Source organism: Astatotilapia calliptera, chromosome 15, assembly GCF_900246225.1.
Source record: "Astatotilapia calliptera chromosome 15, fAstCal1.2, whole genome shotgun sequence".
NCBI classification, from domain to species: Eukaryota; Metazoa; Chordata; class Actinopteri; order Cichliformes; family Cichlidae; genus Astatotilapia; species Astatotilapia calliptera.
In genome coordinates, this window is record NC_039316.1 from 28,919,846 (window position 1) to 29,064,024 (window position 144,179).

Here is a 144,179-nt window from a genome sequence, read left to right on the forward strand (position 1 = left end):
AGACCAAACACCAGACCAGAAACAGACCACTTATAGAGATAAACCCATGAATTCATTGTATTTCATAGCCCATCCATGCTCTACAGCATAGGTGTCAAACTCTGGCCCTAATTACATTTGGCCCGTGAAGCCATACCAAATTACTATCAGAGCTAGCCTACTGGTATTATACAGCTAATATATATATTGTTTAGTATTAAGCTTTGCTTGTTCCATATTCAGTTTTTCATCAAAACTTGTTTGAGTCCATAAGAAAAGATTCATTCTTATATCTGGAGGAAGATTTTTTTTTCCAATAAATATTAATGTTAGCCCGCAACTTTGTTCCAGTTTTGAATTTTGGCCCACTGTGTATTTGAGTTTGACACCCCTGCTCTACAGTGTCTTTAAGTCTCTTTATGGATATTGGGCATTCATCAAGCCGATGTAATTAATTGCTTATGTTAATGTGCTAACAATGCCAATATTACATTATATCAGCATAAACTAGCAACTGTTTGCTAACAGTTTTGGAGGTAATGCCATGTTAGCGTTGCATTCACACCTTGCTGAGCTGCCACAACGTAACCAAACAAAAAACCATAATACATTAATGCAGTTTTACTGTGCATCCTGTGCATCCTGTTCTCCTGTGCTCCTCTTGTTCCACATTTGTAATTTTAAAGTTTTATTCCAAAATGGATCAAACTCGTTTTTCACCTCAGACTTCTACACACAATACCCTGTAATGACAAAGTTAAACCTATGGAGACCTGAAAGACCTGTGCCACTCCTTAGCAAAATGCAAATGACAGCCTACTTTGAGTTTGCTAAATCAGACCACTGGAAACAAAATTCTCTGGTCTGCTGAAACAAGGATTGAACTAAAAGCCAAACATTATGTCCGGAGGAAAACATTGTGCAGAGAAACTCCCCAGTTTACTAGATGGAGGTTCTGCATAGAAGAATTGGAGAAACTGCTCAAAAAAGCTGCGCCAAGCTTGTAGCATCATACTCAAAAAGACTTGAGGATGTAACTGCTGCCAAAGGTGCTTCAATAAAGTACCAAGCTGGATACCTATTGACATGTTTTATTTATTTATTTTTTTTACTTTTAATAAATTTGCAAGAATTTGAAGCAAACTTCAATCTGTCCCTTTGCTTTTGTGATTAATTAATTTAATCCATTTTGGAATAAGGATGTGACATGACAAAATGTGGAACAAGTGAAGCAGTGTAAATAGTTTCTAGACTGTAAGTCCAAAGCCATATATCTCTCAATAGCATGTTCCAAGCAGTATGTGGTCACAGTCACACTCATGTAATATGAAAGTATGTTCAAAAAACCTTAGCAGAAATATTCAGGTATGCTTTAATGTAGCAAACAGGTGCTGTGACTGTTCAAATCTTTCATTGAGTGCATCTGCCATGGCACCAGTGTCTTGTTAAGGACTCCAAATGGATTTCAGAATAAACCTTTACAATGTATAACACTTGATGAGACCAAATCAAAACAACAACAAAAAAAATCGAATATAACACACTGACCTAGAAATGTATTTGAAAACAAATGAAATAAAAATTGTGATATAAATCTTCAGAGTTAGGGTGACTTACAGGACCTAAGTCTCATCATGACTTCCACTGGAAGCATAGACTAGACCAGTCATAGAAAACACACAGAATGTCTGTGGTCTGTGGTTGTGTTTCAGTCCATACTGGTGTTGCAGATGTTGATGTTCTTCATAGAAGTATTGAAGATGGCTGGCTTAAGACAGCTGTCCTCCTCACTAATAAAGGAAAAAGAGGGCACTTTTTAGAAGGTCATAAAAAAAATCGCTGGTTTTCATGGAATTGTGGAGAAGATGCCCTCAGATCTACAGGCACATATGGACCCTGCAAGAGGAAGAAAGTAATGGACTCCTTGATAGTGCTGGTGGTATTGCTGCTTTTTTAAAAAAAACAATTTTAATAGAATTACCTGACATTTCAGAATTAAACAAAAAGGGTGTTTTCTGGTAAAACAACATGGGTTAATAATTTAAAACTGTTCTGAAGCAATGGAGATTGATTCTACTAATTCCTACAGGCGTTCCAACTTTCCTACAGAGAAATCACAAAGAAAGTCAACGTGTCATTGAGTACAGTTTCCTTCAACATCTAAAGGCACAAGCTCCCAGGGCTCTGGTAGAAGACCTGAGCTTGGATAGGATAATATATATATTAGGGGTGCAACGATACTGGTATCGATATTGAACCGTTCGATACAGTGCTTTTGGTTCGGTACGCATATGTATGAACAATACAAAATTTGTAATTTATTTTATCAACTTTCCTTCTGACGATGCTGTCTGTGTTGAGCGCTCAGTGAATCTGCGTTCGACTACTCCGCCTAGGCTGCACTGTCCAGCGCAGATCCACTGAGCGCTCAACACAGACAGCATAGTCAGAAGGAAGAGCGCAGGGCAAGCTAGCGAGACAGAAGTTAAGCTCTCCTTGCAACATGGCAAATTGAACCTCCCCCACCCTCATTCAAATCTGGCGTTTGGAATTATTTTGGTTTTCATGTGACGTATGACCCTGAAGGTAAGCGTGTCATGGACTAAAGTAAAACAGTATGTTGGATGTGCCACGCAATGCTCAATTACATGGGTGGGAACTAGTGTGTTAGTGCAGTTAGCTCGTTAACACTAGCATCCCCAGGCTTCTACCTGTAGAAGGTAGAAGCCTGGGGATGCTAGTGTTAATGTGTTGGCCGTCTAGCCCCACGCAGGGGTAGCTCGTTAACGGAGATTTTCCGTGTTGTGGCGTTAACGTCATTTCAACGAGATTAACGCTGACAGCACTAGTGGGAACACAACAAATATGACTGCACATTTACGCCGACATCATCCTAGTGCAAAGACAAGTGGAAGCAGACAAAAACAACAAGCATGCTACTAACTTTAGCCGAGTCATTTAGACAGCCGTTAGCACATGATTCTCCTTATGGGGACCTGATATGTTTAATATTGTGGCGAGCTCAGACAAGGAGGAGACTGAGGTGTCGTTTGGTCTTGCTTCCCGTGAGCTAGCCAGGGAGCACAGCCGTTTATTGACATCTGCAGAAGAACACTGCCGCTAGCTAACTGCTCAGCGCAGCAACCGCACAGCAACAACAACACACAAGGCGCCCTCTGACCCCGGAAGGACACACCGTGGCAGCGAGAGGGCATCACCCGTCACTATGGCAACATAAACAAAACATAACTGTACAAACAGAACCCCGAACAGCCCTGACCCGCTACATAGCCCCCGCACCTAAGGGGTCAGTCGTCCCCGACGACCCCATTGCCCCACACAAAGTCCTGCAAATGTCCAGGTGCCTTCTTTTGGCGCACCGGCCGGTCACGACCAGCGGGGGAAAAGTCATTCGGGTCAGAACATGGGGTGCCACCATCATCCCACTTCTGACACCAATGTGGCGAGCTCAGACAACGAGGAGACGGAGGTGTCGTTTGGTCTTGCTTCCCGTGAGCTAGCCAGGGAGCACAGCCGTTTATTGACATCTGCAGAAGAACACTGCCGCTAGCTAACTGCTCAGGGCGGCAACCGCACAGCAACAACAACAACAACAACACACAAGGCGCCCTCTGACCCCGGAAGGACACACCGTGGCAGCGAGAGGGCGTCACCCGTCACTATGGCAACATAAACAAAACATAACTGTACAAACAGAACCCCGAACAGCCCTGACCGCTACAATATGCTGCTGAGAATATAGCCCAGAAGAAGCGTATAGTATAGCTTTTATTTTGGAAAGAGACATTTCTCTGTAATAAACTCTCTTTTCCAAAGATGAGTGATTCCTCAATCAGATACAGGGCTTGCAAAATAAGCTAGCCCGACGTCCCGGGGGCTAGCGATTTTTCCAGTCGGGCTACCAAAATCTATCTCTGCCCTGCCCATCGGCCTATTGTAGGAAGGAAAAATATATGTCAATGCTTTTGCATTCTTTCGGAAATGTAGCTGGGTAATTATGTCATTGGCATCGGTGAGCCACTGTCAATATGTGACATATTGAAATCGCGTTTGAATTTGCGCTTGTTTTTTGCTTTCACTTTGCAATCGCGTGAACTGTGTATAGAGAGCGACAGCACTGAGTGATGATAATTTGCGCACCAATTCCTCTGACATCGTCTTATCAATCGTTAGCTTACTATGCAAACATGACAAGTAAAATTTCCCGCAGCAAGCTTAAACATATGAGAGGTTGATCAGGCAGAGAATCGCTGACGGTTATGTGTGTGTGTGTGTAAAAGCAGCAGGATATATATTTTAGTTCTGCTGAGCCAAATAAGACAGGTCAGGGTGAAGAAGTGACAGCCAAAGAAAAGCTTACCACAAAACGGAAAAGTTATGACAAATCAGACTATAAGGCAAAAAGAAAGTGCAGCTTTATGGTTTCATGGACAAAAGAATCTCTGTGGCTGCAATATGATGAGCTAAATAACCAGGGCTGCACATAAGTGGTCTGCAGGTGCGCATTCGCTGTCAAAGAAAAAAAATAAAATAAATAAACGCGCACAAGATATGAAGTTGCAACGCGTGTTTGCATACATAAGATTTTCTGGAGGAGGACAGACATTTTTTTAAAACTCTTAAAGATGTCGAAGAAGCTCCTTTAAGCAATTACTTTGGTGTTCCTCTACCTCCAAAGAAATGTCAGAAGGAGTCCGAACCACAAAAGAAGCGCGTATTCTCGGAAAAGTGGTTGCAGGAGGTGAGCTGGCTTCAAACAAATGATGAACGCACAGAGATGTGGTGCAGAATGTGCCGTGAAAATCCCACTCTAGCGGACAAAAACAGTGCTTTTTATATGGACGCAAACGCGCGTTGCAACTTCTTATCTGGTGCGCGTCTTTTATTTTGACAGCGAATGCGCACCTGCGGACCACTTATGTGCACCAGTGTAAATAACATAATGTTCTGCCGGGTGTGTTGTTGGTTTTCTCTCGATTTCTGAGTCGACAAGCGCCTTTGTTACTGGGACCAGTCATTTTAAAAAAGGCCCCCATTAGAAGCCATGAGAAATGCAAGAAATGCATTATTGCTCAGTCTGCAATATCTTTCCCAGAACAAACACCAATTGCAAATAACATACTAAAAATAAACCTGAAAAATCTGTTTAGAACAGCGTACTATGTTGCAAAGAGTGAACTACCACTGGCAAAATTTAGCAGTCTTTGCAAACTTCAAAAAGCAAATGGCCTAGATCTTGGTTCCACTTGTCTCTTACCTGTGACTTCAGTGGAAATTTCAAATTCAGGATCTGACACAGACTTATTCATGTTCTACACAGTTCTTACAAGTTCATAGAAATTTCTGTTCAATTAGAACCAAGTGTTTGAGTTGATGATTGTCATTTTTATACAATGTTGTAATTTGTGTTTCAACTATTTTTTGATTAATGTTTTGTTTCCTTTACAATATTATACATTAAAGTATAATATTGTAAAGGAAACAAAACATCAATCAAAAAATTGCTCTCTTTTTTATTCGGGCTACTTACATTTATTTTGGGCTACCAAAAACTGAAGAGTCCCTGCCCGAAGGGCTACCAGGGATTTTGAAATTTTGAGAGCCCTGAGATATATATATATTTTTTAATTACTTTTGTTTCACCAACATTAAATTTAAAAACTGTACTTTTGAGTTAAAATATATATTTATAATTTTAATAAATGACAAATTAAAAAGGCATGAACATTTTTTTTGTATCGAAAAAATATCGAACCGTGACACCAAAGAATCGAACCGAACCGAACCGTGAATTTTGTGTATCGTTGCACCCCTAATATATGTATATATATATATATATATATATATATATATATATATATATATATATATATATATATATATATATATATATATATATATATATATAAAGCCACTTTTCTTTTCTAACTTCCTGGAAGTAAAAGTTCTGGTGGCCGAGCAAATGTACGTACTGGTATGTACATTTACGCACATTTATTGATCAAAGAAAGATCTATACCATCATATTTAGTTCTCTTTTTCTTCCCCATGATTTCATTGCTCACAAAAAAGATGCAAGTGCTGCTTCTTGATGTGCCTCCAGGCAACACTGTGGCCTCCTTGGTGCAGCAAGTATTTGATTACATTTACTTACATTGCACTCTTATTTTGCATCTCTAACCAAAAGCAAGATGAAATTGTCTGAGACCAACCAATTCTCAGTTCTCTTTTATTTTGTTTGTGTTACTGGCTTCAGAGATGATCCTAACCTTACTCCTAGGCTATGTGAATATACATTTTCTCATCAAACTCTTCCCCTAAGCTTTGGCAATCAAAGTGACACAGATCAGCAACAATTTTCATTATTTAAAAATGAACATTTTGCCTTTCTTCAAAATATAGGGTTAGGATCAGCACCTATGATGATCTTGCTCAGGTTAAGTCAACAGTTAAGTCAAACCTGTGATTGGATCCCTCAACGTCTTCAATGCTATCAGGCAGCGGCCTGTTGGCCGTCTCAGGAAGTAGCATTGTGAGGGCTGAACCCAGCAGGGGGCAGAGGCCACACAGAACCATGGGAGCGTGAGGACTGACCCCCCTCAGAAGGTACATCATGGGAGCCAGGACGCCACCAGTGCGAGCACACATAGAGCCTATACCAATCCCATTTTGTCTGAAAAATACAATGAATAAAAGGGCCCGGTTACAGGTGCTTATTATGGATATCAATGTGATCTCTGTCTACATGCCATAAAGTTTTGAATAAATTCTGATGGAATCTATTGGGTGTGTGGAGTTGGGTCATGTGAATAATCCATCAAGATGTGGTTTACATCCACTGACGTCTTCAAGGTCAACATGATGATTTATTGGAGAGAAAAAAGGACTCATACCTTAGAAACTATGTATGTATGTATGTATTGTCAGCATATCCTTCAAGGTCAATAGAGTGACCTGAAATTCAAAGTGATAATAGAGCTATTTAAAACTATGCTTCTTACCACCATTGTTTGCACTGACAACAGTTAAGCATAAAGGGATGATATATACTAAATATTGCATTACTTTGGACCTCTGACCTCTTCTCCAAGGTCAAATTAGGTCAAACTTTGATGAAATATCTTTTATCTTTAAAAATGTAAATTCTCCTGCCTTTTTTGTATTGGTAACATTTAGGAAACAAATACTAGTGTGTGGGGATTCTAAATATCACATTATAGTTTGCTTCCAGAAATAATTTCCCTTAAAAGTAAGTACTGTACCAAGAGAGAGCTGCCTTGACAGAGGTTTGCACTCTCTGAGTGCCATTGTTGGTTAATGATTTCTTATCAGACAATGTCTTTATGGCATTTGTCTTTTCTGTGGGGGGGTCGTTTCTGCACTTAATTTCCATTACAGCTATTGCTTTCTTGCTCTCACTTTCACTCTGTATTTATAGATAGTAATGTATACCTTATATTTTCACTTACACTATTCCACCTTTCTTATCTGTGAACACTCTTAATAACAAACATGTAATGTAAATCATGCATGAATCCATCTTAGTAAATGGAACAAAGCTGGATTCTTGCAATTTAATGTAGATATAGTGATTTGCTTATGCATTAGAATGAACACATGTTTGTAATACACGGCAACAGCATTCTCAGGATTAAGATACAGCCAGCAATAATCATAAAGACATTATTTTAATGATATCTCAATAATTCCAGTTGGTATTTATGGCAACAAGGTAAATCTATAAGTGCTTAAATTCACCAGATCACCAGACACCTATATAGGGTTAGGGAGGTCGGTTTTGGGTTATAATTAGGGCTGCTCGATTATGGCAAAAATGATAATCACGATTATTTTCACTGAAATTGAGATCTCGATTATTTGACGATATTTATTTAACAATAACAATGTGTTGAATAATGACTTTAAAGATTGTCAAAAAATAATATAAAATAGTGTGCAAATACTGATAACAGTTTAAATGTTTGCAATATAAGAAATAAATGAGAAATGTAAACATCTATGTTTAGTGAACTTTGCAGTGTTGCTCTGTGGTGCAGCTACGACACCGTAGCAAAGTTTACACACTGTGTCTACTTGATCCACGTCTCGACTCTGCGAACCCATAATGATTCCACACCACTGAAGATTTTTTACCTCTCTTTTCAACCAACGGCAGTCACTCTCCTCTCCAAATAACTTCTGTTTAGCTTTCCGAGCTTCCCTCGGGTCCTCTTAATCAGCGGTAGGGATGGGTACCGGTATCCGGTGCAATTATGGCACCGGTTCTGACATAAACGGTAGTAACCAGACCGAAAAGCAGCGCACATTTCGGTGCTTTATTTCGGTGCTTTTTTTTCCCTGAGCTGTGATACACTTTAGATTCTAGCCAATCATTTTACATTTCCGAGGATAGTAGGCGGGTCCAGGTACGTACGTTCTTTTAGAGCAGAGCTACAGATTAAAAATGCCCAAGGCGAAGCGGTCAAAGTCTGGCTGTACTTCACAGCAAAATATGCAAACTCAGCAGCCTGCAACAAGTGCTTTAAGCTGATACTGTGATACTGTCAAAGGAGGTAACACCTCAAATCTGATGAAACACCTGGCGACGCATAGTGTTTTTTTTAAAAGCCGAGAAATGCACCGTATTTGATAGCTTGCTGCGAGACCTCACACCGTGCACATCTACTGCGGGTGTGGTGCCTGTTATCGGACCCAGAGTTAGCAACATCCCCCAAAAACCCGAAGAGGAGAGTCCTGGCCACTAGCCTTGCCAGTGTAGCAGAAATGATGAGGATGATGATGCAGCAGCAGCCGTTCTTCTCTGCGCGAGTAGCTTAATGTTGTTCGTGTGTAATTTACGTTGAGTAGGCTAACCACGTTATTACATTCATGCATGTAAGGTGAACTAGCAAACATCATCTTAGCTACATGCGGCTGTCTTCTTGTTTGATGGCAGATACTCCCTTCACCCTGGCCAAAAAGGCTAAAAGGACCAAAGAAAAAGTGGAAAACAGTTAAACATGAGAGGTTTTTGGACAAAGTTTGTGTTTTTTCCATTGTTTAAGCACTGCTTCCAGCCAAGAGTGATATCATATATGCCCTATAGCTGCAGAAAAGGCTAACATTGTTATCTTTTTACAAAAAAAACAGCTGAACATGAGATGTTTTTGGACCAATTTTGTGTTCTCCATTCTTTAAGCACCGGTTTGAGCACCGGTTTGAGCACCGTTTAAGCACCGGCACCGTTTCAAAAGTACCGGTTTGGCACCGGTATCGGATAAAACGATACCCATCCCTAATCAGCGGTCCCCAACCCCTGGGCCTCGGACCGGTACCGGTCCGTGAGTCGTTTGGTACCGGGGCCGCAAGAGTTGAGGCTCAGGTGTGAAATGTATGGTTTTCAGGGTTTTTTGCGTTATTTTGTTATCGTTTTTATCATTTACTCGGTTTTCCTGGGTCTTTTCACGTGTGTTATGAATAAATCTTTTTTTCGGTACCGGTACTAGTTTTATTTTGTTGTATTTATCCGCGACACCTTAAAGGCCGGTCCATGAAAATATTGTCGGGCATAAACCGGTCCGTGGCGCAAAAAAGGTTGGAGACCGCTGATCTTAATTGTTGTGACACGTGTTCGAAATGCAGAGAGGTACGCTCGATTTGCCACACGGAGCAGCGCGAGAGTAAAGCATGAGGGAGGGGCTAATAATCGGCTCAGTCATTTTTAATGATCGTTGAAAGCCCAGATCGTAATCGTGATTAAAATTCGATTAATTGAGCAGCCCTAGTTATAATAAGGTTCAGTCCTGTGGGATTTTCATATATCTAAAGTAGGGATGTTAAACTCTTTATTGGCCTTAAAGTCTCTTCCTGCCAGTGTAAATATGTTCAACTATACATTAAATCCTATTTAATAATAGTATATCTCAGTTTTTCTACATTATAAAGAAATGCTGATATAATAGCTGAAAGAAATATGTTAGCACAAATAAAAAAGCTATCAAACATAACCCAAATGCAGTCCATAATCTATGTCCTCCTTCACATTTTTCCTGTCATCCTCCTCTTCCAGCATCCTGTCAGCCAAATAGAAGTCTGTCCGGGTCTTATGTTTGATACGCCTGATGTAAAGGAAAGCCTTTAACAGGAAAGTTGCAGCGTTTTAACCACATTCTAAACTTCGTTAGCAAAACCAACTCTAACACTAACACTAGTTAGTCAGATGAGTGAGACACTTTAAGTATCATGAGTTATTTTTTTTAAGTTTTCCTAAACCTTGCTGTATTAAATTTAATCTAGCACTTCCGAAAAAAATAAATGTAAACAATTTCAACATTAATCATAATGGGACAAGTCTCAAAACTGCTCTGCAGACAGTTCGACCAGTAATCCGGTGTGCCATACATCTAAAACCTGTTGGTAAGTATTTGGGCTAATGAAGCTTTTCTATAAGCCTGATAAGCCTTTTGCCCAGGCTTTGATATAGTGATGTAGTTAATGAAAGAACTCTTCATGGGCCGAATAACTGGATTTTTGGATGAGCTAACAAAGAAACACCAAAAGTCATGTTCCGATTTCTTTGAATATATATATATATATATATATATATATATATATATATATATATATATATATATTCCAATATATATATTGGAAAATTATTCCAGAAACAACTTGCCAAAATGTTTTGTGTTTCCATAAAAATACCATTAGGTAACAATCACTGACTGCCTCGTCAAACTGCTTTTGTGGCACCATTAGCAGCTGCCTTTAGAAGACTCCACAGTTCTGATAATAACACAGCCTGTTTAAGTGAAATTGCTAGCCAGAACATGTTTAGCTTTAGATAGTGAAGGAACTCTTTGTGTTGTAAGACTCCCGGGTATTTGGAGGGTAACACTCACCTTATAACAGTGGGGAACACCTCAGCAGAATACACATAAATAATAGACAGAGAGGCTGTGATTCCAAACTTTCCAATCATGGCCAAGACCGTTCTGACGACAGACAAATCTAAAAGAAGATAAAAGGATGGCGAGAAAAGCTGTAAACTACATTTTTAGAACAAGTAGGGCAAAGAGTTAATCATGCACAGTCCAGCTAAGCTGTCCTGAGCGTGTGTTCATACCATCGGGGATGAAGATGGTGAGCAGACAGGCAGTGCCTCCAACTGCTAAGAAAGCTAGCTGGGAGATCTTACGGGAGCGGTTCAGGGTGAACAGGGTGATTGTGCGCGCAGGCATCTCAACCAGACCAAAAATCATCTGAGTCAGGTATATATTCATTCCAAAGTCAGAAATGTTGAGGGACAGGCCATAGTACACGAGGACATTGACAAACCTGAGAATGTAGGAGCAAAGAAAGAAAGAAACGCTTCTGCTTGAAGGGAAATGTCATGGCAAATGTCATTCCTTTGATACCTTTGAATGTATTATTTGTTGTTCATGGAAAAATGAGATAATTCCCACTGCTGTTAGTCTTTGAAGTTCCTACAGGATGATGCCAAAATAAGTTACATAGTGTAAAACAAACCCAAATCAAAGCTGGTTCACTTGGTTTTCTAAGTAATGAGCAGCAAAGCCTCACAGAGAGTTTAGCTTGTTCTGTTCATTAGTGTTTTTCCCCTTAGTGTGCGTTCCTGTTTTTCCTTTTTGTCTAAGCTGTTGTTTGCCCCTTCAGTTACTTCTTATTTTAGTTTTTATTTTGCAGTTACATCTTTATGGAGATTTTTGACTTTTCAATTTGCGCCTTTGTTTCTCACTCTTGTTCTCTGATCAAGTTCACGTATGCCATATGATTCATCTCCCTGGAGTGCACACAGTCTTTGGGTGTGTTCCAGTAGTCTGTTTTGCTTAGGAAGACTCCTAAGTGAGATAAGCGACCAAGAAGTGACTGATCCAACTCACTGGCGCGATATGGCAGCCTCTCTTCTGTCAGTCTGCCCCAGGGCAGCTGTGGCTACAACTGTAGCTTGCCTCCACCAGTGTATGAATGTGAGAGTGAATGAATAGTGGTATTGTAAAGCGCTTTGGGTGCCTAGAAAAGCGCTATATAAATCCAATCCATTATTATTATTATTATTACTAAATACTAAGGAAAGAAGTGCCATGCAGTCCCAGAATTCTCTTTTTTCCCCTCTCACAATCTGACAATAGAAAGAGGCAGCAAACTGAAATGTCATTTGTGACACCGGCGACAGGTCACTGGTCGCTTTGTATTATTCTGATTCAACCCCCGTTTTTTTCTCTTGCAAGCATGTAAGTTCTTCAGCTAAATTCCTAGCACAGCCAACTAAACCGCTTTATCTTTACTGACCATTCGAAAACTCGAGAAAAAGAATCTAAAGCATAAACAAAGTGGAACAACTCATGGAACTGTAAACAGCATTTTCCTTCTCATAACCTGCTTATAACCTGCAAGACTGATCTCTGAACATCACAACACTGGAAGGAAAACCACGTCTCATTAGGTTGTTGCTGCATGAAGAATGTAGAATTGCTCTTTAAAGATTATGAACTCTGTTAACTGATCAAAGTCTGTTTAAGGTTCCGTATAATTTGGTTTAAATTAGTAATGCACTTTGCTGTATTGCAGCCTTTAGGATAATCACAAGGGATAAGTGACGGTTCAGTTCATTTTTACTGTGTTACTGAGGAGCACTAAGTGGGGTTCGCCTCTAAACACTGAGCAGGAGGACTAAGTGAAGAGTTTTTAGACAGAGAGGTTTGACATAACTTTGAGCCGTGGTTCTTATTTAAATGCCCCACATAAAACAATGGGGGTAGAAGAAGTTGTGGTGAATTAAGATGCGCATTTTGTAGTCCATCTTCTGCACATTGTAGTTTCCGCATCGTTTTTACATTTACTGGCTATAAAAATCAGCCTGCTGGACTATTTTTACAACACACTGATTCACAGTAGATTTAAGGATAGTTGGAGTAACACTGCAAATCCACTTTGGTACAATTCACTGTTTGGTACAATTAAGCAATCACCATCCACGCCAGATATGTGGCCAGTATGAAAGAAATGCAGAGTAAGGTCAGCTGATCCTGATTATAGCATCAAAACAGCAAATGGAAAAAGCTTGAAGTGACAAAAACAAAGACTTTATTGCTCTGGCACAGATGACTATCTCGTGTTTCGACAGGAACAGGGACTAAAGCAACATCCGCATTTCAATTAATAGGAAATGCATCAATAAAAGCTATTTGATGACTGTGATGCTTGTGCGATAGGGCAATATGTATAAAAAAACACAGGGTTAACTGTTTCTCATCTGACTGTCAGTAAGAACTATCTGTAAACATGGATATTTTAGCAGGGCTGCAGTGAATAAACCCCTTATTGCACTGATGGATTCACATTTGAGAATTCCGTGGTGCAAAAACCAAAGGCACTCATCCTTAGCCATGAAAAATGTGATATGACAGGACATCCTTTATATTTTTAACAGGACATTTAGCCCTTAGGAACGATATAAGTCTTAATGCTTCACCTCAACTGTAAGTAGAATCAAACTAGTTCCGCAGGCTTCCACTGTAGCTTTTCATAATCAGATTAGAGGCAGAAAAACAAACTGTCAAAAAGCAAAATTCTAGACTGCAGGGAATGTTGAAGAGGCACAAAACTCCAAACTGCTTCCTATATCTTTTTAGGGCCAAAAGTAAAACTGTGCACACAGTGTGGTGTGGCTTTATTACTCGAGGGGTTTTTCCAGCTTTAATGTTGTTTTAACCCAGTGAGCTAATGAGTGTTTCACTGATTATAGATAAGCCCTCTGTGACTTGGTTCATGGCCTGCACATCCCAGCTAGTTGTGGCTTGCTGTTTTTCGCAACCTGTGTGACATCAGTTAGCAAAGATGTGCCAGAGATGCTATCAAAGTGCATTACATATAGATTAGCAAGCCAACACTACTGTTAGCTGATAAGCTCACAGTTCGACCTTAAATATTTAGGTGCCTGACTGCTACTTCAGCTGTTCTCTTTCTACTGTAAGTCTATTTTAAGCCCAGTATTTTTTTGCTAGCCAAAATTTCATTTTATGTCCCAGAAATAGATTTACCTAAATTAGCTAGCTGGCATTAGCATGAGCTAAGTGCTAATATTCAGCCATGTTATGAAGTATATCAAATAAGTTTGATTTATTTGTTTGTTTTGGGTTCAAATTCAAATAGGTCTTACATGGAGATTTTGTTCAGATGTTACATTTTTCCTGGATAAATAAGACTCAAGTATTTAGAAGCAAGACAAGCTTACTCATTTGTTTTTCCCATGGTCATTTTTTCTGTTGTTTGAAATTTGATTGAGCTTATAGCACTAATTTGTCCTTATTGCATTCCCAAATCCATGTTTCAGACAGACTCTTCAGCCCCTGTTGAGAGTTTAAAAGGTCCCCTTAGACAGGACTGAAGGCCGACATGCAGAGGTGGGGATGTGGATGATAAGCGTGAACCCTCAGGAGCAGTCTTGTGCTCAGTCTGACTCTGACTGAAAAAAACATGTGCTTATACTCACCACAGATAAAAGACAATCAGAGAGTGCTTCCTCATTCTTGGTGTTCGAACAAGGTCAAGGAACGAGTGTTTGTTCTTCGCTACAGTTTTCTCTTCGGTTTTACAGACCTGCTGTGAAACAAGCAAGACAATAGGTATCAGTGTCTGTGGTTGAGGGTGCAAAATATGTTCAGTAGTTCTGTTTGAATAGTTTGCATGTTTAAATGATACCCACTTATCAAAAAACACATGAAAATAAGTAGTGGCTCCTGAATAACAGAGGAGGATAAAAATAGAATAGCAGTGTCATAGAGGGAATATTCTCACTGCTAATAAAAACTATCCTTGACATTCATTTGTAATGAAACATTATTTATCTTTGCTTCTAGTGCTTTAATGATATCTGCTCTAAGCTGTGTTTAATTACCTTCCTACCTACAACACTACAGCTGAGTGGAAAGCCACGTCTGTATAAAGAGCGTAGCATGAGCAGCACGTTAGCAGAGCTGTGTGTGTGGAAACAGTTATATTTAGTAGCACTGAATAAAAAAAGAAATGCACAAGGTGTAAAAATACATTGAGATGAGCTTCTGTGCAAATCCAGTAGTTGATTTGTGTTTTATTTTTACTGAGCCTGTGCACTTTTCCAGTAATGGTGAAAGACGGCTGGCTCCTGCTGACAGATGACGCTGTATGTGTGCTTGTCTGAAATTGATTCACACAGACTTTTGACAAAACCTGTGAGTGTCTGAGACCATGAGCAGGGCTTGAAATTTTAGTCAGTGATTTCTTGCATTGTAACATGAAAAAAATGGGAAATGTGCGGTTATATGACCATCCAAGCAGCTGGTTCACATAAACCTTAGACTGCCATCGGGACACAAGGATTTACTGCACATTCAATAAAGTCAGAGATATTTCATGGGCCAGACGCCTGTGGTTTTTGTAGTTTTCCATATGTTTTTTGCTGAAACCGCAGATGAGAGTGAGCAAACAAAAAAGAGATTCTGTTTGCAAGTTTTCTTTTAAAACCTGTGAGGTGTAAGTAATGACTATATTTTGCATATTCTATAGGACAAATTCAGTTCTAACAAAAGATGAAGAAAAGCGCCACAAGATGCATAGATGTTAAACTGGGTAACTTCAGAGGCAGACTTCTCTCTACAAGCCAGATATTTCTAAAGTTCATATTAGTGTATATACGTTTATGGAAGCCCATTTCTGCCACAAAAAACAAACAAACAAAGGATCCATAACTCGAAATCTAGAGTTATTTTCTCGAAATTTAGAGTTAACAAGTTAAAATTTCGAATTAGTAAGTCGAAATTTCAAGAAAATAACTCGAAATTTCGAGATATGGATACCTGTTTTTAGGGGTTTTTTTGGTGGCGGAAACGGGCTTCCATATTCGTTTGATCAAACACATGCAAAATGGGGAATTTAAAAGCTCTTGAAATGCCCTGCATTATAGACACCCCATTAATCTCAGGGCCAAAGAGCACATTTACTAGCCAAACTGGCTAGTTTTTAGACTACCATTAAGGAAAAAAGATGAAAACAAAACACCTTCAAAATCTGTAGTTTTATTTTTTTTCTAATCTGACTCCAGGAAAATGTACACTTTCAAGAGCCTACTGCAACTTTAATAAAGAACCTTAAGGGCATCATGTCTGTGCAGTGTACTATGCAGAACCAAAAAAACCCTCTTTTTTTTTTCTAGACTTGGAAGTATTATTAAGCTTCCTAGCACTAAATAATGCTGTAGAGTTTAACCAAACTGATAGCTGAGCACTTTACCCCCTTGTCAATTAATCCTCCAAAACAGTATTATTCAGGCTTCAAAAAACAAAGTGCAAAAAGCAGTGGGTGATTTTAAAGTGGCTACATCCACGTTCAGTGACAAGTTAGTGGGGACAACTTGGCACCTTCGTCCTCTTTTATCAGCATCAGAGGAGCACCATTTAAGTCTTGTTCACACAGGGAGTAACGAGATCACACAGAGTCAATGAGTTTCAGCAACTTCCGGTGAAGATGGGAAAATAACCACTTATTGATGCGAATTGGGCAGGTAGGCGAGATAACCTTTTTCAGCAGTGGCTCCTTGCAGGATACTGGTGACTTACAAATGACAGAGTAGTAAATACATTACAGGGGCAAACAGCAACTGAACATCGGCTAGCAACCAACCACAAAGACTTTATCTCTTCCACCAGGGAAGTGTTTTTTAAAACTAAGTTAATGCCATGATCCCAGGTCATTTCATTCATTCATTTGATCTTTGAGTCTTCATTCATTCGTTGTCCGATCGTCTGCTGTCCTGCCGCATTATGCCATATTTCCAGGTCTTTGTGGATTCATGCCAAGTTGTCAGGTTTAAGGTTTTTTGCATGTTTATTTTGTCCTCGCCAGGTTTTTTCATGTTTAGGATGCTTCATGTTTTCGTTCAAGTTTTCCCCAGTTTTAGGTTATTGCTTAGCTTCAAATTATTTTTGCCCTTTTATTTTTTGTACTGCTCAATAATGCCATAATAAACGGCATGTTTTCTGTCAGAATCAAGTTTTGTTTTTGCGTGTCTGCATTTGGGCCCTCCTCTTCACTCCACACAGTCTGCATCCGCACACTGTGACAGTTAATAATACCATTTTCTTTGTTGTCATAAGGCTCATATAAAAAAATAACATTTGCTGTAGTTTGCCAAAGCTCACTCCAGAATAGTGAGAGAGAGACAGATTTAATTGCATTTGGAAATTTTTTCACGTGTCTCTCATCTGTAAGGCCCAAGACTGTTCGCTTTGGCAAAACAGTTTTGCAGCTGTTGCTCACTGAATTTGGCAATTTTTGTGTTAGGTGTTTACTTAAAGCTGAAATGAATATCTGGAAATCTATAATGATCATCTAAGCACTCATGTAGGACAGCTACTTAATGAAGCTACTTAATTTGATGGGACTGTTAATCAGGCCAGTGCTACATGTGTTACTAAGGATACTAAGAACTGCTTAGTCAGCAACATGAAATGGCAAGTTCCATAATTTCAGCTCACGACAGGAAGAGAAACTTATTTTTTTAAGAGTCTATCACCAAAATGAAAAAAACATGTTTTCTCACTTCCTTTCGGTGGTTCCTAAATTTGCTATGTATTCGTTTTTTCAACATTTTCAAACTTTCAAGGTTTTAGTGATGCCTCCCTGATGGTACTGTTAAATTTGATAGGATTCCAGACATCATCAGTTTATTTGCAGTACTGTGCATGTTAGGGAGACCAAAAAGACAAATGCAGTGTCTAACCAATATGAAGAACCAAGAGTCCAGTAACAGAATAATCTCAGCTTTAGACGTATCTAAATATTTAGAATGTGACAAACTGTTTTTTGTTTTGTTTTTTTAAATCTTGAAATCTTCTGAGATCTATGTCACATAGGCTAATCCTAAAATTTGGTGATAGGAAAAAAAAAGCTTTTTAGATCTTTGATGAACAAACTAAATTTTTATGGTCTCTTAAATTTTTCAATGAGTTGACATAGAGACCTTAGTGTGCAGTAAGACCATGAGTAGTAGCAGTAGACTAGTATTAGTAGGCTTAGTGGCCCACCATCAGACATCTGTCAGCACAACACTCAATGTCAGTTTCGAGTGTTTGCTGTATTCTACAATGACAGCTGTAGAAAAAAAAGCTCATGTGTAAGAGACAGAATTAACCTGTACCTGACACATCTCCAGGTCTTTAATGAGGGGCTTCCCGTTTATCTGCGCTGCCTTCTGGATCAGTTTCCATGCTTCTTCTGTCCTGTCATTGGCCATTAACCAGCGAGCAGACTTTGGCAAAACCCTAAAAAATATATTACAGATAGTTGTTCTTTACACACATACTTGACTCTCGATGCCTTAATTGGAAGCTATGACTTGTCGCATCACCTAATTCTCAAACATCTTAGTAGAATTCAGCTATTATTGACTGTAGTATTAAAGTATTAAAGTAAGGGACAAACAAGAAGAATTCAAAAGTAGGTCAGTGTGTTTTTCTGTAAGACCACACTGGCTTGTGAGGAATTTCATATAAATCACAACAGTGAGCATTGGCTGTAGTTTTATTTTCTGAACCACAGTGTTCAAAAACTCAGTCTGTTGTTGATTAGTTCCCTTCTTTCTTTGCTTTCTGATACTTTTACCAAATCATTATTGGAAACTAGTCAAAATTCTAGGCTGGGCTGCTCCACACTCACCAGATGTAGAAAATAAAGAGGAAGCCAGGTGCGGATATAGCCAACTGCAGTTTACGCCAGTCTCTTATGAGATACGCCACACCGGCCAGAAAAATGTAGCCAAAGCCAAAGAAGTAGTCTGTGATTATACCCGCCAACATCCTCTGTTTTGATCCGGTCCATTCTGTGCCTGTGCAGTAAGAACATATTAATACACAAAGCTTGACACACAATACAAAATACTATATGAAAGATATACCAAAAATAAATAAGTAAAAACATCAGTCAAGTCTTTGATTAAAACTACTTTCTATTTTAGAAATGTCCCTGTACACGTACTCTAGTACTTTTTTTTTTTTTACAAATTTAACCTGCATGTGCCAAAATGGTGGAGTGCCACCATTAAAACTGTGGTTGAGCCCAAGTGTTCATTCTTGTTAAATTATGAGAGAAGAAACTATTTTCTCCCTTCATAACATCTAATGGTAAGTATAAATGCAGGTTTTAGTTTAGGTTTATAATGCCATGCTTTGTAATCTTGTAAGCACTGTGCACCACATTCATTTATCTTCAAAGTAAAGAAGGAGAAGCAAAAACTGTACGTAAAACCACACCAGTCTAGCCAGTATAGGTAACGTAACATGTTTTTGTAATGTGAGAAAACTTTTCTTTGAATTACTTCCTTTTAATTCCTTTGAACAACAACAATTCATATAAGTTGATGATCTTGGTCAAAGGATAATACACATATCGTGCTGATCAGAATTTTTATCTGCACTATTGACACTTCAACAGTGAAGACATTTAGCATCTTGTTTAACTTCTGTTTTCGTGTAACCACTGCAGGACACTGACCAAGGACAAAGGCATTCATGATAACACCAGAGATGGATGTTCCAACCATAAAGCGAAGGGCAGTGTAGATGTAGAAATTAGGTGCGAAAGCAGCAGCGACTCCAAAGATAGCCTGGCTAGCTAGGTTGACAAGGATAATTATCCTGCGACCGTATCTGCGACAAAAGATTTCAGAAGTTAGTCATTCCAGTAAATGACACTCAAAAAATTCTACCACTACAAACTCCTAAAAGAGTAAAGTACTTTGTATTCAGATCAATAGAGCTCTGAAATGGGTATGCTATGTTTAACTTACTTATCAGCCAAGTGTCCAAACACAACCGCTCCAACAAGAAGGCCAAACATGTAGATAGATGAGCCCACATTGTTCAGGCTGGCATTATCGCACACCAGGTCCCACTAGGAGGAAGAAAAGCAAGATGTTTCATGAAAACTCTTAAACAGTGGAAAACAGGCGCAGTGAGTGGCACATTGGTACAAATGCTTTACTTTGAAAGGGATTGGAGACAATTCTGTGATTTTAAACAGCTAGAATACAAATTGATCCCCACAGTCACCCTAGACAAACCCTTTACTCAAGGACATGATATCTCAGAAAGATTGGATGTGATCATCATGAAATTTGGCGAGATAGCAGGAGACGTTTATGTCCCTCACAGAATAAGGTCTAATGATAGTGTTGGCACTAACATGAATTTTTCACATTTTTTTAAGAACTCGGGAGTCATTTAAAACATTATTTTTTACTCTTGGACCTTGAGAGAGCTTGATCACATAGGGATATGTAAGGAAAACTGCACTTTGTTAAAGCCTTGTGTCACCTGACTATAATTTCAGTGGTCACCCAGAGAGAAACAGTTCATGTAGAGAATCACTATCTTTGGTGTTGTGGCACTCTCCCGTAAATTTGAATTCAGGAATCTTTAAGTTGGGCAGCACAGTGATGCAGAAAGGTCACAGCAAGAAGCCCTAGGTTCAAATCTGACATCTGGTTGAAGTGTTTCAGTGTGAAGTATGGATGTCGCCCTCGCGTTTGCATGTTTTGTCCACACAGAGTCCAAAGACATGCAGCTAGTGGGGTTAGCTTAATTCGTGATTGTAAATTGGCAGTAGGTGTGAACGTAAGTGTGAGTGGTTGTTTGTTTCTCTGTGTTAGCTCTGCGACGAGCAGTTAATATGTCAAGGGTGTACCCCTCCGCTCCCTCTATGGTAGGAAGGATAGGCTCCAGGCCGACCGTGATTCTGAGTTGGGTAACAGGAAAAAATGGATGGGTGGATTCTTTAAGTTCTGTGTCTCTCTTGTTCAGTGTCTCCAACTGGATATCTGTGGTAGAGAGAACTCTGCAGCCTTTCATAAACTTCATTAACTTTGTCTCGACAAAAGGTGCTAGAGCGTTTGTAGGACGCTCTAGCAAAGTGCTCTTTGGTTTTAGAACTAACATTACAGATCAGTGAGGTCCTTTATAGCATAAAAAGCTAAAATGCTCCAGGCCGACATACATCTTCTAATCGAATGATGAGTCGATTGTCCTAAATCAACTGCACTTAACTCATAATTTTCTCCTTAGTTACTGTATTTACTGGAGATGAATTGTGTCTTACATGTGACAGTGCCCTGTCCAGTTACATCATTTTGGTCATGTAACTGCTGCTGCTCCCCGCCCCTCACGTGTATGTTTCAAAAACATTATCCAAGTATGTAGGGATGCCTAGAGGGCCCTGCCCTGCATGAGTCCAGCTCTCAACTGTAACCCCATTCACCCCTGTCTCAAATGTCACCAGAGGCCATTGTAATAAAAGTGTTAAGTCTCTCCACATTCCGTATCTCCATGCTGAACACATCTGGGTTTATCCAAGAGGCTGCTGGATTTACACTCACCTCAGTTACTATAGTGTTTTGAAATGTCTCTGTGCTGTACTCCCAGCCGTCCGGGCAGCTCCTCCGGGTAGGATGTCCATTGCCAAGAGATTCAGCACTGCTGTGGTTTAAAGGGACGGTGCAGGACAGGTCAAGTTGTCCATCACGGGTGGTTAGAAGGCTGAAGTTTGAAGAGGCTGGAGTCCCCGCTGAGAGCCCGGGAAAGCGGCATAAATGAGGAGGGACTGCCCCGGTGAAGACTGAAACCAGCATGTGGAATGCCAGAAAGATCTGAGGTAGACAGATCCACACATATAAGATCTTCTGGAACTTCCCAAAGCCTCCGATAACAGAGAGGATTTCATCAAAATTCATTGTGCTGACTGTTGGTGAATGCACAGTTAAAATCTGCCTTATTATAACTAATCGGATCTAATTCAGAAAGTCCAAAAGAGCTCCTAAAATGAAGCTGGAATACATGCACAAGCAGACAAAGCTTCAGTCAAATGTCTAAGAAAAAAAGGCTGGAATTTATGCCTGTGCCAGGCTGATGATTAACAGGCAGAGTCACTCTCATTCATATGCAGTCACACCTGTGCTGCGCCGCACTCTAAACAGCAACCTGTGGCTATCTGTAGGAAAGTGTGCAGCTCTCTGAGGGTGATCTAACCTCCGAGTGATGGGAGTGAACCAAAACAGGAGGGAGGAGGTTCCTCACTGTGGGAGGAGCTGCTGTGTAGTGGGCTGCTTGCCTTTTGACTCTCCGCCCCTCCTCAAAAAGTTTCATAAGAATAAATTAGGTAACCCGTTTTGACTTTTTACCAAGAATTTGTGGCTGTCTCTCCCAGTTGACAAACAACTTGATTCAGCTGAATTATTTGCCCAGCATTTCTTGCAGCAATAAATGCGGATCAAAAAAAGTTCTGTTTGTTTATGAGAAAACCCAAAGGCATCACATGGCTCCTCAGTTTCCTGTATTTCAGTTGTCAGACTAGTTCAACTTGTTGTCAGTGGGGGGGGGGGGGGGGGGGGGGGGGGGGTGTCTTTGGTGGTGAGGCAAAGAAGCATTACCCATTTCAGAGCACTATTGAGGAGGAATTAGAGCTGCTTTTTTATGCTACTCCATCACTAGCTCACCACTTCCCAAACACATCCAGTCATCTCTTGGTTTGTGCTGCTGATAATATAGTTTAAAGAACCTCGATTATTTCTCCGGGGAATCCTCATGCATAGTAACTTATATGCAAACTGGAACAGAGCTCCCAGGGGTAATCTGAGAAGACTGGCATTCTTTGATTAGGCGTGGGGCTCCCGACACTGTCAGTGGGAAGGACAAGAAATTACTTCAGGAAGAATAGAGGAGTAGTTACACATAATGATCGAAAAAGACCAGAGGCAACTCAGTACAAGCCCTGCTACTGAATTCTAAGCAGGAAATACAACTCCGGCACTATTACATAAATGCTACTCGTCACTTTCACAGAAGGAAAAAGTAGCGTAAACAACTTTAATTTTTCAAGAGCTTCTAACAGTGTTCATTTCTGTGCCACCTGCACTGCCACTCATTCCACATTGCAGCACCATCTTGTGGTTACATGGAAACAAATGGAACTGTACAAAGCTGCAAAGAATCAATATATTTTCAATACTGGAGCTTTTCTGTAGTCAGTGTGGACAGTGTGTCTAATTAAATGTTTCTGCTTTGAATGGTCGACCCCAAATATTTAAACTCTACCAATTTCAGTATTCACCTTTTCATCTGTCTCGCTCTCATTCTTAAACATCTATCATACCCTCAACAGTTTCATTCCTCTTCTCGCCAGAGCATACCTCCATGTATCAGTACATGTCTTCTCCATTCCTGAGATATCCTCTCATTTTCCAATGTTGTGTTAGCCAGTCTCCATATCTCAACAGGTATATCTGGACTAACTGCCTTTTTCATTCATCACCCTTTTCATAGCTGCCCCCACGTCCTTCTTACTAATCCTCTGGGCGTCTTGATTCTCTATCTTTCCTCCATCCGCATTCCCCTTTTTCTCATTTTCTCATTGTTTTCTATGTAAAATGTATGTAAAATCAGAAAGCATTGATGCTAATTATTTAACATCTATAACAACATCTTTAACAAGAAGCAGTTCAGAGCTGATCCCGAGTGTAATCCCACCCCCAGTTTAAACCCATGTGTAACTCCTACCATGCACCCCACAAAGAAGCCAAAGGATATTTGTATATTTTGTATAAAGCAGTTTTTTGTGTGTATGGATGATGTGTTGTTGAAGTATGTTGATTGCCAATGAAAATATAATTTCACATTTTAAAGGTCAACACGCAAGTAGCAACCCACTTAAAATTAATTTACAGCTTTTTCATAGAATATCTGTTTATTTGAAGCCAAATTGGAAAGCTCCTGAAAGGAAAAACCTGTAATGCCAAACTGTGACAGAACTGAAATGCTTAGGTTTTGAAAATCAGCCTGTTTACCATGTGGCTTAAATAAAACTCAACACTAATCAAAGACAGATCATTTGTGATGAGGAGGGAAAAACACAACCAAAAAAACCCCCAAAAGAAAAACAAATGTTATGACTAAATATTTTTTTTTATCTATGCATATGTATGTTCTAATTACTGTAGGGTTAACTATTCATCATTGAATCATGATGGAAACTAACATGTTTTAGTGCTCTTATGGTGTATAAAAAACGTTGCCGGATCAAAAAGCTTTTCACACTTTTCCACTGTGAGAAGGTGTTCCTTTGCTGTTGATAAGAATGTAACTACATTACTGTGGTAGATAATGACAACTTGAACATGTCTAAACTAAAGAAATGTGAATGAACGGCAATGCTGATCCAACACATTAACACCACAACAACAAAAATAAATCCACCAGACCCAAATACCCCAACTAAATTTAAGATCCTCTAAAATTTTATTTTAAGATATCAGAGGATTACACTCAGTTTTCAACATCATAATACCAGATATCCTGGCCACCATACTGGACCACCTTCAGATCCCCCCTGCCACCTGCTCCTGGATCAAAGATTTCCTTACCAACCAACCAACCTCAATCAGCCTGGTGGAATCTGTCTCCACCTTCAGGTTTCTGCGCACCCAAATCTCAGGTGATTTCACCTGGACCCACAACACCATCACACTGGTAAAGAAGGCCTAGCAACAGCTGCACTTCCTCTGTGTCCTGAGGAAGAATAAACCTCAGCCAGAAGCTGCTGCTGGCCTTTTACCACTGCCTGGGTGTTTGCAGGGGCCACAACTGTGAACAGGAAGGGTGCTCAGATGGTAATTAGCTCAAAAACTCATTGGCTGACCTTTGCCAACCCTGGAAGCTATTGCCACTCATGCCACTCACACAGTGGCATGAGTGGCACTCTATACTCTCTATACCCAGACAAGTCCTTTTTCACTGCTTCCTAGCACTTTGTTCTCCAGTGTGTGCCTTTCTTGTTTTGTACATATTCCTCTACTCCTTTTGAGTGTTATGAACATGGGTGAATTACTAGGCCATGGGGGCACATCCCTTGGAACCAGTAGGGGCTGTTACCCTTCATATTTTCATTTATTTATTTACAAAGTTAAATTACACTTAATACTGACCCGGGTTATATAATCACATGTATCTGGCTAACAACATATGGAAAGCACAGACAGCATAGATTACATTTGGCCGGTTGGCAAATTGAATTGTATTAGTGGGTCCAAGTTCAAGGCAGGATGGTGGCTTAGCCGGCAGAGAGAGAGAGACACTTGCTGAACCCTCTGATGTCACCTGTGGTCCAGGGTTGAGGAATATTAAGACAATTTAAGGCCTCCTGTTAATGACTTTGCTTTAAAGAATACCAGAATGAACTTTGCTTTAGGTAGGTGATTTTAAAGCTTGCACAGAATGTAAAAGAATAGCAGAAGAAGTATAATCTCAAAGTAATGTGCTACAAAACTTTGAATGCGTAGGTGTGTAGAACGTTTGTATCCAAAGTGTGTAGTCGTGATAATCCTCCCATGATTGCAAGTACAATAGCCAGATACTCACAGAGTGCATGATATTGTAAAGAGGCTTATGTACTAAACATTAGCATATGGAAGTATGCAGTTGAATAAAGGCTCTAGCCATGGTTTTGGTCAGTAACCCTAGTAATGCCAGTCCCACTATGGTGCTACACATAAACACTAGCGAATCACCATCACTATTAAGATTCATTCACTTCAGACTACTACAAAATCCAATTTAAAGCTGTTCTGCAGCAATGGAGGTTGATGAAGCCTTGAAAGCTGGTTCTACTAATTCCTACAGGTGTTTCAACTTTCCTGGATTGGTTACAACCCCCTCTGTCTGCATAAAAGCATTGTTGGAAGACATTGTGGTACCATAATCTCGTTAGAATCGGTTGAACAGTATTGTACTGCATGAAACACCATCATTGGGCTACTGAATACTGGAAGAAGGTATTATGGACTGGTGAATCAAAATTGGAAATCTTCGATTTTTAATGATCTTTGCAGGCAGGATCTTTGTACGCTTTCAAGTAGGCGAAAGGATGGTTCCACAGTGTGTGGCATCAACTAGCATGTTGAAAAAATGCTAGAAAGAATGCCATGTGTGATCAGCTGTCATACCCGCCAAAGGTGGCTACTTTGATGAGTCACAAGTTTAGAATACATTTTGGTCTATAATTTCACGATTTTTATTCTTTACTCAAATTGCTTATTTAATGTCATTTCAGACTGCAATTAGACATCAAACTCCATCATTTTCAATAAAACACTGGAAAAATTGGGCTGTTCAAAAACTTTTGACCGGAACATTACTTTGAGTGCACAGTGCACAACTGAGTGTAAAGGTGCTATTGGGGGGGGGGGGATTAAAATCTCACTGCTGGGTCCAGACCTCCTCCAAACTGATGTTTATTTACCTACAAAGAAATGAGCAGTCTCCAATTGTTATGGCAGTTTCATTTAAATTAAGAGAGACAGAATATCCAGAGAAAATGACATAAAAGTTATAAATTGCTTTCAGACAATCCAACAGAGGATTCAGGAATGATTTCCCCCGCGGTATCAGTAAAAGAGACCATTAATATCTCTACAAGATTTTATAGCAACACGTTGATTACTTGTAGTTATAGAATATATATAGTTACATTGCGACTAGTTTTTAAAGTTGATAACGATCTGATGACATTCTGGCCTCTCATTGTTGGCAGTACTGGTAGTACAGCACGCAGTAGCAGCAATACGAGTATTATCAGTGTTTCCATATGAAATCTCAAAGGACTGCTGGTTTTAAGAGAATGTAGGTGGAGAGCTAGCTATGAGAGGAGCCTTTATACTCAGTGTAAATAATAATGGAATGTGAACTCAAATAGATGTCAGTCCACATTAGGTGAAGCACGCAGCTTCAGCACCGCATTAAATAAACGGCACAAAGTGAATGTGTCAACTGAGAAGACTTTTAAACATGAAAGTAGGTTTGTTAAGATGTTATGTACAATAGTAGCTTATAACACACACGGTTTAAAGATTTAACCCGTATTTTCATTCAGGTGTGAGTAAGGCTAAGGCTAAGACTATGGAAGTAGGCAGGTTCTGAAGGCTGTGGAGCGACCCAGCATCAAATACTTCCCCTCTGGATCAGTGAAATGGGGGGAAAGGTGTGTTTGAGGAGGGACAGAAGGGTGCTTTGTGGCCTTCCCCAGTCAGGTCAGCTCTCGCAATCTCTCCCTACCCCACCCCATTCCAATCCTCTCCCTCTTCCAGCACCCAGTCTCCCTCCCTCAATCCCACCTTCCTGCTCCCTCGTCACCCCATCTCTCTCCTGGATCTCACACAAACCTTGACCACTTGAGAGATGCTACTGCTTCTCTGCCATTCCCTCCTGCTCATCTTTGCTCAACAGGTAAGAAGAGCACTACCCTTTCACCTTTTTTTCCCTCAGTCTGCAGATAAGACAACACTCGATGCCACTCAGAAACTGCTATATATAAATCCAGAGGAAAGCAGTCAGCTGGGATACCTGACTGCAAGTGAATACCAAAACACCCCGTTCAGAATTGACTGTTTGATAGTATTATTTGTATGTAGGCTTTAGTAGTTTACTGGCTTTAGTGTAGGGCTTATTTTAGAAGCGTGAAGTAAGAAAAGATGACAAAATTGGGAAGCCTTTGCAGTTCAAGCTCCCGTGGACTCATTTTCACACCATGAAATGAGCTCATTCAGCAAACCTGGCAGACAGGCTTCAGATTTTTGCCATAACCCTCAGTAACCCTTGGAAGCTCTGAGAGACCAGGGGTATTTGGAGCACAAGTGGTGCCATGGCTGGATTTCATCACAGCAAATACCATCAGGTAAACATGGACATTCAAGGACTGGAATATATTGAAATATCTAAGACATTTTGGCCTCTCACTGCTCTGAGCTCTGTGCAGTGTGTCACTATGTTAGATGTTGAATTTTTTGGCTGTCATGCTTTGTTGAAAGGTTTCTTATAGATTTTTGTTTCTATTTTGAATTTTTGTTTTGTTTTGCACTTAGCAGTGAAAAATACAAAGCAAGAAAGACTGGGAGGAGCCGAGTTCCCCTTAACCAGACTGTCCCTGCACAGTTACAATGACAATGCTAAACTAGAAGTATGATGGGTATTAGACATGTCTAAGCCTCAAACCTGAAAGTGTGTGTGTGTGAGAGAGAGAACAAATTTCAATCTTTTCTGATAATTATTAAAGATGATCAGAAATTAAGTGGCTAAATGTGTTTTAGCTAAAGCTAACACATGGATCTGAGTAAAGCCACTGCAGTTAGGATTTTACTCGTGGTTTTTAGACACAGACAGTAAAGATAGATAGGTTTAAATACCTGAAGTCAACCATCCAAAGCAATGGACACAAGAGAGATGAAGAAGAGAAACCGGCAGGGTGGAGTGGGGTGGGTGGAGACGGGTGTTAAGTGTGATTTGTTACACACTTAATACTTAAAGATAGCAGTGAGAGGGAAAGGCAAGGGTTACAAGACAGCAGGGAGACCTGCTATGATATATGGTTTGGAGATGGTGGCACTGACCAAAAGACATGTGCACCACTCTAAATAAGGGGTACATGCACTCACTGCACCATAAAGTCATATCCTGTTAGCAGCTTTAGAGAAATTTAGAAAACATGTACTTTTTAGAACAAGTATATTCAAATAACTCAAATAACTATTATCCAGCGTAAAACTGCCAAATCAAACATGTGGACCGGCCTGCTGTGGTGTGTGTGTATAAGAGAGAGAACGAAAGACAGAGTGAGATTTTATGTCTGCTCTAGTACAACGTGGCAGTAAGGGACCCCAGGAAAAAAAACGCCCCAGGGCCTATCATGGAGTTACTACTCCTGTGGCAATGAGATCATTTTTCCAGTCCAGGGGAAAAACTAAAAGCACCTTTGAGGCATCATCTGTCTCCTCACTTTCATCTCCCTCAAGCTGGGCTAAAAGATATCTGACACAAAATATTGACCTTGGCTGGTAAAAAGCACTACAGTAAAATGCAAAGGCATCTTGTTCCTTTAGTCTCCCATTAGAGTGTCTGCACTGAACACTAAAGAGTTCTACTTTAACATTTTCCAGAGTAACTAAACCTGGTTGGACAAGGAGGGTCCAGAAAGATGGGTGTGAATGTAGACAGGAAGCAGATAGACGTTACTGGTACATGTAAACATTTTATTATTTGAACTGTCAATTTATTTAAAAAAAGCTACTGGTTCGAGGAGCAGCGTTTTTTACTGTACATTTCCCCTATCATCTCCATCATAATAATAAAATAAAAATAGTACTGCCAATTCAAAAATTTGACTCTTTCTGGCTGTTTTCCCCTCAGTGCTTCAGCAGGGCGCAGAACAATGGGCAGCTGCAAGCTCCTCAGGGTGGACGGGCTACGACAGAGAGACGCCAATTCTGCCAGTGGCCCTGCAAGTGTCGGCAGAGACCTTACTGTGCCCCTGGTGTCAGCTCTGTCCTGGATGGGTGCGGCTGCTGTAAGAGCTGCGCCCGACAAATTGGAGAGCCGTGCAACGAGAGGGACGTGTGCGACCCACACAAGGGCATGTACTGTGACTTCTCCGCAGACAAGCCAAGATACGAGGTTGGAGTGTGTGCATGTGAGTGGACCTGGTCTTTTACTTGATTGCAGGCAGGGTTGCAATAAAGAGTCAAGGGGCCCAACACAGGTTTTAATCAGGCTTCCTTAGTTGCACTGCAGCAGTGACTCATGGTCAAAGCAGCCACTCATTTTACTCGGATCCTTCGTTATTATGTCCCTCCATCTTACCACGTTCATCTTATAATCGGAAGGTTGCTGGTTCGAGCCCAGCAATGCAATCCATTATTATTATAAACCTTTACAAGCTCGTAAAAAGATTTGTAATAAATATGAATGAATGGGCTGCTGTCAGTGCTTGTATGACCAGTGTGCAGCAGCCTTTCAGATCGGCGCTTCGGCCCACCGGGAATAGGGCCATTGTGCCAGATTACCAGTCCAGCTCTGATTACAGGGGTACATGCTGCTTTACTTCCTACAACTATGGCAGTGTGATGCTGGCTGTTGGCAGGTGGTCAAACATTGTAAAAGTTGGACATGGCTATAGTAACATCACCCACTGGTTTGCGTTTTAGTATTTTGAAGCCTTGACTTTAGCTTCATAGACATGGCCATCTTCATTCTTTGCAGAGCAACTGTAATGGATGGGTATACTTTTAGACCACAGGTTAAGTTATAAGCTAATGCTAAGCTGCATCCATAACCGCACAAGTGCAGACTGGATTATTTTTAACTAATGCAGCTGATAAATATAGCTGCACCGTAGCTGCTAATTAATGCTGACAAACCAACAAAATATTTGAATTTTATTATCCAAAAACTAAAGACTTCCTGAGAGAATGGTCTGTAGCACACAACAGCCTATAATAATCATGATCAAACTAACCTCACCTCTCACTTTAAGCTTTAATACAGCTCAAAAGTTTAGTTATTGAAAATTTATGAAGGGAAATATTAGCTACTGAGACCAAAACACCTTTCTGTACCAACTTATAAACATGTTTTTGTTATTTTTTTGGTTTTAAACAGTAGTCTATGGGGCTCGCCTCACTTTTGGATTCAGCGTCAAGAGGATATTTGAGGATTCAGCCCCAGGGGGCTGCTGTCGCAGGGTTACGTGTGTTGCAACAGTAACAGAATTATGGATATATTGTGAATGGCATATTTTAAAGCAGTGCAAATCACAATTACTCTACCATGAGCCAAACAACATTTGGAAAGACCATAAAAGTTGTATGTTTAAATTAGTTTTTTTAGTGTTTGCATAAAGCCACACAGTGGCTTCAGAGGAGGCCGCTCTAAACCGGTTCAACGGGAAAGCATTTTAAAAAAAATATGCAAGTGTGAAGAAGCCTGAAGGGGCTTTTACAAACCTCAGTGGGAAACTTAAACTCCAATCAACAATTCCACCTACGTGAGTCAAAAACCACTGGCAAAAACATGTTTTTACATTCCATGTCATCATTTGAAATGTGCAAATTGCGTGCTAGGCTGGGAATCAATGCCAGCATAAAGGAATATGCCATTTTAAAAAAGCTAATTTGCACTTACAGTCTTAAGATCCACCATAATCAGAGTTTGAGATTTGCACCAGCATGTTTCTTCTCATTCCTTCAGACATGATGGCGGTAGGCTGTGACCTGAATGGGGTCCACTATGAGAATGGAGAATCCTTCCAGTCCAGCCCCCTCTACAAGTGTACATGCATCGCTGGAGCCATCGGCTGTACCCCTGCTTTCATCCAGAAGCCTGCTGGTCTCTTAGGCTCTGCACCACTGATCAGCAACACGCCAGCTGGCCTTCGCAGTGGCCAGAGCCCAAACAAGCACCAGCAGGACACTACCTACATGTCAGGTGTGTGTTTAGAGAATGAATTCATGGAGAAGAGCCAGACTGTCTTGCCTGGAATGCTAATTGCTGTTAGGTAGCTGGAAGGGAAGGGGGAGCCTCATTACTCAGTACTGTCAGTGTGAGGTGTGACTGCCTGTGGTTAAACTGTCTGACACATATGATTCCAGTTAGAGGAGGAAAAGGAAGAGAAACAAGTTGGTTTTTATTAAAAGCCATAAAAATGTCACTTTGATGTACGGCAAAGCTTAATTAATTGGCGTGGCATGTAGCTGAACCAGATCTATCACATGATCTATCTGAGTCACATACAGTGATTTGCCACTGTGAAAAAACAAAGCACTTTCCCACCCAGCAAAAACTCATCGTCCCTGTCGTTGAGATTTGGTTGAAACATTTTAATTTTGATTAAAAATGTCAAGAAAAGACACGACAAGCTTACTAAGTGGTGCAAACGAGCATGATGCTATAGTCACAAAAATGCACTAACGAGATGGGAAAGTTCTGAGGGTGATCTAATAACAAAAGAAGCTTTTATTTTGGTGTTTGTGGGTCTGATCTGGTTGTGGTTCGAGAAGTGTTGGTGCTAGTGGACGGCTCCGGTAATAATGAAAAAAAAAAATAATAATAATATGTAAAGATAGCTACATGTAAAAGAATGCCTGAGTTTGTGTAGTGAGCTGGTATGTTTACAGTGTTTCAGATTCTTTTGTGTTACATTTCTATGCAGATCTTTTAATTTTTTTGTCCTTTTCTATGTAGTAGCAATTTCATATCATAATGAATTCAAAATTGATTAATGGGACTGCTCCCATAAGGCTCTATAGCACCTAATCACAACCAGTATTAGTCAAGTTACTTGAAAATAGTAATTTGTTACTAATTACTGATTACTTCTCCACAAAGTAATCCTGTTACTTTACGGATTACTTATTTTCAAAAGTAATTAGTTACTTTATTATTTACTTTTTAAAAACATGATACATATGTAATAATGCAATAGACCTTTCAGCCAATTCAAATTTTTTTTCCTGCATAATCCATCATATAAAATTGAATCAAATCAAAAAGTCTCTTTTTCAAACTTGTTTTATTAGTTTTAATCTTTTAACTTTATACACATTGCATTAAGCAAAAATTAAATTATATGCAACATTCTCTGAGTTGAAGAAATTTGTTTAACATTTAAACCTATGTTCTGCATATTCCAGCATTTAAAATAAAATAATTTTTGCGTTTACTCTCACTCTTTCAAATAGATGCAAGAAAAACACAGCAAGAAATAAATAATTTGAAGTTTAATTTTTCACTGTAGAAAGAAGTTTTCTTCCCACGTAGAGTGCACGGCGGACGCTAATGTTTATGTCACTTTTTACAGAATCAAACTAGAAGTAATGTCAGTAATTCCAAGCCTTAAACACTGCATGGATGTACTCTCTGCCGCAGATCAACAGTGGATAATATCTCGATATTATCCACTATTGTCATGAGACATTAACAAACAAAATCAGTAACGCAGCATGCTTATGGTATAGTAACAGTAATCCCTTACTTTACTTGTTACTTGAAAAGTAATCAGATTACAGAAATGCATTACTTTTAATAGATTACTGCCCATCTCTGATGGAGACACAGCAGCTTGTTGGAATGATTCTGATCTGTGCTTTGCTTGACACAGTACCCTTTAACTGTAACACTGAAAGGTTACAGGGACCCTCCTTTAGCCTGGAAGAGGAACTGCCTAATCCAGACCACCCACTGGAGTCCCTGCTCCAAGACCTGTGGCCTGGGCATCTCTGTACGTGTCAACAACGATAACAGCAAGTGTGAGATGAGGAAAGACCGCCGCCTGTGCTTGCTGCAACCGTGTGAGAAAAGCGTGCTCAGGAGTGTCAAGGTGGCATCTTTAGCTTTAATCTGTCTGAATCTTTAATATTTTCATTTAATTTTTAAAGTTTTTTTTCTCAAACTCTTAAAAAGAAAGACACCAATTGCTATTCCCACTTCTAGGTGCCAAAGGGAAAGACGTGCCGACCCAAATTCCAGGCAAAGAAAGCAGAGAAGTTGACTCTCTCTGGCTGTACCAGCAACAAGAAGTTTAAGCCCACATACTGCGGTGTGTGTACAGACAAGCGCTGCTGTGTCCCCAACAAGTCACGCATGATCAAGGTCAACTTCACCTGCAAAGGAGGCTCCAACACACAGTGGAAGATGCAGTGGATAACGTCCTGTGTGTGTCAGAGGAAGTGCAACGATCCGGGCGACATGTTTTCTGACCTGCGTTTACTCTAAGGACCCCAAACGTCAGAGACGCAGAGTGGTGCAAGCCCCGCTGTGAGAAACTAAGGACTGAAACACACATACACTTTAATTCTCCCTTAGTAACAGTTTTGCACCTCCAAAAGGACAAAAACAAAACTAATTTTGAGAAAGAAGAACAACAGATCATTAAAAAAACAAAACAAAGTTTTATGGAGCACTCTTCAGGACAGATATGTGCACTAACAACAAGGAATATGGCCAGTGTACTAGCTTTAACATTACCTCATAACAGAACAATCAGGGAGCTTGGAAAAGCAAATAGAAGCTTTAGAGTAGATTAAACTGATGTTCTCTTTAAGTGCTGTTTGGAACACTTTGACCATGCCATACATTAGATAACGTTGATATGTAAAAGCTTCAGTTCTGTGAGTTTGATTCCCAGATTCACAGCACAGCAGACCTTCATCTGGCGATGGAGAGTCTGGGTGCATCAGGCGTGAGTCTGGCCTTGGTGGCATCCAGATGATGATATTCTTCAATCAGTGAGTTGAGAGAGGCAATGGCCTCTGAGAAGAAGCTCTGTTCCATCCCTTCTACATGCAGGTAGTGGTGTAAGTGAGCCTAAAATGAAAAAAACAAAACATTAAACTGAGTCTGACTGATGTGTTTGTCAGATTTAGAGGCTGATATGCATTTGCCAATAAGCTTGAAGAATAAACCTGAGATATCATTTCACCTGAAGACAAACTGCTTTGTTTTCTGTGGCTGTACCTGCACCACATATTGAATTAAATAAAAGAAAATACACATTTTGAAATCCATGTATGCCTCTAAACTTAAACCAGTGCAGGTAGACTATATGCCAAGTTATCTTTTGTAGCTACATTTTACAGATGGGTTAAAAGGTTTAGGGTTTAAGCTAGAATTAGGTTTAGGCTAAGAGTAGACTATAGGTTTGTAATAGTAAAATTTAAGTTATTAGATCTGGGAATGCATTACTATCAAAGAATGTCCTCACAAAGACAGCTTGAGACGCACCTTCTTCCTGTAGAGCTTGGTAAAGCGTTCCCTGAGCTCCATGAACGTGGGCTTCACGCAGGTGTTGTTGGCCAGAGCTAACAGGGAATGGGAGTGTCCCACGGGAGGCACTGAACACAGACTCGTCTTCCAGCCTTCCTGGTTCCATGAGACAAAGGGCAGTGATGGTCTCAGTCTAAAGCCAGGAGAGAGGGGAAAATAACTGTATATGTAATGTTTAACATGTGAGCTTCACATGACAACCAAAAGACTTTGTTTAGTCTCAGTTTACTGTACTTTAAACTGTACTTTATCCTGAAATCAATATGTGAACAGTTCCCTAGCTAGGAGCTATGACTTTAAATCCAGAAACCAAGCACATTTACTTCACTAGCTTTAACAACAATCAAACAACTGGAAATGAAACAGTAAAAAAACCCAAAACAAAAAAAAAAAAAAAAAAAAACTTCACTTGTCTGCAGATTAGAGGACTACCAACATCTACAAGTATCCTTATAGTTAAGATACTTAGTCCTGTTTGTACATTAAGTATATATATATATATCTATATTTGTACTTCCTTCCTCCTCCTACCTCTTTTGCCAACAATTTTAACACAACAGTCACAGTACAAAATGTGTGTGCCAACTGAAAAGGAGTTCTGTGAGAGCAGTGGTTAGAGGAGAATATAGTAAGAGCTTGTGGCTGAATGCAGTAATCATGACTTACTGCTAGTGCTCAATGGGTATACTATGGGAAAAGGTGAGTGTGTGGATCACTGGGTACGTTGGAATGGTTGCATGAAATCGTTACATCTTTTGGTGTAGAATTATATACAGAAATAAAGGATTTTCCTCTGACCTCTCGATGTTCCTGCGGACATCAGAAACCTGCACGTTACCCCTGACCATGAGGGCACAAGCCAGGTACAGGCTGTGCTTTGGGTCAGCTTGTATTAGCTGGTGGTCTTTACTGAAGGCATCGCTGAACATCTGATCCAGTCTAGAGCGCACGGGTTGGAAGACAGGAGAAGAAAAGAAATGCTTGTATCAGTTGATCAACTTTACAAGAAATGAATGTGCATCAAATCATGTTAAATATTCCTTTTATAGCTTTTTCTTCCAGCCTCAATGAACCCGATTTTAACTGAACATGCCTTGAAGATTTTTATCAGAAGTTCAAAAAGACTGGGAACCAAGACGGCAGTGTTTGGCATAGAAGAATGTTTACACCTTTATTTATGTAGGGAAGTCCCAAAGAGCAGGCGAGATATTTTTAAGCAACACCATGCCCTGCATTCATACAGTCACATTTATTTACTGCTGGGAGTTATCCAGTAAAACCACCACTCTTTTTGACCAATAAGCATCTTCATAGGAGGAGAGAAGGTCTCTGTGGCCCACACAAGGCCACTTTTGTGGCAGCTGTTGCTGGGAGGAGGTAGGCAGATTGGTGTTTTTTTTTTTTTTTTTTTTTTTAAATCCTACGCCTGGAAAGCTAAAATTGAACTTGCCGCTTTTTCACATAATAAAAAGAAAGCTGGGGCTTTGTGGTGTTTTAAACTCTTACGCTTCTGTTTAACTAGGAAGAAAAGTGTTATTCTGAGTTTTTAGTAACTTGGTTATTCAGATCAGGTGAGTTCATTAAAAAAAAAAAAGCTTTATATTTAATACAAACTCAAGGTCGAATGTAAAGTGTTAAACCTATTTGAACTGGATCTTACTTTAATACTATTTTTCAGTAATGATCAGCAGAATTTCTCAACTATTAATCATTAAGTACTGGATTATTATTTAAACCATTCACAACTCTTAGCTACGCCTCTATTTTCCAGCTGTTTCCCCACTTCTGCATCACTGCTTATATTAACAGAAGTGTTAAAAGGTGTTTGCCTCCTTCCTGATTTTGTATTTCTTGTATGTTTGTCACAATTAAATATCCATCAAACAAATGTAAATATTAGACAATATATGTTTATTATTTGGCAGTTTAATTCTACATCTGATCTATTACTTTTACCTAACTGATAACTTTTCTGCTCAAACTTGAGGCATTCGGTTCTTTACTTTTCCAATTTTTTTATGACCAGACAAGCTAATCTGTCACTTGGACACTAACCTGTGGGGTGTTTGTACTTTGGGTTGAAAATCATAGACTAACCAGGTCATTCATAGAATCATTTTAAAAAGAAAGCTTTTATAGGAGATAATTAATTGATCATGAGCAAGTTTCACTTTTTTCACTCTACCACTGTAAAAGCAGACATTTGGGCAGTTTGCCACTCATTGGTAAACTGAAGCATTTAGGAGTGTGTAAAGAACACCACAATTCTTCCCAAGGTCACACCATGCAATGCTCAGAGGAAATCCAAAAGACCCAAGAGCTACAACTGAGATTCTACAGGCCTCTGTTACCTGGTAAATGTTAAAGGTCATGACAGTACAATTACAAAAAAAAAAAAGACTAACCAAGTATGGCTTATTTGGATAAAACCACTGAAATGGAAATTGCATAGAAATTATGAAAACCAAAATGTTGAAATATATTCTATTTTTTGACTTTGCATAATATTGCAAACTCTATGAATAAAAAAAATAACAACAAAAAAATCCATTATTTATTCAATTAAATACCCTGAATTCAAAAATTTAGTAGCATAACATAATTTCAATTAAGTACAAAGAATACAATAGGCAATTACCACCGAATATGCACAAGGTGTGGATATGAATGAAGGATGAACACAAAACCAATGATGTTATTGTGTATTTCTTACAGGAGTTTGGAACTATTGTCCTGACAAAACTGAAATATGCAGCACACTGAAACCATTTAAAAATGTCATGTTTAGTGTTCATCTGAATTTGGGGCAAACGGTCAATCATTTCTCTCTGTTTTCATAGTGATTTTGTGTTTAAACCAGATGTTAAGGATGTGGTTGTGTTCCTTATGTCTAGAATGGTGTCAGGGACAGGAGTTATGTAAGCTGCAAGCTTCAGCCTATACTCTTTCACATGATTCATATCAGGAAAATATTTGAATCTAAATTATGCCACTAACCATATCAGCCACCCCATCTGTAGGAAATCGTGAGTCAGTCCTGCTTGACTGGTGCTGTTTCATCATCATGTTACAAATGACAGTTTAAGTTACGGTGTAAACCAACCGAAACCACTTCTAAATGGTCAAGTCATCAATGGAGGGGTTCATGTGAGGAGGAGCTCTGCAGGACACACAACAACTGTCAGGTAAAAATAACTGCACCGATGGGCACAAGGCTTACCTCCTTGTGGGCACATTAATATCTGCTAATGTGTAGAGGGGTGTGAGACTGGGCACCAGGTAGTGTAAACGAGGAAAGGGCACCAGGTTCATCGCAATCTCATTCAGATCCATGTTGAGGGAGCCCTCAAACCGGGCTGAGCTGCAAATAAAAAAGTTATAATGACATGCTCAATTTGACTGCATAATAACGTTAAGTTCCACTAATTAGGGATAACTAAAAGAAGCAAATCTAGAATATCTTCTTGATACATAGCACTGTGCAAAAGATCAAAATACTTTTATTCATAAATAACTTCCTAAGTTGACTTGTGTGACAGTACCAAATCTCCAGGTTGACTCTCAAGCCCTTGCAGGACTCTCACAGAAGCTTTTAATGATAAGATAGCATCACGCGATAAACACCTGAAATGCTTTGACATCTCTGGTTAGTGTCTTATGCTCCAACTTTGGCTGACTCAAAGGGCCAAAATTAAAACAGACAGGAGACTGCAGATGAAAGCCCAAACTGGCTTTACTGACTGTTATTATGAAGAGAATGGATACTAATGCATTTATTATGGCAATCTTATGGACTAGAAAAAATGGTCAAAAGGGTGTTAATGTTTTTCCTTAGCACACGGGCTTCTACTGTATATGAGCAAACAGTAATACTATACCTGGTAATATTGAGCAACAGGTTAGCCACAATGTTATTCATAGCATCAAAGGGTTTTTCTGCCCCACTGAGGCCTTCCTGTCCAGAGGTGACTGCGCTGTTTCTCTTGATATTTAAACCAGGCTTTGTACCATGGGACATAACTTTAATCTTGTTCACAATGTCAACCAATGACTGGAAGGGGAGAAATGAGGGAAAAGAAGAAATCACATTCAGTTTGACAGTTTTCATTTATGTGCGTTGCACAGACATTTGCAGGGAGAGAGGGGAGGCATTTCTGAATCCACAAACCTGGTTTTCCACTAGCAGGACACAATCAGCGTGCTCTGTGAGCTTGTTCATGGCAAGGACACTGTTGTATGGTGAGGTGATTACGTCATCTTCCCCAGATGGATAGATGGAGGTGACAACGCGACACACCTCAGGGAACTCCTCCTCCAGCAAGCTGAGCACTCTGGTTCCCAGGCCAGAGCCAGTACCTTAAATCCATAGTCAGTAACTAATTAATTATCAGCTGTCTACAGAAAAATCCTTAATTTACTGACATGACAATTGAAATCTTATTTCTACACTGCTTGAAAAATTAAGGTAACACTTTGACGCATAACAGTAGAGCTGCAATCCCTGGTAATCCCTGAGTCAGATCGTGGACACTGAAGATGAAGGGACCGATCAAGCTGGAGGAGACCTATCGGGTTTGGTTAGCCTGTGGGACCTCAGAGGCAGCTGATTGGTACTGGCAGGCCAAGCAGAATATAGCTTGGGCGGTGGGTGAAGCAAAAGCTTAGGTTGTGGGAGGAGTCCAGTGAAGCCTTGGACAAAGACTTTCGGTCTGCCTCGAAGTGTTTCTGGAAAATCGTCAGGAAAGCAGTGCTCTACTCTGCGGGTGTAGTACTGCGGACTTCAACTGAGTATATAGTCAGGCAGTGGAAGGAATACTTTAAAGACCCACTTAACCCCACTGGCATGCCTTCTATAGAGGAGGCAAGTCTGGGGACAAGGTCACTGAGGTAGTTAAACAACTATCGGTGGCAGAGTCCTTGGACTAGATGATGTTGATAAAATTCCTGAAGGCTCAGGAATGTCATAATCATCATGTTGCGGGGATATCTACTTAACACACCTCTGCATGGAGATTGAGGTAATGCAACTGGACTGGCAGTCTGCAGTGGTGTTTCCCATATTCAAGAAGGGGGAGCAGAAGGTGTGCTCCAACTATAGGGGGATTGCACTCCTCAGCCTCCCCAGGAGGGTCTAGGTTTTGAGCAAACGGCCTCAGAATTTGATCTCTGCATTTTGCAAAATGGTCCTGTTGCTTCATCAGGGAATGGCCTCCAGCTTAGAAATGTGGACGAGGCCCCTGGGGTAGACCCAGGAGACACTAGAGAGATTATATCTGTTGGCTGGTCTGAATAAGCTGGAGTACGTGGCTGCAGAGTGGGAGGTCTGGGTTTGTCTGCTGCCCCCATAACCCAGTCACAGATAAGACAAATAAAATGGATGGATGAATATTTGAATATATTATTTCAATAAGTTTTTTCTCTAAATTCTAGTTTCTATTTTATTTCAGCTAACTACTCTTACAGCCTTCACACAGGTCTAAAAGTAAAGAAGTGACGTGCGTGACAACAAAGATACAAAAATTAAGTAAGTGAAATGAAATCATGCACAAATGTATTCTTATTGGCTTTATTCATTTTTTTTGTCACTACAAATCTAACATGAATTAATTGAAGTAAAGCTTGGAGTACTGGACTGTGAAGCATGAATGAAAGGATGCCCTTGAATCAGAGCCTTACCTCCTCCCATAGAGTGAATGAGAAAGAAGCACTGCAGACAGTCACATTGCTCTGCTGCCTTCCTGAGCTTATCCACTATCTTCTCCCTGTAGGCCGAGCCGTACGTCATGTTTCCAACTGCCCTGAATGACAAGCACAAAACGATACCTTGGTTTTTCCCCCCTAATCATAAGATAATGCCAAAAATTGAACATTAATGATAAGTATAATTTTTAATGCTCAGGACAGATTTCATATTACTTTCATCTTTTATGATGATCACTATGTCAGATTAAGCAATTATATTGAGTGATCAACATGACAGACTGCCCGTTGCTCCCAAAGCATGCATGATGTGTTAGGAAGTTGTCAGTAGCTAGTGTGTTCATGGAAAGGAAAGGTAACAGACAAAAGCAACTGAAGGGGCTGTCAGGATGTCCTGGAGCATCCCATGTTGCTCTTGTGTTTTTTTCATTACGACAAACTATGCAAGATAAAAGAGTCAAAGTTCAACTCTCCCTACGTTATACGTGTTGTAGGACATATAAAAGAGTTTAGTGCAAAAGTCATTCATGGTAAAAACAATATTGGAATTTTAAACATAGGGTATAATTATGTGGGCCAATAAAAAGATTGCCGTGCAGTGTAAAGGCTTTCTCGCCTCTAAGCAACAAACTGTGGGAATCAGACTGACAGTCTCAAATTGTTGTGGCATGCCAAGTACAGGATTTACCACAGGCGTCATGGATTGACTACATAATCCATTGGTGGTTCATTCACAGGCAATGCTACACTGTAAACAAGTTGCACTTTTTTGTGCAGACAGAAAATAAGCCACCGGCAGCTGAGAAAAATTTACAGAAGATAAAGATTATTTGAAGAAATTAAAAGCGTGTGCTAATATAACTCTGTGTCAAGTAGACTTCCTGTTAACATCCCATAACATTCCATAGCATCTGATATCACTGTGGTCCTTCTGCTTGACCATTTCCAATCTGTGAATCTGTGAAATCTTAGAGTCATATATTAAATACTTTACAAGAGATATATACTTTTTTGAAAAATATAGACTATTGGCTCATTAACATATGAAAAAAAAATTGTAAGAGGTCCTGTAAAGTCCCACATTGGAGCACACACTAGATAAAAAGATAGTACATAGTTGTATTTCACAATAATGCATGGAGACCTGGTCTACCTACAATTTCAGGTAGGTAGACCAGGGAAACCATACAGAGAAACTACTCACATCAGGCTGATCTTTTCCCTAAATTATACTCTGCACAATTGAGAATGTGAAAACTGAAAAAACAACAGTTAAGCCACCCGTGTTCCTCTTTCAGATTATACAAAATTCAACATATAGTGGATTATTAAGAAAACATGTTTAATTCTTTCAGACAATTACCAAAAAATACTTTCTTTGCAATCTCTTCAAAGACTATTCCCTGAATACCACTAGAACTGCATATAGTGTAACAGCACGTGAGCTGTAACACAACTCCAGCAGGATTTAAATTATGGTGTGCAACAGTTGGTAAAGTCCACGTGAGCTCGGTGGCATCCTGGGGCTTGTCTGTCTCTTACCAGTTGTTGCCTGAACCTGACACGTCTGTGAGTAGTTGCGTGCTATCAAACACTTCTCTTAACGGGCCCTGCAGGATCTGGTTGACCACACCCTCTTCCATGTCCACCAGGACCGCCTGTGGATTCAAATATGTGAAAATGAGGCCCGCTCATACATTTCAATGCTATCATATACTGAGCACATTCCTTTTACCGCAGTCATTTCATAATTCACCCAATGAATGCTGAACCTTTCAGTAAGCTCGACTCCAAAATAAAATGTGAAAAGAATACGCATCATCAATCAGTCTTAAGCTTATTATTATCCATGTTAAAGCCGTTTATCATTTTTCTTTGGGCCAAAGTTAACCCCAAAGGGTGAAATTTGAGATGTGGCAGCCCTTTTCTCATTTCTAGTAGAAGGCTTATTTAATGGAAACAGAAAGACGTGGCACCTCTGGCACAGCAAAAGCTACAGCCAAACTCAATGACTGAGAGAATCAGATATGGAATTAATTTGCATTTGATACAGTTGACCAAGAGATGTTCACAAAGAATTTACCTTCAGTATCAGTCCATACTAGCAACATTCAAAGCCTTATGCTTTGCATGTAAAAGACACTTGACTATGCCTGCACTGCTATTGTGAATGTTTCATAGGTTAAAATGTTTGCACGCATAGGCTAACATCTATTTTTATTATTACCAACTCTGAAATTTCTGAAGTTCTAACTTCTTATTTGCTTAATTTTTATCCAGTTTTGACACAATAACTAAAAATTAGGGACTCGAGAGTCCTTCTAGAACTTACCCTGGCCTTCAGGTGTTGGATTCTCCCACCAACAGCAAATGCAGCCCCGTCACTTTTCCTGGAAAAGGACAGTCAGTGATTTAAAAAAAAAGGGTAAAAAAAAAAAAAAAAGCAATACATTTGGAAAACTTATACGCCAATGAACAACTGGAGGAAAGCAGGTTAAACATACCTGGAATCCACATTTCGGAAAAAGCTATTGAGGGCTTCATCGTACAATCCCCTCTGAGGATGAAGGAAAAAAAAAAAGATTTAGGAGCTGTGAGAGTCATGTCTGTTTCTTACAGGACAAAACAGGGCACACAGAAAACAGACATCCCTTAGAACAAAGGTTTAGTGAGAAAACATAATGACTTCCCTGATTATCATAGATAAGATGTTAAAAAATTTACTGAAAGTTTTTCTTGGTCACTTAAATCTACAGTGCTGTGAACAAGTATTTGAACTCTTCCTGATTTTGCTTTGTTTTTGTTTATACCAGCTGCATCTACATTTTTCATTCACTTAAACATAAGATTATAGTAGACTAGGCCTGGGTATCTGGTGAAATGGTGAATCAGTAGTTTCTACATAGTTGATGCATTTTACCTAAACCCTAAGAATTACTGCACATATCACTGGAACACTTTCAGTTTTACCATGATAAAATTCATGTGAAATCAGGATTTCATTTTTGGAAATTAAATTAAATTGTTTCTAGTGCTTAAGACCAACATCCCTAAAGCTTATGAACTACAGAAGGCAGCTAACATTTAAACTGGAAACCAAAATGATTACAACTTGGATAAAGCTGAGGTAAATATCTCTCTGTCACACTAAAGAAATGAGTTATTAACTACCCAGCTGAAATACAGTGCTGAAAAATGAGGTTTTCTAATCATTAAAAAAAAAAAAAAGAGAAGCATTCTCTGAATCACTTAGGGCGTGTCTGCTGAGGCGTCAACTGACAGCTCTCGCATCATCTCAAACAGACTGCACAAAGCAGACAAACAGAGCTGGAATTGATTTAACGCAACAACACAAGTCAGAGAAGAAAATTACAATGTGTATTATACAATAGTGTTTGACACATCTGCTGTTTTTCTGTCACAGTCAGTTTGGAATGCAATTTAAAAATGACATGACAATGTGGCTGGAAAGTCTGGTAATTATAAATTTACACCAAGATGAGAAACAAATAACACCCACACTGATTATTAAAGCAAAATACCCCACTATACATTATAATTCCTCAACATAGATACATTCGAGCTGGCCCCAGTGTTTTCTGGCATTTTCAACTCCTCACTGCAGGCATGTCATGTGCCTGCCTGCTTCAAGTCCTCCACCATAATCCCTGTCCCCAAGAAACCTAGGATCACTGGACTAAATGACTACAGACCCGTGGCTCTGACATCTGTGGTCATGAAGTCTTTTGAGCGCCTAGTTCTCTCCCATCTCAGGACCCTCACGGCCCCCCTCCTGGACCCCCTGCAGTTTGCATATAGAGCCAACAGGTCTGTAGACGACACCATCAACATGGCCCTACACTTCATCCTGCAGCATCTGGACTCCCCAGGAACCTACGCCAGGATCCTGTTTGTGGACTTCAGCTCTGCCTTCAACACCATCCTTCCAGACCATCTCCGAGACAAGCTTTCTCAGATGAATGTGCCTGATCCCATCTGCCGGTGGATTACTGACTTACTGACGGACAAGAAGCAGCATGTGAGGCTGGGAAAGAATGTCTCTGACTCTCGGACCATCAGCACCGGCTCCCCTCAGGGCTGTGTTCTTTCTCCTCTGCTCTTCTCCCTGTACACCAACTGCTGCACCTCCACCCACCAGTCTGTCAAGCTAATCAAGTTTGCAGATGACACCACCGTTATTGGGCTCATCTCGGACGGGGATGAGTCTGCCTACAGGAGGGAGGTTGAACGTCTGGTGTCCTGGTGCAGCCACAACAACCTGGTGCTGAATGCCCAGAAGACAGTGGAGATTATTGTGGACTTCAGGAAGCACACAGCCCCACTCCCCCCCATCATCCTGACTGACACCCCCATCACCTCTGTGGACTCATTCCGCTTCCTGGGTACCACCATCACCCAGGACCTGAAGTGGGAGCCCACCATCACCTCCGTCATCAAGAAAGCCCAGCAGAGGATGTACTTCCTGAGGCAGCTGAAGAAATTCAACCTGCCAACACGGACGATGATGCAGTTCTACACTGCAATCATCGAGTCCATCCTCACCTCCTCCATCACCGTGTGGTACGCTGGAGCCACTATCAGGGACAAACAGAGACTGCAGCGTGTTGTGCGCTCTGCTGAGAAGGTGATTGGCTGCAGACTCCCATCTCTGCAGGACCTGTACACCTCCAGGACACTGCGGCGTGCAGCTCGGATCTCAGCTGACCCTTCTCACCCTGGACACAGTCTGTTTGACCTGCTCCCCTCAGGCAGGAAGCTCCGGTCCATTCGCACCAGAACCTCTCGCCATAAGAACAGTTTCTTCCCCTCTGCTGTTGGACACATGAACAATAACCATATGACTGTTCCCACCACTAACACATGACCCTACGCTGTGTCACTGCATCATTCCATGTTTGGCACTGATCACCACCTGCACTCATGTATATATCTTTCTACGTAGCACTCATAATTCTTATTCTCATGTATATATCTCATGTATAGCTCATGCACATATCTTTCTACGTAGCACTTTTAATTCTTATTCTCATGTATAGCTCATGCACATATCTTTCTACGTAGCACTTTTAATTCTTATCCCTACTTTTATTTTTTCATGTCTATTTAAGTGCTATTTATGACACTACTTAAGTGCTATTTATGACACTATGTTTGCACTGAAGCACCGCAGCAATTTCCTAATGTTGTAAACCTGCTCAACATTTGGCAATAAACCCCTTTCTGATTCTGATTCTGATTCAAGCACATAATCAACACTTACTGTGGACTAAGTTACTAGAGGTGGGAATCACCATACATCCCACGATACGATCTTATCAAAATACTTAACGCACGATACGATATTATTGCAATTTTTTTTAAATATTTTGCGATATTCAGATTCTGTACATAAAGGTAAACTTTATCAATATTCATTTTATCTAATATCAAAGTCTCACACTCAGTCTTTCTCTCATTTCAGTCAGTTTTATTGTTGACAAACTGAACGGTTTGTATTACAGTCTAGTCCAACTTAACTGAATGCAACCATCTGGTACAATTATAGCTATTCTGAACTATGCAATTTATGAAAACTATGCAGCCCATTCAGCAACTGAAGAACTTGAAAGTAAATTAAAACAAAACATTTTACATTAAATAAAAAAGTTTTAAACTTAATTAAAATAAAACATGTCTTAAATTAAAATAAGTAAACTGTCATGTTTATTGCTGCCAAAAAACAAGTTAAACACATTTGGACAGTGAAGGAATGTCAGGATTCTTGCTCAGAAAAAGGATCAACATGCTCTGAAGTCAGAGTTCCAGTCCACAAACTTTTTTGGTAACAAAATATCGATTTCTGCTGTCCCTGTATCGATACATTATTAGCAAACAAAATATCACGATACTACATAGTATCGATTTCCCCCCCCACCCCTATAAGTTACCAACTAAAGATAAGCAAACACAAAATCTTTCACTCTGCAATGACAAGTATAACAGAAAATGGTGGCGAGACAGGGAGGAGACAGTTGGTTTGGGTCTGTTCACTACTAACAGCTGGTGAGTCCCAATTTATACAGTGTAAAATAATTAGAATAATGCTAATAGAAATGTACATTTGCTGATAATAGTCAGACATAACATTATGACCACCTGCCTAATATTGTCTCAGTCCCATTTTTGCTTCCAAAACAAACCTTACCCATCGAGGCATTGACTCCACTAGCCCCCTGAAGGTTTGCTGTGGTATCGGCACCAAGATGTTAGCAACAGATCCTTTAAGTCCTGTAAGAGGTGGGGCCTCCAGTGGATTGGACTTATTTGTCCAGCACATCCCACAGATGATCGACTAGATTGATATCTGGAGAATTTGGAGGCGTAAAAAAATGCCTCAAAGTCATTGTTGTGCTCCTCAAACCATTCTTGAAGTTTTGCTTTGTGACAGGGTGCATTATCCTGCTGACAGAGGCCACAACCATCATGGAGTACTGTTTCCATGAAAGGGTGTACATGGTCTGCAACAATGCTTGGGTAGGTGCTACATGTTAAAGTAACATCCATATGTATGGCAGGACTCAAGGTTCCCAAGCAGAAGATTGCACAAAGCATCCCACCGCCTCCACCAGCTCACCTTCTCATAGTGCATCCTGGTGTTATGTGTTCCCCCACTAGGTGATGCACATGCACCCACACCTCAACCAGTTGTCTAGCCATCACAATTTGGCCCTTTTCAACCTCTCAAATCCTTATTAAATTAAGGAAAGCCTCCAAGCCCCCCCTTAACACATGGACAAACATCACAGACTGAGGAAAGCAGACAGTTTTCCCACCTTGGTTGTTGGAGGTGCATGTGCCAGAGGTTAATGACCCTTTTGCTGTAGTTTAAGAAATGCTAACAGTTGAAGGTGTTTGTTGCTCCCAGCTTTTTGAATGAGTTTCTCCTCTGAGTTGATTAAATATGCTCAACTTTAAAGGTTTTCCTACACTAACTAAAGTTACTTGTACTTGAATTACATTTTGCTATTTTGTACTTTTACTACAATGCCTTGACATGATCCAAAAGGTGCTCTACTGGATTGAGGGATGGTGGCTCTGGTAGCCATTTGAGTACAGTAACCCCCTTTCGTGTTCAAGAAACCAGCTTGAGATGATCTGAGCTCTGTAACGTATTGTCTTATCCAGCTCAAAAGCACAGGTGTAATTATAAAAACGTTAAAAGCGGCTGTGTTTCACCCAGAGATGCTATGTCTACGGGTTTTTGGTTGTATAGTCTGGGTCACCAGAACATTAGAAAGACAAACATGTGCTTTTCCTGTCGTAACAAGTCAGACTTCATTATTATTCGTCGGATACCTTCGTTGTGCTGTGCTGTGCTGTGTATGTAATTGCACTTACTTTATTGACATGGGCATGCTCTCGCAAAGCAAGATCCCAAAACCTGCAGCCAACCTGGTTGCCGCACTGTCCAACTGCAGAACGGAATTTCAGTTTAACTTAAAAAACACAATTAGTAGTAATACATATTTCATTTGTTAAAGGTATGTAGCTACGTCACATAAAACGGAACTACTTGACATAAACACCGACCTGGGGGCTAAGCTAGCCTCCTACCTGTCATTTACCGCGCTGAGTTTCACTCACCTTGGACCACAACGGACTGTGTCATGTCAACAACACCCCATACACGTTGTAAAAGTGCGAAGCTAATCCATAATGACTGTTCCGTTTATGTTATCCATCAATAAGATCTTCACAAGACTTTTGAACACCTCTTCTTCCTCGCGCCTTAGCTATGTTTGGTCGAGCATTGATGACGTCATTTCCATGGAAACGGAACGTACGTTTCAGCCACTGACCCCCCCACTCCCCAAAAAAGTGTGTGTGACGAACAAAAACAAACAATAAAGACATTTTTAAAAAGAAAAAACAGGAGGTTTGTAGTAATATAATATAGCAGTTTTGTAGAAACCACACATTAAATGATTAAAATCTCTTCTGTAGTTTAACTCCCATTAATAAAGTTAAAATAAAGGATGGTATGAGATACTGGTTTTTAAAAGCAGAATAAAAGCATTTAAGACTGTAAACTATATTTTGTCAGTGATGTTACATTATGGTTGAATTTTGTGTCTCAGCGTGGGTGCCAAATTAAGGTAGGTATATGTTTTTCCAAAATTAAAACAATTAGAAAACGAAGAGTTTTCAACCAGTTTTCCAGTGTTTTGCCTTGGTATTTATTGCTTGTCTGTGATTAGGCTTCCCAGTTATTTCACCTTCTGTCTTAACTGTCGTGAAATATTTTACCCCCTGAAAATGGTGTGCTTCTGAGTAAAAACATAATAAAAACATTTTTAAAGAAAAAAAACAAACAAAAAACAGTTACTGAACACTTATTATGACTTTTCATCTTACATCACGAGCATGCTCTAATTTCCACGCCCACATAGGACATATACTTATTGGCCGCTTTGATAGGTACACCATCCAACTGCTAACTAAACAGCCATTAGACTGCTGATCCGCTTGGATTGTTGTGTATGTGTGTGTGTGTCGCCATCTAGTGGATGATTAAACTGACTGCAAACAAGTTAACTACCTTTAACAAGATTGTGACAGTTGTTTAATTTTCATCTGAGTCATTGGGTGGACACTTTGGATGTACATGTCACTGGACTGTGGGAAAAACCAAAAGAAAACACTCCTGTGTTCTGACCATTTTTAATTTACTGAGTATATCTGTGCAATATTGCATGCATATACGAGGTTGTTAAGTCAGTCTCAGCTGATTTTGGTGAAATGAACAAGTGCACTATAGGAGAACACACATGTAAAAAAGTTTCAGTGGAGGTAAAATGTTATTTATTATCAGAAATAAAACAGTACAAAAGGAAAGCTTTGAAAATGAACTTATACAAAAAACATGTGCCATCAAGATTATGAAGTGGAGTAAAGGAACATACAGTAACACAGTAATGTTAGTGTACCTGTGTGCTTCACACTGTGGACTGGAGGAATCAATCTGATTTGTTTATTTATAACGGGTGTTTGCTTTGATTGAATGGACGTTTTGGTCATACTCTTGGTGGGAGTGAAAAACAAAAACCGACAACTTCTACACAAAAAGCACACAAACGTGTCAGAAAGGAAAAAGACTGATGATACGGGGTTTCTACCATGCATTTGGTCATTGCTTTGCTGAGCTAGAGATCACAGAAATCTTATGTTGCTGGACAGGTTCCAACACTGACAGCTCCACTGACCAGGACCGCTTTGCTGAAGTTTACTTGGCTGTTGTTGATTGTCAGGTTTCTCATGCAGCCCACAAAGGCCTTCCTGGTAGCAGCACTTTCTGGAAGGAAACCATCTGAGAGGAGGTAGAAGGCATTATTAACAGCTTTATACCGACAGGACAAAATCAGGAGGAGCAATTGTCACCAGCTCACCTGGAGTGCCACCAATAAATACAGGCTTTCTGCTATCTGTGGAGCTGGGGCTCAGAGGTCCCACCACATGGTTGATCTCAGAATCCACATCCAGCTGGACAACGTTGGCATCCCGTATCACTGAAACCAAACATTACAGAACGCTTTCATTAAACATTAAACTTGACTAGCTACTGTAAAAAAATAAAAAAAATAAAAAAACATTTTTTTTTTATTATGACACAAAAAGGCGGTTTTGCCTCTCACCCCCCACAACCCTGAAAAGGATAAGCGGAAGCGAATGGATGGATGGACACAAAAAGAGTGACTGAGCCCATTAACTCATTCCTTGACACAGAAAGCTATTTTCAGTCAGTCTTTTTGAAACCACAGGCCTCGCCCCCTGGTGGTCTTTAAATAGAATGCTGGATTAAGGCATTTGTGTGTTTATTCCTTTTTCAGACGTGGAAGACGTAACATTGCACATACAATATACAATGTCAGATTATTTTTCAGAGAGTGATGTTAGTGTGACATTAACAGTGCTGCCACAGAACACATCAATTCTGAATAATAAACCTACAGTGTGATCACAAAGGAATTCTTACCGGTAATTTTGTGCCAACTCCCCGAACACACTCCCTGTTTTGGTGACACCTTTGTGAAGAACTCACGAGTCCCATCATTTACAAGAACCACCACCTGCAAAAACACTAATGCTATAATCTGTCTAGAAGACGGCAGTTCTTTTGAATGAAAAAACTTCATTTGAACCAACACGAATGTGTGTATTTTGTGTAAAAACGTACCGCTCCTTGATGAATGTACACAGTGAAATAGTCATCTGCTGAGTGCACATGTAGTAGCACCCCTGATGCCACACGAGGGCGCACCTCCATCACCAGCTCAAACCTCGGTCCCAGGTTGAAAGAATCGTCTGAATTAGGAGGAAGATGACGTGGGGTCTGAGTTATTCTTATTTATTATGGCCCCATAACCCTTTAGCTACGTTCATCAGTTATTCTGAGGTGGGTGCGAGTGTGAAATCATTTGAGTCCTGAGTTTCTTAGGGCTTTCAGCTTTGCCTTTTCCTCTTTCGTGCTTCTTTAACACTCACACATTTTTACCACAGCTGCACTTAGGCTATCGAGTTCCCTCAGCCAGCCACACTCTCCTCATGAACACGAAAGAGACTGTGGGCCTTGTGAGGCTAATGAACTGTGTAAGTTAACAGATGCTCAGTTTGCAAACAGTTGCAGATAGTGGAAAAATATATGTGGTGTTACTCACTGTGAGAAAGATTGCACAAAACTCTGCATACAACATATTTCTAGGTTACAGAAAAATAACACAGATATTAAATTGCTAGAAACACACCCAGGACAATGTATCCTCCTTCTTCTGAGAAGTATGTTCCTCCCTCAGAGACTCCATCAAAGCATGGAGTGACCCCAAATGTGTCTGCCACAGAGGAGAGCTGCTTTCTATCAAGCTGAAGGTTCTTTATACAGCCAGTAAAGCTGTATGCAGAGTTTCTCTGAAGATGAAAGATAACAAAAAGAATGATTAATTACGATAATCCACACAGAAACAAACCTAAAAAGGCATCACAGAATATTTTAAAGAACTACTAAATAACACATTCACTTATCCACAGTAGTTCTCATATACTGATTTTTACTCTAATGTACTAAGTACTGAAAGTGCTTTCTACTACAAGCCTCAGTCACATACACATCAACACAGTACTTTTACTCTAAGTGCTCTGTCTAACATTCATGCACACTTTCACACCCCAATGAATGCATTGGGTTCAGTTTCTTCTGTCTTGCTCAGGAATACTTCAACATGTAGGGTGGAGGAGCTGGGGACCGAGCCACTGACCTTTCAGTAGACAACCTATAATGGTAGAGTAGAGCTCTACTTACAAGCAACACAACAAACTCCTGATCACTACAGAATATTTGAGGAACCTGCAGCTATAGCCCTATTTGGTCTGGTATGACTAGTGGCTCTGTATGGCTAATGACGGCTAATGCTAAGCAAAGTTTAAGTGAATGTAGCTGTGAAATCTTAGTGGTCTGTTTGATAACTTTATGACTCTTCCCTTATAAGCTTATCTTATGTAATTTCAGCATTCAACAGTAATCCCCACATTTGACCATAGTAGTTGTCATATAAGCTGTCTTTAAGGCCGCATTAAGCAATGTTTTCATAGTAAGACTGAGTCATTTGGTGACTTTATGCAAGAAAGAAGAAAGTGTATTTTATTGATCTCCGTGGGGAAACTCCTCTCTGCATTTAACCCATTCACTCAGAGAAGCAGTGGGCAGTCATTGGGCGCCCGGGGAGCAGTGTGTAGGGACGATGCCTTGCTCAGGGGTACCTCAGGGTAGCTGTTCAGGGGAATCGAACCCCCAACCTTCTGATCATGGGGCCACCACTCTACCTACCGAGCTATCCCGGCCCCCAGTGCATGTAATGTACAAGACATTGCTTTTAGGGTCACACCCCATAGAGAATTATCATCTCACACTTTTACATTTTATCAGCTTACAGTGAAATGGAGCTAGTACATCAGAAGAATGCAGCAATTATTATTTTAAACTGTTAGCTAAAGTCATTCTTATTCATCAGGAGCGATCTCTGAGTGCCTTGTGCTCCGCCCACATCTGAAAAGCAGCCAATTTTTGAACAGTGGGATTAATAGGAAGGAGAAGGGCTCCGCTATATCAGCTCCAATACTCAAAACTGAGAGGAAACCTTCTTTCTTAGGGTCACAATAGTGGTTTCCTCTTGTCTGTGGGAACAGACAGGGCTGGATGTCCACACATTTTCCGGACAAACATAGGGCTATAAATAAAGTCCTCTATAAGATTCCAGTTGTCCCATTTTTTTCTGCTGTTTAATGTTTTTCACATGGCAGATTTTGACTTGTACCTGAATATTCTTCTGGGCTCTCCCTGCAGGAACTCCTCCGACATAGAGGGGGCTGCTGATGTGCCAGGAGACGTTGTTTCCCTGAACGCTGTCTTCCAGCATTGTGAGCCCATCAACTATTAACCGCCCCACATTTCCATCACGGATAAAAATAACCTTTGGGATAAGAAAAGGTTGTCTCTTACATAAACAAACACTCATGCTGGCATAAATATAAAATTCAGTTATGGAACAAATTCATGAACTTACACTATGCCAGGCACCATCATTGTATTTGTCTTCACTTTTGATTTTAACTTTTTGGTCTCCTACACTAAAAGTGTACACAAGTTTCCCATGGGCCAGAAAGAGTGCCATGAAATTGTCCTCTTGGGCATCAGATACATAAAAGATGAGGCCAAAAGATGAGTGGGTCTTCATTGACAAGGAGAAGTGGGACCTGGAAGAACAAAGATGAATTTAATCACACATGGAGACACAAGAATATGTGCAGCTTTAAGCAGACATGACACTGAGGTTAAAGTTCTTGTCTTGATCTACCTCTGAGAAAGGGAGTCTGGGAAGTCTGTGTAGTGCTGCCTGCTGTTGGCAATGCTGCTGAACCGGAAGGCGTGGTGAATCGATTTGGGACTTGAGGAAAGAAAGCAGGACTTGATGTTTGGCTCTGCTGATTCCTGGTCATCACTTCCTAGCTCAGTCAGCACTGGGGGGAGGCTAGATTTATCTCTGGTGACCTATGAGAACATTTATTAAATATCAGGTTATCAGTCAGCCCAAAAATGTTTGTAGAACACATTCATATTTAACTAAGGTCTGCTGTATGTGCTATTTTCACTTCACCTTTTGTGACTGTTTGGTTCCAGAAGTGTTAGCCCTGTGCCTTAACAGCAGTGCAGCCGGGGGTCGCTGTACAGGACAGCCCTCCAGGGAAATCTGGACCTTCTCTGGGTATCTCTTAAAGTCTTCAGGCTCAATGTCCCGGTCTAGTCTACAGTGACACGGCAGAAGTGTCAAACACTCTCAACACATTATTCATTGAATAGACTGTATATAAAAGATGAAAGCACTAACCATAATGTCACCTTTGGTTTCAGCAAGTGTTTTGGCTCCCAAAATATTGTGAGTTGTTTTTGGGTTTTTTTGTTATTATTTGGAATAGCCAGAAGTGAATATAATTTATATGGATGACAGGAGGAATTACTAAGTTGCCAGCTAATGCTATCAATTCTCCAATACACATACCTTCCAATTAGTGCCACCTAACAAATGAAACATCAGTTTTCACTCATGTCTTTATCCTGTCTTCCTTCTCTCACCTCAACTGGCTGCGGCAGATGGCCGCCCCTCCCTGAGCCTGTTTCTGTTGGAGGTTTCTCCCTGTTAAAAGAGATTTTTTCCTTCCCACTGTCGCTAAAGTGCTTGCACATATGGGGTCATATGATTGATGTTTTGCTGGGCCATATCATACCGTTCACGGTTATACCGGTATAATGTTGGGCAACGATAAGAAAGTGAAATATTGCGATAGAATTTGGGTAAAACGCGCATGCGCAGTGCCTTTGTTTTCATACGCACATGGCGGAAAAAGAATGGCGGCGGCGACGGAGAATGAGAAGGGCGAAAGCAGATCGTTGAATGAAACGGATGAACCAGAAGTGGTTTGTAAAAATGCTGCAACTTCAGTGGTGTGGAACTGGTTTAGCTTTCGTTCGTCAGATCCACAACAAAGCACTATTTTTGGTAGAGCATGCTAGCAGGCCGTTGTCATTACCGTGTGTTTTTGGAAAATACAGTGCACTTAAAATCAATCCTTTGAGTTTTCTGAAAATCGACAGTGCCCTTTATAATCCCGTGTGCCTTTTGTATGAATTCTGGTTGTGTTTACTGACCTCGAAACGATTTTATGTGGTACACAGCGTTCGAAAATCAAAAAAAGGTATACTGGTGACAAACTGAGCCGATTCTGCTATGCCTGGTGCGTGGGGAAAAACTATCATTATGCTTTTTGTGACATTTTTGTTTGGTGGTGTGTCGTGTGATTTTTCTAATGTGAAATACGTGTTGTGGCTCCAAAAGGTTGGGAAACACTGATTTATCTATCTAGCTATGAAATGGCTTTTTAACATTTACTTCACTAGGACAGTGGAAGACACACAATGACTGGTCTCAGGGCAGATTCAAACCAGGTGTCTGCATTAACCTCACAATATATTTGTCACTTACTCAACCGAGTGAGCTAAATGAACACTCTGCAACACTACTGCTTTCACCATGGTAGAATTACCTACAGGGCCCGCTATACGGTTTAACCAAACTGTAAACATGTTTTTTAATGCTGCTAAATATTGTAACATGCATTTTTCTTGGCATTTTTATATTTGCTAAATTTTTCATCTTTTTAGCAGCAATCTCCATCTCCTCACAGTTTAACTTGAAATAACATAATACCCCCTCTTTTACTGGAGAGAGGGGGTGACTTACCTGTTGATGTAGGCATAGCTGATGCAGCCCGTGAAATTCTTGGAAGTGCTGCTTGGAGATCCTCCATAGTAGAAAGTCTTCTCCTCAGAATCGTATGACGATCCCGCGGCTGATGTCGGCCGCTTCTTGAACTGCTTGTCTTCGTCATCCACCAGCAATGAGTACCTGAAGTAAGGAGTTGAAGCCCCTCAGAAGATTTTCTTTAGTTGTTGATGCGCCCCTTTGGGTGCAGGGGCGTATGTGACCCATGTTTATAAAAGGATCACCAGATCTTATCAGAGATGCAGGCATCATGCACTGCACTAACGTGTTGTCTTATTCTCGTGCTGCTGTTCTTATTTGTTGTTGCATTGCCCAAAGTTGTTATTTTCCTGCAAGATATTGTCTATGCCACATGCAGTGTACCACATGCTGTAATTGTTGAAGATATATAATGTCTGCTGAAATGTTACATATGTGTGCTTTCGGTCTTTTTAGCTCTAATATCCTCATATTTAACATTTTTGACTAACTACTATCAATAAACAAGTAAATTGATATAATGTGATAATTAATAATGTTTACTAAATGACAAATGCATTTGCAACTTTACAGTAATCCAGATGATGTCCATTGATCATGTTTAGAATACTTATTGTAAAGCACATATTAGCTGGTGGATGTAGTGGCTGTGGTGTCATTCTTTTACTGGTTAGTTGTGTTTTTGCATTCACATTTGCTATTTGTTTGGAAAAAAATGTGGTTTGGATTAAACTGCAACAAGCTGTGACTAAGATATTTCTCAGTGATGCTGTAAAGCATACATAATGGATCTGATACCAAAGCATTCTGACGTCTTTCAGAACCTAGCAATTTAAAATATTGAGATAAAAATATTTTTTGTATGACAAAAACTATGATCTAAATGTAATTGTGTAATATTACTGAGTAGAAAAACAAACAAACAAAACCCACCATTAACGTGGTTAAGTTCCTATATGAAGGTTCAACCAGTGCATTCATTCTTCTTTTGAGACTTTATTTAAATGTATATAATCGAGAGGAAACAGGATGTGGAGCCTCAAAGACTAACACAGATGTGCACCAGAAGCAGCTGCCAACAGTGAAGTTAAATACTTACTTCTGATTGTTCACTGAAGCCAGTAAGAAGTGCGAACTTCCATCATTGTATTGTTTCTTGTGTGATTTGACCTTTACGCCTCTGTTGTTTAGGACCACTGCGCCATTCTCCAGGGAGATACTGAACTCGTCAGACTGAAGCAAAATAAAATTTTTTTAAGCAAGACAACGTTGCTTTAACATTGCAAAAGCATTCGTTTTGCATTTGAAAATGCATGTCCTAACACGCAGTAAACATGTATGTACATGTAGGTGTGTTTACCCCTTCATTGTGGTAGAACAAGAGTCCGCTGGGCTGCAGTGTTCTGAAGTTGAGTCCGCCCTCAAAGTTGTCAAACGGTGAAATCTTTGCTGTGGAACCGAGGTAACTCTTTCCAGAGAAATAAGCTTTGCGCGACATCTGTCAAGACGAAAACACATTTCAGTGACCTAGCAGTGGCAATATGGGCTAAAGCTGCTGGACTACACTGTCTCTTGTCTGTGCAGATGTTTACTATATTTGGTATTGGTTTCAGAGGGACACATTGCATTATCACTTAAGATGTGACGTGGTAGATGCACAACTTACAAAGGACTCCTCTGGGCAGCCGCTGCTAATACCAATGGTGCCAGGTTCTTCCAGCAGGTTGAAGTCTTTTCTCTGGAACTGGAATCCTTTCACACAGCCCTTCAGGCCAACCACAGAGGACAGCTCTGGCCTGTGGGAACACATATATTTCAAATTTAAAGCTGCAAGAAACAAAGTCAGGAAGTTAAAAAAGAAAACTATCTACCGTACTCCAAAAGTTCTGCTGTTAGAGAGGAAGGTGCAGTCTCCAGAAGCAACTGAGAAAAACTAACCACTTATTTAAAATGACATATTATGCAGTTATTGTTGGAGACGGAAAGCAACTTTCTGGCCATGTGATGAAATAACTCAAATTTTAAATGATGTATTAACTTTACATATTCTACAAAAAGTTGTTAACAATAAGAATATAGATTATAAAGAATAGAGCTATTTCCATTTGGAGTCATTTATAGTTAGCTGGATGGCTATATCTTGGGACTTAAATGATAAATACTATTATTGTTTGTTTGCATGTATGTTTAGCTCACCTGGATTTCAGGATGCTGGAGGGAGCTCCACCTATGTAAATATCTGCGAAGGGCAGGGTGGTTTTTGGGTTCTCCATGGACTTAACATGACTCTTATCCACCAACAGTATAACCTTTTTTGACTGATGGTAGATCACTGACACCTGAGGAAATGTCCCACCACAGACAGTTATTGTAAGACATTCGCATTTTTAACTTGGGATTATTTAAGAGTTTTAATAAAGACACAAAAAGCTACCTCGTGGTATTTTGCATCATTTATTTGCAGCTTTGCTAAGTTGTTCTCTAAAAGCTTTGGCCCATTGCTGAAGCCAAAGTCATACATTAGACGCAGGATGCCATTCTTTAATTCCAAAAGAAAGAATTTATCCTGAAAAAACAGAAATGAAACATATTTATATTGGCCTTATACAGTTGTCATAAACCAGTTACTGATGATCATTATTACAGGGTTTTTTTATGAGAATAGAAATGCTGGCAGTTGACCTGCTTTACAGACTGGTAGCACATGGGTAAGAAAAACTAAAAGCTTTCGAGATGTGAGACTCTTGTAAGTTTTCCAGATGACTTACCTCATTGACCATGAGGAAAAGTACACCATCACTTGCAATAGTTCGTACTGAAATATCAAATCTTGTGACAGCATTAAACGTCCCCCTCCTCTCAATATTACTGATGAGTGCGTAGCCTTTTCCATCAAATAGGTAGCTTGCAATGCGACTCTGTGAAAATGCCAACTTGTACCTGAGAGCAGAGTTGGAAACATGATTTGGTACCTTTGACAATTTCAAACCATCTATGTGACAAATTAAGTTAAGATACATCCCTTGAAAATCAGACAGGCTAAATATGAACTTAATGTTTGAGATGTCAAAAAAAATGTCAGATTTCTGTAGCAATGTTCAGGTAAGTTGTGTTTAAATTATACAGTGGGTGGTCAATGCTTGTTGAATTTGTATTTTTTTGCCATTGAGACCCTTTGACACATACATTTAGCCATGCAAAAGTTTACCTGGGACACGGTGGAGATGTGGTTACATTTATTTTGTGAGTCTGTTTGAAATTGTAAAGACTGATGACATCGTTGTTCATCGATGACAATTCAATACATCCCACGAAAGGTGCAAGGATCAAAGGAGGTGGAAGCTGGTTTGTAACAAAGAAACAGTCACATGTCAGATTTCTAAAAGAAAGAAAGATTTCTTTATATTGAAGAAATGTTGTAATTTACATTACCTTGACATCTGGAGGGACACCCCCAACAAAAAACACTAGATCTTGGGGGTCAATGTCAAACAGGGATTCAGTGCCTGGAGCTTCACCTTTCTGGATGAACTTCTGTTCATCAGTGGAGCTCTGACTTGGGACTGTTAGGAAGACTTTTCCATGCCTGCCCAGTCTGCAAGCAAAGATCTGCAAGTTACCACTGTGACCTCCTCCTAGCTTGAACTTCATGAATGCTACCTGCTTAGCTTTCTCAAAATTTGCTAATGCACAAGAAAAGTTAACCACACTAACTGTCATGTGTGTTAACAGGATTTCCCTTGTGTTTTGAGGAGAAAGGAAACCACTGAGACCAAGAACAAATTTTCAGTTCCTTGTCAAGATCAGCGTATTAGTAACTTATATAGCAAAGATTTTAAATATAGCCCAACAATATGTATCATTCTATGACTCTATCACGCTCACCTTCTTGAGTGAGTGTGAAGCCAGAAGGTGCTCTAGCATATGGGACATTTTTCCTGGACTTTAAATATTTGGATATAAATGGCCCCATAGTGCTGCTACTGTTCAGAAACTTCATGTGATATATGTATATAAATTTTAGTTAGGCCTTTCAGGTGTTGAATCTAGCCCAAACTGGATCCTAACCCTATATTTTATTACATACTTCAGTTGCCTAGGATTATAATCAGGGCTAGTACTGGGGTTAGGGTCACCTCTGATGACGATTTAGGCTTTAGAGTTTTCAGTCACTTTTGTGTGTTACAAAAAATCTGTATGTATGATTTTCAAATAATGCCTAGCACAATTAAAATGGCAATCACTTTTGGTTAAAGATTAGGGTTGCTTTTTTCTTTTAGCCACATAAATTTGAGTGTTTCAAAGACATAAAAATTCTAAAAAAAAAAAAAGGGGGGCAAATGCTAACCCAAAACCCAGCCTACCCCAACCTTAACTATAGATATGCTGCCACTGATCATATGGATGTTAAGAGGTTAAAGCTCATTTACCTCTCTATTTTGACGTAGTTGAAGACTGCCGGCCATTGGCTGACAGGCTTTGAACTCAATGGGATCTCAATGTCTTCACCTCCAAGTTTATAGACAAACACCAGGATGTCATTCTTGGTGGCCAAGCCCATGTAGTCTTTTACACCCTGAAAGCAGGAGCAGCAGAAAACAGAGTGTTCATTTTACTACCAAGGCTTTCACTGTGTCATTTTAAAACACTTCAGCATGTTATAATGGTGGTACGAGTTTCCAACTGTGTGGTGTTACTTTATTTCAGTGTAGAGTGGTTTCAAAAGCTTAACTATGCATCATTTGTGACCAACTACTGCTGGGCCTATTATTCCACAGTGAAAAACATCACTGCATAGATTACAGTGATGGTAAAATCACCAAGGTGAAGCGCTGTTAAAGAGAACAAAGAGGCCCCACATTGGGTATGCTGTACTGTTTCTATACCCTGGCAGGCAGGGGAAAACAGTATTTATGTAAATGAACTTTGAAGGCACACAGATGCACCATTGTCTCAGGCGTCTCTTGGACATCTTTTGAAGGGGGCAAATGGGTGCTTTCAAAGCCATTCAAAGTCATTTCTGTTCTCATGATCACAACATGCTATTCATGCACACAAGCTCCTTTTCATCTTTGAAAGTTGGCATTTATTTTATCACAACTGATGACCCAGAAAGAGAAAGGAACAAAATTTATTCTGCCTGGATTCCTCACATTTCTGTCTCCCAAGTATAGGATGATTCGGTCCTCTATGGGATCCTTGTCAGGGTCCACCCTCATGAATAAACTGATGGATGTCATTGTCTTCAGTTCTTCCAAATTGCTGTGAGGATGAACCTCCACTGAGGACTGTCCGTTAAATTTCATGGAGACCTGGACCTGGGGCAGAAAATAAAGGAAACTGAGTTTTCTTTGTTTAGCAATTATCATCTTGATATCTGATAAAAGCAGAACGTGAATTTAAAAAGGTTTACAGCTTCATAATGACTGGTGTGAAAATTTTAACTGGAGTAGTGGAATGGAGTAGAAGGGTTTTATTAAGTAGAAAAATTATAGGGAAGAATTTTGATAGTCAAGAGGGGATGCTGAAATACTACTTCAGAATTTAAAATGAGAACAAAGCTAACACGTCGGGTGTGTGGACAGTTTTTACTTTTCTTTTCTTTTTGTAGGGGTCACCTGTGTAGACATGGTAAGAAGAAATTTCATTTCTAAAATTTTAAAGAAAAACAAAAAAATAAGCAGAAATACAGAAACCATGGGTGGCTGTAGCTCAGGTGGCAGAGCAGGTCAGCCACTAATCAGAAGGTCGGTGGTTCGATCCCAGGCTGCCTCCGGGCTGCATGTCAAATATCCTTGGGCAAGATACTAACCCCATGTTTGCCTACTGGTGGTGGTCAGAGGGCCCGGTGGCGCCTGTGTCCGGCAGCCTCGCCTCTGTCAGTGCGCCCCAGGGCAGCTGTGGCTACAATGTAGCTTGCCATCGCCAGTGTGTGAATGTGTGTGTGAATTGGTGAATGACTGAATGTAGTGTAAAGCGCTTTGGGGTCCTATGGACTAGAAAAGCGCTATACAAATGCAGGCAGGCCATGTGTGAAAACTATGTATACCTAATGATTCAATAGATTATTATCGTATAGAATTTAAGCCCACTCTTTTTTTTCTTTTTACAATGTTCCTTCAGTTGACCGACGTTTGCAGCTATACACAGTTCACTTAAGGTCTGACCACAGCATTTCAATTGGGTTGAGGTCTGGACTTTGAGTCATTGCAACACTGATTCTTTTCTTTTTTAGCTGTTGTAGATTTGTTGTGTGATGCAATCATTGTCCTGTTTCATGACCGAGTCTCTGCCAAGTTTTAGCTATTGGACAGGCAGCCTCACATCTGACTCCAGAATACAGTGGCATACAGAAAAGTTCATGGTCAACTGGATGTCAACTCGTGGTCAACTCATGGTCAGCTCGATGACTAAGGTGCCCTGCTCCTCTGGCTGTACAACAAGCCCAAATAATTTCTCATGGGAAGTCTACAGAGTCAAATATTTGCCAGTTTTGTCAATGTTTTAATTTATGCACACACAAATGTTTAAGGTGCAAGGAACTTGGGTTGTTCTTATTAACTAATATCAATTCCTCTAAATATTGTGGTATAACAACATTTTGTTTGATTGGGCCTTAGTTACAGGCTAGCTAAAGCTAACCTCAATGCTCTTTAATTATCATGATCATATATCATCATCTTTTATATTCTCTTATTAATATTTTGTTAGCTTTATTTAGTCCGTAGGTACAGTTTGTGGTTCTGCTTTCTGCTTTTGTGTTGTATTGCTATATTTACTATTTTACCATTTTTATTTAATAACTTCACTCCCCCCCTTCTTTTAGTCCAGCAAAACAATTTTTTTAATTGAAAGTGTTTAAAATTTTGTCAGATAGCTTTTTACAATTGACTGCACCATATGGCATGATTTTAAGCAACTTTATACTAGCCACAGCTGCTGCAAGCCACTTTGAAATCCACTTCCAGTCCAGCTGATCCTTATATAATTTACCTAACTGAATCAGTGTGATGTTGCTGTTCTCCCTCTTTTGTCTTTTCTTCTATGGCTCAAAATGAAAGGGTAGGAGGGGTGCAACAACAGAGCCATGTCATCAAATATAAAATGATTGCACATGGAAGTCAGTCATCCTTTGCTCTAGTGGTAATGACTAAATTGGGATATCATTACTAAGTGTGTCAAAAGGACTGAACGAACTTTCTTGGCCACACTCCGGGCCTGGGCTATGAGCTCTCTGATCCTCATGATGTTGGTGGTCACGTTGTTGACAGGCTTCTTATCCTCAACAACCTTCAGCTTGTCCAGCAGGGTAGGAACAAGCAAATTCAGGTTCTCCACTGCCAAAAAAATAATGAAGAAAAATCAACTTTAAATGTGGTTGCGAAGGAACTGTAAGTCAAAAAAGCCGATAGGAATAACAATAGCTAACATGAAAACCAGTATAGTGTGTTCTACTCATTAAATACAAATCTCATAAAATGTAGTAATTTTGATATATACCTGCTGCCCCTGCAGAGGCAACAGCCTGTTCATAGGCAGCTGTGGAGTATTCGTTATTTTTCATGTTGTTGTTCCACTCCTCTACTTTGCTGCTAATGGGGGTGATAGATTGAAGAACTTCCACTGAGCGATTCAGAGTCTCTGAAGCCACTTCTGAGGTAAACTCCAGACGTTGTGGTGTTCTGTCTGAAAATTAGTGCACATTTATAACAAACTGCAAATTCGCATGTTTAGCAACTAAAGCATTCAGTTGATGGAGATTTCTGCCAATGTCCTCCTTAGTCCTGATAATGCAGAAACTTTAAGGTAAAGAACTAATTTGGGTCCGTATTGCCAAACTATGGGAAAAAAATTGCTATGGCCAAAATAGAGAAGACGTATCTGTGAAGTGAGGCTGTCCGTACGTATTTTTAAAATAGGGGAACAGAAATTGTTGAGTAAATGAGTTACTAAACCATGCACACAGACTAGGAAACTGCACAAACCTAAATGCAGAATTTTTGGATGGAAGAAGAGAAGATTATCCTTTGGACAAAGTGGGCCATATGCTAGGTTTTTATGCTAGCGGACAACAGATCACGATGTTGTCATAGTTTATTTGAGAAGGCTGTAGTTAAAGTAGTTTAATATCAAAATCTGCACATATTGTTCCTAGTATGCATTCCTGAAAGTGGTATAGTGCTATTTGTTTAAGTAGCAGAGTGTATCGGTCAAGCCCGCACCCGTGTGTATATGCAAGCTTGAGTTTCACCATTTCACAGTTTCATCAAAGTGGCAACTTTATTCAAGTCAGACTGGATTTTAGAATAAAAGGTCTGACCATTTTAGCTGAATTTCAGCAGATCAAGCTAACTGTGAATATCCTCTATTGCTCCTGTAGTTCTGTAAGGCCTACATCTCTGATTTTCAAAGAAAGCTACTTTTTAAATTTTAACTATATAAAACCCTTGGGGGATTTATTCATCGGCTGACTTTATACATCGGCTGACTTTATACATTGGCTGACTTTAGGACCAAACCACTCAAGTAAAAGAACAAAAAAAATTTTTTTTGTGTGTGTGTTATTTCTTTCTTTCTTTCTTTTTTTTTTTTTAAATCACACATTCAATTGGAAAACCTAGCAAGGTCTGCCCTGTTAGCTATTCCAACTGTTCCAGTCTGTGCGATAAACTATAGTTTAAACACGCCACGGGCCTCCTTCTGAAACGTATAAGAAAAGTATATTCTTACCTGTTTGGAGTTCACTGATGTCCTGCACAATTTCTGAGAGTTTTTTCATATTGTTTTCCATAGTCTCTTTGGTCTCCTCAATGTATTTTAACTTGTCAGTCACCTCATGTTTTAGCTCTGTTACAGAAAAATGTATTAGACAACAAAAATACTATGAACAGTATACAGCTGAAATATGACTAATATGTCCGCAATATATAATTCTGTTGAGCTCCATACCAATTTGCTCTGAATGCAGTGTGACAGATTCCTTGAAAACATTGTCACTCTGTGTTATGAGGTATTCAAGCTGCGCATTGATCCCACTGGTGGCCTAAAAGACAGATGTATGAAGAAAAATAACAAGGACTGATAGAAAGTTGAATGCAGTAAACGAATGCCTTAAAACTGCATGATCTGACATACATCTTCAGCTCTTTCGGATAAGTTGAAGGTGGTGAGTGAGGTGATGTTGGCATCGTCAACGTATTTCACTATGTTGTTGTAGACGTTGGCAGCAGTTATAGCCCTCTGTACAAAGCCATTGGCGTCACTCTTTCTCAGGTCCCTGGGGGAGACAGTGTGATTCAACTCAAGTGTTCATAATCTGCGACCTCAAGCTCAGTGAAACTGCAGAGCAGAACACGGACTGCTGTCACTAGTTGCACTGCAAGACAGCAGCATCAGAATCTGTCCACTCTCTGGAGAGCCAGCTGATTTCTCCTCCACAATGCATATATGACATCACTTAACAACTAAGTGTGTATTCCATATGTTTATCATTGTTACCAAAAACATGCAAAGAAACTGTATTATTCTAACATTTTATATATGATAGAAATTAGGAAAAACTTCATAGGTCACAAATAAATACTATATGAAGCATGAAATGTTTAATAAGTTTAATAAATGGTTCCTATCCGGGCAAAAGTCTACTAAAAGCTACTATGTGCAACTGTGTGCTACACAGGTTTATTTCAGATGGATGTCTCACTCTTCCAGCTCATTGGCTTGTCTCTCCAGCCCCTCAGCATGTCTGTCAGCCTTCTGAACCAGATCTCTGTCAACCAGTGAGAGGCGCTCCGTCTTCTCTGTCAGCTTTTGGCTGGCACCATCGATTGCTGCATGGTACTCAGTCACGTTCTGCACACAGATGCGCGCGCGCGCACGCACACACACACACACACACACACACACACACACACACACACACACACACACACACACACACACACACACACACACACACACACACCTCAATTACCTCGAGACGTGCTTTCATGTTCCAGCCTGTAACATTCAGTAATCTCTGTTTAGCTTGTAACTACTGTAGGTAACAATATCAGAAAAGATTTTTTAGCTTGAGATTATTTATTTCAAGTCCAAAAAGCTACAATATGCACACACACACACACACACACACACACACACACACACACACACACACACACACACACACACACACACACACACACACACACACACACACACACACACACACACACACACACACACCTCAATTACCTCGAGACGTGCTTTCATGTTCCAGCCTGTAACATTCAGTAATCTCTGTTTAGCTTGTAACTACTGTAGGTAACAATATCAGAAAAGATTTTTTAGCTTGAGATTATTTATTTCAAGTCCAAAAAGCTACAATATGCACACACACACACACACACACACACACACACACACACACACACACACACACACACACACACACACACACACACACACACACACACACACACACTTGCTAACATTGTTACTTTCAGATTATTGTAATTCCCTCCAGAGTAACTTAATACAGAGCTACTTGACTAAAACAGGAAAGCACTTTGAGAATGCTGCTTATTCAATTTTCTTTCCAGCAATCCATAAATTGCTTCCAAATCAAATTGCCCAGCAGTGCAATGTAACACAGACCAGGTCAAGTCTTAGCAATCATTTCTGGAAGGAAAATTTAATCCTTGGGATATTGGGATATTACAACCCCATAATTAGATTATGCTACCTTGGTATGATACATAGCCTTTGTTCAGTAGGCCATGAAGAAACCTGACCATCATTATAAAAGTAGGGCCTGAGATATTTTTAGTCTCATCAGACCGTAATTTGCCTCACCTTTCCCAAAGTGTCCACCTCAGCCACAGTTCTCTCTGATTGGGCGATAAAGTCTCTGGCTGCTTCCAAAGTGTCGTTGACAGTGTCATGGTTCTCCATTAGCCTCTGCAACTTCACCTAGGATGCAGGGAAAGAAAGAGAGCACCATTTTTTTTTTTTAATTTATTTTTTTAACCAGAGTCCAGTACTTCTTGGAGGGTTTGTTTGTTTGTTAGATATTCTTAACATGTCAAAATTCTAGGCCAGGGGTCGGCAACCTGCGGCTCTTTAGTCCTTATAGTGCGGCTCCGTGCGGTTTGGGAAAATAAATTAGAAGCATTTAGCTGAAGTGTATTTTATTTATGTTAGTTATTTTTTTTTAACTTGTAGTTCTAAATTGGAAGATTATTGTGACATTGAAATATAAAAATAAAATTATATTTTATTATTTTTTCATTGATCAAAATAAGCGTCACACTCGCAGAAGTCGGTGTACCCACTGAAACGACATGCATTTATCGAGACTTTCAACCCCAGGTAGGCCAGTTATGGATCTTCGGATCCACATTATGTCAGCAGCTATTCTCCACCGTGAACTATGTTAAAAACAAACACCGCTCGCGCCTCACAGATGACAGCTTACAGTCCTGCGTAAAGATGAAAGTGACTTCGTACAGCCCCGAGTTGCAGAGGCTTAGGAGCAGAAGTCCCATTGTAAACATATCACGGCAGACCCGACGATGTTTCCATGAACATGCTTTTCACACACGATTGCTGTACGTATACAGCCGGCTGTAGCTTTTCAGCTCACAGCCCGACACATACCAACAACAGCATAGATAGCACAGACGTTAATGCGGCGAGGCGTGATTACGGGTGCCGCTCAGGTGCGTCTGCCTCCCCTGCAGCAGTGCTGCAGACCACGCCCCGCCACACACATTAACCTGGTAAAATACATATTTAGGCAGAATTTTGCAAAGATCTATTTTTCATTTTTTAGCAGCATAGTGCATTTTTTTTCCAATTATTTCTTTAAAAGACAGATCAAGGCTTCAAAAGCCCAAAGGCGATATAAGGGTGGCGTTTCTGTTTGCTACATGGATCATTTTAGTTCAGGTTGGTGTCTGTCCTTTTGTTATGTTTCTTTAAGAGTTCAAAATGTGTTAATTACATAAATAAAATGTAATTTTCTCTGTAGCACTTCATGGATTTCATAAGCAACACACCTTAGTTGTTCACACAAAGCATCAAGGTAAAAAACAATATATACAGTGTTATCTTCATTTTAGATGTCAAAAAGTATTTGCGGCTCCCAGTGTTTTCTTTTGCGTGGAAACCGGGTCCAAATGGCTCTTTGTGTCTTAAAGGTTGCTGACCCGTGTTCTAGGCTTTCCTGCAGATTCTGAAGAAAACACTGCTAATAAGTGCCAATATGTGATTATCATTGAATAGGATTCTAAAGACTTTCCTGTTTAGTCCTGTTTAAAGACTAAACAAATGTTAAAGTGGTTATAGAGGTCAAAAATCAATGATATTCCCAAAGACTTTACGTCAAGTTTTGAGTCTGATGCATTTTTGAAATAACTGCTTTAAAAAGACTAAAGGGCTAAAACACTTCATCACTGGCTTTACTTTGGAAGCAATGTTAATCTTTCATATGCAGCGTAGAAGTATTCGTGTTTGCGTATATTTTTGTTGCAAGTAATTTTAAATGTCACATAGTTAATAGCTATACTATTTAATAAATAGTCTTATTTAGTGGAATCATAATATTTATGCTGTTCCATTCAAGCAGTATGTTAGGCATGTATGTTACAGATAATAGATTCAGCATCCACACCCCACTTTTAATTTGACTGCATGACTGAGTATTGTACAGGGATGAGATCATCTGATTGGCTGTGGTCAGCCAGCAGCATACAGCCACATACTGGTGTCGACCAGTCTGCTGAGGCTAGGTAGAGCCCTGGATTAGGAGAGGCTCTGTGTTTGGCTAGGAAGCTATTCATGGCAGACACCCTGATCATGGAGATCTCCACTCCTGATAACACGCATGCTCACAAGTAACCAAATGCAGAGTCCAACAGGAGCTGCTCTGCTGCATCCCTGGATTTCGATTATGACCAGATGTTTTTATGTCGACTAATTAAAATTTTGACTCTATTATAAAAACAAAAACTGTGCTATAGCTAGATAAAAAAATGTTTAAAGGTTATGTCCTTTGTTCTGACCAATTAAGCTTTAAAATTAATTTTAGGACTCATAGAAATCCCTCAGTATCTGGTCTGAAGAGGAGAGATATTGGGCCATTCCATCTCAAGTCAGCAAATCTTTACATTTTCTGCTCAACCGTCTCTAAATTGCCTAGAAGTTTTATGGAGTATTCACTAGTTAAAAAAAAAATTTGAGCATACACTTGCTAACTAACTTCACATTGCAAAAGGCAACTAGTGACAATGTCTGAATACATATGGTTATATTTCATAAAAATGCAAAAGAAAACTTTTAATATTTTTTTAACATGAAATTCTTAGTCACAAAAAGGAAGGAAATTATATTTTAAATCAACTTTCATGCTGGATTGAACAAACACAACAAGTTGTATTGTGGAAATATCTCTAGATAGTGTAATCCGAATAGAACAAAATTCTGGAATTTCCAAATGGTATTTTAACTATAACTATAACATAGTTTTGTTAATTATGTACATATTTTTTATTTTTATGACCTTTTCCTCTCCTACTATCCAACCTCTCAGGGCAGATGGCTGGCCTTCCCTGAGCCTGCTGGAGGTTTCTTCCTGTTAAAAGGGAGTTAAAAGGAACTTCCCAGATGTTTAAAAAAAACACCCCTGCTCTCGGTCTATTCAACATGTACATTATGTGCATCTTAGTGTTTTTGCAGAGAAGTGTTTTGTTTTTTTTCCCTCTTGGGATAAGACTTGGCTGGGTGCATCATGAGAAAGTCAGTCATGTTTGTGTGGGTAGGCTGTGAATATTATCGTGGGAAAAACACTTGCATTGCAATGTTGCTTTTTCCCCTGTGCAGGCCCCCTTCTAATGTAACTCCCACAGATGGTTTTAAGTTTCTGTTCTCATCACCTAAATACCACAGTAATAGAGTTCTCTGACATGACCGGCAAAGTACAACCAGATCTCCTTCTCTCTCTGCTCTTTTGCAACTGTGCATTTCGGACTAAGAACACACTGTACTTCTGTCTTTAAATGCCAGGTACTAGTGTGAAAAATCACAACTCAACACTGTTTGAAGTATTCTGAGTTGAAAAAAGGAAGAAATAAGCCATTCTATAGAAGTAAAAACTAACAGAGAATCAAACATAGTGTAGATGGGAGAGGGAAGTAGGGCGCTGTAAGAGCTGAGGGGGGTCACGGGAAATTACCTCATGCCTCTGGAATTTGAGGACACTAGCTCGGTTCTTATTCTCCGCCTCGTGCACATTGCTGTCTGCTTTTGCAAGAAAGCCTTGAGCTTCTGACAGTCTGCCGGAAAAGCGGGACAAGACCTCTCGGACAGACGGGAGGCGGCTGTTTGTGATCATCAGCTTCTTTTCCAACTGCCGAATGCGGCCCAGCACTGCAAACATGACCAGAAACATTAGCTGAAATTTTATCACCACTGCTAACACATTGGAGTGACTCAGGGTGCTGTTTTTGTAGAACTTGTGAGTCTTTTCATCCACAGCAGTTATATTATAAATGGTAAATGGACTGATTCTTATCTAGCTCATTTTTACTCTGAGCACTCAAAGCGACCTGCTACATACATTTGTATGCATTATCTGATGCAGAAAATGTATTCTTTTAACCTTTTAACATCTACCAGGTCATGACTGAACCACTGAACCAGTCTTTTACATGCATGTTTGGCCTTACAGTTCTGCTGTGGTATGATTACATTGGGCTATAGGGGGTAGGTATGAACCCAACCCGATACCTTAAAAGGTTGCCACCATTCAACTTGATGCTACCAGCCTGTTTTGCACATGTGCATGTTTACAAAAAATGTGCATGCTTTGAATATCAAAATAATGTTCATATAATGTTGCATCTCCAACCCTTGCTCACTACAGTGTAATAGGGATATAGTGATGTAATCATGCGCAGGTGTTTGCTGTGTAACTGTTGTGTGTCTTACAGTCATGGGCCTCTGTGGACTCGCCAGTGGCGATTGGTTCTCCTGGAGAAAGGTCTATTTTCCTCATCAAAGCCACTATTTCCTCAGCGTCCGCTGAGCTCTTTCTCACCACCTCAGGATCCACTTCCTGCTGGATACTGTACACCTCCCAATCGTGGATCATCTCTGTATGAACGTGTAACATCAAAACCCAGTTAAGCTAGGTAAAATACATTTAGACATAGCACACAGTTTCACTATTTAATTCACCGGACACAGCAACAAAACAGGCTTTTGCGTTTGAGAGTTGTTTGATACCTTCAATGCGTATGTTTAGATCAGTCAGATTTATGCTGAGCTGTTCAGCGAGTGTGAAGGTCTCCAGTGTGTCATTATCCAACATGTTCCACAGAATGTTCACCACACTTTCCTGAAAAGCCACAAATAAAGAGATAAGTCAAAGCCTAAAATCAAACATTTTAATAAATGTAAATAAATGTAGCATCTTAAATGCTGTGACAGGTTATTATTTATAAAAGCATAAAAATATGCGTCGGGAAAGTATGACCTGCAAGTTGATATTGAGTAATATAATTTCTACATTATTGTAAGTGAAAAAATAGCTAGACTGCAGACACACAAACACTAGCTTTAAACATCTAAAGGTTTGATGGTGCTCACCGATTTCCCTAGCTCTCTGATGTCCAGTACCACAACATCTGTGGCCTCTTTCAGCTCCTCAGTCTGGGCCTGCATTACAGACGACTTGTTTCTCCAAACTCGATACCCACTCTGAAAGGAAGACAGGAGTGAAGTAGAAATAATGAAAACTCACTGCAGGAATTCATGCATCAGAATTTAAATAGCAGCATTTCTGTCTGTCTCTGTAGAAATGTCTTACATTCCACACATTTAAAGCTAAAAATGTAAAGGAAGCTACAACTATCATAGAGCTAACATTGTAATATGTTTGTGCAAAAATAAAGCCGAACTATCAGAATTAATTGGAAGGTAAACTATGAACAGAAACTGAATGTTGTGGGTGTAGTTGCTAATTCTTGCTAATTTGGTGCTATGCAAATTGTATTATTGTAGGGTCTTTACCTTACAATATTGTTGTGATGTGGCGATATATAAATGAAATTGATATTGAAAAGTCAAATCAAAGTTGTGAGGTCAAAAACCAAAACAATGAGCTTAAACAGTGATGCTACTGAAGCTAAAATGCTTCATACATTTGTGCGGCAACTGTCAAGCTACATGACAATTCTTAGATTCATCAGTATGAGCAATGTACCTCCCAGCACACATAAACTTTTGCACATTATATGTATAAAAAGGTTTTACTAGTGCAGTTTCATTTTACCTTTATAGCAGTAATACATATAAATGTGCATGTACCTGCAGTTGATGAGCAGTATAGTTGTAGTATTTCACTCTATCGTTAGCAGCAGCACCTGTGGTAATGTTCAACACTCCAACTTTTAGCTGGTCCAGTGTCTTATTGGAGTGCTCCATGTCTTTAATCAGATGCCAGATACACTGATCACAAGCTAAAGTCAGGAAAAAGAACGAAAAACCCAACTTGGATCAGAGCTGTTCACATAATTTTCCTTTAGTTAGTGAATTTCTGCCGCTGTTGTTTGTTGCACTTACTGATGTTGCACAGGTTGACCGTTGAAGACTCTGCCAGGCATCCTCCTGTATGCATATCACAGAAGCCACTCTCACAGTCACACTCTATTAAAAAACCCCAACAAAAACAGACACTTCATTCAGTTTAAAATTTTCACCAGCTGGAAACAAGACATTAAAATCTGCAGATGTTCACTTGGCTTGAGGCCTGCACATCTGTCTTGCGGTTTCTTTAGTGTGTGACTCCTTATTTAAGCAGCTGTGTATGTATATAGATTTGGAATTGGGCGTTGATGTCATCCAACTCTCACAGTGATAGTCACTGGCCACAGAGACTATCAAAGCTTCCAGCAGATGTTCCTCTGACATCATTAACACCCGAGGTCAAAAGTAAGAAAGTAAAACACTTACTGTTACTGTCTCTGCATTGAACCTCGGACGTCTGTGCTTTACTTTACTTTGGATTCCTTACTTTTTCCGAAAAGCCTAATTACTATTAGGTTTAAGACATTTGAGGGGAATACATAAAAGACATTTCTATTATTATGTCCAGCACCTACACAACAGATTAAAAAGGCAGAAAAAACACATCTAATTAATGATGTCAGTCCCCTCTCACATGGGATCAGGTCCCAGTGTAGACTTTTAATTAGCCTTTTAAAATTGAAACCGGCCACAGCAGTTGGGTCTGGTTCTACCGAAGGTTTTTTGTTAAAAGGGAGTTTTTCCTTGAGCGTCGAGGTGGCTGTTGAAAAGTAAAACTGAAAAACGCAACACTCTTAACAGCTCAGCAATATCAAAAAATGTGAAAAGTTTATATTCAGTTAAATTGGTATTTTTTAAAAATATTATTATATTTCAAATTTTTACCAGAGTGTTTTTAAAAACAATTTTTATTTCTACTTAAGCGAAGAATTTGTACTTTTACCACATCCAATGAACATTAAAACAACAGTGGGTGTGGGAACATGAGCGTTCAGTGCAGTCTTTTCCTCTGGGAATCTACACTGAATGTTTTTAACAAATGCTGATTATGTCAAGTTATCTGCCCTACTGTGTACAGGCAGATAACTTACTCTGGCAGCCAGAGGGGCTATAATTCCAGTATCCTGGGAGACAGCGCTCGCAGTAACGACCTCCAGCCCCCGGGCGACATGGACAGCTGTGGGTGAGAGGATGGCAGGTGGACCGGAGGGAAGCTGGCCCACAGTCGCACCTCCGGCAGCCCTGACAGCTGGAGAAACCCGAGTAGCCTTCCTAGATTACAAGAGTGAAAAACAGTGTTGGACTCCAGTTATTGGGCTCTTCCAGTTCATTTTGAAGCAGGCTCTGTGCATAATATAAGAGATAAATGCTGTGCTCTGATGTCATTGTAAGGGTCAAAATACAGTTCGCAGTAACTACTGTAGATCTTAGAAAAAAAATGTAGGCAAATCATTCAGCTGTAACTGCTTCCATCTTTTTTATGTTCTCACTTGAGAGTTCAGCTGCTTTCATCTGCAGCTTTCATGCTTCATGTAACAGTTGCCCTGTTTTCAGTACTTTTCCCTTAACCTCACAATGACCCTTGCAGACATTTCGTAACTGCAGCTTTTTGTGTTTTTGCTTGAACTCATGCATCGACTTCATCTTTTCATCGACACACGCATACATAAATTCACAAAAAATAAACTAGACCTATTTTGGCTTTTATATTGCCTTTTTCTTCTAAAGAATCTTAGCTTATTTATTATATGTTTGAACTGCCTTCTTGAGTCTGCTCCTCGTATGTTCTATGAAGTTTTATCCTGGGCAGTGGCTGAGTGATGTAAGGCTGGTCCTGCCCTGTAGCCACTCCATCCCAGTCTCATAACAGAATATGGAATAGTCGGAAAAAGGCTTTCTGTTTGTCTGGGAGGATCAATTTATAACTTGTCTATTTTGACAGAAAGTTTGTTTGATGTCAGAGAAAGTTGGAAGGTGTTACAATGGTAGCCAAGCCAAACCACGATCTTTTATTATTATTCTTACCTAACCGAGGAACTTGCCTAAGCCTAGTTGTCAGTGCCTAATTGTACACAAAGGGACATATTTTTTATTAATAAAGAAGAAATAAGAGTTGCAATAAAGAAGCTCACGTGCTGTGTCTCACCTCACACTGGTCGCACAGCCGTCCAGTGACTCCCGGCTTGCAGTGACACACTCCTGTCCTGTCATCGCATGAAGAGGTGCCACATTTGTCACACTCGCACTCTAGAAAAGACATGGGATGTATGGAGTGATGAGAACACCAGAGGTCAAATTATGTCACGAGTATGGTGGAAAGGGTTATTTTTGGACTTGCAGGGCCTCTAAAGGCATACGATAATCCTTGATATGGAATTGAGACCATGTGTCTTTGCAACAGAGCAACTTCAAGGTTGTGTGGGGCTAAAAACTGCACTTTTGTCACCTTTTGTCATCTCTTTTAAGCAGCTAAGGTTAAACTGAGTAAATAAGTTGTAAAAAATAGTCCTCCTGTGAAGTACTCTATGGCGACTTCAGGACAGTGTGACACAATAGTGCAGGTCAGTGTGTGCAGTCTGCAATGAGCTGCTGGAATGCCTGACTACTGTCACTGAGTTTATGACAAGAATGTTGAACAGCCAGCCAGAACAACTGCATCAACAAACTTCATTAATCTCCCATCATTACATTACACACCCATCTATGCGACTGGCTTAAGATACACAAATTACATTGTTGGGGTATCGTGTGAGAACTGCCATAAAACATTGAGGAACAATGCTTTCATGCATCAAACATTAGCTATCCCATAGGAAATACCCCCCAAAGTATGGGTATTCACCCATTATCCCCACCTCTGCAGTCCTTGGCACTGATGGCATCGCCATAGAACCCTGGGGTGCACCTCTCACAGTTGGCACCGGCAGTGTTTCCCCAGCAGTGCTGGCAGTGGCCCGTCACATTGTGACACTCGTTGAAAATCAGGTTGGGGTCAGTGTTACCATTGCAGTCGCACCTCTTACAGGAACTACCAGTCGTCATTGGGCTGCCATAGTAACCGGGAGCACACCTGGATGGAAGAAACTGCAGATGACTGAGAGCCTCACTGTCTAACACAGTAAAGTAAAATCTACTTTTGGAAAATCTTTTTGACCTTTGTTACAAGACAAGCAAAGCTAATGATTGTTGTAGCTTTATGCCTAAATTGGACATTATTCAGTTTTAAATGTTAACACATAACTAAAAGCTCAGCACGATCTGATATCCTCGTGTTGGTGTTGTTCCCAGATCATCATACTAAATGTTGTTCCAGGATCAACATTGCAAGTGACCAATCAGAATGTTGTGACGTCATACTTTTGCAACTTCGGGAAAAACCGGCGTAAAACAAAAAACTGTACTTAAGCTGCGAGAAACCGCCTCTGTCCGCCGATCAACGGATCCTGACCCTAACCCTAACACTAACAGTAACCCTTTAATAAACAGTAAGCAGAATTGATATTGTCCTTGCAACATTGGAATTTCATAAATGCACGAATGGCTTGGTGCGCAAAGGAATAACGTCACAACAATGTGATTGGTCACTTGCAATGTTGAACCTGGAACAACATTTTCATGATGGTCTGGGAACAACACCAACACGAGGATATCAGATCATCCAAAAGCTCATGACTTTCTTCCTCGTTGTTTAAAAAAAACAAAACAAACAAAGCTAAGGCTGCTCTCATGAACCAGTTAGAAGTGATCCGTAAGCTTTAGCAAATTACTAGCAAAATCTATTCATCTTGGGTGTGAGCATAAGTCCTATGCATATAAATGACAGTGTATGTGATGTTGCACTTTACAGAGATCTCATGTTTTCATAAATGTTGTGGTGTTTAAAAGTTTTGTACTATATATGGCAGTTGGAGTTAGATGCTGTATAGATATTGTGGCCATTCCAATATTAAGTAGGTAAGATAAAATAAGTGTGAATGTTGTGAACCTAAATATATTTTATGTGTTTCATTGACATGAAACTCTGCTCAGTCTGTAACGTGTACCTTTTTATTGAATGCGCAGGTAATGCAGTTATGTTATAATTGATTTACATAATTTACTGATTGCTTGTTCAAGGCCTTCTCAGCACAGACCTCTCACAGTAATTTCCAGAGTAGCCCTCTTGGCACTTGCACCGTGGAGTGGCACCTCCTTTGTCACAGTGCACTGCAAAGCTGGGCGGACACACAGAAGAAAATATTTTTGAGATGTCTGTCAGTCTTGTGGCAACACAAGCAACAGCAGAGCAGCTTACTTATTGGATGGGATGGGGAGGGGGCAGGCACATGGTTGGCAGGTGTGGCGTCCACCCAGGCCAGGAGTCAGAATGTAGCCATCTTCACACATTTCACAGAAATCACCCATGCTGTGGTATTTGCAGTTCTGCGAGAGGAAATATTATGTTTACGACAACATTTGTGTACCCGGGCACCTTACTGAGTGAAAGGCAGTCAACTTACTATACAGATGCCAGTGATGTCTTCACAGTAGTCAGCATGCCCCTTGCAGTTACATGGCAGGCATTCGCTTTGCTCACTGAGGAAAAATCCCCTGCCACACACCTGCAGTGGGAACAGAAATGTCAGTTTTCTGTAAAGTAAAAATTTGTAGAAAACTCTAGTTGGGTTAAGTAGACACACTAACTGCAGGTAAGAGCTGAGGAACTCTCAAAGTTAAGTTGATTGGTTGTTTAAACTTGTGTTTAAACAACATCCTCAGGCCATGAAAAGTGGAATAACAATGCTAAAACTGTGGTTCCTTTACTGGAAGTTTAAGACTTTGACTGGTGGATCTTGGCAAAGGCAAATGTGGCTGGGAGCTGCCCTTTAGGCTTCTCCTTGAGTCACTGTACTTGGAGCATTTATAATGGAATTATCTGACAAACAGTTTGTGGTACAGCAGCTACAGGAAGTTTGTGCTTCAGTTTTGATGAATAAAATTTGAATATATATATATATATATATATATATATATAGTCGCCTCCAGCTCCAAAAAAACAAACGAAAATATAACATGACAGAAAATAAAATACTAACATTGAAGCCAAGTGTAAAAACAGTGTGTGAAACATCAGCGGTTAAGTCCATCTGTTAGTCTATTGTCAGGGTAAAGCAAAACTTAATACAAGTGAATCTGCCACATAACTAAGTTTTATACCGGGACTCAGTTATATGGTAAACTGATGTATATGTCATGTGCCACGTGCAATATTCATTCATTAAATGCAAAATGTTGACTGATAGTAGTGATAGAGGGAGAATGTTCGGGTGCATTTTCTTCAGGGACTGAGCTCTGACCTTAGCATTTAGCGTTGGGGCTAGGACTGATGTCATCGCTAATGATGACTGCACAAAGCTGATTAGGGTTAGAGTTAAGTTTACAAATAGACCACAATAAGAGACTTGATTTGAAATGTAACATCTCTCAGTTTCTTAAACTATGCTGCTTTAGCATGTGGCTAAAATGCAGCTTAACTTTAATCACCAAGAAGCTGCTTGATGTTCAGTTCCATTAAAATATTATAGAACCAAATACAGATAAATATCGCTAACATATCCTGTGCTATCTATCAACATATAAGAATGCTATTGACCCAGGGTTCTCAGTCATGGCTCTCACTTTCTGGGCATTTGAATCGATGGTTGATAATTTAGCAGTTTCAACACACAACACGATAAAAGTACAGCATCCTGACATTTTACAGAACATCAGTCCAAACACTACATCCTGTCTGATGTTTGTTCACCAGACTTTCTGACGACAATGTGATGCAAGAGTTCAGAGGCGTCACGCACACGCTCGGCCCTCTGACTATCTTTGATTTTCTGAAGCAGCACCATTCAGTGAGGTGTACAGTAGCACTTTGTTTGCAGTAGTCTGCAAGACCACCATAGTTTGATCTCCTTGTTCCACTCACTCTGCTGGACATTGATGCTTTGCATTCAGAATAACCAGACGATGGAACATTCCAAAGACATACAGTAGTGTATACCCACATGTGATTCATACTCTCCTTTGATTTATTCACAGATGGGCTGCGACACAAAGACGTTATTATGTTGCAAGCTGATGTGAAACATCCTGCAAACAGGAGCTCTTATTATTCTTGCTGATCCATTTCCTGTAGGCTTCCCTGAGTCTACAGGAAAAGCATCCACAGAGACATCTATTATTATCACGTAAACACTTATGTGTAAACCTTCCATGTATACACATACTCCTATTAAATGTGGCAATGGGATCAGTGCTCAAAGGAAAAAAAAAATAGCCCCAAATGTTAGTTTAAGCTATTAGAACTAATGAGCCTAAAGTTTATGGGAAAACCACAAAGATCCCAATTATCTATCATTTGTAAAAGCACATTAAAGTCTTCTGAAATAGTTCAGACCTATTAACTGTGTGACAGTCTGTGATGGGTCAAACAGCTGCAGTTCATATACACAGGGGAATAGAGGAAGGGGGCTGAGGGCCGAAGAGCAGATGGTATACTGCTAGGACTTGGACATCTTTAGACTTGAATGTTAGGGACTATGTCTTTTTACAAGAGAGCCTAAACAGAAGAACAAACAGTTACATTATACATTATGTTTATCTGGCCATAAACAGAAAGACAGAAGAGAAATGCAAATCACATTCATACTTAAAACAGATTTCTTACAGTTGATATGAATACAAATCATCAATATCAAGTGATTTTTGTCAGTTCAATTTCTTCGCCATGATAATCTGACATTTCCCCAAGAAGTACAAAACAGTGGTAACCAGATAGCTTAGGTCAGCATAAAGACTGAAGTAGATTAAACTGATAACCAAACTTCCCTCTCCGCACAACCTCATGCAGCTTGTCTGGGGAAATGCTGAAGCACACCCAGGGTAGCTGATAGACGTGATCTCTCCAGCATGCCATGGGTCTGCTCTTCCTTTTGGTAGGACATGCCTGGAATACCTCACTCAGGAGGCATCCTAATCTGATGCCTGAACCACCTCATCTGACTCTTGTCAGTCTATCTTGAGAATCACCAAACTCAGCCAATTTCTAAGGCAGAGACCAGCCAAGCTTCAGAGAAAGCTAATTTCTATTGTGTCTGCAACCTTATTCTTCCAGTCACTACCCAAAGCTTGTGACCATAGGTTATGGTGGGGAAGTAAATCAACCGGTAAATCGACAGCTTTGCTTTTACAGCTCAGCTCTCTTTTCACCATTACTGACTTGTGCAGCATCTGCATCACTGCTGACATGGCCAAATCTCCCCTTGTTCCTGAATAAGACTGCAAGGCACTCTTTGAATAGCCACTTCTCCCTGACCAGGGTGGGCCCTCCACCGTTTTCCGTCCTGCTGCTTCACACTCAGCACCACCTGATGAAGCTAATAGAAGAACATCATCTGCATAAAGCCAAGATGAAGCCACTGAGGGATGAAACATTTCTCCCTTTAAAAAACGCTACGTCCAGATGAACAGAATAAACTTTTTGGGATTTCTGCCACTTGGTTAAGTGTAGAAATTCGGACCATAACAATTACGAACAGAATTGGTGACAAACAGTTTAGATCAATCTTACAACTTTACTCTCAGCAAAATATTTGGGTGTATTTTAGGTGAATATTGCTTTTGACTACAGTTTCAACATACTTTGATTTGTAAGAAAGCTTATGTTGCTCAAACAAACTTAAAAAGAAATCTATAGCCTCTCAGCCACTTCTTTAAAAAAAAAAAAAAATGAAAGAGGGTAAATGAGCCACATTTAAAACAAGCATAATTTCAGAAACTACATCTTTCAAATAAAGTCTGCGGCCTCACAGTGTTTGTGTTATTAGATTTCCCTTTGATTATGCCAAATAGAAATAGATTTGATAGCCTTGATAGAAACTTAAACCTGAAAGCATTAATAACATTCACAAACATCTGAAGCTCTCTGCCAGCTGTGAGCACGCTTAGTAATGTGAACAATCTCTGTGGCCCTCCTACACTGGGAGGGCAGGACAAAGCTTACATTCAGCATATTATATAACCTCGATTTGTTTTTTAACTGAAGATAACTTTTCCAATGATTCACTCTCTCTGACATTTAGGTATTTATCAGTATCTGTGTGTTGACCTAGGCTCTGAGGATGGACCATAAGGCAGGTATCACACGCAAAAAACAATTTATGGCTCCACAGATTAGCTCACCTAAAATCAACACCCTGTCCCATAATATAGGTTGAAATTTGTACAGCCATGTGTGTACACGGAGCTCTTATTGTGGATGTGTTGCTTATAATATATGTACTTCTGCCTGCTTTTTGAGATTTTCCTAGCACAAGGGCACTATAAGTGGATTAAATGTTAATGCTTGAGGGTTGAATGTCATTTCCGCTTTGCCTCCCAAATGGAGTTATCTGCTGTACTTAGACTGACCTTGAAGGGATGGTCAGACGGTGGATTTAGTCATTGTAACTCTTCTGAACATCCGGATATACCCTGGGTCATGAGAATCTCATCCCGACTATAAGTGACTTTGCTCATACAGATCTCATATTTATTATCACAATGTTAGGGATATTTATTAACTATAACTTATTTGCTTAAAGTGCTAGATTTATCTCTAACTATAAATTTATATTATGTTAAGAATGTGTTGCAAGCACTACCAAGGCACCACAAAAACTTAATTTTTGCAGTGATTTGCAGTATTATACAATAGTCTTGAACCACCCACCGATCACTTTTTTATACTTGTGATGTTTTAAAACATGCATATATTTTTTGGAATTACAGTACAGAATGTAAAAACAGCGTTTGTCCAATTCCAACGAGCTTGAAAATCAGTATTTGGTATAATCAGCTTTTTTCTTAAATAAAGTCTGAACCCTCTTTGACAGGTTTCCTTGTAATTTCTTTTACCAGTCTTTTCTGATTTCATAATTCCATCAATTTTGACAAGTCTTCCAACACCACTGGCTGAAATACAGCCCCAAACTATGATAGGGCCTTGAACGTGTTTTAAAGATGGCTGAAGACACACATCTTTTGTACATACTGATGATGATATGAGCATAAAATTTTTACATTTGGATTCACCACGAGATAAAACCTGTCACTGCCTTTTCTCACTGGCATATTTAAGCCTTTTTCTCCCTGTTTCTATTCCTGAAGAATGACTTCACGACAAGTACTCTTTCACTGAGACCATCTCTTATGAGACTCCAGCAAAGTCCAGTTTCCTCTCTACTGTCCTGTGTCAGACCTTTGCTATATTTTTTTTCTGTTGTTTAGACAAGAAAAGCAAAGCTCAGCAAGGTCCGTAAACACTGCCCTTAACCATAACCACTTTCGAGGTCTAGTAGCTGCACAAGACAATGCAGTCATTGTACTTATATCAGGCACTGGGTCATCATAAACAGAACAGCCTATAATGAAGATACATAAATGGACTTTTAGAAGTCCGTCAAAGATTTGAGTACTTGTGGGTTCGGAGCAAACTTTGATTTCGGGATCTAATAGCAAGTTATTCTTTGAACACTGAAGGAAAGAAACACATCTTTGACTGCTTTGCTAGAAGACCAGCTGTTGTCTGCACTCACAAACAAACACCGGCCTGAGTCGTATTATAACATAAAGAAGAAGAAAGAAGACCAGTGTTGTGCCGTATGATCATGCCAGGGTTTTTATATTATGTGAAAATGCACATGCAACAACCTCAGACTTTCACATTATCACATTATTTATCTCCATGCATCTTTCCCCACGGTCTAAGTTTATTATGATCGTAAATTCAATACTTTTAAGTTAAGCGTGTGAGCTTACAAGTATTAAAGCTATTGCCAATGGAACTGTAGAGTGTGTGCCAGTAGTCATTAATGGCTTCCATGCCCTTACTGCATATTGTGCCCCCTCCCCGTGCTGTTGCTCAACATTTTGTAGCTGCTTTCCATTAGAGAACTGTCAGGGAGGGGCAGGAGGAGCAGGCTGTGCCTGAATCACATACAGTAACTCAAAGCCTATCAGAGTTGTTGTCTTGGGGTACCTCTGATGGTATAAACACACATGCGAACCCACTGCAAGACCACTGTGAAGTTTCTGTATCCTCAGAGAGCTTTGCAAAGAACCCAAACTCCCAAGACATCATTTCCAGCTTCCCAAAAGCCTGTGTACTCAATCATAACTCATAGAAAGTCAGAAACTGATAACACTCACAGTATACAAGCCAAAAAGAAGGAAAACCAAATGTGTCTTACTTTGAGAACTGACTGCTGTTGTTCCCCAGAAGTTATTCTTGCAATCGATAAGAAGATGCAGAGAAAGCAGAAGGGCAGAGATTTTGCTGCCATATTTGTATTTGCCCACTGATCCTCCGTTTAAGTCTCAATCAGTGTCCACTGGCTGTAGGGAAGTCCCTGGGCAGCTCCTTATGATCGGCTGCACCCTCTGGCTTCGCTTTTCCACAGCTTGCGATGTCCAGATCCACCACTGCCCCTTATCCCGGCCCTAGCTGAGTCCTGTAAAACAAACTTGTGTTGACTGCTTCCCTTCCTCTCTCTCTCTCTCTCTCTCTCTCTCCCTCCCTGCCCCGATTCCTCTCCCCTAGTGGACCTGCCTCTCCCCTGAGCCTGTGCCTAAATCACATACAGATGGGAAGACTGGAAACCGAGACAAACAGTGAGAGAGACAGAACAGCAGAGGGAGCGGGAAATGAGCCACAGAGGGTTTGTGTCTGCTGAGCACGCTAGGCCATCCAAACTGTTCAACCCCCAACTCAACTGTCAGAGTCAGACTGAGTGTTAAACCCTTGTCTCCATTTGCAGGACTTTGGCACCCTTTTCACCTTCAACACGGGATCCCTCCTTCTGTTGTTTCCCCCTCCCCTTCCCCTTCCCCTCTGGTCAGCCAGGGTGGGCAGAGGGTCTAAAGCTTCAACACTCACTCTGCGCTCAGCAGGCCGAAAAGAAAAAGCTGCTCTGATTTTCTGGCCCATCTTCTCTTCACAGTCCCAGACATGAGCCTTCTCTATGTTTTGCAAGGTTCGATCATCAAAAGCTGCAAAGTTTGCAGACACAGTGTGAGTCTGTTAACAGGAAGAGACTTAGCATGACACTTCCAGCACAAAGAAGGCATTGTCAGAGTCTGAGGAAGGTATTTTTAGATTCAGATTCAAACCGATGGGTAGGTATAACTCATGACTCTGCGAGTCACACTGGTCCCAAGACAGACTTTTTTTTTTTAACACCACAAAGATCGTGTTGTAGGCAGTTCCAAATATGTCCCATTATGCACCATGTCTCAAGTAACCAATAAACACTAGTTATGTTTGGCAGTGATGCATTAAAACAACAGCATTAAGAGGCTTGTTAGGCCAGGCTAGGTTTACCCCTTTGAACAGAAAATTGACATAAAATCGGAATTCTTTTCACTCCTACAGTATTTTAAGTATTACAGTTATTTCACATGATCCATATCCAGTCTGTCTTTGTCTTGTCTCTGTGTTCTGTCTTCAGCGTCTCTCCTTAGTGTCTGTGTGCTTTCCCTGTCTTGTCTAGATGATACATTTGTAGTCCTGGTCCATGTGTTGTTTCCTTCCTGTTCCCACATTCATCCCTCTGTGTGTTTTCCCTTTATTTTGACATTCCCTTGTCTCCCATGCGTCATGTTCCATCAGTTAGATTATCCATATTCCCTGGATGTGTCATCTGCTCTGATTACCTCTTGTGTATATGTTGACTGAGTCTTTTGCTATTCTTTGTCATGTTGTCATGTCTTCCCTCTCGCTGTGTGGTCTAGTTCTTAGTTCTAGTCATGCCTTGGTTTTGTGTTGCATTGTTGCATCTTGTTCTAGGGTTGTGTAGTTCAGCAATAAAGCTGAAGTTCTGAATCACTTTTTTTTGCCTAGCATTGTGTTAGCTGCCTGAAAAAGCAGTGATGCCATATCAGAGTTAATTGCTGCCTTAAGAATAAATGTGTACTTAAGTGAGGACTTTCTGAATGCAATTTCAGCCTTCATAAAACTTCTATGAAAAGTAAATAGCCTTGAACTGCACTAACAACCAGGAGGCTGAAGTTAATGTTACTTCATCCACATTCTGTTTATTTCACCAGCTCACTAAGAGGGTGGAGGCTCTCTCTCCATGTTTGGTCGGCTTCACATTGGTATTCTCAGCACAGCCACAGTATAAACACCAACGATCACTCATGGGCCAGGGTCATAGGCAGTGATAGGGGAGGTTTTCACAGCAGCAGCACTGCATTCTTAACTTCTCCACAAAGCAACGAGGTTGTCCCTTTGGGTGGTCTTCTCTGCCAACCTATTCAGCTAAGGCTATTCATGTAATCAAAGGCCACTGCTGGGTCTGGCAGCCAAGGGATACAGTGTGCGTGGCACAGTGTATAACACAGAGTAACACCGCTCTCTGAGCCAAAACCAACAGGGAGAAATCCATCTGCACTGCTTTGACTTAATATAATCGGTAAAGCTTTGCCACAACCACAGGGAGTTACTGACAGCAAACACATGTATTTCTGATGTCTGTCCTGCAGTACAGCAATTCTAATAATTACAAATGAGATCTTGTGAACTATTTTGGCTGTACATAAAACCATTGCAAATGGTTTACAAACAAACCCTTATGTTTGAGCAGTTTGAGCATTCATCACAATTTCTCTAACTGACTTCCTGCAAAGTTACATTTGAGTAACTTCTTTCCCCTCCCAAAAAAGAAAGACAAAGAATGAATTATTAATTCGCAGTGACTCTGAAAGCAGCCTGCTACATGCTTCTCCACACTGCTTTTAGTTTCAGACACCTAAGAGGCCAAAAAGTCCAAGGGGTCAGACCTGCGCCTCCTGCCTGTGGTGTTTCCTTACTCTCTGAACACAGAGAAAACTGTAACCTCTATCAGAGCAAAGACCTCCGATCTCAGTTGTAATACAAAAACACACCATGCTTAACAGAGTGTTGAAGACTCAGTATGATCCTGTGAATAAGATGGTGGGAGCGCTGCAGTTACACTGGAGTGAAAAACCTGTTACTGATTTTCACTGGGTAAGTACTTTGACTTCTACCCACTGATTAGGTTTAGGTACTAAAACTAATTGACTACAGGGAGTGCAGAATTATTAGGCAAATGAGTATTTTGTCCACATCATCCTCTTTATGCATGTTGTCTTACTCTAAGCTGTATAGGCTCGAAAGCCTACTACCAATTAAGCATATTAGGTGATGTGCATCTCTGTAATGAGAAGGGGTGTGGTCTAATGACATCAACACCCTATATCAGGTGTGCATAATTATTAGGCAACGTCCTTTCCTTTGGCAAAATGGGTCAAAAGAAGGACTTGACAGGCTCAGAAAAGTCAAAAATAGTGAGATATCTTGCAGAGGGATGCAGCAGTCTCAAAATTGCAAAGCTTCTGAAGCGTGATCATCGACCAATCAAGCGTTTCATTCAAAATAGTCAACAGGGTTGCAAAATAACTGCCCATGAACTGAGAAAAGTCAAGCGTGCAGCTGCCAAGATGCCACTTGCCACCAGTTTGGCCATATTTCAGAGTTGCAACATCACTGGAGTGCCCAAAAGCACAAGGTGTGCAATACTCAGAGACATGGCCAAGGTAAGAAAGGCTGAAAGACGACCACCACTGAACAAGACACACAAGCTGAAACGTCAAGACTGGGCCAAGAAATATCTCAAGACTGATTTTTCCAAGGTTTTATGGACTGATGAAATGAGAGTGAGTCTTGATGGGCCAGATGGATGGGCCCGTGGCTGGATTGGTAAAGGGCTTAGAGCTCCAGTCCGACTCAGACGCCAGCAAGGTGGAGGTGGAGTACTGGTTTGGGCTGGTATCATCAAAGATGAGCTTGTGGGGCCTTTTCGGGTTGAGGATGGAGTCAAGCTCAACTCCCAGTCTTACTGCCAGTTTCTGGAAGACACCTTCTTCAAGCAGTGGTACAGGAAGAAGTCTGCATCCTTCAAGAAAAACATGATTTTCATGCAGGACAATGCTCCATCACACGCGTCCAAGTACTCCACAGCGTGGCTGGCAAGAAAGGGTATAAAAGAAGAAAGACTAATGACATGGCCATCTTGTTCACCTGATCTGAACCCCATTGAGAACCTGTGGTCCATCATCAAATGTGAGATTTACAAGGAGGGAAAACAGTACACCTCTCTGAACAGTGTCTGGGAGGCTGTGGTTGCTGCTGCACGCAATGTTGATGGTGAACAGATCAAAACACTGACAGAATCCATGGATGGCAGGCTGTTGAGTGTCCTTGCAAAGAAAGGTGGCTATATTGGTCGCTGATTTGTTTTTGTTTTGTTTTTGAATGTCAGAAATGTATATTTGTGAATGTGGAGATGTTATATTGGTTTCACTGGTAAAAATAAATAATTGAAATGGGTATATATTTGTTTTTTGTTAAGTTGCCTAATAATTATGCACAGTAATAGTCACCTGCACACACAGATATCCCCCTAAAATAGCTAAAACTAAAAACAAACTAAAAACTACTTCCAAAAACATTCAGCTTTGATATTAATGAGTTTTTTGGGTTCATTGAGAACATGGTTGTTGTTCAATAATAAAATTATTCCTCAAAAATACAACTTGCCTAATAATTCTGCACTCCCTTTATGTTTAGGCAAGACTGTGTAACAGCAACTCTAGACATTCAAAAATCATGTGCTGGGAGGGACAGCTCCATTTTACTAAGGTCATGACCAGGCATGTCGCACACCTCTGCCAGCTGACCCCTCGAGTGTAACTGAGAAGCACTGGTGGCTTTGACAAAAGTACATTATTTTACACACCAGGAATTCAAACGGTGTGAGAAAGACTCAGTGTTGTGAGCATTTTGCTGAATTGATTCAACTAAACTGGAATTATGCTTGAATGATGTAACTGCTGATAGCAGAAAAAGGATGAAGTCTGAAGTGCACATGGCTAACTCTCTGCACAGATTCAAAACTGACTGGATTGATCATCACAGTGCAAACGACCCAAAAATACTCCAGAAGCAAATCAAGAGTTTCTCAAAGAAGATCTTCTTTAATGGCCAAGTTGGTCACCTGCGTTCACCCCAATCTTGTCTTTATTAAATACAAAATACATGCAAACAGACCAACCAGCTAGGACTAACTGCATTTGGCTGCAGTAAAGGCCTGGCAGTGCATCTCAAGAGTTCAAGACTTCAGGCAGTCATTGGGGTTTTCATCCAAGTATTAAAAACAATCCTTGTATTTAAAATTATGTTATGTTATGTTTTTCCCAGGTAATTTTGAGTATCTGAAAATGGGCTTCTATGCATGTGTGAAATCTGAATCAAAGCTGCAAGTTTGTACAAAAAGCAACATGGCAGTATACAGAGGAAAACCTATAGGTTACGTTCACACTGCAGGCGAAAGCGCATCAAATCCGATTTTTTTGACCCTGCGACCCATATCCGATCATGGTATGACAGTGTGAACGGCACAAATCCGATATTTTCAAATCCGATCTGGGTCACTTTCGTATGTGGTACTGAATCCGATACATTTTAGAAAGCGACTGCTGTTTGAACGGTCATGTCGCATTAAATCCGTCTTTTATGTCACTGACACAAGACAGACGCCAATTATCAGCGCCGGAGAAGCGCCCGAGAAGACATTGGGACGCTTCCTGGCCATCCCGTGTAGATGTCAGTGAAACTGTTGGGAAGAAACGTTGGAGAAGCGTGAACATTTTATTTGTACTGTATAATCTGCCAATCTGAAAGAAATCTGCAAATCCTTTAAAGCACCGCTCCTCTAAAACAGCAATAGGGATAATTATTAGGTTATTTACATTATTATGTAAATAACAAAATAACTTAAAGCAAAAATTGGGAAACGTAAAGTCCGAAGTCTTTACATTAAGGGCCATCAGTCAAACAATATTGTTTGCTCTGGGTCTAAACAGAGCGCGTTATGTGTGACATCTTCTTTTGCGCATGCGGGCCGCTTTGAGCGTTCACTAGAGCGCGTTTGCTGTCACATTTTATTTGTAGTGTGAACAAGCAGACAAAAAAATCGGATTTGATCAAAAAAATCGGAATTGAGCATTAAGACCTGCAGTGTGAACGTAGCCATAGATGTGTCTCCGCCCAACGAATTTTCTACCTAATTGTACTTAATATTACTGTCCTTGATCAAACTGGACACATTTCAATGGAAGCACAACTACACTCATTAAAAATATAAACACAACACTTTTGTTACTGCTCCCATTCCCCATGGGATGGACGTAGAGACCTAAAATTCATTCCATATACACAATATAACCATCCCTCCCAAACAGTGGTCACAAATCAGTCCAAATGTGTGGTAGTGGGCACATCTGCTATATTGAGATAATCCATTCCACCTCACAGGTGTGCCACATCAGGATGCTGGTCTGACATCATGAGTAGTGCACAGGTGTACCTCAGACTGCCCACAACAAAAGGCCACCCTGGAATGTGCAGTTTTTTGCGCTATTGGGGGTCTGGGGACCCAGAACCGGTCAGTATCTGGTGTGACCACCATTTGCCTCATGCAGTGCAACACATCGTCGCATGGAGTCTATCAGATTGTCAATTGTGGCCTGTGGAATGTTGGTCCACTCCACTTCAATGGCTGTGCGAGGTTGTTGGATATTCGTGGGAACTGGTACACGCTGTCGTATACGCCGGTCAAGCACATCCCGAACATGCTCAATGGGTGACATGTCCGGTGAGTATGCTGGCCATGCAAGAACTGGGACATTCTCAGCTGCCATCTGCCCTGAACAATGTGAACCATGATTCATCCGTGAAGCGCACACCTCTCCAACGTGCCAGACGCCATCGAATGTGAGCATTTGCCCACACAAGTCTGTTACGTCGACGAGCTGGAGTCAGGTCAAGACCCCGATGAGGACGACGGGCATGCAGTTGAGCGTCCCTGAGACGGTTTCTGACAGCTTTTGCGGAAATTGTTTGGTTGTGCAAACCAATTGTTCCAGCAGCTGTCTGGGTGGCTGGTCTCAGACGATCTTGGAGGTGAACCTGCTGGATGTGGAGGTCCTGGGCTGGTGTGGTTACACGAGGTCTGCGGTTGTGAGGCCGGTTGGATGTGCTGCCATATTCTCTGAAACGCCTGTGGAGACGGCTTATGGTTGAGAAATGAACATTCAATGCACGGGCGACAGATCTGGTTGACATTCCTGCTGTCAGCATGCCAATTGCACGCTCCCTCATTGCTTGTGGCATCTGTGGCATTTTGCTGTGAGACAAAACTGCACATTCCAGGGTGGCCTTTTGTTGTGGGCAGTCTGAGGTACACCTGTGCACTACTCATGATGTCAGATCAGCATCCTGATGTGGCACACCTGTGAGGTGGGATGGATTATCTCAATATAGCAGATGTGCCCACTACCACACATTTGGACTGATTTGTGACCACTGTTTGGGAGGGATGGTTATATTGTGTATCTGGAATGAATTTTAGGTCTCTACGTCCATCCCATGGGGAATGGGAGCAGTAACAAAGGTGTTGCGTTTATATTTTTGTTGAGTGTACAACCAATGACTGAAATCTTTAGTTACATATTTGTCAGTGCCAAACAGCCTGACATGATTCCCTTGAACACTCAGTTGGAACACAACCACAGATGTTAATTTCTCTGAAATTCTGGACCTAGGTGTTGATATACTATGATAAAGAATACTCCTGTGGGATCCTGCAGTCAAGGTCTAGCTTGCAGACTGCTTTCATGACTTTCCTGTGTGTGAGTTGCCTCTTCAGGGAAGTGTATCTTAGTTTTGGCAGAGAGCGTTGATTAGAAACAGATGGAAGGAGGAGGGGGTGTGAGAGAGTGATTTCCAAAATGTAGAGCAGAGGTCTGACTTAATGGGAAAACTGAATGATTTAATCTTCACTCATGTAAAACTGAAACTACCCGACAGATAAGATTGCTGCAAACCACATGTGAAAATACTGGCAGTGCCATAGTGATTTGCTGAGTGAAGCTCAGGCCAGTATAATATATTATCTTAACTCTTAGTTAAATCTTAACTCTTAGCATGTAAAATGCCACTGCAAGTTAAAAGATACCTAAACCAGAACCACAGGTGCCTCCACTATCCCGAAGACGCTTTTGTGAAGTGGAAAACTGTGGACTCACCAATCCAAATTAGAAATTCTTTTTGGAAATCATGAATGTAATATTAGTGCTTGTTATCCTTTAAAATCTTTTATCCATGACTGAACAAAAGTCTTTATTTTATACAAATACACTTGGGCAACTAATTAAGTACATAATTTGACATAATTTTGAACACAATTATTTTGTATTTATGTGGAAACGGTACATGTGAAGCATTCATTTTACTGTTTAGTAAATTTATTTAAATGTTAGTTTTATGATCAGAAGGGTTTTTCTTTTGTTTACAAAAAAATCAGAAAAATTGTACATCTATTAAAATAGTTATATATTTAAACAATTATAATCTGTTGCTCTAATGTACATAACAGTCATAAAGTTAAAATATCTATATATATATTTAGAATCCCTATTTACCACTTCCTATATGCTTATATGTTGTCAGTACTAACAATGGCAGTAGGAAACATAGTATCAAAAAGCTCTACATGAAATTAGGATATATGTTAAAAATAAAATGTGTCATATTTTGAATATTTATACAGTAGAGTCTTTACCTTATAATATAAAGTGCCTTGAGGCAACTGTTATTGTGATTCGGTGCTATATAAAAATACAATTGAACTGAATTTAACTGAATATAGCTTTCTGTCAATTTTCAACTGATAAATCATTAAGTTAACCTTGGAGACCTTAGTGGATGTAAGTAAATTTCTAACATGTCTGCACTCTCCACCCCTATGAAGTTTTATGAGAATTCATTCAAAACTTTTCAAGTCTTTAAGCAACTGGCCAAACTCCGCCTTTGGTCCCAAAAGTCAAAGTCAAACGAATACTGCGGCATCACCGAGAGTTACAAACTGTCTAAATTCTTTCATCTTTAATAAAATGATCAGTGTGGCTGCTCTACACGTGTAACAATAAAGTTTAACATGCAGGCATCCATGAAAACAGAATTTATGAAGTTTAACAGAGTTACACAGCAGAGGTGGGACCAAGTCATTGTTTTGCAAGTCTCAAGTAAGTCTCAAGTCTTTATCCTCAAGTCTCAAGTCAAGTCTCAAGTAATGTCAGGCAAGTCAGAGTCGAGTCTCAAGTCACTGGTGTAAAAGTCCGAGTAAAGTCACAAGTCTGAAACTTTGAATTTCAAGTCCTTTCGAGTCTTTAAAAAAAACAAAACGAAAAAATAATGTTGCAGTTATGCTAAATGTAAATATTAGACCATGTAATTTTAAAATCTGTGTTTTTCTCAACACATGACAAAATAGTGAACTTAGAAAATATACACAAATTGTGAAATTGCACCTCTTTAAAATGCAGCTCAATTAAACCTAGCTCCAAGAATAATTTTCACCGACAGTTCTGAGATAAGCTGCATGTTATTCTTGGATGCGGTTGTAGGACCGGCTTTAAAATCGCATGACAAAAATATCATACACATTAAAAAAAACTGTATCACCAACGGAGCCTGGACAACATTTGCTAGTTAGATGAAGTCAGCTATCTCATCTTAGCATATTTATATGCATATTTATAATCATACGGTTCTTGGAGTGAGTGCATACACTCATGAAGTTTAGTAACTTCAGGTCACTGCAACAAGCCCAGGTACAGTTTACCGACGGATGGGTGCAGGACCTTGAAATGCACCGTGTAGAACGAAAGACCATCGTACGTATCATAAGTTTACCAGTCTCACAAATCGTCGTCATAAATACACATTCGTTAACCGTTTATTAATAGGACCTTTGAGCTCAACGGTAATTAATTAGTAGTGGAAATAATTTCTGGTACCCATCACAGAAATGTAGCAGTGACAATAATATTGTATGCTGTAATCGTACTGGGCAATTAGTGATACAAAAAACCTGTTTTATCCTGTGAATAAAAGTATATGTTTTTGTCAATGTACCATAATAACAGAAGCGAAACGCAATATTGTGTCAGGACAATTCACTATTTATGCACAATAAACAAAGGAGCATAGCGCCACAATTTCTGTTCAGCGCCAGACTTGCTTGTAACCTATATCACCAATTATGTTATGAAAATGACGCATTAACTACAACAGCAGACTGACCTTTGTGTAAATGCTTGGAGCAGACTAACCTGTGAGCTGGAGTGTTCTGGGACGTTATATTTGATCTTTGAATGGCTGCAATCCAGGCCATCCGTCGCCTCTTTGTTACTTCGGAAACATGGCTCGAACAATTTCTCTTCAACGACGTAATCCGATAACAACCGATCTCTTTACCCGTCGGCTTCCCGTGGCTGTCATGCGACCGGCTATTGCAGTTAATAATACAACAGCTTCTTGACATTTTTGTGTTTCTTTTTATCGCTGTGTGACTGATTTTAATTGAAAGCCTGCGTGCGCTAGTAACTCTTGCCACGAGTTCCCAGAATCCTTTGCGGTTCTACCCGTGAATGACGTCACATTTTCAATCTCTATATAATATGCATGTTAAATTTTATATTTGGGGTAAAATATCAAGTCTTTTCAAGTAAACCGGTTCAAGTCCAATTCAAGTCCCAAGTCATTGGTGTAAAAGTCCAAGTCAAGTCACAAGTCTTAGAACATTTTTTCAAGTCAAGTCTAAAGTCATAAAATTAATGACTCGAGTCTGACTCGAGTCCAAGTCATGTGACTCGAGTCCACACCTCTGTTACACAGCTATGGTTAGCATAATATAAAAACAGTGAAGCTAGAGGATGAACGCTAACTTTTTTCCACTCAATAAAAGTTAATGTGAGGGTTCCCAAAAGTTAGGGACAAATGCAATCGCATGGCACAATGCTGTAAATGGACCAAACTTCAGTCAAGAGAACAACTAAGATCATCCATCCACAATTTGAGGTTAGTCATCAATATACTGCTACACGTGGTGGGCTGTAGTTACATCTTAAGGTTTTAAAAACCGAGCTTTAAAATGAATAGTGATAATAAAAACCGAGACAGGGGCTTGTTCAGATTAAATAGAACAAGATACAAAACATGTTAAAAACACAACAGCCTTAATAAACTCAGAGTAGTTTAGACCCAGAAGCAGGAATCATACATCCTCACTTAACAATGCACACATCCAAACACCACCAAACACACAACCTGATGAGATGGCAAAGGACATTATCATCAGACTACCAGAAGTACTGTTTCTTTGAGCCATTACATTTTAATCATTTTAACTGACAAATTAATTATTAAAGCTATGAAAACTATAGTTGTTTGTTTTAACCACAAATCTGATCTTTTTTTAAACACAGGACTTTTAAAGAAGAGTTTTAAGCCCCTTAGTTTCAAGCCCAAAGATGCTCAGGTCTACTTATTCTAAAAACAGCCACCTGGTCAAATAAACTCAGATAAATAAAACGTGTAAAACACAGCAGGGAAATAAAAGTTTGAATTGCACAGGGCCACATTTCCTGCCCCAAGTGGAGGAGTTCAAGTATCTCGGGGTCTTGCTCGCGAGTGATGGGAGAAGGGAGCCGGAGATCGACAGACGGATTGGGGCTGCAGCTGCAGTAATGCGGACGCTGCACCGGTCCGTCGTGGTGAAGAGGGAGCTGAGTGTAAAAGCGAAGCTCTCAATTTACCGGTCGATCTACGTCCCTACCCTCACCTATGGCCACGAGCTGTGGGTAGTGACCGAAAGAACGAGATCGCGGATACAAGCGGCAGAAATGAGCTTCCTCCGAAGGGTGGCTGGCCTCTCCCTTAGAGATAGGGTGAGAAGTTCGGCCATCCGGGAGGGGCTCAGAGTAGAGCAGCTGCTGCTCCACATCGAAAGGAGCCAGCTGAGGTGGTTCGGGCATCTGACAAGGATGCCCCCTGGGGGCCTCCTGGGTGAGGTGTTCCAGGCATGTCCCACCGGGAGGAGGCCCCGGGGCAGACCCAGGACACGCTGGAGAGATTATATCTCTCGGCTGGCCTGGGAACGCCTTGGTATTCCCCCGGATAAGCTGGAGGAGGTGGCTGGGGAGAGGGAGGTCTGGGCCTCTTTGCTTAGGCTGCTGCCCCCGCGACCCGGCCTCGGATAAAGCGGATGAAGATGGATGGATGGATGGAAGGGCCACATTTCATTATTTTCTTTAAAAACTGTGCGTCCAGCTAACAATCAGGTGACTTTGAAATTTGTACTGAAATTTTTTTTACTGCTCAACAAATTGACAATTGATTTGCTCTTTAATATTTTTCTAATGACCTGTGCATACTGATTTTTCCATCACATAGTAGAATGTGTTTGGCTTACTCTATATGCATTCAGACAAGACTGGCCAAAAAACCCATTCACAGCTGGTTCCACTAACCTCTTTATCTTAACCTCTCTGACCCCACACATCAAAGAGCCGCAGACTCCACTTCAGTCTATCTACGTACTGTCCACTGCTCTGCTGCTGTGAACACAACACAGTCTCTGAGTGGGTCCAGCATCACACATTGCCCTAAAAGACAAACCAATCTCCACCTAAGACAGACCGAGCTCTCCATCAACCTGTCTGCCACTGCACAAACTCAAATTGACTTCATTTTATTTCCACCTTCCTGCTCCATATCTGCACCACAAACTTAATCCATCTCTCCCGTCATGGAAAACCAGGCCTGCAGAAATTCTGGGTCACCAAATTCATTTTTATCTAAATGGTTTCACACACTGACCAGATGCTGTCAGTGTCTAGTCTGGCAGGAGTAACAAATTGCTTTTCATTTATCTTTAGAAGGGAGCCTCACAGTGAGTCCAGCCGGCCGCTCGATCTGCCAAGTGAAAACACCTGCAGTCTGAGCTGAGTCTCTCTGACATCTTCATTACTGTTTGACACAGTCAGACTTCACTTAAGCTGATTTTAGTTGCCTGAAATGCGTGTAAGAGTTATAACCAAGAATACAGTAAGCCCAATAACAATACTAAATAATACACTATATGTTTTAACATTCATAAATAACAGACCCAAGGCTTGTTGGTTGTTCTCTTTGTACCTCTGCTCTGGATATGGTCAAGTAAAAAAGAAAGTGGCCGATGTTGTAAAGAAGACTTATTCGATCAGTCAAGCATTCAAGTGTTATGCATGTTTGCACAGCCTGCTTTGAGGTGCCTTAGACTTTCCTTAACATAGCACAGAGATGTTGACTCTCAGCTGATTCTCACCTGACTAACATCTCTCACCTTCAGTCAAATCACATGAGCATCACCAAATCAATACATTAATTACAATAACTAAACCTTTAGTGCCGGGGTCACCAACATTTTACAAACTGAGAGCAACTTTAAGGGTACTGAGTAATAAGGTGGGCTCCTATTCTGATACAAACTTCCTGAATTAAATCCTTCCTGAATTTATGTCTTACCTTTACCTTGGAACTTATGTTTTCTGTTGCTTTTGAAGAAAATATAATTTGATCAAACATTATTCAGCTTTAAATATTGTTCAGCTTTAAAGTTACTGTGCAACTGTGTAATAAAAATGTGCTCACGACTTTGGCCTTGAGAGCGATAAGAAGCGATCGCCTCATTCTGCAGGTGCAAGATATCTGCAAGCGAAGAGACTAGAACACCCAAGGCCGCTTTCCTTTTATGGAGTTGTTTTTCTGCTAATGCAGCACTGTCCTCACAACCCCCTCCTGTAAGTTTTAGAGAATATATACCCATCCTCACAGCAAATATTGGGAATCTCCTGATGTGAGCTGTGTTGAGAGGTTGTCTCTGTCTCAATAAAAGTTCACTGATTCCCCCATCTGCAGCAGGTGTCCGGTTGTCTTCATTCTCCGCCAGCCTGGTTAAGTCAATTCCTCCTTAACATCTAAAAGAACCTATTTAATGAAGGAAGACGGGTTCACTTTGTGTTTAATATTATTCTATTGCTGTTGTTGTTTTTTTATATCCTTCAATTGGCGTCACGAACAGGATCCGCTCCAGGCCAAACTGGAACGGGTGGGAGGACATCGGCCGTGGTCTGAGTGAACGGAGTTTGGACAAAAGCTGTGTGCACACAAAAACAAGGTAAGCAGACCTTTTATTTCTGCTATATTGAACATTATAAAAATACTTAGTGTCCAAACTCCTAGTAATTCATAACCAAAATTGTCTGGCTTACTTAAGGCTTGTTGAGAATCAGACAAGTGAATAAGAGATAAGTGAATAAGAAATAAGTGAATAAGTGAATAAAGATAAGAGTGAACTGAGGTCTGACCACGGTTGCAGCCGACGGGTTGCTCTCCGGTGTCGGATAAATACCTCAGTGCAGGTCTGGGACCTTGAAAGGGTTTATTAGTAACGCCTTTCTAAACAAATTAAAAGGTTAAAGGCCTTGAGAATATTTTTTAGTAATATTCTCTAAACTACAGAAGGGTTAGGAAGGCCCAGAGGACTTTATTAGAAAAGATCCTCTAAAACTTAAAAGGAGAAGTACTGGTTGGAGTCCAAAGGAGGGGTCCCTTTGATCAATAGGAGAAAACGGATCTCTTCTTAAAACCCCGATGATTTTAGTGTTTTAAATGTTTTGATGTTCTGTTTGATATTGGACACACATAAATACACGCTGAATGCTTGCTGTGGAACACTGGGCAGGACAGTTTGGTTCTCCGTGTTCACAGATTACACAATTAAAGGAACTAGGTTCCTCTTTTGGTTAAAATAATACACCACACATAGAATTTTTTTACACATTTATTACATACATAAGGAGGGTAATGAGTGACTGCAGGTAATGTATGAAGTGTGAATGAGACGTGTGAACAAGGTGACAACCAACTAGCACCCCTATCAGGAAGCTCTAGGCAAGGTTACCCGCCAGACTCCGGTTTGGTAGAAGCTTGGTAACACCTGAAGGGATATTTCAGTGCTGACTCACCTTTAAAGCAGCGCCCCAGCTGTTAGTGCCTAACATAGGCAGAAACCCAGCTGGCCCAAATTCTCCTTTAAAATCAATAAAAGAACACTCCTCCATTGACAGTAAAATGGATGGAGAATTAGATCGAGAAACTAATGATGATGGTTGGGGTCCCGGTGTTATTCTTAGCACATTGGGAGAACAATTAACATGTGTTGAGACAGTCATCAACTCCACACACCAGCCTAAAGAAGCAAAAAAGCAGAAAGAGTCATTGAGGAAAACAGTGAAAGCAGAACAGTTGACAGGACAACAGTCTGCACAGAGAGCTGAACTGAGAGCGGTGATTGAAGCCTTAAGGATGGGAAAGGGACAGAAAGTGAATATATACAGTGATTCAGCTTATGCTGTGGGAGCAGTGCATGTGGAGCTCAAGCAGTGGCTAAGAGCTGGTTTTTTGACAGCCAGCGGAAAGCCTATTAAACATGAGATGGAAATGAGGGAATTAGCGGAAGCACTGTTGTTACCTGTTAAGGTGGCAGTGGTAAAATGCAAAGGACACAGTGCCGGATTGGATTTAGTGGCATTAGGTAACAAACAGGCCGACTTAGTAGCGAAGCAGACAGCTGGTTACTTACCCTCCCTGATTATGGTAATGGACCCAGAAGCCACACCCCCTCCAGAAAGACCACCCATACAACTAGGCCTAGCCACAATCAGAGAGTTACAGGACAAAGCCAGCCCCCAGGAAAAATCATTGTGGGTAACAAGAGGGGCCACAAACACAGATGTCTGGCGTGGCCCAGATGGAAGGCCCATTCTACCGCCAGGGGTCAGACAGACAGCAATGGAAGAGGCACATGGAGTGGGGCATGTGGGACCTGCACAAATGATGAGAAACTTAGCCGTCTGGTGGCACCCTTATCTAAAAGACATGACAAAATACATGGTTAAAACCTGTAAGGAGTGCAACCAATTTGGAATCAAGCCCGCCTTCAAGCCAATAGCAGGGTACTTCCCCATCCCACTTTGCCCAGGGAAAGAAATAATCATTGATTACACAGACATGGTGGACAGAGTGGGTGGTTACAGGTACCTGCTGGTGGCTGTGGATGCATTTTCAGGTTGGCCAGAAGCCTGGCCGACAGCAAGTGAAAACAGTAGAACTGTGGTGAAGTGTCTGATTAATCATTATATACCACAGCATGGGTTTCCCGAGGTCATAAGGTCGGACAATGGTTCACATTTCAGGAACCACGATCTGCAGAGGGTTGAAGCCGCATTAGGTTTGAAACATAAGTTTGGCTCAGTTTACCACCCCCAGTCCCAGGGGAAAGTGGAAAGGATGAATCAAACTCTAAAAACTAAATTGGCTAAAATCTGTGCACAGACCAAATTAGATTGGGTTAAGGCATTGCCTCTTGCATTAATGTCCATAAGATGCTCAGTAAATCAAACCTCTGGTTACACTCCATTTGAGTTGGAGCATGGCAGGCCTTTTCCTGGCCCCTCCTCTCGCCTGTTAATGTCGGATGAAGCTGATTCAGACCTCGATCCGAGGACATATTATAACATGCTCCGCAGTTTTGTTGCCCAGTATTCCTCACAGGTCGCTGAAAGAAACCAGCAAGAGCTGAAAGAGGCGGCTACACCTGGAACGGACTACGTCCTCCTGAAAGTCACAAAGAGAAAGTGGGCTGAGCCTCGCTGGACAGGCCCTTACCGCATAACAGAGCGGACCTCCCACGCTGTCAGGCTCGAAGGTAAAGGTGACACCTGGTTTCATTACACACAGTGCGCTGCTGCCACCGAACCAGGAAGAACCTTGAAAGAGGTGCAGAAGGACCTGTCAGAAGGAGCTGCAACAGCATCACCAACCACTTGAGGGAGCCAAGACTCAACCTACAAGCCGGCTGGTTACAAAAGGGGGTGTTCTTCATACTGAACTAAACATTTTTTATTTTTAACATCTTTTATGACTTTGCTTTTATATTGGCTTGAGTTTTTAAGATTTACATTTTACATTGCAATAGTTTTAACCGCTGAAAGCTCATTTAAAGTTGTGTCACTGATACTTTTTGTTGCTCTTTAACTCCTAGAACACGCCCTTGGCGAGGTGGGGGGAACTGGACCACCTTTCTGTGCCCCATCATCCTCTATTAGACGACATCCAAGCTAAGTAAACATGTCTTGGCCCTTTCCCCCTGAAATGACAGGCAGGCAAAGATGTTGCGTCTTTGTTTGCTTCCTGGCCCTGGGTCTCATTCCCATTGGCATAATCCTGATCTGTGAAGGGCCCCCGACACTTCTGACACCTTCAAGTTCAAAAGCTTCGTCCCCTTCTGACAGTCCCAATCTGACAAATGTAGCCCCTAGGGTCTTGCCCACCACTTCCTCTCCAGTTTTGCCCACGCCCGATCGATTTAGAAAGAAACGAGACACGGTTACCTCCTGTACCCCAAGTACGACTAGAATGATTACTCTCTGTGTCCCCAACAATAAAAGTTGGGTAGTCGAAATAGATTTCGCGAGCTTCCCAGTCACTCCCGTCACCAAAGACCAAGGGGGGGATCTTTTTAACCTTGCAGTACATCTCTCCTCCTCAGTGTGGTATATAACCCTGGGAGGTTGGCATCAGTGGAAGTGGTCCAGTTTAGTGTCAGAAACGGACCTCGATTGGTCCAAGCACTCTAGGGGTCAGGCTTTGCACTGGAGAAACCAAAATATGCTCAGAATAGCAAAAAAACCGGATCTTTCAGGCTTAATTTTTACCCTAAAGGATCTGGCCTTGACCTCCTGTCAACAATTTATACTTGCCCCTTGGACTGATCGCACCGCCCTGTATTGGCAAATGGAAATATGCCCTAGCGTTGGTGCAGTTCCAAGCTCTGTAGTTAAAGATGATAACCCCACCTTTAATGGCCCTCCGGTGACATATACAAACGGGGGGAGAAACGGCCGAATACGCATTGTAGACACAAATAAAATGTCTAAAGATGACCTCTTCCAAATTCTAACCGGTATTTCTGGAGCAACAAACAACTGGTTACTACTAGCTGAACAAGCTGCTGACAAGACGGCTTCCGACTGCATAGTGTGTATGGGAGCCCGCCCCACTTTACGAGTTGTACCGGCGCCAGTCAATAGTGCATGCCTCCTGCATCTTATGAACAATACAAAACGAGGTCATTGCTCATATCTGGAAAACCACTTTCCTAAAACTCAACGCTCGGTCTCTAATAAACCACCTTTCTTTTCTTCAGATGTAGCTGTGAACAATTTCACTTGTATTAACCTGACTGGCAATGCAGTAAAACTAGGTAGCTTGAACTCTTCTTGGTGCACTGAGATGACGGTTATGAAACCAAACTTCCGACCTACGGCTAGGGCTGATTTGTGGTGGTGGTGTGGCAATAACAAGTTATATGATGGTTTCCCTCGGGATGCGTCAGGTCTTTGCGCTCTTATAACTCTTATTTTACCTGTTTTAGTCACTCCAGTAGATCTCTCTATAAAAGTACACGAAGTTGGCCTCCCATCCTCCTCTGAACGCCGCTCTAAACGTTCTCTAATCCCAGGTTCAGCTCATAATCCAACCTATATTGATGCTGTAGGTATACCCCGTGGGGTCCCCGATGAATATAAACTGCGAGACCAGGTTAAAGCAGGATGGGCCTCGATACTTTGGATGGTTGAAATAAATGCGAATGTAGACAGAATTAACTACATTCACTTTAATGTGCAACTGCTGGCTAATTACACTCGAGATGGTTTTGAAGCTGTGCATGCACAGTTATCTGCCACTTCCCTAATGGCTTTCCAAAACAGGGTCGCAACGGATTTTCTCCTCGCAGAAAGAGGCGGAGTCTGCAGCCTTTTTGGTCAGGAGTGCTGTACCTATATCCCCAATAACACAGCTCCTGATGGTTCCCTCACTAAAGCTATTACTGGTCTCACAGCTCTTACTGTTAAAATGAAGGAACACTCGGGCGTTGATACTGCCATGTGGGACTCTTGGCTTAACATGTTTGGCAAATATAAGGCCCTTGTAGCTTCCATCTTAGTTTCCATCTCAGTTTTTGTTGCTATCCTAGTCACCTGCGGTTGCTGTTGTATTCCATGCATTCGATCCCTCATCCACAGACTGATTGTTACAGCTCTCACTCCTGAGGATAAGGATCTCGCCCGGCAGATGCCTTTATTGGCTAGTCAACTTCCCACCTCCTCGCCAACGGATGATGAAAACTCTGATCGTGAGGGTGACGAACATTATCGTCTTTCTCTTGTTTAAATTCTTCTAGAATGGTTGTTTCTCTGTGGTGTTTTGTATTAGGCTTGTTATTAATTGTTTCCCTCACCCACTTCCTCTTGAAGGATATATCTGGTTGAACTGTGTCTGGTCGGGTTGTGAGGGTTAAGCGATGTTCTCAGGGTCTCCGGACTTAAGCCTGAGCGAATGTGTACTCCCACCAGTGGATATAAATTGTTTTATTCCACGCCCCTTCCTCACTTTTTAACATATTCACTTTTGAATGTCCGTAGCAGTTACCGTTCTGAGTTTATTTTACGGTTGATTTATTCTTTCACATTTTCACGTTTATATCTCTCATTATTATAGTATACTCTGTACTCTCCACATTTTTATCATTACTTATGTTTTTTGGTTGCTGGGTTACAGGAACTGTTAATTTTGTGTCACTACCCTGGTTGCACTAACTCGTTGTATCCGTGTGTGCAGGACAGCTGTTACTGCTTTCGTCGGGAACCGAGACTGCTTGCAGCCGACCCCTGGGCAGGGTGGTGCCTGGACTCTTTTCTCCTCATCTGCAATGACAGATAAAGACAAATGATAAGACCCGAGGAGTTTTTCGAGCCAGGCTTCGACACGTCTCTGTGTTCCTTTGAATGTTACTTATTTTTGTGTGTTGACCCATTTAAGATGGGTCAAAAGGGGGATTTGAAGAAAATATAATTTGATCAAACATTATTCAGCTTTAAATATTGTTCAGCTTTAAAGTTACTGTGCAACTGTGTAATAAAAATGTGCTCACGACTTTGGCCTTGAGAGCGATAAGAAGCGATCGCCTCATTCTGCAGGTGCAAGATATCTGCAAGCGAAGAGACTAGAACACCCAAGGCCGCTTTCCTTTTATGGAGTTGTTTTTCTGCTAATGCAGCACTGTCCTCACAACCCCCTCCTGTAAGTTTTAGAGAATATATACCCATCCTCACAGCAAATATTGGGAATCTCCTGATGTGAGCTGTGTTGAGAGGTTGTCTCTGTCTCAATAAAAGTTCACTGATTCCCCCATCTGCAGCAGGTGTCCGGTTGTCTTCATTCTCCGCCAGCCTGGTTAAGTCAATTCCTCCTTAACATCTAAAAGAACCTATTTAATGAAGGAAGACGGGTTCACTTTGTGTTTAATATTATTCTATTGCTGTTGTTGTTTTTTTATATCCTTCACTTTCCATAATACAGTGGGGCAAAAAAGTATTTAGTCAGCCACCGATTGTGCAAGTTCCCCCACTTAAAATGATGACAGAGGTCAGTAATTTGCACCAGAGGTACACTTCAACTGTGAGAGACAGAATGTGAAAAAAAAATCCATGAATTCACATGGTAGGATTTGTAAAGAATTTATACGTAAATTAGGGTGGAAAATAAGTATTTGGTCACCTCAAACAAGGAAAATCTCTGGCTCTCACAGACCTGTAACGTCTTCTGTAAGAAGCTTTTCTGTGCCCCACTCGTTACCTGTATGAATGGCACCTGTTTGAACTCATCATCTGTATAAAAGACACCTGTCCACAGCCTCAAACAGTCAGACTCCAAACTCCGCCATGGCCAAGACCAAAGAGCTTTCGAAGGACACCAGGAAAAGTATTGTAGACCTGCACCAGACTGGGAAGAGTGAATCTACAATAGGCAAGCAGCTTGGTGTGAAAAAATCAACTGTGGGAGCAATCATCAGAAAATGGAAGACATACAAGACCACTGATAATCTCCCACGATCTGGGGCTCCACGCAAGATCTCATCCCGTGGGGTCAAAATGATCATGAGAACGGTGAGCAAAGATCCCAGAACCACACGGGGGGACCTGGTGAATGACCTGCAGAGAGCTGGGACCAAAGTAACAAAGGTCACCATCAGTAACACACTACAACGGCAGGGAATCAAATCCCGCAGTGCCAGACGTGTTCCGCTGCTGAAGCCAGTGCATGTCCAGGCCCGTCTGAAGTTTGCCAGAGAGCACATGGATGATACAGCAGAGGATTGGGAGAATGTCATGTGGTCAGATGAAACCAAAGTAGAACTTTTTGGTATAAACTCAACTCGTCGTGTTTGGAGGAAGAAGAATACTGAGTTGCATCCCAAGAACACCATACCTACTGTGAAGCATGGGGGTGGAAACATCATGCTATGGGGCTGTTTTTCTGCCAAGGGGACAGGACGACTGATCCGTGTTAAGGACAGAATGAATGGGGCCATGTATCGTGAGATTTTGAGCCAGAACCTCCTTCCATCAGTGAGAACTTTGAAGATGAAACGAGGCTGGGTCTTCCAACATGACAATGATCCAAAACACACCGCCCGGGCAACAAAGGAGTGGCTCCGTAAGAAGCATTTGAAAGTCCTGGAGTGGCCTAGCCAGTCTCCAGACCTCAACCCCATAGAAAATCTGTGGCGGGAGTTGAAAGTCCGTGTTGCTCGGCGACAGCCCCAAAACATCACTGCTCTCGAGAAGATCTGCATGGAGGAATGGGCCAAAATACCAGCTACTGTGTGTGCAAACCTGGTAAAGACCTATAGTAAACGTTTGACCTCTGTTATTGCCAACAAAAGTTATGTTACAAAGTATTGAGTTGTATTTTTGTTATTGACCAAATACTTAGTTTCCACCCTGATTTACGAATAAATTCTTTACAAATCCTACAATGTGGATTCATGGATTTTTTTTTTTCACATTCTGTCTCTCACAGTTGAAGTGTACCTCTGGTGCAAATTACTGACCTCTGTCATCATTTTAGGTGGGGGAACTTGCACAATCGGTGGCTGACTAAATACTTTTTTTGCCCCACTGTATATACAGTATACTCATGAATTAATGTAAGAATTGTCAGGTGGGGAAGCCCTGCGATCAGATGTAGGAGTATAGCATGGGGAAAACACTTAGAAAAAAGGCACATAATTCCTGTATTCATTGGTGTTTGTGGATTTAATCAATCAATCAATCAATCAATCAAGGCTTTATTCGCCACGTGCAGGGTGCCCTGCAGTGAAATAATACCCCCCCCGACCTTACACACACAACACAGACATCACATGGGGATACAGGTTGGAGATCGGTAGCGCTACAGAAAACTCCCCCCCAAAAAACTGAAATATACACTACAATGGGAAAGTATAAGAGGGAAAAAAAAGACCTCTACTCATGCTGGGCTCCTGGGAGGACAGCATGAGAACAGGAAACAAATAAACTCTGCACAAAAAAGCACATAAATGTCCACAGTACAACATTGTGGAACACGTGACAACCCACAGGGTCGGGTGGGGGGTGAGGAGTAATCCGAAGCAAACACAACAGCCATCCTGCCCAGCGCTACCATTCCAGCGCGGGCTCAGACCCGCTGTGTTCCCAGGAGGGAACAAGCATCGAAGGCGTTTGGAAAGGGAGGGGGGATGAGTGTGTGCATATCAGTGTATAAGTATGTGTGTGCATGTCCAGAGTTCAGCTGAGACAGTGTCCTTCGCCCTGCTAGGCTAAGTAAACAGTCTTCCAGCCAACCCAGGTGGCCTTGCATGGAATGAGAAGGAACAGACTAAACACAGTCGTTATCAGGGTGTTTTTGTTCGGCTCCAGCCTTGCGACCGCAGCTGGCGCCGAAAGGGTATCCGCATGAAGTGATGGTGCTTTTTACTTTAGTGCGAACAGCTCATATGAATTTCAAAGCAGTTCTACAGTCCAACACTGGTCTCTCAATCTCCCGTTGGAGAGCCGCGAGCTTCACCATACTTGCGTTCTGTGATGTTGTCATTCTTGTGCTCAAAGAGCCGATTCTGAGAACTCACGACAGTGTGCCTCCCCGAGATGCCATCCAATTTGCACCCAGAGATGTTATTCCGAGCGAGCCATTCCGAGATGTAATCAAGTCTGCACTCAGAGATCTTATTCGTATTCACGGCAGCCGTAAACCTTTCCAAGATCTTATCCGTGCTGACTCAATGAGCCCATTTTGAGAAACTCACGCCTCTTTCCATCGTTTCAATCCCAGCAGGCAGCCTTGTGGGCGTTTGAACAGCCAGTTCCGCTTTCTTAATTCTTCGATAAGTCAGGGCCAAGCCAGCTCCGATCAGCCAGAATTTAGCCAACGATTTAGCTGGATTTAACCATTAATGTAACCTAACACAAAAACCTACCTGTTCTGTAGCAGTCCAAAGAAGCGTATCAGTGTAATCTTTGTCATAATACTACAAACTACTGTAGTTATAGTAGGTGTGGAAGGTAAAATGGAGTGTTTTTTATATGCACTTTTCTTCTTGGGGATGGGTGTAGCTCAGCAGGTAGAGCAGGTCATCTACCAAGGTTGGTTGTTTGATCCCCAAGTCCAGTCCTCATGCCAAATATCCTTGTGCACACCCTGTTTCCTCATGTTTTTATCTACGTCATGTTTATTTTTCTTCATTTTTTCCCCGTAGGTTCTCAATCATCCAGGTAATTGTAGTCTAACAGCTTGGAAAGGAAGCACAGAAGCGATGTGTCACATAAACTCTATTCCATGGGAACAAATATAGACTCCATCGCATGAAACTTTTTAACCTTTCCCGTTTCATTCGCTCTCAGACTCTGTTCAGATTTCAGCTGCTTTGGTTTGTCGAGCCTGTTCCACGTTTGCAGAACACAGCAGAATCATCAAACACTTCACTTACACACTCATCTGTGACACTGAGACAGCTTCTGAATATTTGCTATATAGTTTTTCTCAAACTGCTGCACTTAACAAGTTTCCAAAGAACCTGGTGTATGAGACGATAAACATCCTTCATCCTGGAGCTTCTGAAAGAAACACAGGTGAGTCAGCTGCTTTTCATCAACTGCAAACACATTTGTACACTTTGTCTGTTTATTGTGCTTTTCTTAACACAACTTAAAAATCTGACAGTGCTTTAAATATTTCAAACTTTTTCAAATGAAAATGATAACTATACATTTTCAAGTGATTTTATATGTCTTGATGCATGCTCAATTATCCAGTTCAGCAAATCCCAAAAAGTTGATTCTGTTCATCTGGACTTAGTGTTTTCAGTGGGAGAAATGTTTCGTCACTCATCCAAGTGACTTCTTCAGTCTCAGCTGACTGCAGGTTTCTCCAACCTTAGAAACAGTACATTTGCACAATGACTGAAACTAGTCCAGTGAATGAACAATGGGTTGGTTGTCACTTTGTGAACAAGGATCGGGTCCCTGGCACAAACAGAGTAATATAGCGTACACCGTTATGTGCCGGGAGGATTGCCATGATTTATACATCGGGAAAACCAAAGAACCTCTAAGCAGATGGCACAACACTGAAGATCTACCTTGTCAGGCCAGGACTCTAGAGTCTATTTACACCTACAGGCCAGTGGACACTCTTTCAATGATGAGGATGTACACATCCTGAACAGGGAGGAACGCTGGTTTGAGTGGGGAGTCAAAGAGGCTTTTTATGTGAAAAGAGAAAGAACATCTCTGAATTGGGAAGGGAGCCTAAGGGTACATCTTTCGCCATCTTACAATCCTGTGATAGCAGCCATTCCCCAACTCTGTGAATGGTACTAATAGTACCAGCTAATAGTACTAATAGCTAGTTTTAGTCATTATGCAAATGTACTATTTCTAAGACTGGGGAAACCTGTAGTCAGCTGAGACTGAAGCAGTCACTTTTTTTTTGTTTTCCCATTGTCTAGTTCGTGTTTCCTCATCTTTTTACCCAGGTCATTATGGTTTGTCTCTGTATGTATCCTGCCTCTTTAGTTTTTGTTTGTTTTATGCTTTACTTTTTGTCTTTTGACCTCTATTCGTGGTGTCACGGAAGTTTTCTTCTTTTCTTCTTTTTTCATGTTGTTCTTGTTTTTTGTTTTCATGTCTAATTATTTCTCCCGTGTGTGCTGTTTCCTCTTTGTCTAATCCATAATTCCATAAGTTTCCCCGGTTTTTAAAAAAGGTTAGTCTCTGCTAGTTTTTACTAGTTTTTACTTTTTGTAATTTGTTTGTTTATTGTTATTGTGATTTTATTGTTATTATTTTTATTTACACTTTTTTACCTTTTACTTTTTCTGTTGTTTTATTTCCACTTATATCCTGTTTCCTGAATCTTGCTTTGTCCTGTCTTCTGTCCTGTTTCCCTCTATTTGTTATCCATGTTATGTCATTGTTCATGTTACCAAGTTGTTTCTTCTCTCTGTTTAGTGTTGTTCTAAAAAAAGTACACCAATTGCTTTCAACCTTTGTAGTTTTATCTTTTTCAGTGTTTTTCTCTCTGTTATTGATTTGTAGCCTTGTGCTTGATATCACACCTATTATAATGTTGTAGAAATGACTGCTGTAACATTTCTTAGAACATTATTAAATCTTAAATTCATTTCACTTTTGTACTTTATTACATTTGTAGGACAAACAATTGAATGGCACGATAGGTTACATGTAGGGTTAAAGAAAGATGCTGGTTTCATTTTAACTCACAAGCATATCCTGTGTTTGCTCTTGATCAAATTTATGTCAGAAAAGGATGATACACAGAGGTAGGTTGAACCAAAACACGTAGACAACATTCATAGCTGCTGTGCATACACCTTTGTTCATTCTGTGTCCATAAGGCAACAAAAGTGTGGTACACCGTGATGGGCTTTGAGGTGGAGGTCATTTTGCAACATTAGGATTTTAATCTGTCCAGCATGCAAATTGAATGTTGCACTCTCACCAACGCTCTCATGTCCACTTGCATGAAGTGATTTGATTTCAGTATCCTCGAGCAGCCCCACCCACTTTTTCTCCACAAAGAACTTCTTTACCATGTGATAGATTTCAACTCCCTTCATTGTTGTATACATGGGCAGTAGTGTCAGGAGCTTTTATTTTGTGGACAAAATCATCAAAACGCTACCTGGATAAACAGTGTCAGCTGTGATGTATGGCTGTTGTACACAGTTACAATTTTTAGAGGGATCGCCATGGTGACTAGTGGTATTTTTAGAAGATATCTTGTTGGGCTACCACGTGCTCGCAGGCACAATGTACCTGATACCAGTACCACTGATATTAAGCCAGTGTAGAAATGGCAGCAGAAGTCTGGATACATGACATCTATAGGAAAGTAACCCTTGGCTGTCTTGATCCATTCCCTCAGTAAACAGTGTCCTCATTAGTTTATGAGATCTATTAATGGTTTCAACTCTTATTGAATAGAATATGAAAGGTATTTAGTGGTCTCAATTAGAGTTGAAAAGAACAATAAAGCATGTATGGTGGGCCAGCTCTGTTTTTGAAAAAATGCTAACATGTGAGACTGAAGTGCGACTTTGTTTCATATTCATATTCACCAAGTAATCCTGGTCACACCAGACTTCAAAAAAGTAAAGCATTTGCAGTAAGTTAGAAATGCTGAAAAAGCTTTACTCATCAGGAGAGCTGAAGCTAAACTTCAACTGAACTCTGTACTAGCTTGTTGTGCAACCTGTCAACTATTTGCTAGCAGGTTCACCACAGTAACTTTTATAAAGTAATGTGTGTTCAAAATAAACATATACTCTGTTTCATAAACATCTGTCTAAACTCAAATTGTTAAGTCTGTTTTTCTAATGGAAGACGACTGATGCTCTGATCAAACATATGCCTGCATAAGTCAGAATGATTTCTGAGATGTTTTTTCCCCTTTGCATCATATACAGCTACTTCTGAGTTGAATCTACTGCTATCAGCATGGACACTAACTATAATAGGATTTAGTATATACATACTGGATATTGGTCTTTGTCCACATGAAAATGCAGCTTTTGGTCACTGAAAACAAAACCTGTGTCTTATTCAGAATGTTGGTTCTGACTGGTCAACATGGCTTTCTTATTTCTTTTTTCTTACATCTATGGAAAAATACCTCGGTGCTCTAGGTCCATGTCAAAACCAGAAAACAAGAGTGCTCTGAGAGTCATCTTTCTGCTCTGAAAACAGCAACCCATTACTCAAGAACCAGACATAAAACCTTAAATGTCATATGGCAAGAACATGGGCAGCATCGCGGTGCGGTGGTACTCTTGCAGGTGGTGGAGTTAGGTTAATTGGTGATTCTATATTTTACATAGGTTATGAAAGGTTATGTGTATCTCTCTGTGTTAGCCATGTAAAAGGCTGGGAACTTGTCCAGGGTATACCCTGCCTCCTACCCTACGACAGCTGGGATAAACAAGATGAAGCAAGAATACACATGTAGAGCAGGAAGAAGACTGGGTTTCACCCAGTTTGAGATAATCAGCTAAAGAGCTGAGCTTGAAACCCTGAACTGTGTTTGAAATGATTTCCCTGGGTGTCATCATTAACCTCAGAGCACTAAGATCTATGCTAATGATTTTGGCCAGACATGCAAACACATACACATGCCCTCTATGCCCACAGAGAGACACAAAGATGCAGTTGGTTGACAGCATGGGGGATGGGATGGGAAAACAAAGCACTGACTCAGACCCTGGTTGAGATAAACAGTCTAATTTGTCATCAGGCCCACTGCTCTCATCGCCCAACACTATCACCAAACTCACAACACAGAGCGGGCCCCTTGTTTACCACTGTGTCTCCCGAACTTTTCTGTTAAGCTGCCGGTTCAGCAACAGACACTCTAGAGGGCAGTGTTGCTCTCAGATTTTAGCACAGGAACCAGCTGCTGCGTGTCCTCAGGGTGCTCCTGGAATGTAGGAAGGAGGCTGTCTTCCTCTTTTGTTTCCCAGTTGCTCTCGGATAGGACTCCTGCCAACCTCCCCTTGAAAAAATTAAGACAGAAGAAAGACCTGTGTGGCAGAGCTGGCAGATCACAAATCAGTAGTAATGGCCAAGCTCCCTTATTGAGTGTTATAGCGGTAGCTATACAGCAATTATGGCCCAGGCCAGTCAATAGAGAAGCACTGTATTTTCCCCCAGGGTTTCGAACAGGGTAAATAGATCCTTAGACAAAAAAGAAAACCTTCCTCAAAAGAAGGAAAAGTGTCAGCTGAAAGTGATGAACTATGTATTGTATTTGCTTTCAAATGTCTGATCCCTACAAGACACCTGATTTTGTTAAAGCACAAAGATGGATAACCTTATCTATGTCGGTTCACAACAAATGTATTCCTCCACACTTTCATCTGGGCCTTCGACTCTGGATATGTGGAGGAGGGTTCTTTACAATTCAAGAAAAGGGGAAAGGTTGGAAAGATGGTGTGCTACAGAGAAAGAGAAATTATCAGTGTTTAGATGAGATTTTGGATGATTCAACAATACAAAAATTCCCATGTGATCAAATCACAAGGGAATTTTTCTTAATCCTTGAAAATATGTAAGCAGATTGATCCAGATATTAATCTCCTTTTTTCTATCTGTGATAATGTATATTAATATATCTGGGTGCTCTGTCTAGTATCATGAAATACCAGTAACATTGGAAACCATCAGGACCATCAAGAATCAGTTTTTTCTCATCAGAGAACAAAACTTTCTTAAAACTTTCAATGTCCCATGTTTGGTGCTCTCTTGCAAAGTCCAAATGGTCAGTTCTGTGCCGTTCAAGGAGACAAGAGCTTTGCAGACATTTTTTGTTTTTGAAGCCTTTCAGTCTTTGATGCCGTCTGATGCTGCAGTCGGCACCAGTAACGGTCTTAATTTGATTGAAGGATCATCCAGTGTCTTGACGGACAGCCAATTGGATGGTGAAATTTTTTTTGGTCTTCCACTTGAATTTTTTGTTCCATAATCCTCAGGATCATTTAAGAAATTCCAAATGACCGTCTTACTGCGTCCCACCTCAGCAGCGATGGCGCATTGCGTGACACCCTGCTTATGCAAAAAAGGGAACGTTTTTTTTCCTTGGCCATCAGAACGTCAATGTTAGTGTGACTACCTGACAGAAAATGACAATGAATCCACATTTTTGCATAGATTTGGCCTTTTAAAGGCACATGATGCTAAACTTTTGATCAGCTTTAAAACAGCCTGTTTCAGTTTAAGCATTGTTTTCAATAAATTTCATGCTCATTTCTTCTTGTTGCATGTGGAAGCTCTACTTGGTAACTTGTTAAGTTCCAACCATGCAAAATATGATTTTTTGCCATTTCTCAAGTGGCCTTAAACTGTTTGTCGTGACTGTATATTAGAGTAATTAGAGTGCTGAATAAAAGTCTATTCAAACTAAAGTTATTTGTGTCCAAGACAGTCTGCATCTGACAGCAGGCCATATGGTGTTTCAGATAATTGTATTAAAAGCAATTAAAATGGCAACAACACCACAATCACAATGGAGGAGGTGTAGCCAACTGTGCTGGCAAACATATCATGTGCCTTTTTTATTCCTCTACAGCTGTCAAGAAGAATGAAATTGTCCACAGTGACAGTTTTCATACCATTTTTGCTGTAAACTTTGGCATTTTAACATAGGGAAGAGTTGCTTTTGGATCCAGTCTCAAGTGGGAACTGCAACTTTGGCAGTAGCTTGCTTCATCCTTACTTGCTTGGATATTGACAGAGTATAAAAAGAATCATGGATCCATTTAATACAAATTTAGACTGTTGAAACCAGATGGACAATCTTCAAGTACAATTCTGTATGTGATTCATCACAGTGCATTCCAACATTCCTTGTGTTGTAAATTAATATCCACCCACTTAAACTGAACCCACACAGGAGAAAGTGACCATTTCAAAGTTCTGAGCGAATGATTTAACCTGCTTGTCTTAAACGGAGTGCTCACTCAGAGAGATGGACATTTCCATTTGCAGTGTTCAGCTCCTGTCAAGCTCTTGTCTGAGATTAATGACAACTACATCCCTCAATGCCACTCCTGCCTAATCTGTATTCAAATGCACTGCTTGTAGAATCAAAATAGGTCAGGACCTTAGCAAAGTAATGCATATCTCACAAGCTGATGTTAGAGGCACCATGTTCCAGACACAGTAAGAGCCATCTTTTTTTTTTTACAGTCAGTTCAGATTGAGACTTTCAGCAGGGTCAATAACATCAGAGCAACACAAATTGGAGGTTGAAATCATGCCAGGTACCACTATATTAGTCATCCCGTTTTCTTTGGCTGTATATGCTGGTAAAACCGTTTGAACCCTAAAGTTTCTAGGGCAGGAGTGCCAGTCATGACCAGCAGGAATCAGAGAGCAGAGACAGCATTACTGTGCCATGGAGTCCTGATGGCAGACAGACCCACACTGCATCAGGGTCTTGGTTCAGATTCTCTATGATGCTCTTTCTGGGCCATCTTACCAGCACTGCTGAGGCTTGGCTTACATTGTCCCTTTGCCAGAAGACAGGGACCCTCAAGCATATTCTGAGCTGTTGCCCTGGGAGAAGGCTGCTATCAGTGGTTTAAGACCATCACCGAGAGCATCTGTAATATGATAACCAACTGCCAAAGGTCAAACACAAAAAGAAAGCCACCAGCTTCATCAGAGAAGGAGAGAAGCCAATAATAACATCTCAGGCACCTTTGGGGTTTCTCAACACTGCACAGGACTGCCAGCTGTCAGTGGACCTTGGCAGACAATTCCCAAGTCTCCCTAGCATGCCATCAAGACCACCCTCACACTTGACATGATGACGGTGTTAGAGGCAACAAAGAATGTTTTCACTGTGCTGTGGGAAGAGTGAATGGAGAAGACCTTTGAGCAGAATAGGGAGAGGTACCAAGAACTAGTCAGTGACTGCTACAGAGAAGGCTGGAAGGCAAGGTGCTGCTGCAGAGACTGTTACTGCACTTGGCACCACAGGTGAAATGCAAAGAAGGGCCAGCTCTAATAGCATAAAGGCAGCAGGTAGCTCTGTATAAAGAGAACAGATCTGTGGGAGTGTGCTACCAGTGCACAAGCTCAGCTTTGATCAACCTAATCTGGATTGCCTGAAAGAGGTGTTACAACACAGCTCATAGGCTGCAACAAAACAGAGGGAGACTGGATGAGGTAGTAACGAGTAAAGAATGATTTATTTTGCAGGATATAATTAAAGTGAATGTTTGTCAGCAAATCAATAGTGCAAAGCATGCATGGGTGTGTGGCAAAGTTTTTAGAAAGCAGAATGGCTCAAAAGCACATATTATAGCTGAGTTGGTGTAGTCTGGGAAACTGGTGTCCAAATCAGGATGGAGAGCAAATTAGAGAACCGGAGAGAAGCCAGAGGCCCACTGCAGAAAAGAGGGACATTTTATAGCCAGGCTCACTGCGCCAAGGTGAAGCTCATGCAGCCCATTACCACAATCAGCTCCTGAAGAACAAAGCACATTACAAACCACCACACCAAATCCAAAACAGAGACACCTTGTGCCTGGAGGTCATCACAGAGTGATGTTTAAAAGACCCAAAAACATCATGATGATGAGCCCCAGCTTTGCAACTAAAGATGCGTCAATATAACTGCACACATGTGAATAAGTCATGCAAAATAAAGACTATGTGCGCAAAAAGCAACAAACTGATAAACTGCTGATGTTTATGTTTCCTGCATTTCACATGGGAGAGGAGGGCTGATTGTTACACGCATTCCTAGATCAGAATACAAAATGAATAATAGCTATCCAGCTCTCATTCTCCACATTCAGAGTTTAAAAAACATATTACAAATTTGTGTAAAAACTGCAAAACACAGGCCCTGAAACTACGCCTGAAGCAGCACCATATTTCAATATTTGCTATAATAACTACCAGAGAAACAGCTTTACTCTCTGGAGGTAAAATAATAACTGTCATACTGCCACTATGCCATATATATATATATATATATATATATATATATATATATATATATATATATATATATATATATATATATATATACCAGTGGCTGGACAAAGCTGGACTGAAAGACAGCACAGAGGCACTAATCATGGCAGCACAAGAACAAGCTCTGAGTACAAGATCCATAGAGGCTGGGGTCTATCACACCAGGCAAGACCTCAGGTGCAGGCTGTGTAAAGATGCCCCAGAGACAATCCAGCACATAACAGCAGGGTGCAAGATGCTAGCAGGCAAGGCATACATGGAACGCCATAACCAAGTGGCCGGCATAGTGTACAGGAACATCTGTGCCGAGTATAACCTAGAAGTCCCGAGGTCAAAATGGGAGATGCCCCCAAGGGTGGTGGAGAATGACCGAGCTAAGATCCTGTGGGACTTCCAGATACAGACGGACAAAATGGTGGTGGCTAACCAACCGGACATAGTGGTGGTAGACAAACAGAAGAAGACGGCCGTAGTGATCGATGTAGCGGTTCCGAATGACAGCAATATCAGGAAGAAGGAACACGAGAAGCTGGAGAAATACCAAGGGCTCAGAGAAGAGCTCGAGAGGATGTGGAGGGTGAAGGTAACGGTGGTCCCCGTGGTAATCGGAGCACTAGGTGCGGTGACTCCCAAGCTAGGCGAGTGGCTCCAGCAGATCCCGGGAATAACATCGGAGATCTCTGTCCAGAAGAGCGCAGTCCTGGGAACAGCTAAGATACTGCGCAGGACCCTCAAGCTCCCAGGCCTCTGGTAGAGGACCCGAGCTTGAAGGATAAACCGCCCGCAGGGGCGTGCTGGGTGTTTTTTATATATATATATATATATATATATATATATATATATATATATATATATATATATATATATATGTGTGTGTGTGTTTGTGTGTGTGTGTGTGTGTGTGTGTGTGTGTGTGTGTGTGTGTGTGTGTGTGTGTGTATACACCCAGCACGCCCCTGCGGGCGGTTTTATCCTTCAAGCTCGGGTCCTCTACCAGAGGCCTGGGAGCTTGAGGGTCCTGCGCAGTATCTTAGCTGTTCCCAGGACTGCACTCTTCTGGAGAGAGATCTCCGATGTTGTTCCCGGGATCTGCTGGAGCCACTCGCCTAGCGCATGTTGGTCCGGTGAACCACCTGACTCAAAAAGGGTCTCCTCCACACAGTCTTCATTTATAAAGTGCTACAGACCCTAACATTTCAGCTAACAAGTGAATTTTCTTACACACAGTTAGCTAACATTGAAGAACCACTTACTGCTAAAGAAAAAGAGAGTGAAAATGCACAGTATAGCCTCAGTTTTTTTTTAAACATAAAACTCATTTCTACAGTCAGGGACAATACAAAAGTGACCCTTTAGATTGCTTTTCAGTATTAGGTTTCTTGTTTTCCAATGAGTTATCGCTTCTTTCAATAGTTAGCTAGGATCAACTAATGTAAGTCTAGTAGCACTAACCAACTAACCAACCCAGTGATGTCACATTCTGCACTTGTGCAAGATGGCACTGAACATGCTCTAAAGACCTGCACTACAAGCTGTTATCTTTTAAATCCAGCTTCACAGTTGTCAGAGTTAAATCTGTGACAGTTTTTTTCAAAGCAGGGCTTTATTGTGTAAGTTATCCTTAATACAGGCAGTGTTTCGTGTCTACTAAACAAATCTCCAAATAAAAGGTTCCATATTGTCTCACTGATTTTTTTTTTGCACAAATAAAATCCAGCTGAAAGAAAAGTTCCACTTTATCGACAACTTTTTCAGTGCTTGGCATTCCCTGAAAGCTAGATATTACTATACTGTGTTGAGCTTCTTTGAGTACTTGAATCAGTGCTAGTAATAATACTAGCAAATGGAACATTTACAGCTCATTAAGTTTGAACACACTATTAGATTAAACTGTGACATAACAAACTTTGCTTTTGTGTTTAGCAATATGTTCTAACTGTGCTTATACAACTAAGTGGAATTCAGTGTGGCATATGTACAGTTGGTGTGAGGTAATTCAGATGTTTGGTTAGGGCAGGGTGTCAGCAATGAAGGCATCTGCTTATGATACATCAAAACATATCCTTTCGCAAAGGAGCTTTGGTTGTTATGCTACCTGCTTTCAACACGGCAACTTAAATACTGCTGAAATGTACCATTGTCGTTAGATAACAATCACTTCACTTGTCTGTGGTTAAATCATGGCAGTTAACAAAGAAAACAGAGTCCAATCCATGTATTTGCTGTATTTGTATTTAACAAAATTACAGCAGTTGCAGTGGGTGCCTACAGTACCTGCAACAAAATTACATATCTGCCATATATTAAATTAGGAAAAAATTTCACTACTCATACTAACTGAATAAAACAGTTTACTTCACTGTGCTGATATCAAGAGGAAACATGCTGTAACATGCTTTTCAGAATTTCCCACAGAAAAGGGATTTATGGAATTATTATTCGATGAAGTATTAAAAACAAGCTTGCTGGATTAGACAAACTATGTAATGCTGATTTTGAACCAGAGTACAACAATAGTACTGCAATAACACTATAATTCAACATAAACTGGACATATTTTTCCATTTTCTGCTGGTCCAATTGGAAAATCCATACACATCAATCCCTCCATCATATATTTAATTCATATTCATGTAATAAGCCATTTGACAGAAAAGGTCATGTGTGATAAATTCCAATGTGGGTTAACATTTTAATGATTAAGTGAACCGGGTACATTTTGTACTCCTGCATTTTTTTCAATGTTAAAAAATGAAGTTAAGAAAGAGCCTCAACAGTGAAACAGTCCAGCAAACTCAAAAGTAAAAGGTTTGATCATGGAGCAGATCTTTAAGGAACAAAAAAGGGGTTTATTTGCTATTATTAATGATGTGATTCATCCAAGACATTTTTGGTAGCTTCCCAATTTTTCTTTTTGTACACTTTGGAAAACAATGTGCTGTAAAAGTAGCTGATGTACAGGCTGTTTTCTATCCACTGGGACATGATCAGCATATACACAGGTGTTTCTGGTTATAACCCCTCAGTCTCTGAACAAATATTAAATCTGCATTGTAATGTGACTCATACTAAGGAAGCAAAGAGTTTCATTCCAAAGTAAGGCACCCTTGCTTTGAAAACACTACCACCTGCATTCACACACTAACAAGTTTTTAGTTCAGCTGAGGTCGCTGCTGAACTAAATCCTTAAGTGACCACATCTATTGATAGCACATTGCATCATTATTTAATGTTAAAAGAAAAGTTCTCCCTTCATGGATTGACTGAAAGATTAATTCTGGCCTAGAAATGAACTCCATCCCAGGCTATTCTGTTATTTTGAAGCACAAGAATATTAACCTACAGTGGTGTGAAAAAGTGTTTGCCCCCTTCCTGACTTCCTATATTTTTTAGTATGTTTGTCACACTTAAAAGTTTCAGATTATCAAACAAATTAAAATATTAGACAAAGATAACACAAGTAAACACAAAATGCAGTTTTTAAATGAACGTGTTTATTAAACATCTTCAAGGTAAAAAAAAAGAAAAAAGTAAAAAATCCAAACCTACATGGTGCTTTGTGAAAACACGATTGCCCCTTAAACCTAATAACTGGTTGGACCACCCTTAGCAGCAACAAGTGCAATCGAATGTTTTCAACAACTGGCAATGCGTCTCTCACAGCTCCGTGGAAGAATTCTGGTCTACTCATCTTTGCAGAATTGTAGTAATTTAGCCTGACGGTTTGCCAGAATCTCTTCGAGGCAGTCTGAAAGTCTTTTGCTGACGTCGACTGAGAAAATTGTCAGGCGGTGGAAGGAATACTTCGAGGACCTCCTTAATCCCACTGACACGTCTTCCCAGGAGGAAGCAGAGTCTGGGGATGAGGGGAATGACCCGCCAATTTCCAGGGGCGAGGTCACTGAGGCAGTTAAACAACTCCTTGGTGGCAGAGCCCCTGGTGTTGATGAGGTCCGTCCCGAGTTCCTGAAGGCTCTGGACGTTGTAGGGCTGTCCTGGTTGACACGCCTCTGCAATGTTGCGTGGAGATCAGGGGCAGTACCCGTGGACTGGCAGACCAGGGTGGTGGTCCCCATCTTTAAGAAGGGAGACCGGAGGGTGTGTTCCAACTACAGGGGGATCACACTCCTCAGCCTCCCTGGGAAAGTCTATGCCAGGGTGCTGGAAAGGAGAGTTCGTCCGCTAGTCGAACCTCGGATACAGGAGGAACAATGCGGTTTTCGTCCTGGTCGCGGAACACTGGACCAGCTCTTTATCCTCTCAAGGACACTTGAGGGTGCATGGGAGTTTGCCCAACCAGTCTACATGTGTTTTGTGGACTCGACCGTGTCCCTCGGGGTGTCCTGTGGGAGGTGTTGTGGGAGTATGGGGTGTCTGGCCCATTGCTACGGGCCATTCAATCCCTATACAACCGTTGCAAGAGCTTGGTTCGCATTGCCGGCAATAAGTCGGACTTGTTCCCGGTGGGTGATGGGCTCCGCCAGGGCTGCCCTTTGTCTCTGGTTCTATTCATAATTTTTATGGACAGGATTTCTAGGCGCAGCCAAGTGGCGGAGGGCTTTCACTTTGGTGGCCTCAGAATCTCATCTCTGATTTTTGCGGATGATGTAGTTCTGTTGGCTTCATCGGGTGAGGGCCTCCAGCTCGCACTGGAACGGTTCGCAGCCGAGTGTGAAGCAGCGGGAATGAGGATCAGCACCTCCAAATCTGAGGCTATGGTTCTCAGCCGAAAAAGGGTGGAGTGCTCACTCTGGGTCGGGGATGAGTTCCTGCCCCAAGTGGAGTTCAAGTATCTTGGGGTCTTGTTCGCGAGTGATGGAAGAAGGGAGCCGGAGATCGACAGACGGATTGGGGCTGCAGCTGCAGTAATGTGGACGCTGCACCGGTCTGTCGTGGTGAAGAGGGAGCTGAGTATAAAAGCAAAGCTCTCAATTTACCGGTCGATCTACGTCCCTACCCTCACCTATGGCCACGAGTTGTGGGTAGTGACCGAAAGAATGAGATCGCGGATACAAGCAGCAGAAATGAGCTTCCTCCGAAGGGTGGCTGGCCTCTCCCTTAGAGATAGGGTGAGAAGTTCGGCCATCCGAGAGGGGCTCAGAGTAGAGCCACTGCTGCTCCACATCGAAAGGATGCCTCCTGGAAACCTCCTGGGTGAGGTGTTCCGGGCATGTCCCACCGGGAGGAGGTCCCGGGGCAGACCCAGGACACGCTGGAGAGATTATATCTCTCGGCTGGCCTGGGAACGCCTTGGTATTCCCCCGGATAAGCTGGATGAGGTGGCTGGGGAGAGGGAGGTCTGGGCCTTAGGCTGCTGCCCCGCGACCCGGCCTTGGATAAAGCGGATGAAGATGGATGGATGGATGGATGGATGGATAGTAATTTAGCCACAGTGGAGGGTTTTTGAACATGAACTATCTTTTTAAGGTCATGCCACAGCATCTAAATTGGATTCAGGTCAGGACGACTCCAAAGTCTTCATTTTGTTCTTCTTAAGCAAATCAGAAGTGGACTGGCTCATTGTCTTGCTGCAGAACCCAAGTCGGCTTCAGCTTGAGGTCATGAACAGATGGCCAGACATTCTCCTTCAGGATATCTTGGTAGACAGCAGAATTCAAATTTACCACAGCAAGTCTTCCAGGTGCTGAGGCAGCAAAGCAACCCCGGACCATCACACTGCCAACACCATATTTTAATGTTGGTATGATGTTTTCTGAAATGCTTCCAAAAAGTTAGAGTTTTATCTCTTCAGTTCACAGAGAATTTTGCCAAAAGTCTTGGAGATCATCAAGATGTTTTCTAGGAAACTGAGATGAGCCTTTATGTTCCATTTGCTCAGCAGTAGTTTTCGTCTAGAAACTTGCTCATGCAAGATATTTTTGTCCAATTTCTTTCTTATGGTGGACTTATGAAAATGACTTTAGTGAGACAAGTGAGACCTGCCGTTCTTTCAATGTTTTTCTGGGTTTTGTTTTTGTGACCTCTTGAATGAGTTGCCGCTGCGCCCTTGGGGTAATTTTGGTCGGCCAGCCACTCCTGGGAAGCTTCACCACTGTTCTGCGTTTTTGCCATTTGTGGATAATGGCTCTCACTGTGGTTCGTTGGAGTCCCTCAGCTTTAGAAATTGCTTTATAACCTTTCAGACTGAGAGATCAGAAACTGCATTTTGTCTTTACTTGTGTTATCTTTGTCTAACATTTAAAGTCGTTTCATGATCTAAAACATTTAAGTGTGACAAGCAGACAAAAAATAAAGAAAATCAGGAAGAGGACAACACATATTCACACCACTGTATCTTTGAGGTACTAGACATCATGTTCAAACGTTGGGGTGAAAAAATGAGGTTCCTCTTTTGACCACTTTAAGCTGGTTCCTCTACCTGAGTTTGTTAAGGATGCCAAATCAGGCATGTTGACAATGGCACTATTGCTGGTAGTTCTCTGGCAGAACTTACTTCTGCTAATTTGAGTTGTGAAATCAACCTCTCAGACAATTGTAGGGACTTTTCAAGCATTTAATAGAATTCTCTGACGAATAACACGACTTGCTTCATCTTACATACTGTCAAAGAAGTTTGTGCTACAAACTTTGGATTAGATCAAAGTTTGTAGCACCCCAACCTGGTTATGCTGGAGGTTTCTTCCTGTTAAAAGGGAGTTTTTCTTTCCCACTGTGACCAAAGTGCTCATAGGGGGTCATATAATTGTTGGGTTTTTCTCTGTATGTATTATTGTAGAGTCTACCTTACAATATAAAGTGCCTTGAGGCGACTGTTGTTGTGAATCGAATTTAAATTTGTGTCTACACGTTTACGGATGCAGGTTGCCATTCAAAGTTGTGAGCTATAGTTGATCATTTAGAACTCCTCTCCTCCAAATATGATAGCAGTCTATGGATGAAACGCAGAAGATCATCATCACACTGCACTTAAGATTAGATTCGAGCCTTTTGGTCCAGCGGTTCTTGTAGTGAGTGGTCTTGTAATAACAATATTTTAGAACTGTACTCTGGTAAACTGCACCCCCACATAACTCGTGCAAGGAAGGAGGTTATTACCCTGAGAGGAGGGCAGAGGAAACAGACAGTGATGACTAGCCCAGATCTAATGCCATATGCTCACTGTCCACATTTGAATGGTACTTTCTCATTAAAAGAAAGGCAAAGACAGGACAAGCTTTTCAACCAAATGAGGCTTAAGTGTCCTGGTGCTCCACAGAAAGGAAGTGTAGGAGGCAAAAACTGTAATCAGTGTCTGTGGAATATGTAATGATGCAGCTGGGTCTGTGCTTTGTGATCTGCACTGTTGTGTATCAGGGGCAATACAGAAATATACCTTACTTTACAAATCAATGGAATTATACCTAGAAACAAATAGGTTATAGACATGTTGGTTACAGTATGTCCCTGCCAAAGTGTAAATCAGTAAAACAGCTACTTGATGCCGTAAGTCAAGGAGTTCATTGCTCTTTTGATTGTTCATTGACAAAATTAAGTAGAAAGTAACTGTGAGAGTATGTATGCACTGAAGTGACTGCCAAGGAGAAACTAAAATCCGTGGTAATTGCTTTATGTCCTGGGTTAGGGCAAGGACTTACATTGTCTGAAATGCAGTGAATAGCTGCGCTGGTATTTATACTTGGGACATGGATCTAATTTCATGCTTTTCATTAATATAGCTCACGACAATAGAAAACTTTAAAAGTCTGAAAATATAAAAGAGCTGATCCTCTGATAAAGACAAAAACCTTCAAATTCACAAAAGATGAAAAATATAGGTGTTACAGGATTATCAAACAACATCCACAGCTAGGGCCAGGGTTGCTCTGGACACTTAGTCAATGACATTTCTTGCGTTGGATGAAATTGTTAAGGTGCTGATGTCGTAATTGATGAAGCTCCTGCACATAGCTACAAAATTTTACAGCCAGTTTCCATACTGAATGCCCTGACATGAAAAGTATCTGTTGTGTCAGATCTACACTCAGAGATACACACTGTGTTGCTGTTGTCTTTCAGGATTCCCAGCATGAAACCTGCCTATCCACTCTGCATACCCTCTTCATTGCTGTACCCTTGACAGGCAACAGTAAGAAGCAGTTGGTGCAGCACACACAGGGCAGTTCCATATAGGATTGCGAGTCAGGTCCTCACATGAATAATGGGAACGCTGTGCAGCAGCCCAGCTGCTCCAGTCAGGCCCCGGTGTAGCCAAAACCAAACAGCAGGCCCCTCACTCTCTGTCCTCCTAACACGATCTCATCATCCCAGCCACACAGGAACGTGGCCAATCACAACTAACCACAGCCCGTGGTGATATCTCAGTCTGCTGCCCATCTGCTTCCTGGCCTGTCTGACCTTGGAGGTTACCCAGACAACGGATGGAAGGTCAAAAAGCCTTGAGTGCAAGACTTCTGAGTGAATGATGGACTTCTGCAGAGCCTTATCTGAACTGCACTCAGATAAAGGCAAAATAAATGCAAAACGTGCATGGAGCAAACTAAATACGTATAAGCTGGAAAACAAGGCCATATCACTGATAACAACAACAATATACAGAATTGATATAGAAGAAAGGAAGCACTTCACCTCATCTAACATCTATTTCTATCTACCATTCAGACTCGAGTAAACACATGAAGCAACTCAGTGTTAAATATCTTGCCCAAGGATACTTTGGCATGCAGACTCAAGCAACCGTAGGTGATCGTGGCTCAAAAGTTGGCCGTTCGTCTTGTAATCGGAAGGTTGCTGGTTCGAGCCCCGGCTCGGACAGCCTCGGTCGTTGTGTCCTTGGGCAAGACACTTCACCTGTTGCCTACTGGTGGGGTCAGAGGGCCCAGTGGTGCCAGTGTCCAGCAGCCTCGCCTCTGTCAGTGTGCCCCAGGGCAGCTGTGGCTACAATGTAGCTTGTGGGTGGCTGACTGAATGTAGTGTAAAGTGCTTTAGGGTACATATGGACCAGGTAAAGCGCTATACAAATACAGGCCATTTACAACCAACCTTCTGATTACTGCATGACCTGCTGTACCTCCTGAGCCACAGACTCGCCGATGAAATGTAATGCAAGAAAAATGAATACTCCAAACTGTTGAAAGCATTTGTTAATTGTGGAAAGTTGTAAACTATTTTTAACTCAGGAATTTACATTAAGTATCATAAATATCATCATCCTATCTGAAAGAGCAGAGTTTGGCATTGAGTCGTTTTTCTTCCACGAAACAGCTGCAGCTTGAAATAAGATTGATCTAGGAGTTTGTGGAAATCAAAACAGTTAATTAAAAAAAGTCTATCAAGCTCCATAGAACGAAAGGGAAGAGTTGGGTTGCCTCACTTTTTATGGGAACCTTTTTTCACAAAACAGTTCATCGGTTCAACTTTGACAGAAGTTAAAATCGAACTCACTGAACTAGGAAACTTTTCTTCTTCTCCTACAGGTCAAAGAGTTCTTCATTTTCATCGCTTATACTGTGGTCCAGCTGGTTTAAACTGCTGTTCAGTACAGTATTATTACACACAGAAAACTATGTTTGTAAATGAGTATAAGGATGATAGGACACCTGTGGGGTTGGATGGTCGTGAAACTACTGTGAGAAGCTGTTGGCAGCAACTGTGTATGCACTGGGGGGCTAGGAGAGTCTACCACTCTGTAGCTTTACTGACAGGAAGTGGGCCCCCTTTCTGTCCTCACATTCCTCCAACAGATGTTTGACAGGGAAAATATTTTCACAGCTGGAGAGGGAAGGGAGGGAAAATATGTTTTATAATATATCACGCTGGAGGTGGCAGAAACTGAGGGAAAATGATTTTGGTTTTTTTGACAGTATGTCTTTAGTGGCTAGATATGGATGTTCAGTTGCTGTCTACCCTTCCACAAACTTCCCCAATTTCCATGGTTTTATGTCCTTGTGTTGGTGATAACAACTCCAATAAATCATTCAGCCAAAAGAATGTGAGCTTTTAATGATTAATACATCTCAACAACAGCTGTTATCCATCAGCAACACACTAGAAAGAGAAGTGAGCGATAATGATGATGTTGTGGATGATAATAGCTGTACCTGTGAACCTACCAAAGTGTATTACAATAAGCTGCTTGGTTATGCATTAAAAACACAAAAAACAAAACAAAAGAGAAAAAGACTAAATATGTAGTAAGTATAGTACAATTCGAAGCCAAAGACTGACCACAAATGCAAACAGCAGAACCTAAAAAACAACCCCAAAAAACAGAACAAAAATCAGAACTGTTAACAGTGCCCAAAGTGTTAAAGACAAGAAGCAGGGCACTTTCACTTCTCAGTTTTTCAGGGGGTCAATCTGGCAAAGTGAGAAGTGGCACAACTCAAATTCACTTCATGAGCTGCCACATTTCAAGACAGACAAACAGTTGTTTAATATTGTGCAGTCACCAGAGGCTGCTTCATGATTCTTCTCTCCTTGCAAAGCACAAACCAGAGTTTGTTTTCATAAAACTCTTGAAATATTTCAATAAATGTTTGATGATTGCTTCCCGTGTGATGGCAGTCTCCCTTTGCTCTGTGATGCCCTTGACTTCAGCTTACACTGTCCCTACCTCAGCCTGGACTCTCTTCTTGATTGTTTTTGTGTTGCCACAGTAGTGAGGTCATTGTTTGAAGATTGTCTTAGTGGAAGGAAAACATGGGATGGGAGAGGATCAATATCCCTCCTGTTAGTACAGCTGGTCTATAGCCCAGCCAGGGCTTGCCGGTCCCTGTCAGTCACAGGCCACCTGAAAGAGAACTTCAGGTGAGATCAAAATGAGCCAAAAAATCAATATACTGTTATTGATGAATTGCCAAGATTCATTACACATGTTGGAAGAATATAAAGGCAGAAACTCAAAGACTGTAAGAAGTAATTGAATATGCTGACAAAGGTTTTGCTTTTTTCCAAAGTCAAGAATGAACAGTAAGTATGGATGAAACCTGTAAAACTGCATAAACTTTCATCTTGTTAGAAAGACTAATAAGGTTATTTTCAAAACACTTACTGCACCCCTTAAGCTTTATTAGATTTAACCTCATTAAAGCAGTGATAAAATGATGTTTTTGAAAAATAAAAGTAAATGAAATGTGAAATCTCATCAGCTCATCAAACCTCTCTGTCCAGTCTTTGGTTACAGTATTACTGCTTGTCTATGGACAACAAAACTATTCATCTGTGTCATTACAATGACTTTGAACAGACTACTTGTCAGGTAACAAGGGAACTTTGCCCACTTTAGATGTGAGTCAAAAGGTGTGAATGAGCTTCCTGCTGCATCCGGCTGAAATACGTGCCCACGTTGTTTGGCTTAGGTCCCGGCTACCACGGCTGCTCTTCTGGCTTGGCTCCCACTCAGTCTGTCCACACTGACTAGAGGAGCAGCACAGTGTTCTGACCCTGTGAACACAAGCCTGCCACCCCTCAGGTCAGAAAACAAAGGTCAGAACTATGGCCAATAACATCTATATCTATATATCTATATATCTATGTTGCAGTTTCATTCTAACACATTTTAATGCTGCTACATACATTAGTACTGTAATAGTAGCATTGTGCCTTTCAAATACAAGCATTTCCTCATTTATTATGGTAGAAGGCATTCTGCAAAGGCCACACTAAGCAATACTGTGTATTTTTCTTCTTGCCAGGATTTGGCTTAAAACAAACTCCAGTGACCCCTCAGTCAAGCCTGAGCTTGTTTAACATCTTGCTCAAGGTTGTTGATTTCATGTGGGCGACAGCTACTGTGTTGTTAGAAAGAGAAGTTTATAATGTACTTCCAGTTCCACTAAGGAGATTACAACATAAACAAAACCATCCAGGAAGCTCAAAACAACACCAGCGTGCATGTTTACACATGCAGGTTATTGCATGTCTAACATTTCATGAAAACCATTTGTGTGACTTTCCCACACTTTTCATTTGACACATCAGTGTACCTGTTGAACAAGATCCAAGCTGTTTACAAACCTTTGTCCCGAGTACAGCTTTATGGTATAAAGAGAGCATTAATAACTTAATTTTGTGCTTCCTGTCTATTGGCCCTGACTTGCAGACCAACATGCGCTATGATAGCTTTAGAGTACAATAATTAGTGGTATAATAATGTTTACTTATGCATTTGCTTAAGGAGAATCTTCACCTGACCCAAGGCCAAACTGTCACAGTGCCAAGGAAAAGAAATTGTATTAGAGCATTCCTCTAGAGATAGGAAGAATCTGCTTTACGGTATATTTGAAGAAGAGCAGATAAGATGAAATTCAGGTGAGCTCACTGTCAAAACACAAATACATAAAAGTTGCTGCCATGATGGCCTGACTCGAGTGGGAGGAAGTTTCTTGCCAGCTTTTGTCAGATGTTTTTTTTTTGTAACTGTTCTATGGGCCAAGTCTGAACCAGAGTGCCCCTATGAAAACGTAGGGATTAAGACAGTTGGAGAAAAAGCCAAAGAGCACACATTGCCTCTCTTCCAATGAGAGCGCCCACCCATCCACACAATGATAGTATACAATAGGATGATGTGTTCTTTTTGGCCCACACCGGATATGTCATCCTGCACTACTGTGCAGAACTTCCATGCATTGTGTGCTGGGCTCTGCCATTGTGGCTGAGCAATACTAATACCTTGCAGATATTTCACAGTTCATGACTACTTTCTTTTAGACAAGGAAGCCCAGAGTTCCCTGGCTTCCAGGGTCAGGAAGCAGGGAGGCCCTGAGACTGACTAGCCTACAGAAGCTCAGCTACAGCTGTGGGGGAAGAGGAAGTCAATGACCTGTGTTCCTTGGTCACCATTTGTGTCTCTACCATGTTTGGAGAAGTCTTTAAGGAGATTGTAAACACTCATTTCCTTTCTGTCTGAGAAATAAAAAGACATCTGTGAAATCTTTGTTGTAGAGTTTCTTGACAAAAAGAATGTCTCCCCGCTAAACCTTAATGTTACTTTAATTGTATAACAGCATCATCTTTAATTATAGTTCATTAATCTTGAAAGTTTCAGATATTCAGCATTATTTAAATTAACATCCGCCAGGAAGAGAACAAAATATTTACTTTGGTCATTTATCTGCATTCCTTGAGGAGTGTGCCTGCTTGAATTGCAGCACTTTTCTGTACAATGAGATTCATAAGAATTGGTGTATCTTCCCTAGCGTGGCTCTGGTGTGACCAACATATTTGAATATTTGATAAATACATGTAATGTCTGAAGAAGGCAAGGCACATGTTTGATGTTGCTCTATGAAACAAATGTATACTAACCTGCTCCAAATGTCTAATGCTTGGTGAGAGTCATAGACTGACACATGTGCATATCAGTATTATGTCACTGATATGGCCTGGCACAGCCCGCCTTCCACCTCCTTTGTTTCTTGCTCTCTCTCAATCTGTCTTTTGACAGGTAAGGGCTTTCCAGTCAGCTGTTGGCCACTCCACCTGGACGCATTTGCTTATCATTCCCTCAAGCTCCTGTGTATTTAAGGAATAGTTCAGTTTTCCACACTTCAGATCATTGTAGCTACTACAAATGTCACTGTAGTGGGTCTCTGATCTCTTTGATTGGACTGGACCATTTCTGGACCAGTTTGGAGTTCTTCCTCAGATTCCTGTTTTTGAAAGAAAATATTCATCCATCCATCTGCTTCCACTTCTTCTTTTCAGGGTCACGTGGGGTGCTGTAGCCTATCCCATAGGGTGAGAGGCGGGGTACACCCTGGACAGGTCTCCAGTCTGTCGCAGGGCTAACATATAGAGACAGACAACCATTAGCACTCACATTCACACCTATGGGCAATTTAGATTGACCAGTTAGCTATCCCCACTAACTGCATGTCTTTGGACTGTGGGAGGAGGCGGAGTACCCAGGGAGAACCCACGCAAACATGGGGAGAACATGCAAACTCCACACAGAAAGACCCGGGCCTGATGGTGGAATTGAACTCCAGACCTTCTTGCTGTGCAGCAACAATGCAAACCACCGTGCCGAAAGAAAAAATATATATATTATTTTCTCTTCTCTTCTTCTTGGTTGATTTAATAAACTTATTTGAGGTATCTTTTTATTTTAATGCTAAATATCCAAGACTTGGATTTGGGTTTGATTACTAAGGAAAAGTGCATTTTGCAAATGTCATGGACCAGCAACCATTTTCATTTACACACAATGAAAGCAGCAACCAGGAACCTTGGACATGCAGATGCGATATTTGTCATGACCATTCGTGCTGTCTGCAGCAAGGAACTGAAAAGGGTTGACAGAGGAACTGCCTGTGTGAGAGCAGTCAAAAGGAACGTTGCCCTTTGGCCTTTGAAAGCACATTTTTCTCTGCTGTCATGGAGATTTCTTTGCTAATGAGCTGAATCGGTGAACTATCAAGTACTGCCAAATGCAGAGGAGAGAGCTGTTTCTTTGCTTAATTAAATCCTGGCCAACCTTACAGCTTGAATATTTGGGAATGCCTCATGTAATTGTTAGTGGGACTTAGATCCACTAACTTTTGTGAAAAATTAAATTGAAATGCTTCTTTGTCAGGGTGAAAACAGAATTAGATGGTTTCTTCTGTAAGTATTCACACATTTTCACATTACTTAGACGTAATGAACAATGACAATTATTATACATATATATATATGTAATATATGTAATATATGTATAATAATTTCCATCTATCACAGTGTCTTCTTCAGCCTAATATACCAAAGAAATTGAGACTATTTGGGCAGCATTCAGCGTACAAACCAGTGTTTCCACAACAAATTGAACTACAGTAGTTTCTATCACTGCTCTTTACTTCTGTATATCAGCAAATGTGTGTAGAAGATTGACCGTTGTGACTTTCTATACTCTTCATCATGGAGATATTTTCAGATGGAAAACAAACAGTGCTGAAGAGAAACCTAGGGTTGTTCTTATATTCTTCAATCAGTGATGAGTAGTAAGATGTTCTGGCTTTCTTATAAAGCAACAAACTATTTCTCCAGGCTAAATGATGATCTTCTAAATTTGTGACACGCCATTTCCTCTCCAGCTTATGAGTCATCTGTTTTAGGCTACGTGTTTGAGAATTATACCACGGAGTCAAGTACTTCTGATTTGAGGCCTTAGTTTTCACCAGAGCTACAGTATCCAGAGTTGTACGTAGTGAGGAGGTAAAATTATTAACAAATTGAAGTGTTGAGTAGCGTTCAGGTAGCTGCTCTGCTCTGTGTTGGTACAGGGCATTGAAGATGATAACAGTGGGTGGATCATATTCTCAAACTTAGTTGCAGCACTTTCAGAAAGACATCTACTGTGATGAAGTCCGCTCCCCACTACTGTGTAATCAATTATTGTAAATGTAAATGGGAATCAGGAAATGATTAGACAGGAGAGGGTTTTCAGGAAACACTGTTAAATGTTCAGTTTCTATAGGCTGTCATTTTTAGCATCTACATGAATGTTAAAATCACCCACAATAATTATTTTATCTGAGCTGAGCACTACATCAGATAAAAAGTCTGAGAAATCAGACAGAAACTCTGCGTAAGGCCCAGGTGGACGATAGATGGTAGCAGGTAAGACTGGTTTCTGAGTTTCACAGCTGGGGTGGACGAGGCTAAGCATCAGGCTTTCAAATGAATTAAAAGTCTGTCTTCGTCTTTCATTGATTAATAGGCTGGTGTGAAAAATTGCTGCCACACAGCCACACAGCTGTGCTTTGAGGTTTCTGGTAGTTAGAATGACTCGGGGGTGTTGATTCATTTAAACTAACAGAATCATCCTGCTGCAACCAGGTTTCTGTAAGGCAGAGTAAATCAATTTGTTGATCAATTATTAAGTCATGTACTAACAGAGACTTGGAGGAGAGAGACCTAATATTCAATAATGCACATTTCACTGTTTTACTCTTTGGTTCAAATGTGGATACTGTATTGTTCTTTCTTTGTGATTTTTTTTATGTTTAAGTTGTTTGTTGCTGGTTTTTAGTTTGTTTTTTTGTCTGTTTGAGAGCTGACACAGTCTCAATGGAGATTTGGGGGCGGGGGGGGGGGGGGATCCGGAGTTGGGACCAGGAAGCAGCTCTGCTTCCTGGTCCCAACTCTGGATAGTCATATTTTGGGGGGTTTAATAAATTTGTCCATATTTCTAGAAATGAGAGCTGCTCCATCCAAAGTGGGATGCATGCCGTCTCTCCTAACAAGACCAGGTTTCCTCCAGAAAGTTTGCCAATTATCTATGAAGCCCACATCGTTTCTGGGACACCACTCAGACAGCCAGCAATTTAAGGAGAACATGCAGCTAAACATGTCACTCCTGGTCTGATTGGGGAAGGGACCAGAGAAAACTACAGTCTGACATTTATTATAGCATTCCTCCAGTTTATTCATTTAAATCAGTGGAAATTGAACTAATTTTGAAAGGCCTGTTTTGGCCAACCTCCAAACTTCAACCCCTAACACTATTCAAATGTATAATTTATTAAAAAAAAAATGTAAATAACCAAGATGGACAAAAAGTGTTTTGTAAAGATTACGAACATGTCACTGCCATGGCTCATTTTAACTATGAGGATTAACTTTGCTGCTTTTGGGGCCCGCCTTGAGTGGCCATTAATGACAGGTTGAAAAGACTGTCATCCTAGAGAATGTTGAGTTGAGTCAATAGCAGATAACTTTATTTTATTTAATATTTTTGCACTCACCTGAACACACAAAGTAATGCTAATATCTCAGTATTTTTCCTTCTGGTCAGTTTTGTGAAGTACAGCATGTGTGACAGTTACAAAAGTCTTTGTGCACTCAGAGTAGAAAACCATTCCAGTCCATTTATGTTCATCTTCACCTTATACTGTACCTTTTGCAATCCTAGACTTTGGAACTCAAACACACGGTTTTCAATAGATCTTTTTTTCATATTTTTGTCACTTGATATACAAAAGATTTAGTGTTTGTGTAGCTGATGTGTGTCCATCATCTGGCAGATTGAATTGCAATACTTGAACTGAAGTCAGACATTGCCCATGGCACTTACTGTGACATACAATCCATGAACACTGCCTTCGTAAATGTAATGCATACAGGGGGGTTAACTTCATTTAGGATAAAGAGTGGAAGCAGGGTCTTTGTTCTGGAGGAAAAAACACATGAGTGGGAGCAATCTCTCATTTAACCACCAAAAGGTCCATTGAAAGATGAAGAATGCGAGAACCTACACTGGAATGATAATGTTCTGTTTCCATAAAGCTTTTAAGCTATTTTCTAAAGCGTATTCTATAAGCAGGAACACAGGACGAACAAACAGGGGGAAGAAAGGGATTCAGCTCAACAAGTTCCTTTCTGCCATAAAAGGGAAATGTGGTTTTGTGTCCAGGAGCTTTGAGACGATAAAAAGAGGCTCCTCACAAAGGCATAACTTCACAGCTGTTTCAGCAATGTACAGAAGTGTGAATGCAACTTTTTCATGTTCAAGACAGGTCCTCCAGATCAAAGGTTCTTTTCATGAGCCTTGTGAGCAATAAAAGTAGCCACTTGCAGTAGACTGGAACTCAGGGGAGGTACGTCCAGGTGGCTTCTGTTGGCATACAATGTAAGGGAGTAACTAGGTGTTCTGGACTTGTGCTACAAAGAGTGGAAACGTTCATAAATTAATTGCAGTTGCTTAAAAGTCTCAGAAGTTCTGCCCAAGTGAAAGCAAGCTCCAAGCAGAGCTTGCAGAATTTGATGTTCCCTTCTCAATTAGGAATATTTTCTCACGTGGTTTCAAGTGTTTGAAACAAAATAAAAGAAGGGACAGCACCAGGAAGGTGGCACACTGTTGTCAGACAGCAACACTGCGCTAGACTCCAACTCTGCTCCAGACTTACATTACTGCCACAAGGGACCTTGTTTATGACATGCTAAAGCCTAACAGGCGTGATTTCAACCGCTGAGATTTTCAAAGAAAAAAAAAAAAAGCAGGACTCCAGTGTTGATTCATCAGTGCTATTTGGCACACGTATCCATCTAAACTACATCTGTTCAGTCTGAAAGAACACACCCCCACACAAACACATGCATTTATTGGTTGCATCTGATGGAAACAGTTCTGGATAGCATGTGAAGTCATGTGGAAGTCTATAAGGAGGCTTAATGAATCCATAAGTATAACAGTATGGAGTGAGATGAATGGGAGACGACGCTGTTTGATGTGCCACTGTAATAGGTGGCCTTTGCCCACACAGAGGTTGGTGGAATGCTGGAGGTGTTTCTGTGGCAGCTGCTGCTGCTGCTGCTGTTAGAGAAGCACGCTCACATATAGGCTTTATGTTATAGTTTGACTATAGTCAGACATCTTCCTTTTCATGTTGCAACTCATTTAACTTTTTTCTGTTTATTATTTTTCTTTTACATCTATTGTCAGTAATGTTTAAAAGCTCTTTGTGTCCCCTAAACAGATATGCTTATCTGCTCAATCATCAGTGATACATAAACCCCCCCAATAAAAACAGTGATGTTTGTAATTTTGCTTATTAATTTAATTATATACAGAACCACACAATTACTTTCAAGTACTTTAGATGCTAAGATTCTCATCCATAGAGCCAGACTGGGCCAGATGGGTTTCATTAATTTTGTAGTGTATTATCTATCTCTTTTTTCCACTCTCACCTCATGAAATTGACTTACTTTTAATAAAATGTTGCAGATCACTTAAAACCTATCTCAGTGTGTGATCTGATATGTGTGATGAAAAAGCATGACAGTATATGTCTCACTGCTCTGGTCAATACTAGCTTGCAAGCACAAGCTACGTGTTAAAACAAGCATCAGCATGCTGATAGCGCTTGACTTAGCATTAGCAGGTGTTAGCAATGATTTTGTTTTTGCAGTTATCTTTGGATTATGTCCATTTTGACTAATCTCTGGAGATACCTTAGCAGGTTTTAAAGTGGTGGAATTGGAGAACTTTGTATTAGGCAAGCAGATTAAATTCACATTCACTTCAGTTTTAGCATACATATCTCTATTTTTGTTTCTGATTATCTGGGTTCTCCGCTAACATTTATTTTTTTAATGATCCTTTAGAATTTTACATTGGCTCTTTTTGCTAAATGCTTCTTTCTAAATTACATGCAATAAAAATAGTCAGAGTTTGCAGCCCGTTTTTGTAACTGTAAGCTCTGAATCACAACTATAGAGTTATGACATTTCTTTGCTATATTTTGAAGTTGGCACATTTTCTTTTTCTTTCCTGCCTGTTAAGAAAAAAGACTACATCTGGAAAGACAACATCTGGAAAAGGCATCAGCCATTTCCTTTGCTTTGTCATGTAGTTGCTGTGACCATGGCAACAGGGGTCTGTGCAAAGGCAGCGTTCAACAGGAGTTCAGCTCTGCATAAGCTGAGAGGCACTGAAATAACAGTTGGATCTAGACTAAAGGAAGTCATCAATAGATCTTTTTCTAAAAAGGAAACTGCGCTTCATCTATTGCCCATTGTTTAAAGAATGCACTAGAAGCCTAAATGAAGTGATTGATTATTCTTCTGTAGTGTGCCTTCTTACGCTGCCATCAAAGCAAATGAAAATCCAGTCAGATCTCCCTCTGACAGCCATCTTAAATCCACTCAGAGATCTCTGGGGTCAGCTTTTTTTGCAAACTCAATATGCTCACAGCTCCTTCAGCCCACACCGTTGCCATGGTGACCATGGACCACCTCTGGCTTCTAGTGCATCTGTCAGCTAGTACCCCACTCCTCCCCTCCACCAACACACAAACATGCTACTGTCTTGCTCCTTCATAACATGAACCGAAATGCGAGATGTTTAATAAGAATACAAATTGACACGCCAATAAAATTATCATATCTTGCATTTTGAGTTTTACTCCACCATTCTGACGCCATTCCCTGCACATGTAGCAGAGTGGAGGCAAGAATGCTGAGACGGCAAAGCAAAACTGCCCTTTGGTTTTTGGTTTTTTTTTTTTTTTTTTTACAGTTTCTATCTGAAGAGGGCACCCTTGATCCTTTTCTCAGGCAGCCCTGTTTTCTTACCACACACACACACACACACACACACACACACACACACACACACACACACACACACACACACACACACACACACACACACACAAACAAAAGAACCCCAAAAGCAAGATAACAAAATTCTAAAAATTTTTATGACAATCCATGCAAACTTGCTGTGTCACTGTGTCAAACTATTCAGCAGTATCTATCTATCTATCTATCTATCTATCTATCTATCTATCTATCTATCTATCTATCTATCTATCTATCTATCTATCTATCTATCTATCTATCTATCTATCTATCTATCTATCTATCTATCTATCTATCTATCTGTATGTGTGTCTGTTCATATGCATGCATATTTAGCAGCAAGAAGAAGAATGAAAGACTGACGGAGGAGCAGCTGAGTGAAGCAGCTCTGTTTAGCTCTGTCTTTTTATTTTCTCTTTCAGAAGCAAGTGAAACAGTATTGTGTATTTAGCTGTACTGAATGTGCCTTCTCTTCTCGCCCTTTTCTCTTTCATCAGAGATCTTTCTCTTTTGTCACCCTAAACCCTCCCCGCCTCTCTTAAGTCCCCCTTCACCCTCAAACCCCACCCGTTCTAAACCCTTCTGAAGTCCCCACACTTTATCCAAGAAGCAAGTGTGAGATTGGATTGGCGGAGTGGGGTATGTTGGGGGAGGGGTGTAGTACTCTTGTAATCTGCAATTGTTAAAGTCTGGAGCCTTGCTACGCCGTCACCATCCCAAATTGATTTAACCGTCAATGGCTGCATCTATTTAAGTGCTGTGGCTGCTCTGGCCACAACTGCCCAGATTCAGCTGAATGTGCAATGTGGACCCTTTTGCTGTCTTTCCCACCATTGGCTATCAAAGGCTATTGTGACCTGAGAAAGAGGAAGGGTCGCCCGTTCACCCCCTGTAGTTGAACCACGAGCTGGGACTGACGGGAAAGTGAAAGAGTGGTGAGGAAGAGGCTCTTTGTACTGATGCGGCATTTATCTGTACAGAAGTGTTTCTGTGTGTGGCCCTGATGTCAGTGGAGTCATTTAAAGTAGAGAACTCAAAATATTTGGAATTGAAGTACACCCCATCTGCTGAATGCTGAAGCTACTGAAACAAGGTGCCAGGTGAACTACAGTATAAGTAAGTAAGTAAGTAAACTTTATTTATTAAGCGCTTTTCGCAGACAGGCAATCACAAAGCGCTCACATTAGTGATACAGCATTTTATCCAGTGACACAGCACAAATCAAACATTAGCACTATCTTTCTGTCCTTCCTAACCTGTTTGCACTTAATGGTGTCTCTTTTGTAAGTGGCAAAACAAATTTTTGTTTCCCCCTTTAGTAGGAATGGCATGCTTTGCAAAAACCTGTAGGTTGAGGTAGTTAAAATAGATCTCTTTTTAGGTACTGCCTGGGCTTGTCGCATTGCATGCACTTGGGGAATGCACACGCATTGCGTTTCCATATAATTTTTTGTATCACTTTTGCAAGAACCAAATAGATACATATGTTTCCAATGAATAAAAGTTACATATGTGCACAGTTTCTACTAGATTTAAACCTCGTAACAGCCTCTTAACCTCTTGCTTTTTATTCTTTTCTTTACCTTTACACAGAATTTGCAACTATACTTTACACCACAAGAACATAAAACTAAAAGCACGCAAAAATCTAGATTTAAAAGTTAATATCTTGTAGTTCTCAAAATTGTCCATGTTCAGCATGTACTTAAAGTGAATCCCAACCCTACCACTAACTGATTCACTAGTGACCTGTTGGATGTTAATAAAAGTATAATGTTAACCTTCAGCCAAAATATCCTGAAAATCCTTGTTTTTTGCTGGTTTTTCTTTTAGTGGTCTGGGAACAGACAGTCTTTGGGGATGGGATTCTGGCAGGATGACAGGGGAACATAACTTCACTTTCCAGCTTCAAACTCATGAGCCTGCCTGACAGTGTCTTCACCTCCACAACACTGTTCACATGCTCTTCCTTCTACATTATCCCTACTCTATTTCTCTTCTAATCTAAAGCATGGTAGAATAGCTTGAATCTACCCCCTGCGCTATTGGTCATGATTCCCTTCCACCTGGTTTTCTACATATGCCGGACCCCTTTTTCACACAACCTTTACAATTTTTCAGTGTGTGGGATTGACACTGGCTTGCGGCCCCCTATGGCTGGTTTGTTTTTTAAAAAAAAAATAAAACATTCAAGGCAAACTCAAGGCCTTATACACTGGTGAATTTTCAGCAACATGCAACTTAAATGCCAGGCAGAGTTCACATGACTCACCTCGTCATCTGGACACATGCTGGCTCCAGCTCTTGCCCATGTACTTTGGCTTATTACTAGCTAACAAATGTGCAGAGAAAGGTTAATGCCCTACTTTGTTCATGTTTGACAAGTGACATAAGTGCAGGAATGAAATATGATAATGAACAGCTTCCACAGAAGCATCAGTTAAGATCAGCAGTATGACTACAGTAGACTGCGGACAATTGACTCATGTTTGTCATGTTTTTGGTTCACTGACGCTTGGTCCAGAAATAACACAGATGTGTGTTTCTACCTGTAAGGAGCTGTTGAAAGAAAAATACTGTCATGCTTTTGTCTTTTGAGATATATTAAAATGTTGAAGTTTTCTGTGTCTATTTACCTAGCATTATAAACTGCTTTCAGTGTTGGTTTTTAAGCTTTCAATGCCAATACAATGAAAGAAAATGAAAATTTCAGGTTCATAACTCATACCATAAGAGAATCACACTAATGTGTGTGGTTAATTGTACTAACACCCCATCCATGATGTCTTTTCTCCAGCTTTGATCAATTAAATTGTAATATTTTCTCTGTTACTTAAAAATAAATAGCACTTCTACCTCTCATCCAAATGTCACTTCTGGCTCCAAAAAACGCAAACTTAGAAACAGTCCAATGCTAAAGTTGAAGCACACTTAAATTTTAGCATCGGGCTTTTTCCATAAATGTCCTTTTGGCTACGTTCATTGTTTTTATTCAGTCTGTGGTGAAAGATGCCACATAAAAGACATTCAACCTTTCCCGTTCTTCAAAAAACATCGTCCATATTCACCAATACAGAACAAGTGGATTAATCCATGTCTCCTGCCTTTCAGTGAATCCCTCCCATGTGCCAATAACTCCTCGTGATTACCTGTTAACCAACCCTCAGCCAACAAGTACCACTTGCCCAGTTGAACCATAGGTGGTATTCCATTCACATCGATTGTAGGTTCATAAAAGCAGAAACCACACAGATGACTCAAAATTATAAGACGTAAGTGAAATAACTTTCTTTTTCTCTGAAACAGCATTTTTAGGTAATACGAAGCAAATAAACAAAAAGAAAAACCTATAATGCACTGAGTATTATTTATTATTATACTGCTAAAATAATTAAAACTTCTGAAAAGTATTACCGTTTTCCATCTGCATATTCTGCACTGTTTTTTTTTTTTGCTGTTGCTGTGGTGTTAATTACATCCACAAGCAGGGCTTCTTGGCATGGCAAATGTTTTGACACTTGAGTGTTGTACAAATCATCCAACAGTGGAATCCAAGTCATCCAATTCATTATCCAATTGGATCACTTGTGTAGGGATTCAGGTTTCTATAGCCTTCCAACGAAAGTGGCTCAGGTCCAACTTAGAATGGCACTGGCCCAAAAATTGTTCAAATTAGCCACTCCGGTGCCATTTAGCACAGTTCAGAGAGGTAACTACATTTTGTAGAGAAGATGCCGCACAGGGACGGAGACAGTTCATTATCCCACTCACTAGCTTGAATCCAGGATGTCTGGAGAAGCTGTTTTTCACTGTGATAAGTTTCAGGTTCATGAGTGCTGCTGTTAATCTATCTGCTAATTGTCCAGGAAGCACTATTGGAAAAATAACATCTCTGAAATCTTAAATGGATCAGAAGGAAAGGAAGTAGCCTTCGGTGACAGCCATTATGCATATGATATCTTTGGCTTGGTTCATGCACCAGCATACAGATGAGGGTGCCTTTCACATTCCTCTCCACTACAAAGAGACTATCACTCCCTTGTCACCCAGGAAAGGCCCACTGCACTCACTGCCTTTATTTTAGTTTTGCTCCTGATGTTTCCATGGTAACCTAAATACTATTCAGCACTTGCAAGAAAAAGAGTCCTTGTAGGTGCCTTTTCTTTAAAGCAAAGAATGCCGCTTGCTCGAGCAAGGGCTGATCAGAATTCGATGATTTTGTGTGCGTAATTCTGCCAGCTAATTTAAAGGTTGGATACAAGGGGAATCCTTTAAGTTTAATGGTGGAGTCATGACTTGTTGACGGTTTTATTCAGTGACCTTTTTTCTGTCTCTCTAAAATAGCTCTCAGTTTGATATGATGGGGGAGGGGAGTGATCAAGTAATAAAACTGATGTAACATTGAGCGTATTTCTATGGTGAGCTTGTCGCTGAGTAACCAGTTGCCTTGGTAACCCTCTCCTTCCCCATTCTCCACCACAACTATTCCCTAGCCACATTCTCTGCTTCAGCACTGCGTGATCTCCAGTATGGGAGGAGAATATTAAAGTATTCTTATCAAGGCTTCAGATAATGAGAAGGGCTGTGTACTACGCACTCCCAGAGGTCTAATGTCATCTGCCATATGGTCCTGAGAGACTCTCAGGGGAGTCTCTAATGGCTCCACAGAAACAAATGAGACCCGAGGACTGGATGTGAACACGATTGGTTGTCCCTGACTGGCCGTTTGAGGTCGGGTGAGGGGAGGAAGACAGAACAAAAGACATATTATGGAAGAGAGACAGAGATTAATATTAACTGATGTTTAAATGCAAAGTGGTGTGTGAACACATACTGAGTGAAAAAATGTGAATGAAAAAGCACTCATCGTGATGAGACCCCATCAGTCTTGACCTATTGCAACATAACCAAAGAAGGATTCAGGGTCACCTGATCCAGCCTTAACATTATACTTTGTCAAAAAGTAAAGTTTTAAGCCTAATATTAAACATAGACAGGGTATCTGTCTCTCGAATTCAAACTGGAAGCTGGTTCCACAGAAAAGGGTCCTGAAAACTGAAGGCTCTGCCATCCAGAAGTAATAAATCCATAAACCAGCTTTTCTAATTTGAGAGATTTTGAAAAAAAAATGGAAAAAGCAGTCTGATATATTTGTTTAATATACACAGTTTAGGACTGTAGTGAATCCCGCTGCCAGCCGTACTCACATCAACAACAACATCTGGTATGATATAACCTACGATCCTGTGAAGACCCTAGGAGACATCCCGATCAAATGCCCGATTCACCTCAACTGGCTCCTTATGAAGTCCCTCTCGATTAACGGAACTTCACCCTATCTCTAAGGGTGAACCCAACCACATTTTAGGGAACGCTAATTTCAACCATTTGTATTCGTGGCCTCATTCTTGTTGCTATTACCCAGAACTCATGACCATAGAAGGGGGTAGAGACATAGATCAACTGGTAAACTCACAGTTTTGGTTTAACGTTCAGCTCTCTCTTCATCACACCAGACCAGTACATCACTGCTAGATGCTGAACCAATCCAATTTGCCTCACTTGTGAACAAGACCCTGACATACTTAAAGTCTTCCATTTGGACCAGGATTTTGCACTACATGCTTTACCGGCTGAGAACCATGGCCTCAGACTCTTGGTTCACAACCGCTCCAGTGTAAGCCTAACCAAGCCAACAAAATCATGTCATCTGCAAAAAACAGAGATAAGATTCTGATGCTGAAAAGGTAAAAGCCTCCCACCACTTGGCGACCACATGCTTCTAAATTTTGATTTTTTTTATATTTTAAAAGCAACAGGTGAAATGGCTAGCATCAATTAACTAAAAATATTCTGCTGGAAAAATCGTGTGTGCTGGCATTTATACGGATGTTACTTCGACACATGATACATCGCACTTAAAGAGCAGTGGCCTTTTTCAATAGCTCAAGGAATGCGACAAAGAGCCTAAGTCTTTAACAACACTTCCAAAGTACCACGACCTTTCTGACTGAGCAACCGATGTGCCAGGATGAGTGTAAATCACATCTTGGTTCCAAACACCACTGAATGTCCTGAGGAGTTCCATGTAGGTGCACTGATGCACCAAAAACCATTTTGGTGACACAAGTGGGCATTACAGTTTTAGAGTGTTTATTGCTAATGCTTCTAGGTGTAAATGCACACTAACATATGCTGCTGCCACTAGTACTGGAACAAGCCTCCCTTGTCTCTCAGTTAGTCGTCATTTGTTGTATTCGTGATTTCACACACAATTTGAAACATTCAACAGAGACTATACTGCATATCCACATGATTATGTCACATAATTTCAGCAAATTTGTCAAGTGCACATTCATTATGTCAGTCACTGACTCACACATTGGAATTTGTGAATGAAATCTATTGGACTCATTTTCTGTTACTTTACTATAAGGGGATGGTAAGCTGTGATCTTAAAGAGCTAGACATGGTGAACAATGACGAAGCATTATAACATTATACCCCCAGCAGCTTGGACCGCAGATATTTATGATGGGCAGGATCAATCATTCATGGTCTTAATCAATGCCACTATCACATTTCTGATTAAAGAACTGTTTTAGTTTGTGTCTTTTTTGTCCAGTATTTAGTTTGATTTCCTGTCTTGACATCATGGATTTGTTTTAGTGGTCTCTTTTACACTGGTGTTTCCCGTCTCCTTTGACTACCAATCTATTCAATGCCTCAGTCTGTTTGTTTCTCATTTCATTGTACTGTATTACTGTCTGGCTTTACTTCTGTATTTCTTCTGCTTCTGTTTGTATTCCCATGGTCTTTGTTTTCAGCTGCCATTTAAACTGCTGCTCCAGCTGACTGAAGGTTTGTCTGTTGTTTATTAATTTTTTCTACATAGTCTGCACTTGACAGTCACACCGTGTTGTCACTCTATCCTGCTCTTTTCTTTGGTAAGGTATTGCTGCTGATGCCTCTAGCTTTCCATTTCATCGAAGTATGTATTCCACATATGCACTTCGAAGTGTGCGGAAATTCCAGAACAGAGCCAATAATAAATTACTGCAGATGGAAATATCAAGCTTTTTTTTTTTTTTAAATCACCACAATAGTAGGGATGTTTTTTTCCATCCTGATGTTGCCTGAACATTTACTGAAGCTTTTGACAGATATTTGCAAGACTTTAACTACTGCTCTGCTGTCACATGATTGACTGATCTTGTTCTCTATGACAAATGGTTCAAATGGAGATTAAGGTAAATTATGCTGGCAGCATTACATGTAGTATTAAATTGTTACCCTGGAGCAAAGATAAACATGTTACACAGACTAATCAATCAGCTGTATTTGTTTCCTTAAGCCTCACTGGAAAACTCCTGCTGTCAAATCCCACACGGTTGCTAATGGGGAGGCAGTAGATTCACACATCAATATTTGATGCTGATAAATAATGAGCAGAGTGAAATGAGTATACACTCGGTATCTCTAATTACTGAGGATAATTTATCCTATGCTTTGAGATTTTTTGTGCGTTTAAAATGCAGTTTTGTCTTTCTTTAATTCTAACTGCCAAGAATGGAGGATGTGAACTGGCAAGATGTGCTATAAACCTTGGTTTATTCTGGTGTTCAGATAACATGCGTGTTTCTGCGCTTAGGATGGAATGTTTATATCACCAAATGTGTGTCAGAAGAAGTATGCAAGAAGCTAGAGTAACTTTAATCAGAATATGTAATTTAACAAAAGCCTTTTTATTGGTTTACAATATGCCTTACTCTGTTTACACTAGTCATAGCTGTGGAGACACTAACAGGACATTATATGTTACTTTTCTAATTACACCCATTTTTATTGCTATTAGACTGCAGCCCTCGAACGCCTCTGTAATATCTTCCTATAAGTGATATAGGCATTAAAACATCATTTCTACTCAGATGCTATATCTGACAGAAGATTAGTTTCCATCCCATCAGTGGGTCTATGCTCAGACCAAACACGAATTACAAGCAGAAACCAGTGCTCCACTAAGCAGGATTTTTAAAAAATGCTCACAAATTGCACATGAACTCCTCTGAGGAGTAATTTGGGGTGGGGTGTTCACAGAACCATCCATTAGTAAAGGCTGTTACAATTTGTCAGTTTTCTCTCCATTTTCTCCCTCCTGATGATCAGGTAGAAACATTGTGAGCCCCTCTGAGCCCTGTTTTGATGATATTACCAGCTGCTCCTCAGGAACCAGTAATGAGGAGCTCTGATTAATTTATTATTCTCTGGAGCAACTTCCAACTCAAGTCCCACCAAAGCACCAAATAATCACCTTCAGTCTACAAGCATCAGAATAAAATCATGCAAATAACATCTACACTCACAAAACCACTCAGAATAAAATCGATTATAAAAGACAAATACAAATTTCCACTGTGTGACATGTACATGAGGATTTAAAACAACTTGGTGCAGACTGAAATTTTGACAAATTTATACAAATAGGACCTTCTTGCTGTGAGGCAACAGTGCAAACCACAGTCCCACCGTTCTGGCCTGAATTACATTTCACCACCTGGCTGGGGCCTTTGTCTGTGGAGTTTGTATGTTCTCCCAGTGTCTGCGTGAGTTCTCTCTGGGTATTTGGCTTCCTCCCACAGTCCAACTGTAGTTAGGTTAGGTCATTCGTAACTCTAAATTGCCCATGGGTGTGAATGTGAATTCGAATGATTGTCTGTGTTAGCGCTGTGACAGACTGGCGACCTGTCTGGGTGGGGGTAAAAAAATGGACTGTCTTCCAGATCTAAATTGACCAGACATGTCTAGACATAATGTTTATAACACTTGGTTTTAAAATTATAAAAATGATAAAATATGTGTGAAAGATTTGTGAAAAACTAAGTACACTGCATGATTATTTACCTAATTATAAGACCTAATAAATATTCAGTTTTATTATGTTCCGCTACGTAAATTCTTATAGACTAAAAGAGGGGATGTTCATGAACTGGGGACACATGTCAGTATTCTGCCAAGTATGTTTAGCACAAATCCAAATAACAAAATGAGACTGCTTTAAACAACTGTTTATCCATCTGAAAAATTACACAAATAAATTTGGAAAGAGAGGAGCTGCAAAAGGGGATCATCATTATTCAGATTCGGTCTCCTGATTTGGTTTTACAAGACAAGCACTTTGATAAATGTTTCATTCTGGTATTGTATTTATACAGGGCAAAAAAGAAAATCAATGCAGCTTGAGCATGCACTAGTGTAGAGTTTAAGCAGTGTATTCTCGACCCTGGAGAATCAGTTAGAGACACTTTAAAAGTCCACCTGTCCTGTAGTTCAACCAAGAGTTTAGCTGTGGTCCATGATTAACAGCGGCTGCACATCATGTCCTTGAAGCACTGTTCACATGGCAGTAAGCGACACCCATCTTGGAATACCAAGATCGTTGATTTTAGATTATCTTTAGTTACATTTCACTGGCTACTTGGTCAGGTTTAGGATTTCAGTGATTTAATATTTCTAGAGTGTTTTGGCTGTTTAGCTACATTTTGTACCAGACTGTTGGATTTATTAAAAGACTGACTGAAATCATGTTTTTTTATATTGACTTCTATTCCCAATACGAACACATTAATTTAACACTAATTCAACACAAACAACAACAGCAACAAAAATCAGATGAAGGTGTTTTTTATTGTTTTTCTTGGTAGTGTTTCCCATGCTGACACTGTTGTTAGACAGCAAGAGGAATGACAAATAGTTGAAATGGAAATACAGGTTTTGACCAGCAGGGGGTTTGCGTGCACATGAAGTCTAGACAAATGAAACCTTCTCTGAACCAACTGGATGGAAAGCTTCAAGGCTTCATGAGGCTTCATCTGGTCATCACTGTTGAAGGACTTCCAGCATTGTAAAAAACTAACTTAATGGAGGGTGAAGTAATGCCAATGAAAAAATTATTAAAAAAATATTAAATAAATGGAAATTTGCTACCTGGAAACCCACAGGAAACCAACAAGCACACAGTACATAACAACAGAACTGAGGGGAGACACAGGCTGCTTCCACACAATGTAATCACATGTATTCCTCTGCGGGGCAACCTGCATATGGCCAATAAAGCATTCATTCAATTCAATTCAATTCAATTCAATTCAATTCAAAGAAATGAAACACCAGGATACACAGCTGAAACTAATCAAAACACTGAGACAGGGAAAGTCTGAGAATGGTATAATTGCAATCAAACCAGGAGACTATGCTAGAATACAAAACCCAAAATGAGCAGCAAACTATACAGAAACATATTACAGATCAAACATAAGTGTCAGAACTTGAAATGCTTGGTTGGAAAGCC

At 40.7% G+C, this 144,179-nt stretch overlaps 4 protein-coding genes across 7 annotated transcripts; 1 reads left to right on the plus strand and 3 right to left on the minus strand.

Annotated features, from left to right (window-relative positions):
• Positions 1–328: 328 nt before the first annotated feature.
• On the minus strand, positions 329–31,170 carry LOC113037444 (solute carrier family 22 member 6). Of its 3 annotated transcripts, XM_026194512.1 has the most exons (11): positions 31,050–31,170; positions 21,428–21,697; positions 19,844–19,947; positions 19,549–19,703; positions 18,715–18,883; positions 18,197–18,320; positions 14,516–14,625; positions 11,126–11,337; positions 10,902–11,010; positions 6,461–6,673; positions 329–1,769 (listed from the first exon to the last, which is right to left on the minus strand). In XM_026194512.1, exons 1-11 carry the CDS (start codon positions 31,065–31,067, stop codon positions 1,688–1,690), a joined length of 1,566 nt encoding a protein of 521 aa, XP_026050297.1. In that variant the 5' UTR covers positions 31,068–31,170; the 3' UTR covers positions 329–1,687. The 3 variants fall into 3 exon arrangements, with proteins under 3 accessions (XP_026050297.1, XP_026050296.1, XP_026050294.1); XM_026194511.1 differs by lacking the exon at positions 31,050–31,170 and having other exon boundaries at positions 14,516–14,622; positions 21,428–22,060; XM_026194509.1 differs by lacking the exon at positions 31,050–31,170 and having other exon boundaries at positions 21,428–22,060.
• On the plus strand, positions 26,569–33,654 carry ccn6 (cellular communication network factor 6). 2 transcript variants are annotated; one of them, XM_026194514.1, is made up of 5 exons: positions 26,569–27,323; positions 29,280–29,559; positions 31,116–31,352; positions 33,050–33,243; positions 33,357–33,654. In XM_026194514.1, the coding sequence occupies exons 1-5, from the start codon at positions 27,276–27,278 to the stop codon at positions 33,636–33,638; spliced, it is 1,041 nt and encodes a 346-aa protein (XP_026050299.1). In that variant the 5' UTR covers positions 26,569–27,275; the 3' UTR covers positions 33,639–33,654. The 2 variants fall into 2 exon arrangements, with proteins under 2 accessions (XP_026050299.1, XP_026050301.1); XM_026194516.1 differs by having other exon boundaries at positions 27,274–27,771.
• Positions 33,655–33,794: 140 nt separating this feature from the next.
• On the minus strand, positions 33,795–48,210 carry tube1 (tubulin, epsilon 1). The gene is made up of 12 exons (XM_026194513.1): positions 48,033–48,210; positions 47,787–47,860; positions 42,893–42,945; positions 42,721–42,778; positions 41,931–42,046; positions 40,365–40,486; positions 38,857–39,044; positions 38,567–38,739; positions 37,909–38,049; positions 35,487–35,627; positions 34,647–34,821; positions 33,795–34,229 (listed from the first exon to the last, which is right to left on the minus strand). The coding sequence occupies exons 1-12, from the start codon at positions 48,055–48,057 to the stop codon at positions 34,071–34,073; spliced, it is 1,425 nt and encodes a 474-aa protein (XP_026050298.1). The 5' UTR covers positions 48,058–48,210; the 3' UTR covers positions 33,795–34,070.
• A 1,017-nt stretch (positions 48,211–49,227) lies between these two features.
• On the minus strand, positions 49,228–82,588 carry lama4 (laminin, alpha 4). Its single transcript, XM_026194639.1, has 40 exons — positions 82,081–82,588; positions 76,321–76,422; positions 76,116–76,243; positions 75,955–76,035; positions 74,677–74,891; positions 73,968–74,068; positions 72,913–73,093; positions 71,858–71,941; positions 71,603–71,754; positions 70,883–70,993; positions 70,520–70,631; positions 70,223–70,387; positions 69,468–69,661; positions 66,089–66,205; positions 64,959–65,107; positions 64,391–64,532; positions 64,205–64,298; positions 63,986–64,102; positions 62,756–62,941; positions 62,453–62,592; positions 60,409–60,573; positions 59,686–59,831; positions 58,688–58,850; positions 58,464–58,597; positions 58,024–58,195; positions 57,690–57,821; positions 57,452–57,594; positions 56,922–57,051; positions 56,616–56,753; positions 56,355–56,488; positions 55,235–55,399; positions 53,594–53,741; positions 53,294–53,487; positions 53,003–53,192; positions 52,754–52,909; positions 51,191–51,350; positions 50,623–50,750; positions 50,422–50,515; positions 49,835–49,954; positions 49,228–49,755 (listed from the first exon to the last, which is right to left on the minus strand). Exons 1-40 carry the CDS (start codon positions 82,171–82,173, stop codon positions 49,610–49,612), a joined length of 5,622 nt encoding a protein of 1,873 aa, XP_026050424.1. The 5' UTR covers positions 82,174–82,588; the 3' UTR covers positions 49,228–49,609.
• Positions 82,589–144,179: the final 61,591 nt, after the last annotated feature.

Coding starts and splice junctions, on each gene's coding strand:
- LOC113037444 (XM_026194509.1), bottom strand. CDS start 21,781: ATGAATTTTGATGAAATCCTCTCTGTTATCGGAGGCTTTGGGAAGTTC. Junction 18,884..19,548: donor CATGAATGCCTTTGTCCTTG/GTCAGTGTCCTG, acceptor CTTACTGCACAG/GCACAGAATGGACCGGATCA. Junction 11,011..11,125: donor CACCATCTTCATCCCCGATG/GTATGAACACAC, acceptor ATCTTCTTTTAG/ATTTGTCTGTCGTCAGAACG.
- ccn6 (XM_026194514.1), top strand. CDS start 27,276: ATGCTACTGCTTCTCTGCCATTCCCTCCTGCTCATCTTTGCTCAACAG. Junction 27,324..29,279: donor TGCTCATCTTTGCTCAACAG/GTAAGAAGAGCA, acceptor TTTTCCCCTCAG/TGCTTCAGCAGGGCGCAGAA. Junction 33,244..33,356: donor GCGTGCTCAGGAGTGTCAAG/GTGGCATCTTTA, acceptor TCCCACTTCTAG/GTGCCAAAGGGAAAGACGTG.
- tube1 (XM_026194513.1), bottom strand. CDS start 48,057: ATGACACAGTCCGTTGTGGTCCAAG. Junction 42,779..42,892: donor TTCCGAAATGTGGATTCCAG/GTATGTTTAACC, acceptor GTCCTTTTCCAG/GAAAAGTGACGGGGCTGCAT. Junction 34,230..34,646: donor CCAAGCTCTACAGGAAGAAG/GTGCGTCTCAAG, acceptor TTTTCATTTTAG/GCTCACTTACACCACTACCT.
- lama4 (XM_026194639.1), bottom strand. CDS start 82,173: ATGGCAGCAAAATCTCTGCCCTTCTGCTTTCTCTGCATCTTCTTATCG. Junction 74,892..75,954: donor TCTGGAAATTACTGTGAGAG/GTCTGTGCTGAG, acceptor TCTTCCATCCAG/GTGTGCTCCCGGTTACTATG. Junction 55,400..56,354: donor GCTTCAGTGAACAATCAGAA/GTAAGTATTTAA, acceptor TCCTTACTTCAG/GTACTCATTGCTGGTGGATG.